The sequence below is a fragment of the Lepus europaeus genome, chromosome 17 (assembly GCF_033115175.1).
Source record: "Lepus europaeus isolate LE1 chromosome 17, mLepTim1.pri, whole genome shotgun sequence".
Taxonomy (NCBI): domain Eukaryota; kingdom Metazoa; phylum Chordata; class Mammalia; order Lagomorpha; family Leporidae; genus Lepus; species Lepus europaeus.
The window spans coordinates 68159793-68282363 of NC_084843.1; the positions used below are offsets into that span (position 1 = coordinate 68159793).

The window sequence follows — 122571 nt, forward strand, 5'->3', positions numbered from 1 at the left end:
GAGCTGGGCCAATCAGAAGCCAGGATCCTGGAGGTTCTTCCGGGTCTCCCACACAGGTGCAGGGGCTCAAACGCTTGAGCCATCTTCCACTGCTTTCCCAGGTCATAGCAGAGAGCTGGATTGGAAGAGGAGCAGCTGGGGCTTGAATGGCGCCCATATGGGATGCCGGCGCCGCAGGCAGAGGATTAACCTACTGCGCCACAGCGCTGGGCCCCATGCATTATTTTTCTAATCAAGGAGAAAACTACTGATATCACCATTTGACAGTTTCACTCGAGCACACATGGAGATGCAGGAGGCCCGGGGAGCCCTGTACTGGGCAGGTTGAAGCTTCCTTGAGATCGGGCGGGAGGTGGGGAAATAAAATCCCCTGTATCTCCCTCCAGCACAGGCGCGCCCACCAGCAGTAAGTCGCATTCTCCGCTATAGCCACCAGGGGGCAGCAGGTATCAGCCGCCGGGTGCCAGAGGCGCTTACTGGGGGAATTCTGAGCGGCAGTTGGTGGGAGCAGTCTCCAAGGCGGTGCCAGGTTGGGGTCCCGTTCCCAGTTACACGCTAAGCAAGGTTCCCTCACCAGGGGAAGGAAGGCAGAAGCCCTGTCAGAGCTAGGTTGACAGGGTGAAGTGCCTGGGCGGGGAGGGGTGTGGCCTCGGCTGGTGGGGGCGCCGAGCTGGAGGGGCCGGGAAGGAGGCAGAGAAGGGAGTCACAGGACCCCCCTGGGCTCAGGTGGGCGCAGTAGTTCATGGCAGGTCCTCGATCTCATTTCCAGAGCTTCAGGGGACACGTGCAATTCGGTGTCGGATCCGAGTGACCCCAGAGTCCTTGCCCTGTATGAGCACAGTCCTGGACTTACCAAATTGCCCAGAGCCTGGGGGGAGCAGTGATGGTGGGCATTGGAGTGCTGCTCAGCTCCGGGCCTCGGGGAGAAAGACTTGCTCCTGGTGGAGATGGGAGTGGTGGCCTTGGAAGCCCCTGGGGGCTGCCCAGGAGACAGAGCCCAGGTGCTGGCCTGACCTGCATGCTGGGACACAGAGGGGGCAGGAGCAGGGCTATCCCACCCCGTGGGGCCCCTGGGGACTTTCCAAGGATGGAGGTGGAAGGAGGGGGCCCCTTGGGGGTTGGGCCTGGCTTCCACGAAGGCCTCCAGTGAGCATGGGACCTGCACTGGAGAGTTCTCGGGCAGGCTGGGCAGGGGTGAGGCCCAGGGTGGAGTGGAGGGGCCGGGGGAAGCTGCCGGGCAGTTTGGAAGGGCAGCACAGCTGCGGAACCCCAGATCTGCTGTACCCCTGGGGCTGAGGCTGGGGGTGGGGTGGCTATGGGAGGGGACAAAGAGACGGGCTCTGTGTTTTGCCAGCTCCCCCATCTGTGAAAAGGGGACCTGTCGAAGTCCCTACCTCACAGGGCCAGTGCAAGGTCAAGTGACAATGCTGAGTGGACGTTTGGCCTCATGGCTAAGATGCCCGTGTCCCCTATCAGAGGACCTGGGTTTGAGTCCCAGCTCCCAATGCCATCTTCCTGCTAAGGCAGACCCTGGGAGGCAGCCCGAGATGGCTCAAGCCTGGATGTGGGAGACCTGGACTGAGTTTTTGGCTCCTGGCTTCAGCTTGACCAGTCTTCGTTGTTCTGTTTGTGTGGGGCATGGAGTGAGTGAGCCAGTGGGTGGAGCTCTGCCTGTTCCCTGGGACTTGGGCGTGGCCTCTCTCACCTTCCTGGGGTCCTAGCTGGAGTTTCCTCATCATCTAGTATGGCACTGGCTGGGAGGACCAGGCCGTGGCTCCAGCGTGGGTGCTGGCTGGGAGGTCCCGTGTACCCTGCCCACAGCAGTGCCACTCGGGCCTCAAAGGAGGGCACAGGTCCACTCAGTGCAACCATGTGTGTCTGTCGGTGTGTCCATGTGAGTATGTGTATGTGTCTGCTTATGAGTGCAGTGTGTGTGAGTGTGTTAGTACATATGAGTGCTGGGGTAGGGGTGTCTGTGTGTGTGTGTGAGTGTGTATGTGTGTGATTGTATGTGTGTGTGCCTTTTCGAGTATGTGCAAGTGTGTATGCGTGTGTGAATGCGTGCGTATGTATGTGTGTGTGATTTGTGTGTGTGTGTGTGTGTTGAGCCAGGGCTGGGGATCCATGGTGGGGGCGGTGACAGAGAGGCCCCTGTGCCCCAGAACAGGCTGTTCCTGGCTCGGCCCAGAGCTCTGGGGGAGAAGCCAGACGCCTGACTCTGGAGGGGTGGGGAGGCCACCCCATCCTGGCACCCTGCCCCCTCCCCGCCTCTCAACTCCTCCTGGCTCCTTCTTCCCAGCCCCCAGACACCGCGGGAGGCAGGCAGGCGTACTGGCCAGGCAGCAGCTCCAAGGGTGGCATTGGGACGCCCCCCACCCAGGGTCAGGGTGACTCATGGTGGGGCCAGGCCTGGCCAGGGCACTGAGCCTGTCCTCAGGAGGGGCTGAGTGCCCTCGGTCTGCTGGGGGAATGACAGGCGCCCCTGGCAAGAGAGCGGGGAGGTCTGAGGGTGTGGGAGCCTGGGAACCAGGGATTTAGCTCCTGGCTCAGCCACCTGTCCCCGGATGACCCGAGGGGAGATCTCGCCCCTCCAGGGGCGCCTCAGCTTGGGCCCAGAGTGGGGCCATCCTCCTGGGGCCCCTGGGGCCCGCTCCGGGGCACTCTGCTCCTTCCTCTGCCCTGGGCAGCCAGCTGCCTCTGAACGTGGGCATTAAGTCCAACCGGAAATCCTGTCTGTCCTGGGGAATTACCGGCTACCACAGCTCTCAGCGATGTTGAAATGCAGGCTGTGGCGGACTTGGGTTTGTTTTCTTTGCATGAAAAACAAAAGAAAACAAACATACGGGCGCAGGCACCCTGACACACACGTTCAGGGGCAAGGGCCCAGCACACAGTGGGGGCTGGGTCGAGGCTGCAGGGTGAGCAAGTGGACCCCGGGGGTCCTGAGTCTCACACAGGCCCCCTCTGGCCCCCCTGTGTGGTCTCTGGTGAGGGGGTCCTGCCTGGGCCGCAGACAAATGGGAGCAAGAGATTCACGTGCCCCTGGACCCCTGGTGCCAAGCAGCGTGTGGGTCTTGTGCTCAAGGCTGTGTTATCTGTACAATACGCCAAAGCTAAGAGCCAGGAATTGCATCTGGGTCTCCCACATGGGTGGCAGGGGCCCAAGCACTTGGGCCATCCTCTGCTGCTTTCCCAGGCATTAGCAGGGCGCTGGATCAGAAGCAGAGCAGCTGGGACTCGAACTGGCGCTGCACGGCAGTGGGACGCTGGCATCATGAGTGGTGGCTGCACCTGCGGCACCTCAACACTGGCCGTCGCTGTGCGTTTCCTCTGCTGGCCCATGGGCACCGCTTTGACCTGTGCCCTACCTAGACACTTAGCCGGGTGGCTGCCACGATCTCAGCCTTGGAAAACCGCCTGGAGCGATAGCAATTTCCAGGTTTCCTGCATGCACCATTATTCTTAGCAACCACCAGCTGGAGGTGAGGACCAGATGCCCTCTCTCAGCGCAGGGCTCCCAGCCCCCTGGCTTCTCAGCTGACTTCCCCATAGGGGGGCCCTAGGAGACCTCAGGAGACTCCCTCAGAGCCCCGGGGCTTTGCAACCGGAGGCACAATGGTCTGGCCTGGTTGGGGTAGGCCTTAAAACCCAAGGGCTTTGGGGGCTGGCGCTGTGGCATAGCAGGTAGAGCCTCTGCCTGCAGCGTCAGCATCCCATGGGGCGCCGGTTCGAGTCCCAGCTGTTCCACTTCCCATCTGGCTCTCTGCCATGGCCTGGGCAAGAAGTACAAGATGGCCCACAGTCCTTGGGCCCCTGCACCCACGTCCTGGCTTTCGGATCAGCCCAGCTCTAGATGTTGCGGCCATTTGGAGAGTGAACCAGCAGATGGAAGACTTCTCCCACTCTCTCTGCCTCTGTCTCTCTGTGACTCTGCCTTTCAAACAAATAAATAAATCTTAAAAACCCGAGGGCACTCCCAGACCCATTTCCCAGTGACGCTGGGCTGGGCCAAGGCTTCGGCAGATGTACAGCCAGTGCAGGTGGCTCTGCTGATCCGCAAGGCTGAGCCCCACCTGGGAACAGCTCCGCCCAGGCCAGCGGCTCCCTGATCCCCGACCTGGACACTTCCATTTGTTCCATGTGATGCCCAAGGCTGGGCCGGGCGAGGGGACCAGGGCTCATGCTGGTGGGAGGCCTGGGGCTGCAGATTCACTCCTATATATGGTCACCCGGGAAGCCCAAGCTAATGTGTGACCTAATCTGCCGACAATCTCGCCCAGTCTGGGGAGGACCAAGCCCTGGAGAGGGGGTTCCCTTGGGGACAGAGGGGCTGGGAGGAGTAGGGGCAGGGATGAGATGACCCAGACTAGGTGAGCTGCAGGGTGGCCGCAAGTCCCTCCCTCCCCCGCGCTGCCTCATGCCCCTGTGAAAATGACCAGCACCTGTTTCAACAAGGAAACCCGTGAGCCTCTCGCTTTTCAAAGTCCGTTTAATACAACATGAAAAGGCTATGTTTCTATAGGCAAGCCGTATACAGATTCTCCAGGAATAAGGCACACAACGGAATGCCATCCCGAGGGCAGCCTCCGAGCTGGGCCACGGGCTCTGTTTGTCTTTTTAGCTGGACACACACGTAGTAACAGACGCAGGCACGGACAGGATCGTCACACCGAGCGGAGAAGGTCGACCAGCCACCCGGCCACCAGGACGGATGAATCCCGGTGCCAGCAGCGCCTCCCCGGCCTCCTCACTGACGGCTGTGACGCTCCGAGGTTCAGGGTTAGTTGTTGCCCTGGGCTACCGTGGAGTGAGGTTGGATTAAATATTCGTTAGATTCAAGTCTATTTAGACACTGCAGGGCAGGTGTAGGGGCTCCGGTGGATAAGTCCAAGTTCAAAGAGGAGGGGGCCCCCCAGGCCCGGCTCAGGCAACAAAGCTTCAGAGAGGATCAGGGAGAAGATCCCTCCTCGCTGACCCAGGGGCTGGCAGACCACAGAGGGCCAGAGCAGGCAAATGTGTCCTCTTCCCTCACTCCCTCCCCGCCTGCCCTACAAGAGCAAGACGACCGTAATAACAAGGTATCGTAAGAAGGTGCAAGAGATTACAACTGTGCTGGTTATCCGAACGGAAGAGGCACGAAGGGGCACTGTTCCCTTTTCCGCTGTGTATCTAATAATAGCGTCTCTTAAAAAAAAGGCAATACTTTCCAAAATACACATACATATACATACAGGACAAGAACACATTAATACGTCTAAACACGTGAATGATATGCTGGCTACTTAATACTGATATTTTCATCCAAGGAGAACAACACAGGATAACAACACCATGGCTTCAAGAATTGCAAAGGTTTTTTTTTTTTTTCTCATCATAATTATGTACCAACCTCATATAATATTCTATGTCGACAATATTTCCTTCTTTGTGTAGCTCAGCGGCATACTTTTTTTTACAGACCAAAGCATAGTAAAACAACAAACCCAGTAACAGGAAAAAAAGAGGACAGTTCTCACCATCAATATTTTCTTGTAGCTCAACCAGAAGGTTTGCAAATACTTCCAGAAATCTGTGTTTGATATTCGCCGGCCCTCCTGGAATCTGAAGTTTTGAAAATGCCTCTTTTTGTTTGTTTCTTCAATGTCAAAAGTCAGGCAATTGTATTTTTCTTTTCTTTTCTTTTTTTTTTTATAAAAAAAAAAAAGGCCCTCAAATATATACAGACAAAAATCGCTGTGAAGATCTTTTTCGGGAAAAGCTATCAAATTCAGTTTTGTAAGAAAAATCGGTAACCATGCAGAAATTTTAACATCTATGAATTTTTTTTCCAAAATACACACATAGTATTTTTTTAAAAAAAGGAATTCTGTGTCAAGTATAACTCAAAATAAATACAAATTCACAAGTAGAGCTATCGAATACTTCATACGGGGTAAACCCCATTCTCTTCCAACTAGACAGCCACATCTTCTAACTACCAGCGATTGTCCCTTTTGAACGTACTAAAATCACACTTTCTCATCCGCTGGGCTCCCTGGCCCGCTGAGCACTTAATTCTCCAAGTACCAGCCTGGGCAGCAGTGGCTCCCAGATTCAGCTAGAACAGTGCAAGGGCTTGGGGGGTGGGGAGGGACGTGGAGGGGCTGCTACAGGCTGGAGGACCCACCCCCAAGGTGACAGGTGACAGGCTCTGTGCAGATGGTCAGGGCAGTGGCTGCCAGCTGGACATGCCCACTGAGAGGTCCTGTTGGGGTGATAGCCCATCTCCTTTTGCCCTGTGGAGCCTGGGTTCTCTTGGGGGGGGTGCTTCCCCAACCTCTGCAGCCCAGGTAGCAGGTGTCCCGCAGCCCTGGGCCCAGGGTCCCTGTGGGTTTGACCTCAGGCAAGTACAGAGCCCGTCACTGCCAACCTCCTCTTTAGAGGTGCCCCGTGACTGACAGCACCAGCTCGGTCCTGGGGACAGAGGCCTTGGGCCAGAGCTCCCCCGGCCCCAGCTCTCCCCGACATCCTGGACGGACAGGGAGCAGCTAAGCAATGCAGTGCTCAGGGCGGCAGGGTGTCCAGTCTGCCACAGGTAGGGCCTGCTGCCCCCTGGCGGGCGGGGCTGCAGCACGCACACCTTTGCTCGGTGCTCAGACGGATGGCCCCCAAACCCAGCCCGCCCCGCGCCCGCCTACTCCTCACTCGCACTCCGGACCTCTGCGGAACACTTCACTGTCACTCCTCCCACGCACACAGCATTTTCATTTGCAAACAGAAGGCCGCTGGGCACCAGACCGGCGTCCTTCAGCCTTGGTAAACACTGGATTTCAGGCCTGTTTTGTGGTCTGATTTTTTTTTTTTCCATAGAGGCACAATGTTGGGGCAAAGGCAGCCGACCCAGTGGTGCCGGCCAGGTCCCTCTCTCCCTGGAAGGGGGAGGAAGATGGCAGAGACTTCTCACCGCAGGGGACAGGGGCCTCCCTGCTCCCTAGGGACGTAGGAAGTCATTGTCCCCAGTTCCCAAACCAGAGGCTCTGCAGCTTGTCCCTGGGCGGCCTGTGAGAGGAGCTGGGGAGGCCTAGGTGGGTGGCGGTGGTGGTGGGGTCTTTTTGTGTTACTGGGACAAAGGACAACAGGCAGGGCCAGGGCAGCATGGGAAAAGGACATGGCTCCCTCAGGCTGCCTGCCTAAGTGACCACTGGGGGATGATGGTGACGGCTACAGCCCCACCCATGATCCCGGCCCCCTGCAACTCTCCAAATGGAGCCCTTTGTTCCAGGAGACGGCTCTGAGCTGCAGATCGTGGGACCCGAAACGGGCCACTTGGCTTTCCGGTGTCACTCTCTCACCGCACTCACGGGCACACTGAGGCCCAGAGAGGAGAAGCCCTCTGTGGGCAGCAAAAGCCAGGCCCGTGTCCTTCTTACCAGGGAGGGGCCAGGCTGGGCATCTCTGCCATCACCAGGACTATTTGTCCTGTGCGGGTGGGAGGGCAGGGGGCTGGTGGAGCCCGGGCAGTGGGCAGGTGTGAGGTGGGGGCTGGGGGTGGGAGTAAAGGCCCGCATTCAGGGCCTCCCTGCCCCTGACCTCTGCCTGTCTGGGTCCAGGGTGGCGGGGGTGCAGCGCCCAGGTGCAACACCAGTGACATCAGAGGCAGGCCAGATCTGGGCCTCCATGGGTAGGGCCCAGAGGGACCCATGGCCCCGGCAGCTGCTGCACCAGGCTTCTGCTTGCTGTGCTCACTGATTGCAACAGGACAAGAAGCTGAGGCTGGCCGAGGGGAGGGACGGTGCGGTGGGAGACGGCCCCCTGCGGGTACTGGGATTCACAGTAAATTTAGTGCACTTGTGGCCAATGCAAGGCTGATGACCCCAAAGGGACTCTCAGGGACACCAAGGGCTGGGTGCTGACTCCTGCTGGCCTTGGGCCTGGCCCCGGAGCCCGCAGGCCCACCAGATTCCTGGAGCCGCCACCTCCCACCACCTGCGGGAGCAGCAAGGTCAACAACAGTGTTTGTCAACACACACAAGACAAGACCCGGGAGTCCGCCCTCCGCCCCGAGCCCAGGGCACACACAGCGGGTGCTGTCGGCTTGGGCTGGCAGGAGGACGGCTGTGGGCGGGCAAGTGGGCGGCGGCGGTGGTCACTGGACGCGGCGGCAATAGTAGCCCAGGACCTTGCACTTCTCACACAGGTGCTGCGGGTGCTCCTTGCTCTGGTCAGACACGTCCAGGCCGTCGGGCTTCTCCAGGGGTCTCTGCAGAGAGCAGGAGGACGGGGGCCCAAGGCAGGTGGGGAGAGAGAGAGAGAAACACAGAGGCAGAGAGAGAACCTGTAGTCAGAGGTGGTTCAGCTAAGACCCCAGGACCCTCCTCCTACCTCTTGCCTGTTTGCAGCTGTCTGTCTCCCAGGAGGCACAGGCCAAGGCCCTGGGTGGGTGCCAGAGCTGGGGGAGGGGTCTTTTTTCTTTTCTTTTTTTTGACAGGCAGAGTGGACAGTGAGAGAGAGAGAGAGACAGAGAAAGATCTTCCTTTGCCGTTGGTTCACCCTCCAATGGCCGCCGCGGCCGGCGCGCTGCAGCCGGCGCACCGCGCTGATCCAGAGGCAGGAGCCAGGTGCTTCTCTTGGTCTCCCATAGGGTGCAGGGCCCAAGCACCTGGGCCATGGGGGAGGGGTCTTGTACCTGGAACACCGGGGTGGGGCGGGGGTCCCTTTACACACCACTTTGCTTTCCCCCATGACCTGAAGCTCACAAAAATCCGGCAAACAGGCAGGACAGAGGAACAAGGACATTGACCAGATTAGGAAACTGGGACCCAGAGCCAGGGAGACCCCAGCCTACATCTGATCCCAGCATCTTCCTGACCACCTGTCACCCCATACCTGCTCAGGCCGCCTCAGGATCCAAGGAAAGCGTCACCTGGACACAGTCCCGGCGCTTCAGGCTTGGGGCGAGCCAGTCCTTAGCTCCATCGGGGCAGCCAAGTGCGGTCACCCCACATCCGGGGCGTGGCCTGTTTGCTGAGTGGCCACACAGGCAGAACCTCACTGTTTCCTATCTGGGGAACCGAGGTGGCCCAGAGAAGACAGGCGACCGGTCACCCACGCTGTGTGTCTGTCTCCACGTCTGTGAACTGGGCTATTCGCAGCGTTCTGCTTGCAGGGTTCCGGGAGGAGACAGACAGACAGCTGGTCATTTGCAGAGGGGGCTGTGTCGGGCATGGACCAGCACAGGCCTGTCCCCTGCTCCCCTTCCCTTCCCTTCCAGGCTCTCAAAAACCAGGAAAACATGTGCAGGGCACCGGGAGCCCCTCCTGAGCCGTGGCCTCTTGGCCGGGTCAGGGAGACGCCCTCCTCTCTCCAGCACCAGCCCCGGCCTAGGACCCCGGCACCGACATGGGGGCACTCGCAGGGAGCTGCCCAGGGAGGCGAGGGCAAGGGAACCTGATGCTAGTGACCGTGACCCAGAATGGTCATGGGAGGGCAGCTGAGGGTGGCAGAGGCCCTGGCTTTTCTGCCCAGTGTGCAGTCCTGGTCCCAGCTGACCGTCAGAGCAGTTGGGGGAACGGATGAGACGGTGGGGCTCTAAGTGAGGGTGGGGAATGCAGGTAGCAGGCAACTGATCCAGGCATCATGAAACCCAGCCTGTGCTTCCGGGCTTAAAGCCACAGAGGAAAGGCTTGGGACAGGGGCAAGAAGTCAGAGCACCAGGGCCGGCACTGTGGCACAGCCGGTTAAGCTGCCATTTGTCATGTGGGCATCCCATACTGGAGCTTGCGTCAGTCCCAGCTGCTCTGCTTAGGTGCCTGGGAAAGCAGCAGAAGATGACCAAAACACTTGGGTCCCTGCCACCCATGTGGGAGACCCGGATGGAGTTCCAGGCAATGGCCTGGCCACTGTGGCTTATTTGGATGTGAACCAGTGGATGGAAGGTTTCTGTGTCTGCCTCTCCCTCTCTCTCTGTCACTCTACCTTTCAATTAAAGAAATAAACCTGTAATAAAAGAGCTGGAGCCCCATCTCGAGGGGCATCCAGATGGCCAGCTTCCCTGTCCAGACTCCAGCCTGGCTAAGCGAGAGGAGAACAAGTTTGACCGCATGTCAGACCCGGGCTCCCAGGTCAGCTCTGCTCCCTGGGAGCTGCGTGACCTGGGACTGGCCTTGTGACCCCTCTGCTCCTCCACCTCGCCATCTGAGGGTGGGCTTGAGGGAGGGCTCGCGGGTCCCAGGGCGGGGGCTCTCGCTGGCTCAGCTCTCTGCAGCTCCCTGCATACACTTATGGAGGAAGCACTTTCTCACCCTGGCCTGCACTCAGCTGCCGGGACCCTCATCCCAGACAGCCCAGCCACACAGGGGTCTCCCATGGGTCCCTAAGTCTTCCCTTCTTCCACACCAAACCCAGCCTGGTCTCTAGCCCCTTCCCCTACCCTCCTATCCCCCAGCCCTGCTGGCCAGGGCCCCTCCCTGAGCTGGCCTTCCAGGGGGAGCCATAGAGGCTGCAGGCCCGACACCACAGTGCTCTCGATGGTTTATACTTCCTGTGGCAAAGGCAGGCCCGAGTGAGGGGTGTGTTGCCATCTGCCCTACGCAGGGGGAAACTGAGGCTCCAGGATATATAGGGTCTTGCCCAGGGGCCTACAGCAAACAAGGTGTGTGTGTATGTGTGTGGTGGTCTACTGCTTGCAATCTCCATGCTGTAAAGGGGCACACTGCCCACCACCTGTCAGCTGCCCCCACTCCCGCCCAGCTCTGTCTCCACCACAGGCCTCACACCCTCCCTCCTTGCCTGTTGCAGGCCCCTGGCTTCTGCACCGAGGGCAGAACCCTCCCTCAGTGCTGTGCCCTGTGTGGGGTGGGGGTGCCTCCTTCCCCAAGCACGGCTCTCCCCTAGGAATTCACAAGCACCTGTTTGGCTGCCCGGCCAGCTGGGGCTTCCACCCTCTGGGTTCAGCAGGTCCGCTGATGGGGACTATCTCTGGCTTGTCCTAAAGACCATTCTAGGGGCGGGGATTGTAGCGCAGTAGGTTAAGCTGCTGCCTGCAATGCCAGCATCTCATATAAGAGCACCAGTTCGAGTCCTAGCTGCTCCACTTGCCATTCAGTTCCCTGCTCACGCATCTGGGAAAGCAGCTGAAGATGGTCCAAGTGCTTGGGTCCCTGCCACCCACATAGAAGGCCCAGATGGAGTTCCAGGCTCCTGGCTTCAGCCTGGCCCAGCCCCAGTCGTTGCAGCCATTTGGGAGTAAACTCGCAGATGGAAGATCTATTTCTCTGTGTCTCTCCCTCTCTCTGTCACTCTGGCTTTCAGTCAATGAATCTTGAGGATAAAGAGAGATGATTCTGGAATACTCTGCCGGTATCTCCACTAGGGCCAATACGTGTACCGACTGGCTAGGTTTGCTATGAAGAGTAACTAGGATAACGCCTGCAGAGTGATGGGAACATGGGAATACAGCTGGGCACAGAGAACGCACGGAAACACTGGCCAGTGTTACCTTTGTGTATTCTCACTGTTACGTCGTGGGCTGGGGGCAGGAGAGCCTGTGGGCCCTGGCGGACAAGGCCTCCCTTGGCCGTGAGTGACCCTGTTGGGGCTGCTCCCCCGGGGGGACCCTGGCCCGCCTGGCGCTGGTGGGAGCGTGGGGAAGCTGTCAGGATGACTCCCCTCTGTCATGGGAAGACACTCAGCAGCTGGGACTGATCCCAGCCTGGGGCCACCCCCGCCCCCTGCAGGGAGGCCGGGCCGGCAGGGGGCAGCTGCAGCTGGAGCCTGACAGGAAACAGATGTGGGGGCGCAGCGGGGGAGGGCGGGGTTCTCAGGAGAGGATGCTGCCCGGGTCAGCTCAGGGGCGGGAGAGATCCCCCAGCCCTTCTTCACCCCCAGCGGGAGGGGCTCTGAGCGTCCCCCCCACCTAGCTCTTCAAAGGGCCCCTCCTGCTGGGGCGATGGGAGGGGTCACCCCCCCAGCCCCTTCCCCAGCTCTGGGCCTCCCTGTGGAAGAAGAGCCCTGTGAGCCCGGGAGAGGAGACCTGGACCTGGGCCCCTTGACGCTGGCTGCCTGGGCCACCCCGCTCGGATGCCACCTCTTCTTGGGCCTCTGCCCCCTACCGCACATAGTAGGGGCTCAGTAAATGCTGGCTGGTGCCCTGGCAAGAGCCTCACAGGTGGAGGCTCCCACCCTGGGGATGGAGACGGGGGACGGGAGGCATAGGGAAACTGCGCTTGGTCTGAGCCCGGCAGGGAAGGCCCTGGCCCCCACCCCCTCACCCCGGGAACGCTGGTACAAGCCAGGAATAGGCCTGGCCTGGAGGAAGGCACATGGCGGCGAGCCCTGCCTGCCAGATGCTGGTACAATGTAGGGGTAGGGCTGAGGAGGCTGCCGCCACCGTGGGGAGCCCTGTCCTCCCTCCGGCTTCAGGTGTGTGAGCCGGGCCCTGCACCTCTGCTGGGCCCCCGAAGGTGCAGAGTCATAAGGCCCGGGCCACTGAAGAAACAGATTGTTTGCAACGTCTGGCCCCGGCCAGGCACCTGACGCCCCCTCCCTGCTCCCCTCCTCCCCCCAGGCCCCTCATCTGCCCACTCTGCTCTTCACACCAACCCCCAACCCGCTCGCTCCCAGCCTCTCTGAGGACCTTGGGTCCTGTGCCTCAGTTTCCTCCCTGTAAAATGAGGGGAACAACATGGCTGCCCTCATGGGGTGGCTGAAGGGAGGACAGGCAGGACGACTTGCAGAAGTGCCGGGGAGCCCGACCCAGCACACGGCTGTAGCACACCCAGGGCTCCGGAGGGGGCCAAGCTGGCTGGCCCATGGGCCACTCCCGACGGCTGTGTGGGCTCCCTCCAAACACAGGTGCATGCTCAAATCGGGGCTCCCACCTGGAGACCTAGGAAGGCTCTGCAGCTCTTGGGGACCCACGACTGCTCACTGTGCCCTGGTGGGCACAAGGACACATGTGAAGATTGTGCGGGCTCAGCCAAGGCCCCCGGCGGCCATCACGACCAGGTCCAGCCAGGCTCCCTCTGAAGACTGATGGCTAAGCCTGCCTAACTGAGCTCTCCCTCTGGCAGCCCCCTGACCCTCACCTTCCTGCGGGCTGGCACAGGCCTGGCTCAGGAGGAGCCTTCGGGGAAGGATGTCCCGTGAGAGGCAATGAACCCTTGCAACGGCAGCAGCCAGGCCCCCAACTGCCTCACCCCTGGTGCCCCTCCTCAGCCACACCCAGACCTCGGCCCCCACCTCCCCTCCACCCAGCCCCAGGCCCCACCGCGTCCTCCCTCTCCACCAGGGTCCCGTGGGCTTCCAGTCCTTGCTGCATAGGCGCTGACACGGGGACAATGCATGATCGTTGCACTTGTACAAGGACGCCCCAGCTCCGACCTCCTGCCCAGCCAGCCCTCCATGCCCCAAACCCCGCTGTTCCCTGGGTCCGCCCGCGTGTGCCCGGTGAGCCGTGCTGGGACAGCTGTGGTCACCGTCCTCCCTCGGGCCTGCCGCCCCTCCCCGAGTGCCCCTGAGAACCCTGCCTCCACTTTCATTCAGAAAGCAGAAGCCTTGGACGTGAGGCTCTTCCTCCTGGCACCATCAGCCCCGTGAGCTCCCCCTGCCTCCCTTCCAGGCTGAGGGACAAGGTGCCCCCTCTCCTGGCCCTTTAGCCCCAGCCTCTGCCTTCTTCCGGACCTTGCAAGGTGCCCCCAGTGGCCTCTCTCACCTCTGAGTTAAGGTCACCCTCTCTGAGTGGCTCTCTCTCTGCGGCCTGCCTTCAGCAGGTCTTCCCTGGGGCGAGTTGTCTCCACCCCCTGCCACGGGCACTGTGCCCGGTGCCCAGCAGCCGCCCTGTCCCCACGTGTCCCCTGCATGAATAAACAAACAAAATGCACTCCTTGTGCAGCATCCTGCTGTCCTGACACCCCGTTCCTGTTCCTCCCTTCTCAGGACCACAATGGTGCCCTGTTAGCGCCCCCTTCCATTCTTGGGGAAACGGACTCCCTCTCTTCACCCTGTCTCAGAGGAGACAAGGAAAGACCACACTGGTCTCACCCTCCTTGCGAGGAGTGACCGGAGGCCCAAGAAGGGGACAGGTGGCCCTCGGGGGCTCTTCCTGGGAGTGCGGCCCCGCTCACCTGCTTGTGCGGGTACACGTTGATGTGGCACTTGATGCACTCCTGCCCCATGTTGGCCCACGAGTTGCCGCTCATCCATTTTCTCTTGCACTTGGGGCACTTGTACTCGCCGAAGCAGCGCTTTTTGCCCTGGTACGGCGTCAGCCCCTCGCCTTTGGGGCGTGCCTGCAGAGCAAACACGGGGGATGGGGAGGTCAGAGGTCAGGAAGATGCCCGTGTGGGACCCCCATCGTCAGTCTTCCAATCCCTCCTGCCCTTCCCGCAGGCACCTCCTGTCCCCAGTCTGGGGAACACCCAGGCACCCACCACCACCACCACCGAGCACACAGAGAACCCAAGGCTGGGAGCCTCCTGGGGTGCAGAGAAGAGAGGAGGCGGTGGGTGAGGTGCTTTCTTAACGCAGATGCCATACAGGGGCAGCTGGTGGTGGCGTGCACCTGCACACAGGTGCTTGTGGCCATCCCAGGTTGCAGTTTAAAGGCTATTGAAGAAACCACACAGGCACAGTGTCTGCAGGGAAAACGAGCCGCCCCGGTCCCTGGTCCCTGGTCCCTGGTCCCGGCTGCCCTCCCTGGAGGCCGCCTTCCATTCCCTTAAGCCACCCTGAGGGTGACTTTGCCTTCACAAACACATACAGCACATGCATGTGCGCACACAGGACTTCTCTTCTCACATGCAGAGGGACACAGGTTGTACATCTGGTCTGTCTTCCTTGGCGTTCCCTCACCCGGTACAAGTCGACCTAGCGTACTCTGTTTCAGAACCCAGTCCACCACACAAGCTCAGGTGCATCCCCACTGCGTCACTATTTCACAACATCTAGTAGTTTTCATTCTTCTGTTATCCTAGACAATACTACAATGAATAATCTTGTGTATCTTGCCCATAGGAGGATATAATAATAGTTACTCCTTATCAACCTGCTACACTCACCCCTCCCAGCCCTAGGAAGCCACTAGTGTACTGTCTACAGCCTTCTTGCTCTAGACATAAGTGAAACAGACCATGTGTTTCCTTTTGTGTCCAATTTCTTTCACTTACAAGGGCGGCTTTCAAAGTTGCCAAATAATAGCTCACTGCAGAAATGTGCCACGGTGGTTGTACCCATTTGTCAGACTGGGTAAATATGTTTGGGTTGTTTCTCACTTGGGGCTGCAGGGTATTTTTAAAAGTTGGGCTAGTTACAGCAGTACTTGAAAATGGGAGAGTTCCCAGAGACATGAGGACACTGGTCTAGAATTCTTGCTGGCTGGGGTTGAGGAGTGGCTGTCCCCTCTGTGCTGGCCAACTGCTCTCTGCATTTATCTTACTAAGTGGCCCTCGCAGGCTCAACACAAGCTGTACATCGAGATGATTCAAAGTCTGGTCCACAGGGCCGGAGTCACCTGCTAGAAACGTGGACTCTTAAGCCCTGCCTGGTGCTGAATCAGAATCTGCATTTGCACATGAGACCTAGGGAACTCATAGGTCATTAAGTTTCAGAAGCCCTGGGCTGTGTGATGTCCCGTTTCCATGGTAACATCTTCCCAGGCGAGCACCCATTTATGAAGTACAGCCATCTCGTGGTATCCATGGGAGATGGTTCTTGGAGCCTCGTGGATATGAAAATCCACAGGCGCTCAAAATAGACAACGGCACAGTATTTGCATGTAACTTCTGCAAATCCTCCCGAACGCTTTGAATCACCCCTAGATTATTTATACTACCTCATTCAGCGCAAGTGCTACATAAATACTGGTCACCTTGCATTGTTTAAGGAATAATGACAAGAGACACAGTCCGAACATGTTCATTACAGGTGCAATTTCTGTACTGAATTCGCCCCTGGTTGGTGGAGTCTGCAGATGTGGGGTGAACGGGTACAGAGGGCTGGATGTGGGCACAGTGGTTAGGATCCCAGACTCGGTTCTGAAATCCCAGCCCTGTGATCTTGGGCAGGTTACTTCAACAGGGACGATGAAGGTAACCACCAGGTAAGGTTGTCCAGGGGCTTAACCCGCGAGGCCTGCACCCAGGAGGAGAGCCGGGGGCACCAGGGGCACCGTCCCTGCTGACCGCTATGGAGCTGTCCAGCACCACACACAGGAACGATTCCCCTTTGGGAATCGGGGTCTCACTTCCCCAGGAGCCCTTGCCACGACTTGGTGACGGCTTACTAGAGTTTCAGGTGCTGAGTGCACAAATCTGAACTCAGACGGTGACAACAGCACTGCCCCGATCTTCTCCTGTACGTTCCGGGCAGGCTCAGGGCTCAGTCACCCAAGGGATCCAGTTATGGGAGGGGAGCACTCAGGGAATAATCAGATGGTAGTACAGGGGTCACATGGTGCCCCTGGGGTCACAGGGAGCTCTGTCGGTCTCAAGTTAGTGGGGGTCCTCTGACCCCTCCTGTGCCTCCTTCTCTTCCACTTGGTGCCTCAGTTTCCCTACTCTTGCCATTCTGAAAGCAAGCTCCAGATGGGCTCATTCTCCCACATCCCTGCTCTGAGAGGCCTCAACCCTGCTACAAGGGGGTGAAGGCACAAGGGTAGGGGTGGGGCACCTCCCTGGGGTAGGATCTGGTACTCTGGGGACTGTCACCAGCCAGGCCCAAGCTGAGGTCTGGTTCTGCGGGCCTCCTGGCTCAGAGAGCTGATGAGACCTGGTGTCTGAGCTCACATAGCCAGGCCAAAGGGCAGGGGTCAAAGTGTCATAGGGAGGGGTCAAGTCACCCCAGGAAACAGAGTGAAGTGGGGGCTCTGGGGCAGGACTGGAGACAGACTCTGCAAATTGCATTTCCAGAAAGCCTTGGCTTCAGCCACGAACAGGAAGGAAACCCATGCAGAAAAAAGGAGACAGTGGACCAAAGGGAGGATGAAGGAGGAGAGCAAGGGCTGGGGCAGGAAGCGTGGCCACGTGCGTAATGAGAGCAGCTGCAGCCCTGGAGCTGCCGGCCAGGGCCCGAGGATGGGGCGCCTGGCCTCCGGCACCTGCTGGTGGCCTCCACATGCCAGCCCCACAGTGGCTGTCTGGCCAGGCACCACACACCGGGAAGGCTGGCCTCTGACACCCCACCGTGTGGGAGGTGACTCCATCACATCCTGGCTCTGCCTGTGACGACCTGGGGGGCTTGGGAAGTCGCTCAGCATTTCTGTACCTTGCTGATGTCACAGGGCTGCCAGCCGCGGCTGCTGGGCGGCCGTGATGCACTCGTGTGTGTGTGTGTAGATCCTGGCTCGGGGTCTCCCACAGAGCCAGTGTTCAGCGACCAGCAATGCCTTCCCAGGGCCTGTCCAGGGAGAGGGAGTGGAGGGGACCAGGGTGACACAGAGACTCGGGCTGGGACCAACAGGCCCGTGGTGTAAGAGGAAGATTCCAGAGATAGGAGGGAGGCCTGTGCGGGGCAGGGGGGGTGCTCCTATCCCTGGATTGGGAAGGTGACAAAGGATGGAACAGCATCAGCTGCCATCATTTCCTGAGATTCTCACAGAAAGACCTGGGCGGGGAGGGGGGAGGCCACAGAAGCTCTGAAGATACTGCTGGCGGGAGACAAGGGAAGACGAGAAGGGGCATCTCTGTGCTGGCTTCGTGCTCACGGCTCCATGGTCCCCATTCTAGTCGCTCCAGCACCCTGTGTACTAGGGGATGGCAGCAACCCATTTAAGAGATGGCGAAACTGAGGCACAGGGAAGGGGCAGGACCTGCCAAAGAGCTTGCACATGTGAGGCACAAGAGATGAGGCCCAGGAGGCTCTTCCTCAAGGACACACTGGGCTCACCCTTCCCTCTCTCACCCCCAAGCGTGTCTGCTTCATGAAACCACGGCCAGCACTTGAAAAGACAGAACCACCCGCCCCCACTCCCGAACACCCCCACACTGCTCCAGCAGGAATTTTATGAGAGAATTCCTAAGCCCTCCTGCTCAGCCCAGCCCAGGGGCAGGCACTGGCTGGGCTCCCCTGCGGGTCAGGGGCAAACAGGCAGGGGATGGAGGGGCGACTGGCCAGTGGGCAGCTCGCAGCCACTCTCTGGAAGGGCTCAGGGCCTTTGCTTACAGAGGAGGGCAGCGCTGACGAGAGCAGGGATTCCCACCAGGACACAGGCGTCTGCCTCCTCCCAGCGAGGCTTAGTGTCTTTTCATAAACTTGAGCACGGAACAGGCGGTAATAGCCGAGGGCTCCGCGGGGGCCGCCGCCCGCCCGGGCTGGGAAGGCTGCCAGGCCCCAGCAGGCTCGCCTCCCCCCTGCCCCTGCCACGTACCCCTCCAGGGAACCACTTCTGCCAGCAGCCGAGGCACAGCTCCCTGGGGCTCGGGAACCACCCCTGGCAGCACAGACAGGCCCCCTGGGGACACAGTGAATCAGGGACAGAGCTGGGGCAGGGTCAGGTCCTCTGACCCCCCCAGAGGGGCTAGAAGCACCTTAGGAAGGGGGCCTGGGAAGGAGAAGGTTGGCTGGGGGTGGTGGTGGGAGTGGGGAGGGAGACCCAAGCTGAGGAGAGGAGGGGAGGAGCTGTCCAGACAAGAGCCTGATTGGGGAGGGGGGCTCAGGCTGCTGACTCCATCTGGACCCTGCTTCCCACTGGTCCCTAAGCTCTCTCTAGGAGGGCTTGGAGGTGGTGAGCTCCCCGTCACTGGAGGCATGGAAGGCAGGGTGAACGATGATCAGGGAGGCTGCCGAGGGGACCTTTGCCTTGGCCGGACGGTTGCACTTGGTGACCGTGGGCGCCCTTCCAATCCTTGCAGCTGGTTTGGGAGGGGCTGCTGGGGTGGGGGCTACACAGGCGTGTCTCCCTGCTGTATTTCCACAGGACGACTGGACACAGCACTCCCAGACTTCAGAAACGTCCACCCCTCCCGGTGGGTGACTGTCCTCAGAGACCTGACCCCTGCAGGGTTTGAAGCGTTCATACACCATAGCATGTTTTAGGACAGCAGCGACCCAGGAGCAGCCGAGGGTTTAGCAGCAATGCCCTCAATCCCTATGCTACGCCCACTGGAGGAAAGACGATGCAACCATCACAACAGTGATGGTGATCTGTGTTAAACATTTGGGAAAACATTTCGGGGGTGGGGGGAGCAGGACAAGTGACCCAAGATGGCCCATGCCAGCACCTGTGAAAGGGAGAAACCAGCCAGGAGGGTTCAGGGGTTGCCTCTGGGAGACGGAGCAGCTGTCGATTTTGTTCTATGTCTTATGTTCTGTCCTAATTGATGGGCTGTTTTTAAACAGGAGGTATGGGGGCTGGCGCTCTGGCACTGACATTCCATATGAGCACCAGTTTGAGTCCTGGCTGCTCCACTTCCAATCCAGCTCCCTGCTAATGCGCCTGGGAAAGCAGCGGAGGATGGGCCAAGTACCTGGGCCCCTGCTAACCACATGGGTGACCTGATAGAGTTTACACTCCAGGCTTCGCCTGGCCCAGTCCTGGCCATTGCAGCCAAATGGGAAGTGTACGAGTGTATGCAAGATCTCTGTCTCTCTCTCTGTCTCTGGAACTCTGCCTTTCAAATAAAGAGGAGGTATGGCTTGGATAAAGAGGATAGTTACCTGCCAACTTCCTGGCCTGCAGGCCCCTCTTGCCCACTAGGGGGTGCCCTGTGCTTTCCCAAGAAGGTGAGAACTTGCGTGAGGAGAGTGGATCTGTCTACACTTGCCTCCCCTTTGCCCCTGCAGGTGTAGACACTGGAGCAGGGTGGGGGCTCAGGCTGGCCCCTGGCTGCTGACTGTGCTACACCATGTTCATGTCCATTGAGCTTCCCTGCCCCAACCACAGAATTCACTCCTCACCGCCCCCATTGCATCTTCTCCAAGTTTAAGGGACCAGGAGTTCCTGCTGCAGAGATGACCTTGTCTTTGGTAGCATCAGAGGGACAATGGGCCCAGGAGGGTGGGCTGCAGAGGGCTGTGGCTGAGCTCTTCCTACACGTCCAGGCCGGATTCTGCCCCAGTGTGCACGGCCTCCGCTCTCCAAATAGTTCCAGCAGTGGGCCTGGACAGTGCCCAGCCCCAGCTGCCGGCTTCCCCTAGATTGTTTGCTCCTTCCACCTCCCCAGGAGAGCAGGCCAGTGCCCTGCTGAGCTCTGGGCTACAGAAGTAGCCAGCACTCAAGCTTTAAGTCTAGACCTCGCGACAGCCTTCGGAGCTGAGTGTGAGTAGTCCCATATTCCAGATGAGAACGCTGAGGCAGGAAACAGTTCTGTAGCGTGCCCAGGGCTACACTGCCAGGAAATGGGAGGTCTGACTCAGACCACTTTCTCAACCGCTGTGCCCGGTGCCAGGATTGCAGGAAGCAGAGCACCTGCCGAACTGGGGAGGTGAGAGGTAGGAACGGGCTGCTGCTCTCCCGGGGCCCAGCATTCTGGAGAACCCCCTTACCTTTCTGGGCCTCCATTTCCCTGTGTTCAGAATGGGGGTGGGACTGACTGTGGTCAGCGTGAGCTTCCCCTGGGCCATGGAGGGCGAGCAAGCCCCTCTGTGCACCAGGCTGAGAGGCTCTGGCTGGAGCTGGGAGGAACAGAGGCGAGACACAGAGGAGGGCCCAGTGTGCGGGCCCCAGTGCTGCCTCTCTCTGCGTGCTCCTGCAGCCTCGGGTCTCCCCTCCCAGAGAGGCTTTGGCAAAGAAGCTGAGACAGAGAGGTGGCGCGGCCTGCCCCCTGCTCCTGGGCCATCAGAGGAGGTGTGGCCCCTCCCCCAGCACAGACAGCCCTGCTCTCCCTGCGGCCTCTCCAAGCCTTGAACCTCATCTGCTGACTCCAAAGCAAGCCGCAGCCTCTCGGTGAAACAATGGTGGGAAAATTAGAAAAAAACGAGCCTGCCCTGGGAATGCGACCTCACCTCTGACCCCTGACCCCAGGGGACATCTCAGTGTTCACGTATTCAGCTAACAGTCTTGAACACACCCTCTGCTCCAGGCTCTGTGGAAAACTCCAGGAATATGGAAATAAATGAGACAGATGACAAATGACCTGCCTTCAGGGGATTCACAGTCCGGGGCCTTGAAGGGGGTCAGCCCTGGACCTCTTCCCCAGTCATGGCCCACGCAACCACAGACGCCCCTGGCCAGGTGCTCCCAGGCTCAAGTCTAAGTGAGACTCGCACCTGAGAAAACACGCGGCCTCGCATCCTTGGGCAGAGGCCACATGGGCGCCCCGAGCGACAGGCCCCGGGGCCAGAGCGTGTCCTGAGGGGTGACCTAGAATCCGTGAAACCGGAACTCAGATGAGGACATTGAGTCTGGGGACCAGGACAGGGAGCTGGCCCGAAGTCGCAGAATTAGCGACAGGGCCAGAACCAGGGTCAGGTGGGCTAGGTGCCAAAATCCATGCTCCTCTTTCCCCGCAGGTGGGAGGGTCGCCTGCCTCTGTGGCCTGGTCCAGGCAGCTACAGGCCACAGAGGCCCCGGCGGAGGAAGCGGTGGGCACAGGAAGCGGTGGGCACAGGACAGGTGGGTTAGGCCGCCTGGCCCATGGGATGCTGGGAGGGAGAGAGTGCCTCAACGGCCTCCTCGCCCCAGGCCCCCTCCCTTGCTGCAGGCCATCAGGGACCTAGCAGGCCCGGCTCCCCCCCCCCCCCCACAGGCACCCCTCCCACCCCCAAGCCACCGCAAAAATGCCATCCTGGTTCCACAACACTAGAGTTTGTCACAGGGCAGGGAACAATGAGCGCTTTCACAGGGACAGGAAAAGGCCTCAGGAAAACTCTGGGGAGGGGGCACGGGTGGGGGTAGGGGGGCAGGGAAGGGAAGGGGCTGAGATAGAGAGGAGAGAGCAAAGAGACGAGGGAGGAGGCCCAGCGGAGGCCAGCGCAGACACAAGGGGCCAGCAGGGAGCAGACGCGGGAAAAGACACCGAAAAGCAAAGCGGAAACATAGACAGGATGGACGGAGCCCAGCTGGGCAGAGACCTGGGCAGCGTGGAGACTCCCTGCCAAGCACCCCCCCCCCACTCCCTGTCTCCGAGCACCCCGGGGCGGGCGGGCTGAGGAATTCCAAGCAGAAGGTTTTGGAAAGCGAGGCCTCTGATCACATGAGCAGCCACTCCCTGAGTTATCTGCTTCCTGCCTTCCTCCACGGGCGAACCACAGGCCCAGGGAGGCGGGGAAGGGAAGAGGGGCCAGGCCTGAGGGGTGGAAAACATCCGAATCACAGCCTGCAAGTGGCCCGGGCTTCCTCCTCTCACGTGACGGCCGCAGGGACCCGACCGCCGGGCATCGGGCACTGCGCGGGCGTGGGTGGGACTTTGCTGGAAGTGACTCCCCGGAAACCCACGCGTCCTCTCCGGTGGGTTTCCAGGCCCTTGCGCATCGCTGTCAGGGTCCTGCCGTGCCTCCACTCTCCTGCTACGGCCACAACTCCAGCTCCGGCAGGCAGTCTCCCCAAGCCCTCTCCCGGCCACTCAGGCCTGGGGCCCCATCTCCCTGAGACCCACGAAGCCCCTGTGGACCTCCTAACCTAGCTGCCACTTGTCCTTTCCACAAAGTGTACACCAACATTTTTAAAAGTCACCTCCTGCCAGTGACCCCTCCCTCCCCAGCCCACGCTTTCACTCTTGGGGTATCCTGTGCCTCAAACACCGCTCTGGCCAGTGACTGCCAGGTGTCCTTTGGGGCGAGCTGGGGAGGCACCTCCTTACCCATCTCTCCCATCCCAGGTCCTCACCCAGGCTAGATGCCCCCTGGAGAAGACCTGGCCCCCCCGACCCCCAACTCCTGGGGGCTTTTGTGGTCTACAGCACTTGCTCTGCCCGAGCTACGTCCAGTGTGCCAGACCTGATATTCCACCCTGAATTGAAACGCTGCTGCCGGCTAACCTGTGTGTGTGTGTGTGTGTGGCCTGTGTGGCTATTTAGGGCCCACCATATGTCTCAAGGCACCAGGCCCAGGCTGGAATCAGCAGCTGGGACTGTGGGGGGTGGGGGATGTCCCCATAAAGGGGCGGTGCCCATGAAGGGTGAGGTGTGAGGCGGAGAGCAGAGGTCAGGGCAGGGCATAGGTCACAGGACAGGAGGGGTGGGGCTGGGCTGATCCTGCTATGAAGCATGTCCGCTCCCAGAAAGCCCCCTGAGGGCCATGCCGACCACTGAGATGGCTGCCCCAGGCAGGCCCCTGGCTCTGCATCTGCAGGCCAACCCTGGCCGGGCCTGGCCAGACGTGACCAGCCCAGCTCTACCTGGCCGCAGGGAGGCTGTGCCCAACGCCCCGGGGCAGGGGTTAAGTGGTGGCAAGGCCTCAGCCTGGAGAGAAAGGCTCGGGTGTTAGGGCCACAGCCCTGGGAGGAGGGGACAGGGAACTCAGCTCAAAATAGCGATGGGGGAAGGGTGTGGAGGGTGGCCGCGTGCCAGAAAAGAAATCCGATCTGCTCTGGCCAGCGAAACGCTGAAGTCAGCAGTTTGGGGCCACTCTGGCAGGAGCCCGGGCCTGGGGCTCCCACGGCTGCCTGGCGCGGGGCTGCAGGCCTGACTTCCAGCTTGGGCTCCGTCCCCACATAAATCACCTTCCCCTCTCTGGGCCTTGATCTCCTCCTGTGGCCGGCCAGGGGTAGAAGGCAAGCAAACTTCCCACCCCTGAGAGCACCCAGCAGGTGAGCCCCGGCGCACAAAGCGCTAAGTGTCTGCTGAGTGCTGGGCTGGCCCGGTGCTGGGCTCATGGCCTCGCTGGGAGCCTCTTTCCAGATGAGGAGAGAGAGGCTCAGAGGGGCGGGGGCACCTGTCCAAAGTCGCAGAGCAAATAAGTGGCAGGCCTTGAACCCTGGTCTTTCTGGCCATCGTCAATTCCCTGGTGACTGGGGGAGGTACCAGGCATAGAAGCCATGTGGTGGTTTTGGGGTCACCTGTGGCAACTGTAAGTGGGCAGGGCAGCGGTTAAGAGGCTCTGTGGCTGGGGCAGTCATTTCTGGCTCTTCCCATGGTTCCATGGGGTCGGCTGGTGGTGGCAATGGGAGACCAGGCCCGGGGGCCAAGCACTCAGCACGAACCTGCCTGTGCTCACACTCTTCCTCTTCCAGACTTCTCCAGGGGGTCCTGGGGAGGAAGCAAACCTGACATTTCCCATCCCCAAAGGCCTGGCTGCAGCTGAGCCTTCCCCACCGTCCCTGTGCCCAGAGCACTCAGCCCAGGCAGCTCTGCAGGAGGCAGGGTGGTGAACTGGCCCCCAGCGGCCGGCTCCCCTCCCTGGGCCCCCGCTGTAAACCCTCGCAGCTTCTGCACCTCTAACCTACATCCCATCCTCCCCGTAACTCCTGTAGGTGAGGAGTCCAAGGCACAGAGACGTTGGGAGATTCACCCAAGGTCACACAGCCAGCAAGCGGTGGAGCTGGGATCCTGGCCCAGGTCTAGCTACCCCACAGCACCTCGTGCCTCTGCAGAGCGTCAGCTGTGACCTTCTCCTTGCCCTGTCTATGGGCAGCCCCACCCGACAAGGATTCTGAGAAAGGAAGAGAGGGGGCAGGTGCCCATCCCGAGGCGGGGGAGCCCAGCTGGTAGTATCCATTCTCATCCCTACCTTTGCACAACCCAGTCCCACTGCCAGACACACCCTACCTCCCGACCAAATCCATACTTCCTGCTGGAAGCTTCCTGGCCTGTCCACCCGCCCTGGGCTCCGTGACGTCCCTCACACTGTGCACCTGTGAGGGAAGCAGTACATTCACCTTGCACCCTATGCACAGGGCTCCCATGCCAGCTAAGCCAGCCAGAGGAGCACTCCCCGTGTGGGAGCAGGATGCAAGCATCGCACTTCTTCAGTGCAGTAACCGTTGGCGGGGAGGCAGGGGGGATGGGGGTCCATTTTCCTCCTCCATTCCCAAGCCACACAATGCAAAGTCTGCACCCGTCTTTCTGATCTCAGTGCTGCAAGCTCTTGATTCTTAGCACAGGCGCTTCCTGGCTCCCACGTGAACTTGCATCAGAACCATGGGGGGGGCGTGGCTAGGACACAGCCTTCTGGCCCCACCCCTGGACTCTGAGTGGGCCCCGGGGGTTTTGTCTCTAGCAAATTCCTGGGGGCTGCTAATGGCCCTGGTCCGGGACCCACTTTGGGAACCACAGCCTTGCATGGTGCAGGCCACAGGCTGGGAAAGTGGAAGTGTCAGAGAGAGCCTGCCTTCTCCACAGGCCCATTCTACAGCCTAGAAAACGGAGGCACAGAAAGGGCGAGTGACTTGCTTAAGCCATACAGGAAGTTAGCTGGAATGCAGCCCAGCATGGCTCACCCCAGGAGCTGGCGGCCTGCGGGACAGCGAGTGCACACTTGCTGTTACAAGCAGCCTGGGGTGGGGAGGAAGGGCCACCTCTTTACCAGCAGGACTGGCGATGGAGCCGGTGGTGGCGGCAGTGGGGTGCTAGGGAGGGCTGGCTGGCTCTCCTGGCCCAGGCCCAAACCTGTGACTCCTCAGCATCTGGAAACCATCACGGGGAACAATGATCATGGAGCAGGAGGCCTGGCTGCTCGGGGGCTCCGGCCCCGACTGTCCGGGAGAGTGAAGGGACGCAGGGCCTGCAGGCACCTCCTGCCCCCACCTCCACCACCAATGTTTGCCTTGGCATCGGCACACACAGTTCCCGACGGGCCCAGCTGTCAGGAAAAGTCAGCTCCGAGCTGCAGACGCAAGGGCTGCTGGCCAGGTTGGGTGTCCGGAAGCCTGGACAGAAGCCAGCAGACCCCAGCTCAGCTCCCTGCTCTGCTTGTGAGACCCCTGGCTGGCTCAGGATTGGAGCCCAGTGCTCTGGGCCTCAGTTTTCCAACAGGGAGCTTGGGTAGCACCCTGGCCAGGCGGGCTGTTCGACACACACTGGCACGTATCTGACCAGCTTGGAACCCCGGCCCAGGTTGCCCCCAGGGGTTCTGCTGTCCTCTACAGGCCACAAAGTGGGGAAGGTCCAACCAGCAGTCACCATGTGCATCTACCTAACCTGCCACAGGGTCCTCCATGCATGCCTCCCACACATGGTGGGTCCCCATTATATATGAGGCACTGGAGTGGGTGCCAAGACAGGTGTAACCCCAGCAAGACGAGAGCTGTGGTGAGCGCCATGCATGCCAGGGCAGAGGCAAATGGGGGTTCCTTCTTCAGAAGCCACAGGGCAGCTCTGTCCAGAGCAGTCTAGTCCCCCCGCAATCTCAGGTGTTGTACAAGTTAAAGTGCTCAAAGGCGGGCATCTCTTATCTTCCTCCTGACCACCCCAACACAACGCCACCAACTCGTTCCCCTAACCTGGGAGCAGTTCCTTCCCTGTCTGGGTCTCAGCGGCTCCATCTGTCAACAGGAGGATGGGGCAGAACCTGGAAAGGCAAACCCTTCCATTGCTTGCTGCCACAGCACTGTGTTGAGAAGGATTCTGCATCTCCATCTGAGCTTGGCAGGCCACAGTGATGTGATCTGAGTGATGCCTGCCTCACCATGGCTGTGGGCTGGGGGTGGGCAGGCAGGCATACTCTGTGTGGCACTCCTAGCCCAGGCACTCCCTCGAGACCCTTCTGGTGCAAATTTCCCACCAGTAGGCAGCACACAGGATTGAGAGGCAGACAGAGTTCGAGTCCTGGCATAAGGCCTGGCCAGGGCTTCCTCCCACCTCTGGACTGACGGTAGATGCCAGTTCTTGCCCCGTGTGTCACAGCTGCTTCCAAATTATGCCGCTGGGGGAAGTGTTTGGCACAGCAGGTTAACTGGCCGTTTGGGATGCCTGTTTGGTTTAAGACCTGGCTCCTCTGCTTCCAACCCAGCTTCCTGTAATGCATGTCCTAGGAGACAGCAGATGAGCGTTCAAGTATGTAAGCCCCTACCACCCACGTGGGAGACCCAAAAGAAACGCAGGACCCCGGATTCACCCTGGCTCAGCCCCAGGTGTGGCAGGCATTGGATGGGTGAACCATCAGATGGAAGATCTCTGTCTCTCTCTCTACCCTTCACAAAAATAAATGCACTAATTTTGTTTTTAAATGGCCACGGGGGCAGGTGTTCGGCACAGTGAAGACACTGCTCGGGACACCTGCATCCCATATCGCAGTGCCTGGGTTTGAGTCCTGGCTCTGCTTGGGATTCCAGCTTCCTGCTGAGGCACACCTTGGGAGGCGGCCGGTGATGGCTCAAGCACTTGGGTCCCTGCCACTCACATGGAAGACCTAGATAGAACGCCAGGATCCTGGCTTCAGCTTGGCCCAGCCCTGGCTATCGTAGGCATTAGTGGGTGGAGTGGACCCGTGGATGGAAGATCTCTCTCTGCCTGTCTCTCTGATCTTTCAAATAAAGCAAAACCAAACAAATAAAAATTAAAAAGCCCTGGCCCTGGCTGCAGAAGCTCCTCAGAACCGTGACTTCCTCCAGGAAGACTTCCCTATCGGCACTCCCTGCCACGTCTCCCCTGCACCCCACAAGCCCCCAGTACTTTGTGCATCTCGGCCGGAAGCACTCAGGACACACTTCTTGGTCTGCATATCTGTGTCTCCTTCCCAGCCTTCTCTGGAGGAGGCGTGCATGGCTCCTCTCTGATTCCCTGGGCCCGGCAGGGCAGGGCCAAGTGCCACGTGGACACAGCTGTCAGCCTGAGATGGGAGCTGGGGGAGAAGGCCAGCGGGGGTCCCTGGAAGGGGGAGGCCCACGGCCTGGCCACTTCCTGGACAGCCATGGCGCTGATGTTCCTGCTCCTCAGAGCGGCTATTGTCCCCAGCCGTCCAGAGAGTGGGCTCAATGGGGCCTCTGTCCCTTCCTGCACAGGCCGGCCTGGCTTGGTGGCGTCTCACCCAGGCAGCTGGGAGACGAGGGCCGAGACTTCCTGTCCCCGCTCTGAGTGTTTAGAGGGGCAGCTGGAGGAGGGGCTTAAGACAAGCACCCATCTGTGTCCCCCAGAGAAGAGCTGCCCAGCTGGGGGAGGAGGTGGGAGAAGGGAGCGCAGGCTGGGGATGCGCTTGGCGCTGTGTCTCGGCCCCTGCTCCATCGCAGCCCGAGCTGTCATGCCAACCACAGCCTTGCCTCACCTCAGGCCTCCGCACCTGCTCTTCCCTCTGCCAGGAGAACCCTCCTCCACATCTCCACAGCGCTTGCTCCCTGAGCGTTGCTGTCTATTCGAGCCATCACATCCTCAACAACACTACTGACCGCGACCTAACACCTAGGTGTATCCGTGAGTGTCTCTGACTGTCCCTCCCCAAGAATGTCGCCTGCATTTTTTCCTGGTCTTCCTTATTCCTCGTGGATGGTCCTGGTGCCCGGCACATGGCGGGTGCTCAGTAACTATGCGACAAGTGAACAGATCCAGGAACACGCCTGAAGCTTGATCTACACACCAGGGGATGTTTGGCGAGCATGTGACCAGGGTGGCTGCGTGGAGGTCACAGGAAGTGCAGAAAGAGAAGAAGTGAAAGTGGACAGGGTTCCCAGTGGATGGAGCGCTTTGTAGCAGGGAGATGGAGGAGTTAAGGCTTGGGGCAGCAGAGCCCTGGAGTCCAGGGGTGGATTTCAGCTCAGGACTAACGGGGAGCCAGGGAAAGACTGACAGTTGGGAGTGGCATGGCCTGTCCTGCCTTCTCAAGTCTCTTTGGCTGACAAGGAGAACGGATAATGGGAGGGAGGAATGGATCATGTGAGGGTATCAGCCAGGGACTGCGGACGCACCAGTGGGGAGAGGTGATGGTGGTGTGGCTGGGGGAGGGGCAACACAGAGGAGACAGCTGAGGGAGTCCAGGGACAGACAGGAAGCATAGTCAATGGGACTTGGGCTAGCCTTGGGGGAGGAAGAGTTAGGGCTAAAGATGCCAGGCCTCCACCCTTCTGCATGGCTGGGGTGCCAGGCATGCATCCCCTTCTGGCCAGTGACAGCCCTGGTCTGGTTGGGGATGGGGAGGGGGTGCCCATGTCATGTGCCAGCAATGATGGATGGAAGGAGGACTGGCTATCACAGGGCAGCAGGCAACAGTGATGGATGGGACAGCCTCGTGATGACCACCTGCCCGGCTCCTGCCTGGCGCCTGCTCTTAGGAATCGCCTATAAACCTGTCACCTGAGCCTGTGCAAGGTGCCCTGAGGACAGGGCCACTCCAAAGCTCACACACACACACACACACACTCCCCTATGGGGGAGCAAACAGGCTCAAAGCAGGCAGGGCCGAACTAGCAACAGGCAGATCACATGAAGACAGCCACCGAGGCGGGCACAGGACTTCTCTCTCTGTTTCAAGTTGCCTTCCAAGCCCCCACACGGAGGAAGTACCAAGACAGAGGAACTGATGGAAGAGGTGTTGAGTCTATAGTGGAAGAAAACCCAGGAAGGAGAGGATGAAGCTGGGCGCTGGAGGGGAAGGCAGCCCAGGCCCTGCCATGGTGCAGCCTGCAGAGTGTGCACACAGAGCATGCACACAGCACGCACGCTGCTTACACACTGTGCACGGGACTTGTGCTGTCTCACTTCACCTCCCACTGCCCCCCTGCAGGAGAGGGGCAGGCCAAGGCCAGCGGTGGCTGCAGCATACTGCACAGCTCGCACACAGCAGGACAGAGTGCTGGCCACCTAAACCCAAGTGCAGTGCTAGGGCACACATGAGGATGGAGGAGGGGTCAGGTAACTTCCAGACAGCATTCCCAGCCCGCCATGGAGCCACCATGCTCTGCCCTGAGACCCTGCTGTGCCCTCCGAGATGGTTTCTCAACTCTGGAAACCTGCTGAGCGGTGCCACGGCACACACCTGCTTCTCCAGAGAACTGGTGCCCGTGGGCTTGCATGGCACCATCTCTCCTGCACCTGCCTCACATCCAGCTGCCCAGGAGGCCGGGAGTTCAGGCGTGGAAGAAGCCTGCTGAGTGGTTTTGGCAAATGGAAGCCCTGGTGCAAAGACTCCTGTGCTGTCCACACAGGGGGCACTGCACTGGGCCTGCGTGGGCACAGGTCTACAGCCACACTCATACGCATACACCTCAGGAGGACTGCCAGCTCCATTGTAAGTCAACTGACAGGGAAACCAGTAGCTGAGAGCAGAACAGTGGCTCCCACTCCGGGGGACTCCAGGATCCCAAGGGAGCTGGTTTTCAGAGTTTCCCATGAGCCTCCCAGGTGCTGAGGGCTTGGTCCCAGCATGCATCAGCACGAGCCTGTGTGTAAGTGCACACAGACTGTGGGAGGCATCCATGCCCGGGCGTGCAGCGCCCTGCTGGGGCTCCATGCACGCACGTGTGGCTGTGCAGAGCTCCACAAGACTCAGCAGGGTGGGGGTGGGCCCAGGACCGGGCAGCCACAGGCAGCTCTGGACTTCCAAAAAGGATTCAAACATGGAAACCTGGTGGAAGGATGGGTGTTTAGCTTTGCAGTTAAGATGCCCACATCCTGCTCTGGGTTGGATCCCCAGCTCAGGTGCTGACTCCAGCCTCCTGCTAATGCAGACCCTGGCGGGCAGCAGGTGTTGGCTAAGATAACTGGGTCCTGGCCACTCCTGTGGAAGACCTGGATTGACTTCCTGGCTCACGGCTTCAGCTGTGCCCAGGCCTAGCAGTTTCATGTATTTGGGAAATGAACCAGCAGATGGGAGACTCTCCTCCATATCTCTCTCTCTCTCTCTCTCTCTCTCTCTCTCTCTCTCTCTCCCCTTCTGCCTCTCACATAAATGAATGCAAATTTTAAAAAGAGAAAGATGGCCAGCGCCGTGGCTTAACAGGCTAATCCTCCGCCTTGCAGCGCCAGCACACCGGGTTCTAGTCCCGGTTGGGGCGCCGGATTCTATCCCGGTTGCCCCTCTTCCAGGCCAGCTCTCTGCTATGGCCCGGGAAGGCAGTGGAGGATGGCCCAAGTCCTTGGGCCCTGCACCTGCATGGGAGACCAGGAGAAGCACCTGGCTCCTGGCTTCGGATCAGCGAGATGCGCCTGCCGCAGCAACCATTGGAGGGTGAACCAACAGCAAAGGAAGACCTTTCTCTCTGTCTCTCTCTCACTATCCACTCTGCCTGTCAAAAAAAAAAAAAAAAAGAGAGAGAGAGAGAGAAAGAAAAGGCAGAGAAACATACCAAAGACACAACTACACTCTTTTCCCTGGCCCTGGGCTGCTCCCAGCCGCATGGGAAGGGAGCCGCCGTCCACCTTGTGGCCCTGCCTTACCCGGCCAAGAGCAAAGTGAAAAGAGCCCTGGCTGTGCTGAGTTTGGATCCCGGCTCTGCTGTTCACTGGCAGGGAGCGCTGGGAGACATTTGTGCACCTGTCTGAGCCTGAGTGTCCCACTGGTCAAGCAGGGATGACAACAGATGTTGAAGCACTCGTGAATGGGAAGTGCTCAGCCTGCAGCCGGAGGCCAGCGAAGTCGGGGCATCATGGCCGCCGCCATCACCCCCCGCACTGCGATGTGAACACCTGCCCACAGCCTCGGGTGTCGAGGTCTTCAGTCTTCTCCACCCCATCGGCACCGCGCGGCGGCAGGTGAAGCCGTCATCCACTTTTGGAAAATCTTTTGGGAGAAATCTCTGATATCCGTAATTTCAGCCTCTGAGTCAATCAGGCAGGCCACGGTTCTGCAGAGCGTAACGAGCGGGCAGGGATGTGGCCTCAGCGCCCCAGCTTTGCCCACAGGCAATCCCAGTAACTGTGAGATATCATCTGCTGGCCCCCACGGGAGAAGGTCGAGAGAAGAAGGGACCTTCTGAGGTCCCAAGGTAGGGGAGTGAACGGTGGGGCCCTCCCTATGTCTGACTTTCCCTAGCCCACCCTCTGCCTCCTGGCCTCCGAGCCTGAGGGCCACATGGCGGGCACCAGTCCTGGGGGAGTGACATGGAAGACAGGTGGTGTGGCAGGCAGGAAACAGCCCGGGGAGCGTCACGTGAGGGTAGGGAGAGCCCTCCCAAGCCTGGTGGCATCGAGAGGCCACAGGATATGAATGTGTGGCCTTGAGTCCCAGGGCTGGTCCCTGTCACCTCAGGGGGACCTGCAGGTTCAGCCATTACAAAGCCAATGGTCTGTGCACAAAGCCAGAACTGGCTGGAGAGGCCCCGCCTGGGAGCCAGGGGCTGTGGGTCGGGATGCCAGGTCCATCAGGCAGGACACCTCCTCCTTCCTGGCCTCAGTGTGCCCTTCTGTGGGACCCGGGGAGAAGGGGGAGGGGAGAAAGAGAAAGTCCGGGGAGGGGCTTCGCATGGCCTCTAGCGGCTGAGCCCAACCTGCCAGTCTGGCTCCATCTTCCACTACTCTGTGGCCAGTGCTAGAGGAAGGGCTTTGTGGGGTCTCTGCCCACTCTGCCCCCCCCCCCCGTCTTCCCCACGAGCGAGCGGGGAGGGGCACACGGCCCAGCTCACACAATCACCACCTTGTCTCCGAGAGACAAAGGCCAGGCCCAGGCCCCCGCGGCCAACTGCCCAGATGGAGCGACAGATCTCAGAGCTGCTGAACTCGGAGTCGTGTAAAATGTGAGCGCCACAGCGGCGTAGATTCCCGGAATCCACAGAACTCGGGATAATAATGTGTTGCAATCACAGGCGAGGAGAATCTTCCTTTCGGAGGAGACTGACAACAGTGCCTCGGAACACGGCCACACGTGGAAGAGTTCCGGGCCCCGCAGTCTGGCTGTGGGATGATCCCAGAACCACAGCGCAGAACATCCAAGCGCTGGAATCCGCCAGTGTGGGAAGCAGGCCCAGCTTCCCAGAATAAAACTCTGAAATCACACGGTCTAAGCAGTCAGACGGGGCAGAAGGGGGGACCCCTGGAATGGTCATTTCTGAGTCTGCTGGGCCCTGTCCCCTTGCATTGCGGGACCCCGCAAGGAGGATCACGGTTTTGTCCACCTGCACCCACCTGAGTACCACACCATGGGCCAGCAGCTTAAAAAACACATGCCCTTGGCCAGGCCTACTCCAGATCCATGGAGTGAACATTTCCAGCAGCAAAGAACCCAACAGAAACACCAGGTGACTCTAATGTGGAGTCCCTGTTGAGAATCACCCACCTGTCCCACCTCTCCTCTGTATTACAGATGTGGAAACAGAGACTACAAGTCACCTGCCCAAGGACACACAGCAGTGGTCCTGGCCGAGTCCTCCAGGCCTCTAATTTCTTCGCCTCTTTGGCTGTAGGGGTGATGTCCACCATCACTGCCTCTGCCTCAGAGGACCCCTGGCCAGGGATAGTCCCAGCAGCCTAGGACTGCCCCAAGGGTCTGCAGGCAGGAGGCTGGCATGAACACGTGGGAGTCCTGCCCAGCTCTGCTGCTTGGCCTGGCGCAGCCTGGCTACCGTGGATGGCGGTGGTAGGGGCCTCCGTGTCCTCTCCCCGGCGTGTTCCTGCTTGGTTAGGAGGTGGCACCTGCGTCTCACCTGAAGCAGCCCAGCAGCAGTCCCAGCCCTCTGGCCTCTGCGTGAGGAGGGCACAGGAAAGCCCCAGCTGTCCCGCGCCCCCAGGGGAGAGCCCCCTACCCCGACCTGCCCCGGCTCAACTCCGGCCTTGCTGACTCTGCAGGAAGCCCCACTCCCAGATAAATGGAGTTGGCTCCGCCAGGGGTGGCCGGAGCGACAGGGGCTGCCCAATTTCAGTTTCACAATGATGCGCTCCTGGACCCGACACAGCCCAGCAGCCCAGGGGTCTGGCTGCCCGGTGGTGTTTCTCCCAAGGAGAGGGAAATGGCCAGAGAAATGCTCCCTTGCAAAGAAGGCCCAAGAGGCAGCCTCCAGGAAAGGGAGGGGAACTCCTGCATATCCCTGGACCAGCGTCTCCAAGCTCTCATGTGTCCACAAGGGACCCAGGCAGTGGGTGAAAACGCAGATTCGGATTCCATGGGGGTGGGGGCGGGGCCTGGGTGTCTGCATTTCTGGCACATTTCTGCTATGCTGTGGCCATTGGGCCATGGCCCGCACTTGGAGGCACAGCTGGGCGTGCAGTGCGTCTCACAGGAGCCACACAGCAGCCCTGAGGGACCCGCCAGATGCACACGGCTGGGCCCCCTGCCCAGAAGGGAAGCAGGTGCAGCAAGGGCAAGGTGCTGATTCAAGGCCACCCACAGGGCTCTTTCTTCTAACCTCCCCCATGGCAGGTTAGAGCCAAACACCTTGGCAATGAGTGGCCAAGAAGTTCCTGGTCCTGCCTGTAAGTCGCTTATGGAGGCCTGAGGCCTCTCAGGGTTGGGGGAGTTGGGGGCCTTGGGAGCTATGCCAGTCACTGGTCCCTGAAGTACTGGGAGAGGCGGGGGGGTTAGGAGTCGGCCAGGCTAGGGAGCCGAATCCTAGCCACGGCCTAGGCTGCTGTGTGACCTGGGTGAGCCCACGAGGTCTTGAGGATGTCGATGACCCCAAGGACATGGAGCACATTCAAGGTTCACTGCCTGCCTGCCTTCTGCACACCCCAACCGAGCCCCGTTCACATCTTCCTTCCTTCCACACTGCCTGGGAAAGCAGCCACGCTGTGTGACCCTGGGCAGGTGGCGTCCCCGCTCTGTCCTCAGTTTCCCCCTCTGTGGAGTGGGGGTCCCAAGAGTGCCCAGCACAGAGGGCCGAGTGAAGATGAGATGGGTCAGCATCTGTAGAGCACCCAGAGCAGGGCCTGGGACCCAGCAGATGTTAGGGACTGCATGGTTAATGCCATCTCCATGGCGCCTGCTCCCTGCTCAGCAGCAGGCACCATGGCACACACCAGGGACTCGGAATAGGACAACAGCAGCGGGTTCCTTTGCCAGGCACCCACTGTGTGCCAGGCTGGGTGCTAAGTGGTTTTACACGGCCTAGCGGGGAGCAGAGCAGCCTTGTCAGCCCCCCACCTTACGCTGCCTGCCTCGGGGACACCCGCCCATCCCTGTCACCCCAGCCTGTGGGATAAGTCATGGCTCCCACATGAAGGCAGGGAGGACAGCGAGGGGCAGTGGGAAAGGCCGGGCCCTGCGGTCACACCAACTTGGCCCGATCCTAGCCAGCTGTAGGACCGTGGGCAGCTTCCTTAACCTCTCTGTGCTACTGTTACAAAAGAAAAGAAGGCAGGCAGAGAGGTGAACCACAGACAGCACCCAGGCTAGGGTGAGGGTTCAGTGAGCAGTAAGGTGAAGGCATTGTGGTGCAGCAGGTTAAGCCACCACTTGCGATGCTGGCATCCCATATCAGAGCACTGGTTCGAGTCCTGGCTGCTCCACTTCTGATCCAGCTCCCTGCTAACGCACCTAGGAAAGCAGCAGAGATGGCCCAAGTGCTTGGGTCCCTGCAGCTACGTGGAAGACCCAGCTAGGGTTCTAGGCACGTGGCTTCAGCATGGCCCAGCCCTGACTGTTGTGGCCATTTGGGGAGTGAACCAGTGAATGGGAGAGCTTGCTGTGTTTCTACCTCTGTCTTTCAAATAAATAAGTAAATGTTCAAACCAAGCAAACAGGAAAGCCAGGCCTGAGGGACTTCTCCGGGCTCCCCACCTCACTCCAGGTGTGTTACTTCCTCTACATCATTCTTCTGAAGCCCAAACCTTGGAGTTGGGGGAGGGTGCTGTGGGGAGGGGAGCCAAGATCTCAAAGGCAGGACAGACTGGTGGAGCCAGGTCCTCTAACCCAGCAGCTGGACCCTGGTCCCTTGCCCAAGGTGGTCACCTCCCACTCCGGACAGGACCATGGGCTGCACGAGGGACCCAACGACACAGGCCCTGTCCAGTGTGGCCACCCCGGATGTGGAAGGGAGGGGAAACGCAGCCATCGCAAATATGTCTCCAAGATCCTGGGAAGGGCCAGGGCAGCTCCTGGCTCACACCTTCCTCCTCCCACCCAGTGCAGGAAATGTGTCCACTCCCTGGCAGCCTTAGGACCCCCCCAGCCTGTGCTCCCTCTGCCAGGCAAGCCAGGAAGGGCTCAGAAACACAGAGGGTCCAGAAGGGCCCAGAGATGCTCCTGGGCTGGGCTCACAGACGATGGATAAAACGTGTGGACTCCTGGCTGAGACCTCAGCTCAGCCAGGACCTGGGGTGGGAGAAGCACAGCAGCGTTCAAACAGTCACAATAGTGGGGCCACCTCCTGGGGCCCAGGCCCGGGCCCCATTCCAGGAGCAGGCAGGGCTCAAGACAGGTGAGAAACTGCGGCGGGGTTGGGGGGCATTCAAATCAGGTGTGGGGTGAGGGAGCTGGTCATGAAAAGCAGGGATCAGAGAGAAGAGCCTGCGGGCCTGGGCTGGCTGGAGAGGGCTCCACAAGGGAGGTGGGTGCAAGCCAGGCCCTGAAAGGGAGACAGGAAGAGCGAGCGCAGGGAAAGGCTGGGGAGCCTGCAGGGTGCCACAGGGTTGGAGAGGCCTGGGTGTGCAGCTGCGCACATGTGTGTGTATGCACATGTGTGCACGCATGTGTGGTTAAGCACCTGCTAAATGGATCCGGGAAAAGGAGAGGGGAGGGCTCGGGGCCTGTTGTACCCCATGCTGCCTCTCAAGGCAGCTCACGTCAACCCTGCGCCAGGCTCAGAGCCTCACACTACACATGAGGGCAGAGGCGGCTCAGGAGCCCCGGCAGCCAGACAAGGAGCACCCACAGTGACTGCTGCCATTTACTGCATGCCTGGCAGGTGCCAAGGACAGGAACAGAAACTTCGTCTACCCTTTTCCCACAGAAGTGGCAAAACTCGCTATAGAGAGGCAAGCCCATTGTATAGACTCCCGGGAGACCCTGCAGTCTAGCTAAGGTCAGTAGTGAAGTCTGAGTGCGGCTCAGTGGGACTCAGTTGCCCTGGACTCCCCTGTCCTCATTGAGGCTGAGAGGACCAAAGGATGGCCCATCCAGAACCATCTGCAGGGCTGTAGAGCCAGCTCCACCCTGAGCAATTGCAAGGCAAAAATGAGCCATGGGAGAGGTGCAGGCCAAGAGCCTGGCACGCTGCAGGCCCTGGCAGGAGAGGAACTAGTGAGTTAATGAGTGAGTGGGTGGGCCGTTCTAGGATTCAGAGGAGGGCAGTCCCTCTGAGCTTGGAGATCAGGAGAAATCATAGAAGGCTGCCTGGAGGAGGGGATGGGGGTGTTATTCAGCCCAAGGATGCAACAGCTCTGCTCCAGCACTAGGTCTTGCAGATCGTGCAAGACCAGGAATGGGTCCGGGAGCAGAGGATGGAGAAGGTGAGACCACGGACACCTTGAGATTCCTGGGGTCTCCTAATCGCCATCTGTGACCCTTTTAAAAAGAGAACTGGCAGCTGAGGATGTGAAACCAGCCCTCCTAGGCTCTTTCCTGCCGGGCGCGAGGCAGCAGGAAGGATGTCGAAGTGGCCGCCTGTGCCCCCACGCCCTGCACCCCGCCCCCGGCAGCTGCTCCCACTTGCCTAGGCCAGATGGGAGCTGACAGCCCACGGGTGTCCTATCACCCCTCGTCCTGGAGCACCCACCCTCGGGACACAGTCTCGGAAGCCAAGCTGGGTGACCGGAAATCACGCGAGCCCCTCCCAAGGCTCCTGAGAAAACATAGCCTCTCCCCTGTTCTCTCAAAGGCAGCTCGCCTTTCGGGGGTGGGGGGGGAGTGGGAAGGCAGGACCAAAGCCCCCTCCCTGGACCCCACAGCCTTGGACCCCTGGGTCCTCCCAGAGCAGTCTGAAACAGCTGAGCGGAGGCATGATGACAGCGACGGCAGGCGACACCTGTGGAGGCTGCGGGCTCACAACATCCCACAGAGCAGGAGTTTTCGCAGAGAGGATGCTGGGGCCTAGAAAGCCTGGGTGCATTTTCCCAAAGGCGCCCAGCCAGCAAGAGGCGGGGCTGGAGGTAGAACACAAAGCAGACTGGCTCCGGCGGCTGTGCTCCGGCCACCGCGCTGCAAGCAGGGGGCCGCAGATGCGAGGAGGAAGGGCTGGAGCCCAGGACCCTGAGTCTGGGGCACTGCCCTGACATCAGCACCTACGCCAAAGCCACCACGCGCCAAGGAGCAGGCACAGTGCCCCGAGCAACACCCTTCCCAGCTAGCATTCCCCGAGTGCTCTTGGCATTCCAGGGCCTGCGCCAAGGGCAGGCCCAGCACAGCCCAGGCCCCTCAGCCCGTCAGGGGCGGGCAATGTCACCTGCAGCAGCCTAGATTCCCAGCCACGCCCCTGCCCCCGGCCCAGGCCCACCCAGGCTGAATCATTTCTTCCTTGTATAAGTTCCTTTTCTGTGACTTCAACAAAACACCTGGAGCTGGGTGCTGGCAGAGAAAATAGGTTCCCGTATTTGCAAACGGCATGGCGTCAGTTTGGGGAAAAGGCCTCTCAGCGGCTGATATCCAGAAGCGAGAGATCACAGTTAGGACAGGAAGCCAGAGAGAGGGGAGGAGCCAGGCTGGCCCTCTCACTATGGACCCGCTCCTGAGAACTGACCAGACAACCATGAGAAACACCTTCACCCCTTACAAGGCAGTGACCAAAGCCACGCCCACTAGGCCCCGCCTCCTAACCACCACTCTGAGGACCAAGCTTGCAACACAGGATCCTTTGGAGGCTTCGGTCAAACCACATCCCAATCACAGCAGCTCTGAGCTGATCCATGGTTTCAAAGCTTTTGAGCCGGACAATCCCTCCTTCACTGAAACATGAAGGTCAAGTACGAGGCTGTGCTGGGGGAGGCCGGCCACACCCCCATCCTCTGCTCCCCAACTGCCTGGCGCTGGGGCCGAGTCCCAGCCTGAGCTTCTGCCCCGAAAATCCTGCCCCCGCTCTGCCCCCTCCTTGCCCATCCTCTGCCCTGGCTCCAGCCACTCTGCAGCCAGGTCAAGGCTGGAATGAGGGTTTGCGAACGCCAGCTCGGGTCGGACGTGGGCTGGGGCCTCGGCTCTGCTGCCGCCTTCGCCTTGGGCACCAGCCTGCTCCAGCCTGGGGTCCCAGGGCAGCAGAGCTGGGGCCAGGGGCCGGGAGCGGGGGGTGGGGGGGCTGGACAAGCGGCCTCGCCCGCCCCGCAGGACCCTGCCGCTGTTTACATGCTGCCGCCTCTCGGGCTCAGCTGTTCTAGGAGTCAATTCTCTTCCTTGCTCTATTTTTCTTCTTCTTTTGCAATCTCCGAGAAACCCGAGCTGCCAGATGGGTGGGGGCGACGGCTGTTTTCTGTCTGACATCTGGATTGCATTAGCGGCCCAGGGCGCGCTGACTCGGGATGGCAGCTCCCCTGGGCCCCGCCCTCCCCTGGCCTCTCCCGGGGAGCGCAGGTGACAACACCCGCAGACCTCCCTCGATGGAGTCACCGGTGCCCCCCCCCCCCCCGCACCAAGACTGTCTTGGCAGGGGGTGGTGCAGGCTGAGGGCTTGGAGTTCCTGCTCCCAGGTCAGCGCAGGAAGGGTGACCGCCAGGCTGGGCGGGGCTGGGCCTCACTGCCAGCAAGGGCAGGGGAGGGCTCAGGGAAAGGACGTGCGTCTGTCCCACGCGTCGTTCGTGGTGTACCACCCCGGGCCCCACCCCAGCCCCCACTCCTGCAGAGGTGCTGAGTGCGTCAACACAGCAGGGAGCCCAGAGAGGGTGTGTGACGCGCCCAAAGTGGGTCAGCATTTTTTTTTTTTTGGAACTGGAACTCTGATCTCTGGACTATAAATTTGAGGCTGTTTTCTTTGACTTGCACAAAACATCTCCCTCTCCAACATCAGGGCCCTTATGGTGGGTGTGGGGACCCCCAGCCTGGCTGCACTTCAGAGGAAAATGGTAGCTGGAAAGCGCATGTCCTGTCACCGGGCAGGCCGCGGCGGCCCCCAGCTAACACCCCAACACATCATGACCTTCACGGTTTCAGGGTCTGGGGCACTGTGGCCTGCGTGAGCCCCTTCCTCCATAAAATTATTAAAAGTATCTTCTCTAGGGCTGGTGTTGTGGCACAGCAGGTTAAACCACTACCTCTGATGCCAGCATCCCATGTGGGTTCGAGTCCCGGCTGCTCCACTTCCAATCCAGCTCCTTGTTAATGTGCCTGGGAAGGCAACGGAAGATGGCCCAATGTTTGAATTCCTGCCACTCAGTGGAGTTCCTGGCTCCTGGTCTCAGGCCTGGCCATTGCAGCCATTTGGGGAGTGAACAAGGGGATGGAAGATTCTCTCTCTCTCTCTCTCTCCCTCCCTCCCTCTGTCACTTTACCTTTCAAATAAATAAACCTTTTAATAACTATTTTCTGACAACTTTGGTAGAAAGACAAACATCCAGGCAGGATTCATACCAGATGGCATTATTTTGATATTCCTTTCCTGTTTTTTGTTTATTTTTTATTTATTTATTTATTTATTTTGACAGGCAGAGTGAGAGAGAGAGAGAGTGAGAGAGAGAGAGACAGAGAGAAAGCTCTTCCTTTGCTGTTGGTTCACCCTCCAATGGCCGCCGCGGCTGGCGCATCATGCTGATCCGAAGCCAGGAGCCAGGTGCTTCTCCTGGTCTCCCATGGGGTGCAGGGCCAAAGCACTTGGGCCATCCTCCACTGTCCTCCTGGGGCCACAGCAGAGAGCTGGCCTGGAAGAGGGGCAACCGGGACAGGATCTGGCACCTCGACCAGGACTAGAACCCCCAGGTGCCGGCGCCGCAGGCGGAGGATTAGCCTATTGAGCCACGGCGCCAGCCCCTTTTCTGGTTTTAAAATAAATGAATGGTAGAACACTTCTGTGGACCCCTGGGAGTCTCCTGGGCCCCTGGCACGGCCCCACTGTCCCTGGTGGAGGAGCCGGCCAGGCACACGCTGTCCAAGCTCCCTGCTAGATTCTTCATGGGCTCTGCTGTGCCCCCGTCTTCCCGCTGACCTGCGCCTGCGGTCTGACAGCACCCACTGGGAGGCCAGCTCCAGGACTGCGGGAGCCGCTCCTGGTTGCGCGCTGTGGCATCCTCAAAGGCCAGCGCGTGTCCGGCATGGAGCGGGCTCAGGCGACACCCGCTGAGCAAGCACGCGAAGGCGCGCCCATGGTCTCAGAGCCCAGTGGGCGGCACCCCGTTTTCCCAGGCAGCACGCTCCCTGGCACCCCGCCCCACAGCTGGTGCTTTCTCTGGAAGTCGGTCCCTCCCCTCCAGCCTCCGCACGCCCTGCCTTGTGTCTGATCTGTGTCGCTTGCCTTCCCCTGCAGTCCTATCTCCTCCAGCCCGGTCTCCAACGTGCCTCCAGCCCGATCTTTCAAAATGCCAATCTGAGCATGTCACCTAAACCTTTGGCTGGCTTCTCCCTGCCCTTCAGACACAGTCCAAGTTTGGGCAGCCTGGCCCGCAGGCCCTTCACCACCTGCTGCGGCCACACCTCCTGCTCCTCCCCGCTGGAGCGCCAGCCGTCGCCAAGGTTCGCAGTGCCCAGAAAGGCTACTCCCGTTATTTACACGCTTGCTTGGAAGCCTCCCCCACCCCACGCCCCGCCTCCTCCTCCTTGAGGCCTCCCAGGAAGCCCCAGGCAGAGCTGGTCCATCACGGCAAACCTCCACTGCAGAGCCCTGGTCACCCAGAGTGGCCAACGCTGTTTCTAGCTGCCCCACCAAGGACCTTATCAAGTACGGGCCCTGCACGCAGTAGGCGCTCAGGAATGGTTGGGTGATGGGAGCAGGCCCTGGGCCCTGCTCTATCTTGGACAGACTGTGTGTCCTGGGCGCAGATGCGGCACCGTGCCACGCGGCCAGCACAAACACACATGCCCGTGCAGGCGGGGGCATCTGGCTCAGAGCACAGTGCTGCGGCACAGGTCCTCCAGCCCTGCCTCAGAAGGGTGCAGAGGCCAATATGAGAGGACCACTGACCTGCACGCAGGCTGGGCACACAGTGACCACGCTTCCCCTGAAGCCAGCGGGCTTTCTGCTGCCCCCAGAGCTGGCAGTCCCAAGCCTGCCCGGACCTGCCTGGCTGTACTGGGCCAGCAGACCCCCTGAGGCTGGACCAGCAGCGGAAGGAGCCATCGTGCCGAGCTGGCTGGACCAGACCACGTCTGGCTTCTCCCCACCCTATCCTTATCTTTCTTTTTGCCCAGCAACTCGTCTTTTAAAGACCCTTGACTTTCTGTGAATGATACGGGAGATCAAAGTCTCAATGCTAACGGCGATGGCAGATGTCAGAGAAAAAGTGTGGACTCTGGAGCCAGGACTGTATTCAGCGCTAGTGTTGGGGATCTTAGGCAAGTCACTCAGCTTCTCTGGGCCTCTGTCGTAGCATCTGGCAATTTGGCATCACTAGTGCCTACTGGGAGGGCCGTTGAGAGGGCTAAATGAGCAAATGCAGAAAACACATTAAACTCAGGAGTAAACCCAATGCTTAGAGGAGGCCCTTACTATTACTGTTAACAATACGAGTACCCCAGGGCTGGCCAGCTGGCACACTGTGAGGGGGTGCAGGGTGGCTCTTGGCTCCTAAGTGTTCTTGAGCCAGTGGTGACATTGGCTGGAGAAGGACGCTGACCCAGGCACAGTCTCACCTTGCAAGAAGGGGCTGCTCTTCTGTGACATTCGAAAATGGTTTCTAGCATCTTCAGCCTCTGCTGTCAGGGCTCCCGGTCTCCTCACACTATGCTGGGACATGTGAGGGACCCCAGCAATCTGATGCAGCGAGCTCTCAAAACCCCTATCCTAGGTTTAAGGTTAGAGAATAATTGGCTAACAAGACCCCAGCCGCTGGTTCCTGTGACCCGCGGTCGGGGCCACTGACAGTGAGTGCGTTCACCTCGTGCTCCCTGCCGCCATCCGCAGAGCCCTGGAGCGCCGAGAGCGGCTTTAGTCACTTACGTCACTTAACAATCATCCCACAGAAGCAGAAGAGATAAAGGAGCAGAAAGAAATTTTTTTCACATTTACTTTATTTATTTGAAAGGCAGAGTGACAGAGAAAGGGAAGAAGAGACAGACAGAGAGAAAGAGAGAGAGAGAGAGAGGGCGCTTCTGTATGCTGGTTCACTCCCCAAATGGCCATAATGGCCATGGCTGGGCCCGGCCAAAGCCAGGAGCCTGGAATTCCATCCAGGTCTCCCACCTGGGTGGCAGGGGCCCAAGCACTTGGGACATCGTCTGCTGCTGGCTTCCCGGGTGCATTAGCAGGGAGCTGGCTGGGAAGCGGAGCACGCAGGACTCAATCCAACACTCCAATATGGGATGCCAGCGTCTCAGGTGGCAGCTTAACCTGCTGAGCCACACTGTTGGCCACGGGAAGAATGTTTGAGGAGACAATGACTGAAAACGTCTCCAATGTGAGGAGAAGCTGTAATCAATAGAATCAAGAGAATGGCTCTAGGGACACAGCACAGCAGAGCTACTGAAAGCCAAAACTCGGATGGAACAGAGCTCCTAGGACTGACACTTCTGTATCTCACTGGAGCTAATTACCAATCTGAAGCAGACACGCGCCCATTAAAATGTGTAAAAAGCCCTAGAGCAATCCCCAAAGAAATAACTCACAAAATATAGTGAAAAAATCATTGGCCGGCACTGCGGCTCAATAGGCTAATCCTCCACCTTGCGGTGCTGGCACACCGGGTTCTAGTCCCAGTCAGGGCGCCGGATTCTGTCCCAGTTGCCCCTCTTCCAGGCCAGCTCTCTGCTGTGGCCAGGGAGTGCAGTGGAGGATGGCCCAAGTGCTTGGGCCCTGCACCCGCATGGAAGACCAGGATAAGCACCTGGCTCCTGCCTTCGTATCAGCGCAGTGTGCCGGCTGCAGCGCGCCGGCCACGGCGGCCATTGGAAGGTGAACCAACAGCAAAAGGAAGACCTTTCTCTCTGTCTCTCTTTCTCACTGTCCACTATGCCTGTCAAAAAAAAAATCATTAAAGAAATTTAAATGTTACATTAGAAAATTAATACCAAAGAAAGCAATAAAGGAGGATTAGAGGCACAGGAAAGATATGAACAATTTAGGAGACAAAAAGAAAAATGGCAAACCTAAATCCAACTATGTAAATAGTAGCATTAAATGAGAATGTATTGGGGTCGGCTCTGCGGTGTAGCAGGTAAAGCTGCTGCCTGCAGTGCCGGCATCCCATATGGGCGCCATTTCGAGTCCCAGCTGCTCCACTTCCGATCCAGCTCTCTGTTAGGGCCTTGGAAAACATTAGAAGATGGCCCAAGTGCTTGGACCCCTGCACCCATGAGGCAGACCCAGAAGAAATTCCTGGCTCCTGGCTTCAGATCGGTGCAGCCCCAGACATTGTGGCCATCGGGGGAGTGAACCAGTGGTTGGAAGACCTCTCTCTCTGCCTCTGCCTGTCTGTAACTCTCTGCTTTTCAAATAAATAAATAAATATTTAAAAGACCCAACACTGCTCTGACTAGCACCAGGGGCCAGCCCAGATTTTTTTTTTTTTTTTTAAAAAGAGTGAATGTCTTAAATAATACAGTCAAAAGGCAGGGATTCTCAGACGGGACAATAAAAAACCAGATTCAACTATGTGCTATTACAGGAGAGAAATTTTGGATTCAAATGCATGCATAGACTGAACGTATGAGAATGAGCAAGGACCCATCACATATACAGCAACCCTCAGAACGCTGCACCCACGTGGGAGACGTGGAGGAAGCGCCTGGCTCCTGGCTTCAGTCTGGCTCAGGCCTTGCTGTTGCAGCCGTCTGGGGAGTAAACTAGTGGATGGAAGACCTCTCTCTCTCTCTCTCTCTGTAACTCTCACTTTCAAATAAGTAAATAAATCTTCAGGAAAAAAAGAAGAGCAAACTAAACCTAAAGCAAGATGACAGAAGGCAATAATCAAGACTTTCGGGGAGCTAAGCACAAGACCAGGAAGAGATATTCACAGACCTATGCCCAGAGTAACGTTACGCCCGATAGCCAAAACGTGGCTTGTTTCCATTGATGAGTACACAGATAATAATGTGGTCTATGCATTCAATGGAGTATTATCTGGCCTTAGAAAGGACTGAAACTCCGACACACACGACAAAACAGAAGAATCCTGGGGACAACATTCTGGGTGAGGTTAACCCAGGCACAAAAGGACAACACTGGGTAACTCCACCTCCATGAGGTACCTAGAGTAGTCAAACAAATCAAGAGAGAATAGGCCGGCGCCGCAGCTCAATAGGCTAATCCTCTACCTGCGGCGCTGGCACACCGGGTTCTAGTCCCAGTCAGGGCCCCGGATTCTGTCCCGGTTGCCCCTCTTCCAGGTCAGCTCTCTGCTGTGGCCCGGGAGGGCAGTGGAGGATGGCCCAAGTCCTTGGGCCCTGCACCCCATGGGAGACCAGGAGAAGCACCTGGCTCCTGGCTTCGGATCAGCATGGTGCGCCCGCCGCAGCGGTCATTGGAGGGTGAACCAACAGCAAAAAGGAAGAGCTTTCTCTCTGTCTCTCTCTCTCACTGTCCACTCTGCCTGTCAAAAAAAAAAAAAAAAAGAGCCTGTGAAAAAAAAAAAAAGAGAGAGAGAGAGAGAGAGAGAGAGAGAATGGTGGCTGCCGGGGGCTGGCTGGCGAGAGGAGAGGGGAGTTTCATGGAACGGAGTTTCAGATCTACAATTTAGGAGAGTCTGTGGGAGTGAGTGTGCAGCTAAGCAGCTAAGAGCCCCACGTGCCACATCAGAGCACCTGGCTCAGTACCTGGCTCTGCCTCCTGACTCCAGATTCCTGCCGAAGCAGACCCTGGGAGTCTCCCTCTCTCTCTCTCCCTCTTTCTAATTCTGTGTGTGTGTGTCCGTGTGTGTGTGCGTGCGTGTGTATGTGCCTCTCAAATAAATAAAACAGAGAGCTGAGGCTGGATAGTGGTGGATGGTTCTACAACGATGTGAATGTATTCTTTGTCATTGAATTGATGAAGATGGTAGTTTTTTTTTAAGATTTAATTATTTATTTGAAAGTCAGAGTTACACAGAGGGAGAAGGAGAGGCAGAGAGAGAGAGAGAGAGAGAGAGGTCTTCCATCTGATGGTTGACTCCCCAATTGTCTGCAATGGCTGGAGCCATGCTGATTCGAAGCCAGAAGCCAGGAACTTCTTCCCGGTCTCCCATGCGGATGCAAGGGCCCAAGGACTTGGGCCATCTTCCACTGCTTTCCCAGGCCACAGCAGAGAGCTGGATCAGAAGTGGAGCAGCTGGGACTCAAACCAGTGCCCATACAGGATTCCGGCACTATAGGCAATGGCTTTATCCGCCACAGCGTTGGCTCCCGAAGATGGTAGTTTTTAGGTGTATTTTACTACAATCTAAAAAAACGATTAGAGGCAAGGACGCTTGATGCTGTGGCTAAAATGTCACTTGGGATGCCACATCCCATTTTGGAGAGTCTGGGTTTAAGTTCTGGCTCTGCTTTTGATTCCAGCTCCCTGCTAATGTGCACCCTGCGAGGTAGCAAGTGATGGCCCAAGCACTTGGGTTCCTGCCACCCATGTGGGAGTCCAGTGGATTAAGGTTCCAGCTCCTGGCTTCGGCCTGCTCTGGCTATTATAGGGATTGGGGGGGGTGAACTAGCAGATGAAAATGCTCTCTCTCTCTCTTTCTCTGCCTTTCAAATAAAATTGAGAATAAGTAAATATAATTTACAAAATAAAAGAGATTAGGCAATGCCAGCATTATGGCACGGTGGGTTAAGCTGCTGCCTGTGATGCTGGCATCCCATACAAGCGCTGGTTCAAGTCCCGGCTGCTCAGCTTCTGATCTAGCTCTCTGCTATGGCCTGGGCAAGCAGGGAAGGATGACCCAAGTGCTTTGGCCCCTACTACCCATGTGGGAAACTCAGATGGCGTTCCAAGCTCCTACTTTCAAGCTGGCCCAGCCTATGCCATTGGGCCACTTGGAGAGTGAACCAGAGGATAGAAGCTCTCTCTCTGTCTGTCTGTCTCTTTCTTCGTAACTCTGCCTTTCAAATAAGTAAAATAAAGTTTTTAAAGACTTTATTCATTATTTATCTGAGAAGTAGAGTTACAGACAGTGAGAGGGAGAGACAGAAAGCTCTTCCCTCCACTGGTTCACTCCCCAGATGGCCGCAACGGCCGGAGCTGCGCTGATCCGAAGCCAGGAACCAGGAGCCTCCTCCGGGTCTCCCATGTAGGGGCAGGGACCCAAGTACCTGGATCAGTCTCTACTGCTTTCCTAGGCCACAGCAAAGAGCTGGACTGGAAGAGGAGCAGCCAGGACCAGAACCAGCACCCACATGGGATGCAGGTGCCGCAGGCAGAGGATTAACCCACTGTGTCACAGTGCTGGCCCCCAGTAAAATGAATTTTTGAAAAAAGGAGAGAGATTAGAGTGGAAACTAGTGAAATAAAGAAGAGAAAAGCAATAGAGAAAGTGAGCTAAACCAAAAGTTGGTTCTTTGAAAAGTTCAACAAAATAAACAAATCTTTAGTCAGAATGTCCAAGAAATAGAGAAAACTCAGATTACAAGAATTAGAAAGGAAAGAGGGGAATATTATTACTGACCGTATGGAAATCAAAAGGTTTGTAAGAGAAGACAATCAACAAACATGCCAACAGATTAGGTGAAACCAACTCTATGAATACAAACTACAGTAACTGAATCAAGCAGAAAGAGACCATCAGACCCATCTTAGATCAAGCAAAGAGACCAAATTAGTAATCAAGGAAAGCCCAGACCAGATGGCTCCACACGTAGATTCTACAAAATAGCACGGAAATGCTGTTCACAGACTTGTCCAGAAAATGCAGCAGGATTGTGGGAACCGAGGCAGGCTACCACATGGGAAGGCCTTGAAAACACTACACTAAGTTAAAGAAGGCTGTCACATGATCCCATTTCCTGGAACGCCCAGGGAAGGTGAATCTATACAAGAAGAAGATGGATGTGTGGTTGTCGGGAGCTGCAAGGTCTGAAGCTAAAGGATACAAAGTGGGAGCTGCAAGGTCTGAAGCTAAAGGATACAAAGTTCAACTTGAACGTGATGCAAATGTCCTGTAACAGATTATGGTGAGCACTGCATGAGTCTGTGATGTTCACAAAGGCCATTGAGCTGCACACTTTGGGTGAATTCTATGGGAAATGAATTACAGCAGTTAACCCCCCCCCCAAAAAAAAGTGTTCTACTTTTACGCATTTTGTGTGTGAGATCGGACATAGCATTTCCTTTGAAATGGGTGACAGCCTTGTCAGTATCCCTTCCTTGGAAGACTGGTACCTGCCGTGGGAGGTATCTGGTATAGTGTGGATGTCAGAAGCGAGGGGTACAGAGATGACCCGCGCCCAGCACCTCCCCTGGGGCTTGTGGTCAGGATCCAGTGGAATCCCAGCCTGCCAGAATACCTGGGACCGTGTCCCAGGGACCCAGAGGAGAAAAGCGCACGGCTAGCCAACACCTGCTGAGACCCTGTGATGGGCGTGGGCCAGGCTCAGCTTGTACCACGTGTTATTTCACCACATCCTCATCGCTCGTGAGCAGGGCAGGGCAGAGCCTCGGGGCTTCAGGAGTGCTGGACAGAGCCCGGTTTGAGAGGGGACAGCTCAAGAGAGAAACTGAGGCACCACAGACCACGGCTGCGGCAGGGCTGCTCTAGGAAGCAAAGAGCACTGGGGTCCCAGGGCGGGGGTTCCCAGGCACGCCCACCCTCTCCCCAGCGCTGTACTCCCCAACTCTTCTGCAGCTGTGCACCGGGGCCACTCCTTGGATGTCCGCCACAGAGTGAAGGGACTGAGGTCCTCGTAACCAGTGTCAGCACCAGCATGAGGGACCCTCTGCCCCCCAGCAGCTGGAAGAGCTCTGGCCCTGCCTGCAGAGACAGCGGCAGGTGCACACACACACTCACCCTCACACCTCCACAGCCCCGTGCCTCTGGCTCACCACCCATCCATTGCCTTCAGAAACGGGTCACACTGAGCCACCTTCGCCCTGAGCTCTCCTCCTCCCGGAAGCTTTCCTGAGCTGCCAGCCAGGGTGCCCCTCCTGGTGTCTGGGTGTCGCCTGCCTGGGTGAGTCAAAGCTTCGGCTGTCCCCTGACCAGCTCAGCCACGGTGGCTGTGGAATGAGGCTGGTGAGAGCACCTGGCACAGGGGGTGGCTGTTGTGGGCAGGACTTGCAAAGCTGCTCAGAAGGCACGGGGCACGGTGTCTGTCCCCTCCCTCAAGGGGCTAAATGCTGGCCTGCCCATCTCACAGGCAAGAGGGTGAGGTGCTGCCGTGATGTGAGAGGCTGCTGGCTGGGAGGGCCACGGGCAGGCCTTTGAGGACCAACCCAGAGAACCATGGGAGAGGGCCCCACAGTCTGCGGGGACCTCTGCATGCCCCCTTGCTGACCACTCCTACTGAGGGGGAGTCAGGGGTGGGCGGGTAGGGGACAGGGGACAGGCCCCAGCGGGCCAGCTCCCCGTACCCGGATGTCCAGGGTGGGACACAATGAGAGGGAGGTCTGGGGAGGGTCTGTGGTGGAGCATTTCTCACCAGAGCTCCCCAGAAGCACTGACACGGCTGTGCCTGGGCCACCCCGAGCGGAGCGCTACAAGCATATCCCAGCCCCCTGACGGGTCCTGCCGGGACCAGGCCCCACCTTATCACGGCCCCAGCCTCCAACATCTGGAGGGGACCAGCGCAGGGGCACTCAGAGTTTTCAGGATTCCAGTCCCATTACATACAGAAAGTGAAAGCAGCACCACACCAGAAAAGAAAGTCGGAAAATGTGGGAAAAAAAAAAATACGTAACGGGGGCCGAATCACCAAGCATCTCGCACCACGCTGAGCACAGCCGCTAACCTCTCTCCCTGCATGCGAGACGCCAAGTCCAGCAGTGAGTCAGGGGCCATCCTCTGGGGGCCTGGGCCCCGGAGCCCCACCCTGCCACAGAAAAGCAGTCGGCGAGCCACGGGGGCTGAGCCCACTCCCTGCGGCCCTGTTCACACCCAAGAGAGCCACCCGGCCCCACCGTGCCAGGGGCTCTTGCCCAGCCCTCTCCTGGGGGGCAAGCAGTGGGGGAAGAGCCCCCTCCACCGCCTCCTCACAAGACAAGGCAGAGATGGGGTCTGGGGGTGGGGGTGCACATGTGGATTCCTGGCCTGGAGCCTGCATTCCTTCTCTGTGAGTGTGAGGAGGCTGCTGGCCCGGCCTGCCCGCCACAGGAAGGCCCTGCATCTCACTGCAGAGCGGCATGTTGGGGTCCACAATGCCCCCACGCAGCCACCCGCACAGGCCCAAGCTGGGCCTCTGTCCTGTGTACCCCCACAAGGGAACCAACAGGTGGAGGCCCCTGCCGGGCCGGGCTGCCTTACCTGGGGGCAGTCTTTGATGTAGTGTCCTTTGTTGAAGCACAGGTGGCACAGGTAGTTGGGCGGGGGCCGCTTACTGGGCTTGCGGGCCTCGGAGCTGAGGCTCAGGTCAGAGAAGTGCTCGGTGAGCGAGCTGAGGCCGTCGGCGATGTTGTTGAGGGAGCCGTAGGGCGAGGCGCTCTTGTACACGCTGCTGCCCAGCGCCTGCGGGGGTGAGGCACACACATTCACAGCCGTGGCCTGGGGGGTGCTGGGGTGTCCTCTGCCCTCCCCCCAACACACGCGAGTCCACACAGAGCCTTTGGCTGCCTCCAGGAGCCCGAGTTCAAATCCCAGCTCCAGTTGGGTGTGTCCCTGGGCATGCCAGCTAACCACTCCGGGCCTCAGTGGTCCTGTCTGTAGAATGGAAATATTAATAGCTACCTCCTAGGGTTTCCGGAAGGCTAACACGAGGGCGCCAGTTGGGACCCACTCCGTATAAGGTGGTGATGCTGATGATGAGGCTGGTATTATTATTACCACTTGTTCTTGACACATGGCCATGGGACCAGAAAGTATAATGGATCGGGGCTCCACTGCTAATGGGGGGAGGGGCTCAGGCAAATGGCTACTGACTCGGTTTCCCAGTCTTGCAGGAAAAGGAACATCTGTCTACAGGCTCTGTGGCACAATGTGTGGTCTGTGTCCAGGGACCCTCAGCCCAGCAGCCCAGAGCCACCTTCTGCACTCAAGGGGGTGGGGGTGTGGCTCAGTGCCCCCCCAACCCCAGATGACAGGAAGCAGGCACCTCACCGAGCTTCAAAGCAGACGCGGCCCAGGCCCCTCCTGGTGTACACAGCCTCTATTTATAGGCATCACGGGCTCCCAGCCGCCCAGCACTCTGGAATTTAGCAAAGGTGGAGACGAGGCCAAGGCCGGAGAGGGGCAGCTCCTCCGGGAGGGGCAGTGAGAGGCCTGGGGATGGGGTGTCTCCTGGCCCCAACTCAGGTGCCCAAGAACCACGAGATGACGATCTGCGCCTGGGGGTCCGACAGGGAGATGGGCTTGGCTCTGGGGAGTCCTCAGGCCGAGGGGGAAGATGGGGGCCCTGCAGGGGTGGGCCAGGGACAGCCCTTTCTTCATCCTCTCAATGTAGGAAGATGGGGGAGGGGTGCTGAGAGCTACTCAGAGGGGCAGGGGGCACGCCCTCCCCTACCCCAACCAGAATAGCTCCCACCCCTCCTGCATGCATACCCCAGCTGGGGCCTCCCTGCGGCCTCTCTAGTTTGGGGTCTGCCCCTCCTTGTCATCTGTCCTCGGGACACCCCACTGTGCGATCCTGGGCCAGCCCTTTCCCTCTCTGGGCTGTCCTCGCTCGTGCCCTTTGGGACCACAGCCTGGGATGTGGAAGGAAGGACGCGGGCTCCGCAACCCGGGCAGCCCCAGCCTGCACACAGTGACTGCGGCTGGGACGCGGGGGGTCCTGATGACTGCTGTACCACCGCCAGTCACACCAGGAAGCCCAGGGTCAGCGGAGGACGTCACATGGACCCAGGCTCAGCCTGCGGGAGATGCCAGCTCTCAGAGGAGACCACGACGGAGGATCCACCAGGAAGGGCGGAGCCCCCCAGCGCCGCAGGTGTGTGAGCCAATGAGCTGGGCAAGTCCCATGGAGATCAGCTTCCACCACCACGCCTCCTCTCTCCAGCATGGGAAACTTCACATATTAAGATAGCTGATTCTCACCACAGCGCTGTGAGTCATTGTTCCCATTGTACAGATTAAACCAGTGTGTCCAAGCTTGCACTGAAGGACTGGGAAAACCCATAACAGATCTGGTGTTCTGCGGCCCATCTCAGACCTACCCGAAGCAGCCCCCTGGGAGCGAGGACCAGAAATCTACATTCTTTGGTGAACTAGACACAGCAAACGCTGCCAGTGGCACTGAGGGAATTCACTTTGTTTTGTAGCCATTGCTAACACCCTCCTCTAGAACTTTCTCATCTTCCAAAACTGAAACTCTGTGCCCACTCAACACTAAGGCCACCACCCCCACCCCAGCCAGGATCTGCATTTCTCAAGCCCTCCCAGGCTGTGCAGGTACAGCCAGGCCTGCTCTGCCTTGGCCCTGGGAGCACCTGGACTTCCCAAGCCAGGAGACCTCCTCCCCAGCCCCCTCACCCGCGGGTGGGTGGGGGACAGGGAAGCGGGGAGGCAGTGGGCCCAGCCTCTCAGAGAGAAGTTCATCCAAACAAGAAACTTGAAGATCCCAGTGGGGTGACTCACCCTCATGGCTGGGAATTGCGATTTCACAAAGAACAGCCTCTTATTTTTTTCCCTCTCTCTCCCTGCAAGTCCACGGGAATCGGGACTGTTTTGGCAGCAGATTGTCAAGAGGAAGGGGAAGTTTTGTGGGTGCCACAAAGTGCACTAATTACACCCTGAGCCTCTCCTCCGCCTTGTGGCCGCACTCCCCTGCCCACGGATGGCCCTTGGGCACCCCGGGGCCGCCAGAGGCCTCTGAGCAGGCGGCCCTGCTCCTCGCAGCTCCACGCCCCACCCGCTGCTGCTGAAGGGTCACAGCAGAGCCCAGGCCCACGGGCGGCTCCACGGTCAGAGAAGCAGGGGCCACAGCTGCCCGCTCCAGAGCCCCACCCCCACCCCACCTCCAGTGCCCTCTAGCCTGTCCCAGCTGCAGCTCCAGCTTCCTGCTCCCAGCCCCAAATCAAGACAAACACCACTGAACAGCTGAAAGGGCAGAGGGTGGTCAGCCAAGGCACCATCATCCCCACGTCACAGACAGAGAGACTGAGGCCCAGAGGAGACACAGAGGAGGGCACCCGGCCAGGCCTAACGGCTGGGGGTCTCGCTTGCCAGGCAGTGAGAGGTGGGTGGGGCAGTGAGCTGCAGCCCAGTTTGAGCTCGAGCCATGGAGGTGAAAGGCCAGTCATCCTCCCCGCTGTCTGCAGGGTCTGGAGGGACTGGACAGAGGTCAGGACACGCGGAGCTCCATGCCCTCCAGGGTGGAGCTGGGGCCTGGCCGCTTGGGTTTCCCAGCTGGCGAATGTGACATGGTGCAGAGAAGGGGGGGCCTACTTGACCATCTCCGCGGTCTGGCTTTCTGAAGGCCCTGAGCCCCGGGGACTGAGGGCCCAGCAGGCATGGGGCACTTAGTCACCACGGGCACTGCCTCTGGTCCTTCCGCCTGCGGCCTGGAGGGCAAGGCAGGCGCAGAGGCCTTCATCGGTCAGCCCTGAAGCTGCTCACTAGGAGTCCCCGAGGGACAGCTCTGCTTCTCTCTCCCTCTCTCTCTGGCTCTGCGCTGGGCGCCCCGCCCCTCGTGTGTCCTCTAGGTCCATCCAAACCCTCTCTAGGACTTGGCTCTGTGTCTGCTGTAAGTAGCACCGCCGCCTTGAATCCACGCCGTCCCCTTGTTCAGTCCTTCAGCTTCAACGAATGGAGCGCAAGGTGCAGAGCCAGGTGCTCCTGAAGCCCCCGGTCCCCTCCAGGGCTCTCCCAGACACCCCAGCCGGGGCAGGGACCCCCCGATGGAGCTCTGAAGCCTCTCTCTGCATGCGTGACACCTCCTGTCTCTCCCGCAGGGCTGGGTGCTATTCTGCCATCCTCCATCAGCGGGGAGCCCAGACCGGTGCTGCTGCTGCTCACGCCTGCGACTGTCCTAGGTGTGGACGGTCACTGGTGCGCCAGGGCCTGGGGACCCACTTGACCGGTGAGGTAACAGATGTCCTGACACCATGGAGGCCTCCGAGTTCTTGGGGACCGAGCAGGAGCCTCCTCTACCCTGGATTAGACTGCTCTGGGCACCAGTGGGGGACAGCCCCCCTGGTGTGGTGGGAGGAAGCCTCTGGGCTTAGAGGTCATCTCGCCTTCCTCCCTGCTCAGTGACCCCAGCAGCCAGCAGGAAGCTTAGGGTCCTCGGGCCACACCTGGGGGACCGAGTGTCACTCTTCTGCCCACTGCTGGAACTTCTCCAAACTTTCCCAGTGGTGCTGGGGAAAGTTAAACAGGAAGAGACGGCGACGACAGTGCGTTCTGATCGGGCTGCATGTCACATTCACAGAGACAGGAGACCCTCCCCCTTCCTTAGCTCCCACGTCCTTGGTGAGAACCCTACTGGCACGGGCATTCTCTGCCCCATTTTGGGGAGCTAGAAGCAGAGGCTGAGAACGCAGCCCGATGTACCACCAGCATGTGGCTGAGAGGAAATGCACACCCAGGTCCGACGGCCAGGGCCTGCACAGCTTGGCTTCCCCTACAGGAAGGGGACCCAGAGGAAAATGCCAGGGGTGACCTCAGACGTTAAGCCCCTGAGCTCTGGCGAGGTGACGCACCAGCTGCTCGGGGCTGTGCCCGGAGACAGAACGAGCAAAGGCACGGGTTTCAGGGCTGACCCCAGTTATCCCAGGAGCACACGGCCAAGCCGTGCTTCCCCTCCCATCCTGCACCTCCCTGGGACAGTCAGAGGGCACAGTGGGAGAGGGGCCGGGGACGGAAGCTCCCGAAGCAGCCCAGAGGGAGAAGTGACTCCTACAGAGATAGGACACAGGAGGTGGGGACAGGCAGCAACGTTCACAGGGAAGCACATAGCAGTGGGTGTGGTCTTGGAGAAGGGGGCCCCGGGCTGGGTGGCCAGGAAGGGCCAGCCCCAAGGAGGCCTGGCCAAAGCAAATGCCAAGTCCTGGTCCCTAGACATGAGAGCACCCTGGAGGAGGAGCTCCTGATCCCAGGCCCCAGCTCTGCGGGAGTCGCGGGGTCCTTTCTCTCTGTTGAACAACATCTTATCCTCACCCGCACATGCATGTGCACGACAATCCTCACTTTGGGATAAGAAGCCATGAGTGTCACACATGACCCCAGGCATTCTCTTAAGGGGATCTGCACCTGTACCCCCAGGGGCCTATCTGGAGTCCAGCACACACGTACCTCAAGCACACAAACACAGGTGGGCGTGGGCTGGGCTCAGAGAGAGAAGAAACAACCTGTGGCGAGGCAAGAAGGGGGCCGATGGGAAGGGAAGCCGCCCCTGAACTGAAGCTCCCCACTGGCCACTCAGCGGCAGCCTCTGCACCCATTTCCCAGGCTTCCAGCTGACCTGTGGGCCAGGCAGGTGCAAGGCAGCAACCCTTCACCCAGGCCCCTCAGGAGCACCCCTGACCCAGCCAGCGTGTGTGAAACACAGCTCCCCGTGCACACACAGAGCTCAGGAAGAGTGGGAGAAGGTGCAGGCAGAGGCAAAAGAAGAAAGGACCAGACAGTAAGGAAGCAGACAGGGACCACAGGGACTCATCAGGGAAGACCCAGGAGGTCCCCTCCCCCTCTAGGTCCCTCCAGCTCCCTCACCATTCACCTGACAGGTGCCCAGGGTTCCCAGCCACATGTCCTCTGCCAGCCTAGCACATAAGCATGGGACCAGAGTGTCTCCTGTTGCCGCTTTACATGTGTTGAAAGAACACAGAAAGCTTGAATCTGAGAACTGCAGACTGGGAAGAACCCTAACATTCAGCCAGCCTGGGGTATCACTGAGACTTGCAGGCTCTACAGCAGGGTCCTGATCTGGGATCTACTGGTGGCAGGGGTGTCCATGATCCCCCTAAAATCACAGGCACACGGGGGTGTCACACACATGCACGCATGTTTGTGTTCCATGTGTTGTGCTGATAGCTGGGACTCCAGTTGTCCACAGATTCTTCAAGAGTTCGTAACCAAAGAAGGTTAAGGACCATGAGCACACTGAAGCCTCCGCTGGGGAGAGATTTCAACTCATCTGTCCATCCGTCCAGCTGGCCATCCTCCTGCCCATCTAGTAAACATTCAAGGGGCAGCTCCTATGCCCTGGCATTGACTTAGCAAAGGATGCCGGGACTGCTACATGGAGAGACTCCATCCCTGTTCTCAGAGTGCGGACAACTCAGTTCTCGCGACAGACATTAGTGTGGCGAGACCCAGTGTCAGGACAAGCTTCACCGGAAGCACTTTCAACTTGTCTGCCACCACAGCTGGACAGGGGTCTGCACCCTGGCAGCAGGGAACGTCTCTCAGAGAGGAACCATCTTGGGGTCACACAGAAGTAGCCAGATTCTGCATAGTGTACAAGGACAGGGAACGGCATTTTAGGGAGACGCAACAGCATGTAATATAAAGCATAGAGGAAGCGGGATGCTTGCTGTTTTTAGAAACCTCAAGGAGACCACATGGCCAGAGGAGTTGTAATACCACCTTATACACACACACACACGCATGTGTGCTCGCGGGAGAAAAGGGAAGAAAGAGGAGAGAAACAGATCAGCACTGTGAGACCCAGGCTGGAGTCCTGGTTCTGCCACTGTGTCCCTAACGACATCATCTTCTCCCTGAAAAGCCTCAGTTTCCCCAACTGGTCAACAAGGTTGCTGCACTCGGCTGTGATATGGATACAAAAGCGCCCACAAAGTGTTCAGCGCCCACCTCCTCTGCTTCTCCAGCAGCAGGCCAGCCAAAGTAGGGACACAGTAGGAAATCCAGGGCCCATGCCTAACCAACGCCTACCACTCCTTAAAAGGTTAGGGATCAGGGACAAAGTGCCACGGGCACTGAGGCCTGACAGGGTGCCCCTGGTTCCTGCCTGTTCTGCACTGGGGCCCAAGGCACCACTCAGCGGAGAGCTACGCTGGAGACCACAGAGGGAGCTGGAAGCTGGAACGTGGAAGGGTCCTGGATCTAGCTTTGCCCCGGACTCACTGGGCCTCTGTGTTCTCTTCTGCATAATGGGAGCCCTATGGAAAGAGGTGTCCAGAACACAGCACCACCCAAGAGCAGGCGGCTGATCTCCAAAGCCATCTTCTCCAAGGGCCCTCCTCTTGGTGCTGACAGCGCCTGGCTCCCTGCCTCTGCCAGTTACTAATTACCAACGCCGCCTGCTTTCCTCCCTGCCACTTGCCTCAGAAGGGCCACGAGCTGTGGCCTCCCCGGGAGCCCGCCCGCCCAGTCAGCGTCACTTGATGGAGGGAGGGTCAGGCCCCCTGGCCAACGGCCTCTCCAATAACAATCCTCCCTTCTTGAGTCATAGTATAGCTTCCCGAGGGTGGCCAAGGAAATGGGGGGCACCCTCCCATGTCCCCGGCTGGCCTGGACTGGCCACTCCTCACAGAGCCCCAGAGCCACACCCCTCCCTGGCCCACCCAACACAGGCCACAGAGGCTGCTGGGGACCAACCTGGGAGGCTGAAGCCCACCCTCAGCCGCTGCCAGGCCAACTGCACCCTTGGACAGAAGCACGGCTTTGTTTTAGCCACCCACAGTGCTCAGGGCAGCTCCTCGGCTCACCTGCACCACGGAGAACACAGGTGACACAGCCAGCCCTGGGAGCCCTGCCCTCAGAGAACTGGGCACTGACCGAGGAGGCTGCCGGGAAAGCGCGTCATGACACCCCTGCCGTCATTCTTTAGTCTCCCATGGGCGGGCCACAGTGGCGATGAGGAGGGGTCTTTGGTGCCCCAGGGCAAGTTCCCAGCACAGGGAGGGCACCTGTGTTGTCAGCTCTCTCAAGAGCTCCCTAAAGGTGGGGAGCCACCCATCGAGGGAGAGGGCTGCCTCGGTGGGTGCCCCGGGCCTGGAGCTCTTCGGAAGAATGCTGGCAGGCGTTTCATACCGGAAATGCTCTCTGAGCAAACAGAACTGGGAAGTGCTGAGCGGAAGAAAGGCCAGCAGGTTTTGTAGTGCGGGCTTTCTCAGAGCCTTTACCAGGTGAGCAGGCATCGTATGTCTCCAGGGGAAGGAGGGTATGCTATGTTCCCCAAGCGGATTTGACTCCAAAGCCTCTCTCCCAGTACCCACAAAGGAGGGGTCATTTCAACGCAGAGCCACACCTTCCTGCCACCTCTTTCCCCAGAGGAAGAAGGAGAGCAAACAGCTGTGAGGATGGGGACTCCTGGGGGTTGGGGGGAGGGCTACACACCCACCCGGGGGGGCCCAAGGGGCGATGCCTTGCAAGGCAGTAACTGGACTTTTCCCGCGGCAGGATCCCCCAGCCCCTGCACAGCCGTGAATTTAAATTCCAAACAAAACTTGGCAGGGAAGACCCCGTGCAGGCCCACCCCCACTCTTAAGAGCTGCACTCTTGGGTACCTGGAGAGAGAGAGGAGGGGTTCAGTCAGGGCCCCGGGAATCTCTCTGCAGAGACGCACGGCCGTTGGCCCAGATCCGTTTTTGAAAGTGAGCTTCACGGGAACAAGTTTCTAGACGCACAAACCTGTTAAGAAAAGCGCTCAAAGTGCCTGCGCCTGCTCTGAGTTACCTCCTGGCGCTTGCTGGCGCACTTGCATGTGAACCCTGCCGCCTCCCTCGATGCTCCCAGGGCCAGCGCGCCACTCGGAACCCTTGGCTTATCTTCAGCTTTCAGAGCCGAGGTTCCAGGGGCACAATGGGCTTCTGTGCCCCCATGTCCTCACTGCTGCTCCCCCCAGCCCAGCTGCATTCATGGTGTTTTTGCTATTGTGGTGGGTGCAGGAGGGGGTGGGCTCTTGGCACAGGGGCTGGCGCAGACAGGCCGTGGTCAGCGGTCAGCATGCAAGTCACATCCACAGGCACTGCCACCGCGCCTGCCAGGCCTTGCACAGAACAGCGACGCTCCGGGCCCCTGGGTCCCTCCGTAGAGTCCCCTGCAGCCCACATGCAACTTTACTTCCTCTCCGACCAGCCCCTCGGTGGCACTGAGGTGGGGGTATTTTTTCTTGCCTTCTCAGCCAGTTGCTATTTGGAGCCATATTAGGTCACTGGCTAAGCCCTGGACGCAGGAAAGGCCTGTCCCCAGGAGCACAGCTGGGACTCTGAGAGGGTTTAAGATGCGAAGTGGGTGGGTGGGGGGTGAGGATGAGTGAGACAGAGCCTTCCGGAAGTCAGCAGACATGGCCGTCCTGCTCCTCTAGGGAAGCTCCTGGCCTGTGAGCATCAGGGAAGCTTCTTTTGTCTCTCTCCTCCGCACCCTAGCCTGGCTGTAGGCACATCTCAGACGCCCCGCCCTGAGACATGGGTAAACTGAGGCCCGCGGAGGCAAAAGGGATGCCCTAAATCACATCACTCCTTCCTTCCACATTGTACCTGCTTCACAGGGAAACTGAGGTGAGTGAAGGGGGCACATCTTCCCGAGACCCAGCTGGAATCCCAGACGCTAGCAACTTCCAAAAAGACATGGCATCCCTATTCCCACAGTGGACCTGTTGTGGCCCCAAACTCCCCAGGCCCTGACAAGGGACACACAGGGGACAACAAGGCCACCACAGAGTGGAAGCAGACAGACTTGCAGGGGTCACAGGCGCTCCCCAAGCCACCCACCCTTCCTACCACATCGCCTGTCTTCTCTCTCCCGCCCCACAAGCCAGTCTGGGGCTGTGCCTCCCCCAGGGCCCACAAGAGTTTTACAAATGTTTGGTGAGAGAACAGACAACTGAAACGAACCAGACACCGAACAAGCACCCCCCGAACGGTCCGGCAAGGCCCAATCACCTGAAGCCAGCTCCCCGAAGAGGCGGCAAGGCCTCTCAGGAGAAGAAAAGTGCGGGGCCAGGAATGAGTCCACACGCGGAGAGACGGCTTCCTCCTTCACAAAGAGCTTTGGCACACAGGTGTTTCACCAGGCACCCCGGCCAGCCTCCCTGCACTCTGCCCACGTCCGCCCACAGAGGTCAACAGGTCAGCCCTGGAAGCATGGGCCTCAAGCCGACGTCTTCCACCTCCACGGCTCACCCAGCGAGCAAATCATGGCAGAGTTGAAGCCGTTAATGAGACCAGAAAGAGCGACCCTCTGCCTCCCTCTATCATCTCCAGCGCACCCTGGCATCCATGGGCTCCTCCCACCACCCATTCAGAACTCAACAGTCCCCAGGTCTAGAAGGAAACAACCCCCGGGTGTCCTCCCCAGCGGCACCCACCCCCTCCACAAGGGGAGGGAGCCGGGACCACAGAGAGGTGTCTACAATTCCCAAATGAGGCAGGAAGCAAGTGGGCTGGGAGGAGGCAACGGGAAAGGGGCTGGGAGGTCAGGAATCTGTGTATTTATCTAGCTGGAAAGCAGGCACTGCCCGGCCACTTTGTAACTGAATCCATCAAAGAGCCAGACTTTGCAACACAGGCGCACAGGTTTGTGTAGAAGGCGCTGGGCAACTGGAACCTCTCCTCCCCTATCTGGTCCCCCTCCCAAGAGCTCTAGAGGATTTCCATTTCATTTCCTTCCAGGCTGGGAGGGCAGGGGACAGCACAGTCTGCAGGGTCAAGCCCTCACAAACCACTTCCTATGTGGCTGGGGGAGGGCGGGAAGCTGGGGGTCCCCGGGTGGGACGAGCAGGAGCCGGCGAGTCACGGATCTCCAGGGGCTGGGGACCGCTGAGGTCGGAGGAGAAAAGATCCTAGGCCCTTGCCAGAGGCTCTCCCCGTAGAATCTGCACTCCCGGTCCCAGCCAGCGGTGGCCAGGAGGGGATAGGGCTGGGCGTGGGAAGGACACTTGGAAGGGGCTCCCCGCCCTGGCCGCACCCGGCTGTTTGTAGAGACTCCCTCCCCAGACGCCGGCCACACGCACCCGTGCCCCCCAGCCCTCAGGACAAGCAGAGTTGCTCCGGGCTGGGCTCAGCCGGGAGGTGACGCGCTGCCGGAGCCCCGGGGACTTGGGGCGGCGAGTTTGGCAGAGCTGAACGAATTCAAGCCAAGCCCGGCCCGGCAGTGCGGAGTCGGCGGGGGCCGGGCCAGGAAGAGCCGGGCAGATAGGAAGCGGCCCGGAGCGGCGGGGCGCGGGGCGGGGGGAGCGCGGGGCACCCACCTCTCCGCGCTGCAGCTGGAAGAAGCTGTTGAGATAGCTGGAGTGCAGGGGCGAGCCCAGCTGTTCCGGGCGGCCCTTGCCGAAGGCCAGCTCCGGGGGCGCGGCGCCGGCGGGCGGCTCCGGCCGGAAGGCATCGAAGGCACTGGCCTGGTGCGTGTCCTGCAGCGACAGGTAGACCCAGTTGAGCAGCTGGGCCGGCTGGTAGACCGAGGCGGCGCTCGTGTCGATGGCCGACAGCAGGCTCATTTTGCCGCGGCGGTGCCGGCCCCTCCCCGGCCGCCCGCTCGCGCCCCCCCTCCAGCGGAGGGGCGGGCACCGGGGAGCCTGCGCCCGCTGCCAGCCGCCCGGGCCGCGACGGCGATCGCCCCGCGCCCTGCGCCCAGCGCCCCGCGCGCTGCCCGCAGCCGCCGCCGCCGCCGCCTCCCCCCGACTGCAGCCGGGGCGCGCGCGGGCGGAGGAAGGAGGCAGCGAAAGTTGGGCAGGAAACTTTCGGCCCCGCCCCGCCGCGCCGCCCGCCCCGCCCCGCCCCGCGATCCGCTATCTGCCTCAACGCTGACCCTTTCGGCGCCCGCCCCGTAGGCGGGGTCCCCCGGAGGCCCCGCCCCCACCCCGCGCCGTCTTTCGCCCCCATTGGCTGTTCCGTTGAATATGGAATGAAGGGGGCGCGGCGAGAGGCGACCGGGGCGGATCTGCATGTGCAGAGCGGCGCTGGCGGGCCGGTGGGCGGCCCCCTTCCTAGCCCCACCCCGCCGCCGCCCGGCCCACCCAGCGCCCGGACCCCGCGGCGAGCTCGGTGCCGCCCCGGCCTCTTCAGCGTCGTCTCGCCTGCCCGGAGGCTCACTGCTGTCCTTTCCTCTGGACTCGCGTCCGCCTCCCTTGTTCCCCACGCCCGCTGCGGCCCGTGTCTCGGGCCAGGGTCTCCCAGGTCCCGGGTCTCTCCGTCCGTCGGGCAGTCCGGGTCTACGCCTCCGTCTCCGTCTCTCTGCTTCTGGTCGGATGTTTCCCTGCGCTTCTCCCTCCCCTCGCTAGCACCGCGGGACCCTCCCCCTCCCACTTAATTCCTTCCATCTGCGGAATCGCTTCGCGGGCCGGCCGCGCCAGGGGGGGCCGGGGTTCCTGCCCGGGGAAGGACTCCCCGCCCCCTGCCCTCGCCTTCCCTCCACCCCCTCCGTCTTCTCCTGTTTCTGCTCCGGGCCCGCCTCGCCTCTCGCCGCTCTCGTCCGCCAGGACCCCAGTCCCGGGCCTCCGCTGGCGCTTCGGCCGGCTGCCGGGACCTCAGCTTGGGCCTGGGGCCCCCGGGAAGGCGGCTGTCACCCAGCTCCTCGGGACAACCCAGTGAGGCCTCCTCAGCCTGGGGGAGCTCCGGCCCGGCGCGACGGGCCCCTAACGACCAGGCCTGCGCCCCAGCCTCAGGGTGGTCTCCGCGGGGACCGATCGGCGGGGCCCAGCGGCTGGGTGCCCGCCCAGCGGACCTGCCTGCCCCCCAAGTCACCTCTCCCACCTCCAGCCCGGCCCGGCGGCGTTCACTTTGCAGCCGAGTGACCTCTGCGTGGCACTGGCCGCTGCGGGGGCGCCCGTTTCCCTCTCTGCGGGATGGGGTTGGTCGTCGTCCGACCCCAGGCGGTGTTTGCAAGCTCACCAAGTTGGGTTTGGAAGGCAGAAGGCGCTTTGTAAAGGTCAGCGCTCCCGTAGGGTTTCTCCCTTTCCCTGCTTGAGGCCCGGCACCTAAGCGCATCCACGATGCCCGCGCCAGGAGAGCCTCCTGGGGTCACCAAGTGCGGCCCTTTCCCACCAGCTAGAGCTCCTCTGATGTCAGATCTCCGTGCTTTCCAAGAAAACAATTTGCAATGCTCAATGCAAAATATAGCGTGTATACTGATCATACCTAAGTATTTATATGCATCAAAGACATACCTAGATACTACCTTTTATATTTTTGAACAGTGTTAACCTATTTGTTTAAACAGAAAACACATGTCTGTTGGGAATGTGATAACTAATTTTTAGAAATTTATTTGAGGGGCCGGCGCTGTGGTGTGGAAGGTAAAGCCACCGCCTGCAGTGCCGGCATCCCATATGGGTGCCGGTTCAAGTCCCCACCGCTCCACTTCCTATCCAGCAGAGGCCGAGAGAGAGAGAGAGGGAGATCAGTCTTCCATCTGCTGGTTCACTCCCCAGATGGCCACACGGCCAGAACTGCACTGATCCAAAGCCAGGAGTCAGGAGCTTCTTCCAGGTCTCCCACGCAGGTGCAGGGGCCCAAGGACTTGGGCCATCTTCCACTGCTTTCCCAGTAGAGAGCTGTATTGGAACCAGTGTCTGCTTCAGAATGATACATTAATGTGTGTAAGAAGCCCTAGAGCAATTGTCAAAGAAATAATTCACAAAATACAATGAAAGGGGCCGGTGCTGTGGTGTAGCAGGTAAAGCCACCTGTTGCAGTGCCGGCATCCCATATGGGCGCCGGTTCGAGTCCTGGCTGCTCCAGTTCCAATCCAGCTCTCTGCTGTGGCCTGGGAAAGCAGTAGAAGATGGCCCAAGTCCTTGGGCCCCTGCACCCATGTGGGAGACCTGGAAGAGTCTCCTGGCTCCTGGCTTCAGATCAGCTCAGCTCCAGCCATTGCAGCCAATTGGGGAGTGAACCAGCAGATGGAAGACTCTCTCTCTCTCTCTCTCTCTCTCTCTCTCTCTCTCTCTCTCCTTCTCCCTCTATGTAACTCTGACTTTCAAATAAATAAATAAATCTCTTTTTTTTTAATTACTTACTGGAGAGGCAGAGACACACAGAGGAACTGAGAGAGGGAGAGAGTGCATGCTCCCTTCTGCTGGTTCACGCCCCAAATGCCTGCAACAGCCAGGAAGGGCCAGGGTGAATTTGGGAACCAAGAACCCAGTCCACATCCCCACATGGATGGCAGGGACTCAGCCATCTAAGTCGTCAGAGCAGCCCCTCCCACCCCCACCAAGGTCCACCTGGGGAGGAAGCTGGAGTAAGGAGACCAAACCAGGGTTGGGCCCTGATTTCCTAACCACTAGGCTAAACACCTGCCCACAGAAATATTCTGACTCATCTCTACAAGTCTGCTACCGTCTTTGAGCTTCAAAGGGTGTCAGGTAGGACTGAGACCTCTGGATTTTATAGAAAAACTGCTGTCCAGAGAGGGGCTTTTTTTTTTTTTTTTTTTTTGGATAGGCAGAGTTAGACAGTGAGAGAGAGAGACAGAGAGAAAGGTCTTCCTTCCGTTGGTTCACCCCCCAAATGGCCGCTTCGGCCGGCACACTATGCCGATCCAAAGCCAGGAGCCAGGTGCTTCCTTGTGGTCTCCCATGCGGGTACAGGGCCCAAGGGCGTGGGCCATCCTCCACTGCCTTCTCGGGCCACAGCAGAGAGCTGGCCTGGAAGAGGAGCAACCGGGGTAGAATCTGGCACCCCAACCAGGACTAGAACCTGGGGTGCTGGTGCTGCAGGCGGAGGATTAGCCTAGTGAGCTGCGGCGCCAGCCGGAGAAGGGCTCTTACTCACAGGTACACAGTCAGGGAGCGCAGAGGAGCCCTGGTGCAGCCAGCCCCATCTGTCTCTGCCCCTCCTACTCACCTTCTAGATGAAGGTGGCCCATTCTGTTGAAGTGCTGCCATTTTCCCTTAGCATGGGTTGCAAATTCAAATCAGGCGCAGGCAGGAGATCACCAGGTTAAGGCAATGACCAGGTAGCCGTGGCACCTGTGGCAAACCGAAGTGCCTGCCATACCCAACACTTCCACAGGCCTTAGTCTGAGGCTAAGGGTCTGACACCTCTGAGGTCCAACCCTGTCCTTCAGTCATGTGATGCCGGGAGGGTGCACGTCGGACCTGGTGACCACACTGAGGGCTTCTGCCCCTTTATGCTCATACCCCCCATAGCTCCAACAGAGAGCTCAGGGCACAGCTAGTGGATGAACAGGAATGTTTGCTAGGTCGATGAGTGATTGGAAAGATGGATGCACACGTGGGCAGAGTACCCTCCCCTTGGAAGTCTGGATGACTTTTTTTGATTTTGTATATTTCCCTCTCCCCTTGCCTGCAGCACGGCTGATCACCAGTGGACTCTGTACCCATAAGGTGATCGATAAATGTGAGTGGCTTACAGGCAGCCTGCCTGGATAGCAGCCGAATGACCTGAGGCCACAGGGGGTGTAGGTGCCAGGATGCCCTAAGACAACACCTGCTGTGGGGTGGGGGTCATTGGTTTGAGGGACCAGCTGGGTATCAGAGGCCTACAGACCAGGCCAGGCCCAATCTCCATGCCTCCCTCCTCTGTCGTGTACACACTAGCAACTTCACATTTAAAACAGCAGCAGTCCTAGTCCAGACCCTCACTCTACAGAGGAGGAGGCACCATGGCCCAGGAAAGGAAGGAAAAGGACTTGCCATTATCACCCAGGAAGCTGATCACCAAGCCACCTGCTCCTAACCCACCGCCAAGTCCTCTCTCTCCCTTCCTTGGCCAGCCTGGCAGCTCTGGCCTTGTGGAGTGTCCTCAGAACTGAAGGTAGGTGAGAACTCCCAGGTAAGGCTCGTGTCCCTGTCCCCTTCCCTGTCTGGTGACTCCAGCTACCCCATGCTTTCCAAAGTGGGGCACTGGAGAGAAGATAAGATCTGGAGAAAAGAAAGCTGGTCTCTGCAAACCTCAGTTTTCCCAGTTATCAAACTGGAATGAGGATCCCATTCCTGTAAGCCTCTATAGTGACTGACATGGTCAAATGAAGGTAGGGGCCGGAAGGTGCTTTGCTGGCTGTCAGTAAGCAGCTTTGTGTGGGGGGTGGGGCTGGTATCGATCGTTTCAATAATAGCCATATTCAGTGTATCTGCAGAGAGGAGGTAGGGGAGCAGGTGGGGTGATGTCTGCCCCTAACGCCCAGGCAGCAGATCTGGTAGGGGTTGGTGGAGTTTCAAACCAAGGGCACTGAGCTCAGAGAAGCGGCAGGGTCGTGTGAGGGAATCGCCTTCAGTTCAACCCGCACGCACACCATGTGTCAGAATAAACAGCAAAGTACACACAAGCCAGGCTGGGATTTGCCCCTGCGCTGGGCCAGGCTGGGCACTGGGTCCCTCTGGACTGTGTGTTGACACAGAAGGTGTCAGTTTACACCAGAGATGGCAACACAGCAAGTGCACTTGCAGGCACGTCTGCCCCCTCCCCCACCAGGACAGGGCCAAACTCTCGCCAGATGTGACTCCACGTTCCACCTCAACACAACACTACCTTTGCATACATGTGCACACACACACACACATGCACACGTGACCTCCTGTCCACAGATGCAGCAGCCTCTTGTTGCCAGGGCACAGGGCCTGGTGAACTCTAGGTGGATTTCAGCCCCCACTGCCATGCAGAGCTCACTTTCTTATCCTGAGAAGACCCTGGCCCACATCGGAGATTGGAAGGGAAGCGGGCTGGTGGGGACTTTGGGAAGGGCTGGAACTGTCTCTCCAGTCACCTCTTGGCCTTCCCTCTCTATGTAGAGTCTTTCCCTGGCAGCTCACTGGATGAGAGTTCACACATCTAAAGGGGATAACACTCAAGGCTTGGGGACATCTGATTCCTGGCCACCTTTCTACCCTCATCGCAGGTGCAACCTGCCCTCCATCTCTTACATCACCATCCGGCAAAGGGCAGGAACTGGGCTCTCCCCACACATGTGAGGCCTCCCCTGCCTCATGTCTTTGCACACGCTGTTTCCATACCAGAAGAGCCTCTTCTTTCGGTCTTCCTGGGAGTACCCTCCCAACCTGCAAGACAGCTGAAAAATTACTTTCTCCAAGAAGACTTCTGTGATCACAAACCCCACCCTGCCGCTCACACCTGTGGCCTCTTGTTTATCCTTGACTATGGGGTGTTTGCATGGTCTTAGGATATTTGTGAAGCTTAGGATATTTGTGAAGTCCTCCCTTCCTATCCCCTGCCACCCAGCACCACCACTGGACTAAGATACCCTAAGGAGCTGTAACCTCCTTTGTCTAACCCAGCACTGGATCAGAGCAGGCCCTCTGTTTACTTATGGAATGAATGGATAAACTCAGAAAGCCCTTGTGGTTTGTAGACACAGAAACGGGAGACTGTGACATCTGGTCTAGAACATTCAGAGACCGCAGGAGCTCTAGCAGAAGCTGTGAGGTTCACTGAGCATCCATGACCTCCTGCAAGCTTCAGGTATTAGAAACCTAGCCTGCATTGCATCCATGTTCAGAGGTAGGACCTTTAAGAAATGAATAAGGGGAGTTGTGTCCTTATTGCAATAATGCGGCAGCAGATTCATTGTAAGGAGAGTTGATTTGGTATAAAAACTCTCTCTTGCCCTGCCGCTTTCTGCCATGGGATGATGCCCTGGCTAGGGGCCAGCACCTTGATATTGGACTCTCCCAGCCTCCAGGACTAAGGAAATAAACTCATGTTCATTATAAATTACCCGGGCGTGGTGTTCTGCTGGAGTAGCACAAATGCTCTAAGGCGACCCTTTTGCAAAGCCTTTCCACGGTGAGCCTCTCGGCACTGGCCATGCCACCTTGCCCCACACTGTGTCCAACTATCTGCCACCCTGCCAGTCCCCAGTGGCATCACAGGGAGGCACTATCGCTGTCTTCATCCTGAGGCCTTCCCGTGCCCAAATGGCCAAGTGTTAGGAAGACCACACACCTTGGTTTACTCAGAACAGTCCCGACTCCCACCCGCTGTTCTGGAACGGATGATACTGTGGTTTGAGGCCACCACCGCTCCTGTAGAAGCTCAGTTCCCCTGTAGGTGGGAACCTTGGGAGGTCATGAGGTCCTGGAGGCATGGCCCTCAGAAATAGATGAGAGTTTTTCTGGACAGACTGGATTCTCTGTCCTGGGAGTGAGGTAAGGCTCAAGGGACTGGAGTAGTGACCAGCAGAGCTGCTTATTAGAAGCCAGCCTGGCACCGTCCCCTGTTTCACACCTGTGCTCCTGGTGCAAATGCCCACTTCTGCCTTCTGCTTCCCCACCATGCTGTGATGCAGCCCAAAACCCTCAGCGGATGCCAGGGCCATGCTCTTGGGCCCCCAGAACTAAGAGCCCAAATCCACCTCTTTTCTTGATGCACGACCCAACCTCCTGTATTTGTTGTAGTGGCAGGAAAGGGACGGAGACATGCACAGTGAGCTCCATGATGAACCGTCTCCAGCCTGGCCTGGTAGGGTCTTAGCCACTCATCGCCACACTCTGCACTGTCACTCAGAACAGCTTCACCTCTGACACTGAAAATTCAAACCCTTCTCTATGGCCACCATTCCCCTCCTTCCGATTCTATCACCCAGCTTCTCTCGCTCCCCTTTGTTGTTCCTTCCTCATCCAGCTGACATATCTCTGCACATCTTGTCAATCACTTTTTTTTTTTTTTTGACAGGCAGAGTGGACAGAGAGAGAGAGAGAGACAGAGAGAAAGGTCTTCCCTTTGCCGTTGGTTCACCCTCCAATGGCCGCCGCGGTAGTGCGCTGCGGCCAGCGCACCACGCTGATCCGATGGCAGGAGCCAGGTGCTTCTCCTGGTCTCCCATGGGGTGCAGGGCCCAAGCACTTGGGCCATCCTCCACTGCACTCCCTGGCCACAGCAGAGAGCTGGCCTGGAAGAGGGGCAACCGGGACAGGATCGGTGCCCCGACCGGGACTAGAACCCGGTGTGCCGGCGCCGCAAGGCGGAGGATTAGCCTAGTGAGCCGCGGCGCCGGCCGTCAATCACTTTTGTCAGTACTCCACTAGTCCCACTGGATAATTTCCAGGGTATATTCATCCGTTGTCTGCTCTCCCTGGACTGGCTGGGCTGCATTGCACAATCACACCAGCTAGGGTCCCTAAACCCTTGGTCTCTAGCTTCAGCTGCCCTTAGCAGACTTCAGCAAGCCTTCCACTCTCCCTCTAGGCTTCTCAGGAGCTATTTAAAACCTTTTTCACTTTTTTTGCCTAACAACGTTCTGGGGCAGGCATTTTGCACAGCAGTTAAGATGCCACGTTTCAGGGGTAGCCATTGTGGTATAGCTGGTTAAGCTGCTGTTTGGGATACCTACATTCCCTGTGAGAGTGCTAGCTCAAGTCCTGGCTACAGCACATCTGATCCTGCTTCACACTCCCGCAGCCTAGGAGACAGTGGATGACGGCTCAAGTGATTGGGTCCCTGCCATCCAGGGAGGAGATCAGGATGGAGTTCCTGGCTCCTGGCTTCAGCCTAGCTGTTGTGAGAATTTGGGAAGTGAATCTCTCTCTCTCTCTCTGCCTTTTGAGTAAATGAAAATAAATAAAATATTTTAAATAAATCAATAATTAAGCAAGCATCTATCCCATAACTTTTTATCCATCTGGGCAGGTGACTTTGCCTTTCATATAATAGATTGCCACACACCTTTGTCACTTGCCTGTGCTGAGATCCATTTGTTTACCTTCCCTTTGCAATCATCCTTTTTCTTTTTTCTTAATATTTTATTTATTTATTTGAGAGGTAGAGTTACAGACAGTGAGAGGGAGAGACAGAGAGAAAGGTCTTCCTTCCATTGGTTCACTCCCCATATGGCCACAATGGCCGGAGCTGTACCGATCTGAAGCCAGGAGCCAGGAGTTTCTTCAGGGTCTCCCACGTGGGTGCAGGGGCCCAAGAACTTGTACCATCTTCTACTGCTTTCCCATGCCATAGCAGAATAGAGCTGGATTGAAAGAGGAGCAGCCAGGACTAGAACTGGCGCCCATATGGGATGCCGGCGCCGCAGGTAGAGGATTAACCTACTACACCAGGGGGCCAGCCCCTGCAATCATCCTTTTTCTTCAAGCTTCTCCTCTCTACATCAGCAGCTGAGCTTCCTTGAGTCTCTACCAAGAGAATCCTCAAGACGGGCATTTGCACGGTGGTGAAACCACCACTTGGGTCACCCACATCCTCTACTGGGGTCTGGGTTTGAGTTTGAGTCCTGGCTCTGCTCTCCATTCCAGCTTCCTGCTAATACACACCTTGAGGGCCAACAGCTGATGACTCAAGTACTTAGGTCTCTGCCATCCGGGTGGGAGACCTGAATGGAGTTCCCGGCTCCCGGCTTTGGCCTGGCCCAGCCCCAGCTGTTGGGAGCATTTTCTTCCTCTCTCTGCCTTTCAAAGAGATGAACGCATGAACAGCACATCTTTCTGCCTTCTGTAGTGCTTTCTCTATCACTCACACACACGTGTGAGTTCTCTACACTCACTGCTTCCCCATCCCAGCCACCCACTCACCCCCAAATCCTTGGTGCCTCCCTCCTGCTCCCACCACTCCACTTTGATGAAAAGCAAACTCATCCTCGCTGAGGATGTGAAATTGTCCAGTTCTGTGGCCGCAGCTCCACGCTGGCCCAAGCAGCATGTGGTGCTGTGGCTCGGCTGGCCCAGCTGTGGCTTCCCCTTCTCTGGCCACTGCCTGGCCATTTCCTGCCCAGGTTCTGCTCTGAGTGTTGCCGCCCAACATGCTGCCTTCCCCTGAAGAACCTTGCCCTTGCGTTGTCTCATGATCCGTGTTGTTTGCTTCCTCACTTTGTCTCTGCACTTGGGTTGTTTCAGTAACTGGCGTTGATTTCCCACAGCTGGTGTACCAAAGGATCACAAACCCGGGAGCTTCAAACAACAGAACCAATTCTCCTACGGTCCTTGAGGTCCAAAATCTGAAGTCACAGTGTTGACGGGCTCTGCTTTCCCTGGGAGCCCCAGAGGGGAGTCCACTCCCTGTGCCCTCTGGGTCCTTTGTAGCTGCAGACTTCTTCACTTGTGGCCTCGTGGCCCCATCAGTCTGCCTCTGTAGTCCTGGCACCTCCTCCTCTGTGTGTCTCTTAAAAATACACTTGCCACTGGATGAAGGGCCCACCTGGACAACCAGGATGAGCTCATTTTAAGAGCCTTAACTTAATTACATCTGCAAAGAATCTTTCTCCAAATAGAGAAATATTCATAGGGCCCAGCAACTTGATGTCAGTGTGTGTGTGTGTGTGTGTGTGTGTGTGTGTGAAACAGAGGGAAGTGGGCTGGCGCTGCAGCTCAATAGGCTAATCCTCCGCCTGCGACACTGGCACACCGGGTTCTAGTCCCGGTCGGGGCACCGGATTCTGTCCCGGTCGCTCCTCTTCCTGTCCAGCTCTCTGCTCTGGCCCAGGAGTGCAGTGGAGGATGGCCCAAGTGCTTGGGCCCTGCACCCGCATGGGAGATCAGGAGAGGCACCTGGCTCCTGGCTTCGGATCGGCATGGTACGCCAGCCGCAGTGCACCAGCCGCAGCAGCCATTGGGAGGTGAACCAATGGAAAAGGAAGACCTTTCTTTCTGTCTCTCTCTCTCTCACTGTCCACTCTGCCTGTCAAAAAAAAAAAAAAAAAAGAAAGAAAGAAAAGAAACGGAGGGAAGTGGAGGGAACCTACCACAATCATCAGCTTTTGTATACAGGAGTAAACCTCAAATTATTTATATCTTTAACAATATAGAAGTTTTTCTCTCTTATATAAAAGTAACCTGGAAATAGGCCTCACATTCCAGAATGACAGTTCCACATGTCGTCAAAGACCCAAGTTCTAGCTTTCTGTTCCATGTCCAATGTACTGGCTTCTAGCCTAAAGTCACCTCATAGTCCAAGGAGGCTACTGGAGCTCCAGCCATTATGGCACAACACCTTGGAAGCCAGAACTTAGTTACAAGGGGATAGAGGAGACACAGACTTTTATTCCAGGCTTAATGTGTCCATCTAACAACCAAGGTTTTTACTCTGTTTTTGATTTAAAAAGTTACAGAAAGAGAGAGAGTGACACAGAGAGAGACAGAGACAGAGACAGAGACAGAGACAGATCTTCCATTTACTGGTTCACTCCCCAAATATCTACAACAGCCAGGGTTGGAGCAGGTTGAAGCCAGGAGCCAGAAACTCCATCCAAGTCTCTTCTGTGAGTGGCAGGAACTCCAGTACGTGGACCATCATCTGTTGCTTCCCAGGTGTTCTGATACGGGATCCTGGTGGCTTAACCCAGCACACCATAATACCTGCCCTACGGGTTCTTATTTTAATAATAAACAAAGAAGAATGAATAATTGAAACAGACAATTCACATGTCTAGCATTAATTGCTCCAGAGCTCAAAATTTGTGCTCTTAACTGCTATCTTTTCAAGTTCATCTATTCACTTATTTTAAAGGCAGAGCAACAGAGGGAGAGAGAGAGAAAGAGATCTTCTATTCATTCCCCAAATGCCTGCAACAACCAGGGCTGGACGAGGGCAAGGCTGAAACCAGGGTATAGGAAACTCATCTGGGTGTCTCTCACATGGGTGGCAGGGAACCCAGCACTTGAGCCATCATCTCCTGCCTCCCAGGCACATTAGCAGGAAGCTAGATCCGAAGTGCAGACTGTGATATGGGAGGAGTTTATTTTGGTGCAAAATTGAAACCCACACATAGTTCTTTTGTACTATGCCCTTTCCGTGAACTTTTTAAAAATATTTATTTATTTGAAAGCAAAGTTACACAGAGAGAGGAAAAGATATCTTCCATCACTCCCCAAATAGCCACAATGGTCAGGTTTGGGACAAGCTGAAGCCAGGAGACAGGAGCCAGGAGCTTCTTCCAGGTCTTCCACACGAGCGCAGGGGCCCAAACACTTGGGCCATCTTCTGCTGCTTTCCCAGGCGCACTAGCAGGGAGCTGGATCTGAAATGGAGCAGCCTGCACTCAAACCGGCGCCCACTGGGATGTAAGCATTGCAGGTGCAGCTTTACCCGCTATGTCACACCAGCCCTTCTGGGAACTTTTGAAATACTCGTAGGAGAACATTCACAATAGATAAAAGGTAGAAATACCCCAAATGTCAATCGATTGATGCATGGTTAAACAAAACGTGAGTATTATCCAGCCATAAAAAGGATCTAAGGACGGATGCATGCTACAACATGGATAAGTCCGGGAACTTTATGGTAAGTGAGAAAAACCATGCATGAACGGTTAAATTTTTTATAATTCTGTTGATATGCACGTCCAGAATTGGCAAATCCGTAGACACAGAAGGCAGTTTATTGGATGTCAGGGGCGGCTGCAAAGGGCTGGGGAGAACAGTAACTGAGTGTTCCTGGGTATGGAGTTTCATGCTGGCATAATGAAAACATTCTAGAATTGGATAGCAGCGATGGTTACACAACTCAGTGAGTATACAAGAAATAGTCCAATGGACATTTCAAAATGGCAGATTTTATATATGTGAATTATTTTTTTAAAGATTTATTTATTTGAGAGTTACAGAGAGAGGGAGAGAGAGCGGGAGAGGGAGAGGGAGAGGGAGAGAGAGAGAGAATGTGTTTTCTATCCACTGGTTCACTCCCTAAATAGCCACAACAGCTGGAGCCAATCCGAAGCCAGGAGCCAGGAGCTTCTCATGGTGTGTCAGGGCAGGCAGCACAGAACTTGCAAGAGAGTGGAAACCGGGCAAAGCTGGCAGGAGCTACAGCCGCCCTTCTCGCAGTCTCTCCTACTCCACTTCAACCTCTTCAGGCTCTGGGGCTTCCTTTTTCTACACTTCTGCAAGAATCCTCGTGTGTGCCCCCGGAGCTCTGTCTACTCCTCCGCACCCTCAGCACTGGCAAATACCCGACCCTGAGGCGCTATGCTTCAGTTCCAGGAGGCAGCAGATCAATTTGGCTTCTGGATTCATCCTCCCTGGTCCAATATCCACCTCTAAGTACGATCAGTTAGATTTCAGAAGAGGGTGGAGGAAATGAGCTTTTCCTCTTTTGTTTCAAGATTTATTAGTTTATTTGAAAAGCAGAGTTACACAGAGAGGGAGGGAGGGAGGGAGATATGGAGATACGCACACACACACACACATAAATAAATATATATATATATATATATATATATATATATATATATATATATAAAGAGAGAGAGAGAGAGAGAGAGAGAGAATCTTCTATCGAGTGGTTCACTCCCCAAATGCCAGCAATGTCAAGGGCTGGGCCAGGCTGAAGCCAGGAGCCAGGAGCCTCCTCCGGGTCTCCCACGTGGGTGCGGGGGCCCAAGCACTTGGACCATCCTCCACTGCCTTCCCAGATGCATTAGCAGGGAGCTGGGTTGGAAGTGGAGTAGCCGGGACTCAAACCAGCACTCATATGGGATGCTGACATTGCGGGCGGCTTAACCCGCTATGCCACAATGCTGGCCTCTGTTCCTCTTGTATATTAAAAATAGTTTCTGTTACTAAGCTTGGGGACAGACAGAGCTAAAGAACAGTTGAACCTGGAATCAGATATACCTTATCTCTGTCTCTGCCGCTTTGTGCATTGGTCTTGTTCCATCACTGCACTCTGGAGTTTCACCACGTGGCTGCCCGTGGACCCACATCTACATGCCCTGGAGAAAGACGGATCCTTCTACCTCCATCCTGAAGAATCTGAGAACAGAGCCTCTCGGTCTGACTCAGCTTAGACCATGAGGTCAGTGGGTGCCCGGGGATGGCAGGCAATCCTGGAAGGGGCTCTCTCAAGATGGGGAATCAGGGCCGTGGGGCAGTTTCCAAGCAGAGGGAGGAGGAGACAGGACTGTAGTCACTCTCCATAGCTTCTGTAAATGTTGGGGAGCCTGCTAGCCTATCTGATGGACACACACGGGCTTCCTGGAGGAAGGCAGGACTTTGGAAGAGTTTCCGTGGTAGGGGAGTTACCCTTTGGTGCGTCAGTGTTGCGGAATGCTGGACATCTCAACAGAGACTCTGACAATTAGGGGGCATCAGAGGACGCCTTCCCCAGTGAAGCCCGTGATACGCACCTGGTACTTTCACATTCCCGGGGCAGCTCTACAAGTGAGCTCCTCTCCCTGCTGCTTTTCAGATACGGGAAACTGAGGTTCCTAAAGGCTCTGTCGCTTCTCCCAGCAGAGCAGGGCTCACTGCCGAACTCTCACTCCGACTCCTTAGCATGCCCTACCTAAGCCTCTACAGACTTCCTAATGGTGGGGGTCGAGGCCAGGGTGAGGGGGAGCAGCCTGGGCTCAGGAACTAAAGCCGCAGACCACATGCAAAGGGCCGTCCCCAGCCCCTGCGGGAGCCAGTGGGGTGGGAGGGAGCCGAGTGTTTGTATGTAGTAGAAGTCACATCCTCCAAATAAACATATCCTCAAGGGGACTGCGGCTCCTCCCTGTGACGGAGGCCACTTGTCTCTTTGCTGTAAACTGCGGCTGACCTGGAGGCCAGCCGAGGCTTCTGGGGAAGAAAGTCACTGCATGGCCCCCCAGCTCCGAGAAGCCTGCTGGGGTCTCCCAGCTGTCAGGCTCTTCTGCAGCCACAGGCCTGGGTATGGTCGGTCTGCCCCAAAGCAGTGTAATCACTGTTTACATGTCCTTGTAGGCCTCAGACGCAGGGCAGATGAAACAGATGGGTCCTGGGGTCCCCCAGACAGCAGGGCTGGGCCCAACAGGGAAAGACAAAGAATGTTCCAACACAGTGTGGAGAGAGGCTTCCAGCGGTTACAGATGCCTCCGCAGCAGGTGCTGTGTCCGAGGTGTGCAAGCTGAGATCAGAGGTCACCCTGGGGGACAGATGAGGAAGGAGCTGCAGCAGCACACGTCAGGGAAGCTGTGGGACCATCCCTGTCCCCTCCCAGCTCAGCGTACCCAGGGTTCTGCCCTCCTCCTCTTCGATACACTAATTCTGCCCCACAATTAGCTCTTATTGCAGGGAACACTTCCGTGATGGTCTTGCCTCCTGCCCCATGCCATCCTCGCCTCACTCCCAACATTCCAGAGCAGCTGCCACGCCATCCTCGCGGTACTGGCCCCACCCCAGCACTGGGGAGGCCCCCGGCTGGCCTCTGCCAATCAGCCTGGGCCTGTCTCTTGTCACAATGCAGGGCTGACAAAGGCTGTCGAGGCAGAGAGCTGGACGCAGGGCTTGGTTCACACCCAGGTCCCCGGAGTTGTGACTGTGGGAAGGACTGTCCCCACCCCTGCGGGCCAGACTGAAGGGGCCGCCCCCTGCTGTGACGGATGCCTGTGGTGTCCTAGTCCACAGTCTTTTTCTTTTCTTTTTGCCTGAGGCCTTTCCCAAGGCAGGACAGAAGTGCCTGGTGGGCGCCACTTAGTGGGATGACTCTGACAGCCTGCACCCCAGTCTCACAGAGGTGATTTTCTGGTGTTTCCTGGAATCGCTACAAACAAGCTACTTCCCCGCACATCCTCACTCGGGATTCAAGGGCAGCCAACTGCGGCCACCATGGGGGCCAGCCCTCGGGCAACACCAGGGCCATGGCAGGAGCCAGGATGAAAAATAGATGCTGGGACGCTGGCGAGCACTCGGGCCCTCCCTGCCTTGACGCTAGACGTTTCGTGTTTGTGACAAATTCCTTTTCTACTTTAAGCCAGCTCGAGCTGGGTTCTCCCTTCCTTGCAGCTGGAAGCATTGTAAATGATAGAATTCACAACACAGAGAGCCCCAAGCATGGCTGCTGTGGTTCGAATATGTCCTCCCCAAATTCATGAGTTGGAAAACCAACCCCCCATGCCACAGTGCTGGCAGGTGTTTAGGTCATGAGGGCTCTGTCCTCAAGAATAGATGAATGGGGCCGGCACTGTGGCGTAGCGGGTAAAGCCAATACCTGCAGTGCCAGCATCCCCTATGGGGACCGGTTCAAGACCCTGTTGCTCCACTTCCCATCCAGCTCTCTGCTATGGCGTGGGAAAGCAGAGGAAGATGGCCTGCATCCTTGGGCCCCTGCACCCATGTGGGAGACCTGGGAGAAGCTCCTGGCTCCTGGCTTTGGATCGGCACAGCTCCAGCCATTGTGGCCAGTTGGGGAGTGAACCAGTGGATGGAAGACACCCCCCCCTTTCTTTCTCTCTCTCTTTCTCTCACTGCCTCTCCTTCTCTGTGTAACTCTGACTTTCAAGTAAAATAAATAAATCTTTAAAAAGAGAGAGAGAGAGAGTAGGTGACTGTCTTCATTGTGCAGCGGGACGATCATCATGGAGGGACCTCTATCTTTGTTCTCGCATGTGCTCTCTGGCCACTTGACACCCTTTGCCACATGTGATGCAGCAAGAAGGCCTCCCTGGCTGTGGCCCCTCAGCCTTGGGCTTCCCAGCCTCCAGAACCAACAGCCAAATAACTCGTACTGTTTATAAGTTGCCGAGGCCATGGAATCCTGTTCTAGCAGCACACAAGGGGCTAAGACAAGGGGCTAAGCCTTGCAGGCTGGGGAGGTGGACAGCGAGTGTGTAATGGCAGGACTGGAAGAGACAGCTGGGGGGTGGAAGGCAGAGTTGGATGGACGCAGTGAACGCCCCAGCTCTGCCCTGGGTAACTCAGTGACTTGACTCACTTGCTCTTCCTTTCTAAGGCTTCCTTTCCTCGCACACAAAACAGGAGTAATATTCTCAGCCCCTCAAGGTGACGGCCAAGAGTGAAAACATGGTTTGGAGAGTAGCTACCAGGTAGCCAGTATTAAAGAAATGGAGCTATGCTGATAAAGAAAGAGAAAAGGGGAAATGAAGCAAGTTTGTGCCTTGGGGGATTCTAGTCAACAGAAGGGTCAGAGCTGAGCGCAGGACAGGAGGACGGGGTGGTCCAGGCCGGCTGGAGAGGAGGGCGGTCTGCGTTGGGAAGTGGGGGGCATAAGGGTAGCAGGTGACCGCTGTGGAGCACTTCCTGAGCACCACACAGCCCTCTCAGCAATTTTCATTTATTCTCCCTAAAATATCGTTGAGGGACACAGCAATTAAGTCACCTCTTGGGACACCCGTGTCCCATATCAGAGTGCCTGGTTCGAGTCCTGGCTACTTCACCTCCTGTTAACGGGCACCCTGGGAGGCAACAGATGTGGCTCAAGTAGTTGGGTTCTCGGCCCCTGCTTTCAGCCTGGCCCAGCCCTGGCTGTTAGGAGTATTTATGGAGTGAACCAGCAGATGGAAGATCTCTCTCTCTCTCTCTCTGTGTGTGTGTGTCTCTTTGTCTTTCAAAAAAATGAAAATAAACAAGTTGCAAAAATGAAAGGAAACATCTTTGAGGTATATACTACTATAATTTCATTAACTACCACTTTTTAAAGATTTTTTATTTATCTATTTGAGAGGTAGAGTTACAGACATAGAGAGGGAGAGGCAGAGAGAGGTCTTCCATCTGCTGGTTCACTCCCCAAATGGCCTCGACAGCCAAAGCTGGGCCAATTGGAAGCCAGGAGCTTCTTCTGGGTCTCCCATATGGGTGCAGGGGCCCAAGCACTTGGGCCATTTCCACTGCTTTCCCAGGTGCAATAGCAGGGAGCTGGATGGGAAAAGGAGCAGCTGGGACACCATCTGGCACCCACACGGGATGCCAGTGCTGCAGGCAGAGGCTTAGCCTACTATGCCACCACACTGGCGCCTAATTACCACTTTTCAAAGAACCTGAGACCCAGAGAGGTGACTTAACTTGGCTAAGGTCTCAGCAAGCATGTGGCAGAATCAGTTTAGAACCAGGCAGTCTGGCTGCAGGCCCCACACTCCTAACCTCTACGCTCTCCTGGCTCTGCAGCTAGAGATGAGGTTAAGGCTGCGGATGCTGGGCCCTTTGATTACAGGGCTTCACGTGGGGCTTTTCCTGTAGGCAATCAAAGTTTACTGGCACAGGCCTGAGGACAGTGAGAACATTGCACAAACCCCTGGAAATTGGTTCAAAGCTTTGGAGTCATCCTAGGAGCAGGATTTGCCTCCAGTCCCTCCCATGGGAACAAATCCTCCAGCATTTTTTCCAAGATGAAATCAGACTTGGGAGGCTGTTCTTGACCTGAGTGAGAGATGAGCTGACAGTGTAGGTGGGAAAAAGTAAAGGTAAAACTAAACCTTAAGAAAAAATTAGGAAGGATTTTAAGACCCTGAACGGTTCTAATGAGAGATCCTTCCTGTGAGGGAGGCAAACACGGCGAGGCCCTTCAGAAATGATCTCCGGGTGTTCAAGTCTTCCAGCTGTCCTGCCGTGCCCTGAAGACCTAAAAATTGTAGCCAAGATGTAGAACAGCTACCAAATACACAACAGCTCTCAGAAACTTCGGGAGGAGATGTAAGGGAACCGGAAACTTGGAGGCCTCCTTAAGAAACCCAAACAAGAGAGCTGTGATCTAAAGACAGAAGGGTAGCCCAGGATACACTGTGACTGTGACGCCTGCGGTCCCTCCAGGGCAATCCATGCCACCTGGTTAGGGCTCAGGAAGGGGACTGTGGCTGGGTGTGTCACTGGGGGTGGCCCTAGGATACAAGCTGTGAGCGAGGGCACTGGGTAGATGAAATCACCCAGGAGCAGGCACCTTGGGCAAGAGACAAGAGCAGGGTCTGTTAGGAAAAGGGTTGCAGATGGTACCTCCTCACACGGGGCGCCAAAGTGTTAGGAAAGGAGGCGCAGAAGAGAGAGGAGGCAGTGCACAAATTTACAGCCAGACCGAATTTATTCAGGGAAAATAAATTCACAGAGGTGGTGACCAACTGCCTGCGTGTACAGGATGGAGCTTGTGGCAGAAGGCCCGGACCCCCAGGGGCCAGGTCTGTTTAAGGAGGGCTAGGGCTGGGGTGGCGGTAGGGGGCAGCAGGGAGGGGAATTCCAGGAACTGGGCGGGGGGGCCTTGGGAACCTGGAAAATAATGCAGTAGGGTATGAAGGCAATAGGGTGTGGGACCCAATTGAGTTTCAAGGGCAACGAATACATTCCAGTGTTTATCTCCTTTGGGCAATGAGGGAGAATGGCTGAGGCTTATGTCCTTGTTCCATCAATCCCTACTGAGTCAAGACAAGGAGAAGGGGCGTCGACGATGTCTCTCTGGCTACTTCCTGCTGATAGGGGGCGTAGACATGGAGCCAGGACTTGAGCGGAGACCTATACTCTGGATCGGATTGACTGAAGAAGGGCAGTCTTGTGTTGCTCCTGTGAGATGGCTTGAGCTATAGCAGGTATTTGTTCCTGCAAGAACCTTTGGAATGGGTTAATTATGCACGGCAGAAATAGGAGCGCTATGATTGTGAGGACAAAAGGAGACACTAGAGACATCGCCCATGGTGGAAATGGGCCGAAATGAGGCAGAGTTATCTTGTAAATACATCTCGTTAGCAGGTCAACCTGAGAGAGGTGGGGGTAGACTTACATGAGGGAGATGCTACAAATTTTAATGAAGTAGAATGTACCCAAGGGGGGGTGGGGCAGTCAGGAAGGAATATTGGGGTCCACGCCTTCCTTACTCAGTCTCTGTTGTTGGCATGAAAGGTCTGATCGACAGGCCTGATGAAACCCCTCCCTTACATTGCTCCTTTGGCCTTCATTTCTCATCCTCCCTAACTGCCCCACCCCCACCCCCCTGTTGCCCCCTACCCCCACCCCAGCCCTAGCCCTAGCCCTCCTTAAACAGACCCGGCCCCTGGGGGTCCGGGCCTTCTGCCACAAGCTCCATCCTGTACACACAGGCAGTTGGTCACCCACCTCTGCGGATTTATTTTCTCTGAGTAAATTCGGTCTGGCTGTAAATTTGTGCACTGCCTCCTCTCTCTTCTGCACCTCCTTTCCTAACATTTTGGTGCCCCGTGTGAGGAGGTACCCATCAGCAACTCTTTTCCTAACAGGGTCCCTGGGGAGCGGGCGAAAGGAGGGGATTCCAACCTCTAACACTTAATTCCTGGACTCACCCTGAACTGCATCACCTGTGCCCCTCCTCCACCCCAAAGGTTTGCTGCAAGTGTGAAACTGGGACGAGAAACGTGTTTCCTCTCAAGTTTGCTCCGCTGCCTTCCATGCGTCATTTCTCCAGGGGGAGCCACTTCCAGGCAGGATCGTGCTCTGAGGACGCCAGCTCAGAGCGTTGGGCAAACCTCTCCCTTTGCAACAGGTTTGGGCCTTCCAAGCCCTAAGGGCAGGAGATGGGGCCAGGGCCAGGAAGAGAGAGCTGGCAGCACCTGGAAGGATCTCCTGATGCCTTACTGATGGTAGCTCTGCCAGCCTGCTATTCTTTGGCCACAGAGGTTGTGCACTGGGGAGCCTGGTGCGCAGAGTGATGGTGTTGGGAAGGGATGGAACCTTCAAGGGGAGGAGTCAGTGCCAGGTCATTAGGTGGTGGAGGCACTTTCGTCTTTTCAAGCTTGATGGCTCATTTCTGTTTATTGCTGATTAATACTCAGTTACATGGATGTACAAAAACAAAACACTTCTCCATCCCCAAGGAACTCAAATCTAGGCCTCTAAGAAGGGAAGAAAGGACAGGCGCTTACTTCTGGTTTTGAAGTTGGTGGGTTGAACACTGACATTAGTTTTACAGTATCCCAATTGAAATGATAGTAAAATGACAAGGAAATATATGAAATTCACAAAACTCATGAGATCAAGAGAGGGAATTCTGCAACATAATTTTCCAGGCTGGAAAGCTGACAGGATGGACTAGAGGAAGCAGGTGGAAAACCAGGAAGTAAACTGATCTGCACTGCAGAAACCACCCCCCACCCCGCCAAAAACACACACACTTGGCAATAGGCAGCATCTCTTCCTTGGAGGGGGCATGAAGGTGGAGCCAAAACCAGAGGTGATTGGTCCAGAGTCTGTCTCATTACACACTGATTTGAACACTTTTACCTCTACAAAACCTGCAGGCCAATATTCATAGCAGCTTTACTTATAATTGCCAAAAAACTGGAAGCAACTAAGATGTCCTTCAACAGGGGAACAGATAAGTAAATTGTAGTACATCCATGTAACTGAGTATTAATCAGCAATAAACAGAAATGAGCCATCAAGCTTGAAAAGACGAAAGTGCATCTGAAATACATATTGCTAAACCAAGAGGCCAGCCTGGAAAAGCTACAGACTCCCTGATTCCAAATACTCGCCATTCTAGAAAAAGGCAAAACGACGCAGATGGTAGCAAGACCAGTGATTTCTCGGGAGGCATAGATAGAGCATGGCGGATTTTTTTTAGAACTGTGAGACTACTTTGTATAACACTCCAATGGTGCATTTGTCAAAACCCATATACTCTACAGCATAAAGAATGAGCTTTAATGTATGCAAAACCAAAGCCAATGAATTAGGAGATCGGCAGATCCCAGGATGCAGGAAGAATGAGGCTAAACAATCTAGCTGCATTACAAATGTATGATCCAACCTGATTAAAGGGGATAGAGAAATGCTGACCTAAGTAACTTTGGAAAGGAGTGGAGTCTGTAATACTAAAGGCAAAAAACCAACAAACGAAAAAAAAAAGTCCATGTGGCCACTGTGCTCTACTGGCCCTCTAGTTATTCCCATGGGCAAACATGTCAACAATGCTGATACTGCTACTACGCATGTGTCCTGGAATTGAACAAGTAGATGAACAGGTGGCCTAGGTTTCTCACTGTTGGAATGGGAGATGAGGGTCAGTAAGGGCAGGGGTGCTAGAATGGCCCATTTGTTAATGGATGGGAGTAGGAGACAACTATATTTAGTTTAATACAGACACCACACAGGTACCTACATGTAGAAACACTTACAGATACATGTCTGTACGTGGGTTAGGGTTCCCACACCCATTTCTTGCTCTGTCAGCCTAGAAGGCCTAGAGCAATGGTATCTCAGCATCAGAGAGCACCCCTGGCATCCAGACCTAACAGGGTTCCTTGGAGAAATGGCTGATTCTAGAACTGGAGCTGGAAATGTACAAGACAAGCCTGAAGCATCTTATAGCGGCAGAAAGCAAAGAATTACCCATCAGACACACACACACACATATACACACACACTGATGGGTCTAAATCAAAAGACACAGGAACCAACTATAAGAACTCCAGCTGGAGCAATTTGAGTAACTAAATAAAGAATGTATTAGATCATCACCCATAGTATAAGGTAAAAATCTATTAGTTCAAGCTAATATAATGATTAAATAAATGGATGGGGGAAAATAGTCAAAACTCCTGTTCAGAAGAATTCCAAATAATTAGTGTAGATATTCTGCTCTAAATGAGGTGGAATATAACTCCCCAGGCCTTAATTATGGGCTCTGCACAGTGACTTCCTTCCACTGAGTAAAATGGGAGAGTGGGGGTGTGGTGGGAAGGGTAACTACCATGGAGAAACCTGACCAGCATGACCTCAGCAGGAGAGCAAGGGCAACATCACCATGTGGGTGGTAATGACCTTGACTTGATGTGATCAGAGTGGCCCTGGGGTGGGCATTTGACCTACAGTGAGGGCACCAGCTGGGATCCCGTGTTCTAATCCAGAGGGCCCTGGTTCTATACCAGGCTCCAGCTCCTGACTCCAATACTAACCCTGGGAGGCAGCAGGGATGGCTCAAGTAATTGGGTTCCTGCCATTCACATGGGAGACCTGGATGGGGTTCTGGGCTCCAACTTGGGCCTAGTCCAGCTCTGTTCATTGCAGCCATTTGGGGAGTGAACCAAAGCATGGAAGATTTCTCTCTCTCCCTCTCTCTCTTGCTCTGCCTTTCAAACATATAAAAGTGAATCTTTTTAAAATTCCATGGAGGGGCCAGCACTGTGGCCTAGTGGGTTAAGCCACTGCCTGCAGAGCCAGCATCCCATATGGGCACCGGTTCAAGTCCCGGCTGCTCCTCTGCTGATCCAGCTCCCTGCTAATGCACCTGGGAAAGGAGCAGAAGATGGCCCAAGTGCTTGGGTCCCTGCACCCATGTGGGAGACCTGGAAGAAGCTCCTGGCTCCTAGATTCAGCCTGGTCCAATCCCAGGTGTTGTAGTCATTTGGGGAGTGAACCAGCAGATGAAGACCTCTCTCTCTCTCTCTCTCTCTCTCTCTCTCTCTCTCTCTCTCTCTCTGCCTTCCCCTCTCTCATTCTCTGTAACTATGCCTTTCAAATAAAAAAAAAAAAAAGACCAACAACATAGACATATAGAAAAAAAACTCCATGGAAACAATAAATGCTAGATAATGCTAGCTAGTACCCAGAATCCCCGAGGAGTTTACTGAATTAAAACCTATAGAAATATTTTTTGATAGAAGTGCTTTGTTCAAATTCACCCATTATATGTATGGATTTGAGGATAATAAAGCTGGATCTTTGGGCAAACAGATGACCAGAAAGTATACATTTTGGCAAATTCTTTTTTTTAAGATTTATTTATGTATTTGAAAGGCAGAGTTGGGGCCAGCACCGTGGCGTAGCAGGTAAAGCTGCAGTCTGCAGTGCCGGCATCCCATATGGGCACTGGTTCTAGTCCCAGCTGCTCCACTTCCCATCCAGCTCTCTGCTATGGCCTGGGAAAGCAGTAGAATATGGCCCAAGTGCTTGGGCCCCTGCACCCGTGTGGGAGACCTGGTGGAAGCTCCTGGCTCCTGTTTTCTGATGGGAATTGCTCCAGCCGTTGTGGCCATCTTGGGGAGTGAACCAGAAGATGGAAGACCGCACCCCCCCCTCCCGCCTCTGCTTCTTTCTCTGTGCAAATCTGCCTTTCAAATAAATAAATAATTCTTTTTTAAAAAATTTAAAAAATAAACAAAAGCAGAACTTCAGAGAAGCAAAGGCAGAGAGAGGGAGAGAGAGAGAGAGGGGTCTTCCATCTGCTGGTTCACTACCCACGTGGCTGCAATGGCCGGGGCTGCATTGATCCAAAATCAGGAGCCAGGAGGTTCTTCCGGGTCTCCCACACGGGTGCAGGGGCCCAAGGACTGGGGCCATCTTCTACTGCTTTCCCAGGCCATAACAGAAAGCTGGATCAGAAGTGGAGCAGCCAGGTCTCAAACCAGCACCCATATATGGGATGCCAACACTGCAGGCAGCAGCTTTACCTGCTATGCCACAGTGCCAGTCCCACTAAAATCTTAACATAACAGAAAAATAGCACCATCATATTTTTGTTAAAAGAGAATTATTAGAAATTTTCATGTAAAATACACCTACGTAGAGTCTTATGACTTCTCATTTTATAATTTAAGTCCATAAGTAACACGGAAAGACATTAAATATTATTCTTATAGAATATTAAAACACCAGCGGAAAGGGCAATTTACCCTTCAGAATAAAGTCAATAGATTATGCAAGAGAAATCCAACAGGCAGTCAGACCCCCGACCCATTCCCCTGGCCACACAGGCGGGAAGTGTCCATTCTCTATCACAGCAGAAACATGAAGGATCATCGTCTGCAGAGGATAACATGGAACTATCCAGACAGGAAGACACCAGGCCCAGATGATTAAAAATAGGGATTACATGGATGTTTACTTATTCGTGCAGTGGTTCTGGAAGAGTGTGAGAGCGCCTTGAAAAATTAAAAATAAAACTGCCATGTGATTCAGCAACCCCATCCTGGGTTTATACGCAAAGGAAAGGAAATCACTGTGACAAAGAGATCGCCGGGCTCCCATGTTCACTGCAGCACGCGTCACGATACCCAGATATGGAATCACCCTAAGAGTCCATCCGTGGACGGATAGATAAAGAAAATGTGGTGGGGCCGGCGCTGCGGTGTGGTAGGCTAAGCTCCGTCTGCGGCGCCAGCATCCCATGTGGGTGCCGGTTCTTGTCCTGGCTGCTCCTCTCCCAATCCATCTCTCTGCCATGGCCTAGGAAGATGGCCCACGTGCTTGGGCTCCTGCACCTGCGTGGGAGACCCGAGGGAAGCTCCTGGCTTCTGGTTGGCCCGGCTCTGACTACTGCGGCCATTTGGGGAGTGAACCAGTAGATGGAAGACCTCTCTCTCTGTTTCTCCCTCACTCTGTCTGTCAAGTAAATAAGTAAAATCTTTAAAAAAAAAAAAAAATTCACGCAGACAAGAGGAATGAGTTCAGATCTGCTGTACAACATGGAGACTACAGCCAACAAGAAGCCTTCTCACCACAAAGAAATGGTAAACTGGCCGGCGCTGTGGCTTAACAGGTTAATCCTCCGCCTTGCGGCGCCGGCACACCAGGTTCTAGTCCCGGTTGGGGCGCCGGATTCTATCCCGGTTGCCCCTCTTCCAGGCCAGCTCTCTGCTGTGGCCCGGGAGGGCAGTGGAGGATGGCCCAAGTCCTTGGGCTCTGCACCCTCATGGGAGACCAGGAGAAGCACCTGGCTCCTGCCTTCGGATCAGCACAATGCACCAGCAGCAGCAGCCATTGGAGGGTGAACCAACGGCAAAAAGGAAGACCTTTCTCTCTGTCTCTCTCTCACTGTCCACTCTGCCTGTCAAAAAGAAGAAAAAAAGAAGAAGAAGAAGAAGTGGTGAGCACATAGCATTTCCACAAAGTATACATCTTGCAGAACTTTGTGCTGCAAACTATAAATCTTATCTGTCAATGAAAAATAATAATAAAATGGAAGTTTACTTATTAGGTGTTGAGGCCATCAAACTTCTTTCCCCGCTCAGATCTCAAAACTACTACCAGCCAGGCTGGTCAGCACCCAAGGACTGTGCAGGCTCCCCGACGAAATGCTCAGGTCGGTCACTCTGGAGAGAAGCCCTCGGTCACCCAGCAGCCCTCACGCCAGTGCACACACACACACAGCATCCAGATTTTTTAGTGTCTTCCTCAGATAAGGAGACAGCCAAGAGTCAGCTCCCTGTCATTTGAGGAAGGCCTCCACAAAGGAAAAAAATAAAATAAAAAAAATCTTGGAAGAACAATAGGCTGTTGTTTTGTGAGCAGAAAACTTTGAGAAAAGCCATCATGAATATCCTTAGAGAGATGAGAGGATTATGGCACACATGAACCCGAAAGAATTATAAGAAAGAACACACAGGGGCTGGCGTTGTGGCACAGTAGGTTAAAGCCCCGGCCTGTAGAGCTAGCATCCCATATGGGCGCCGGTTCAAGTCCTGGCTGCTCCACTTACCATCCAGCTCTCTGCTACAGCCTGGGAAAGCAGTGGAAGATGGCCCAAGTCCTTGGGCCCCTGCAACCATGTGGGAGACCCAGAAGAAGCACCTGGCTCCTGGCTTCCGATCAGCTCAGCTCTGGCTGTTACAGTTATTTGGCAAGTGAACTTGCCAAAATGGAAAACCTCTCTCTCTCTCTCTCTCTCTCTCTCTCTGGCTCCACCTCTCTCTGTAATTCTGTATTTCAAATAAATATAAAATAATAATAATAAAATAAAAGACCATTTCACATTGCATACTGTAAATTTAAAAAAAAAAGAAAAAACATGCGGAGAACAAACACAAGCTCTTAGAAATTCAACATATAATAAAAACAAAAACTCAGTAGAAACAGGCAAAACACCTGAACCCTGACTATGCACTTCCTCAGAGAAGATGCACAGATGCAAAATAAGCAGAAGAAAAGAAGCTCACCCATCAGATGTCTTTGGAGAACTGCAAATTAAATTGGCAATGGCCTAGCAGGTAACGCTAAACCGGGGGGCCGGTGCTGTGGCACAGCGGGTTAAAGCCCTGACCTGCAGTGCCAGCATCCCATATGGGCACAGGTTCGAGTCCCGGCTGCTCCTCTTCCGATTCAGCTCTGTGCTACAGCCTGGGAAAGCAGTAGAAGATGGCCCAAGTCCTTGGGTCCCTGCACCCACGTGGGAGACGGCTTCGAGAACGGCTTCCGATCGGCGCAGCTCCAGCAGTTGCAGCCATCTGAGGAGTGAAACAGCAGATGGAAGACCTCTCTGTAACTCTGTCTTTCAAATAAATAAAATAAATCTTTAAAAAAAAAAAGGCTAAGCTGGGGACAGGGATGCCCACACCCCACTTTAGAGTGCCTGAGTTCTAGTTCCCGCTCGGCTCCCTACTGTACCTCCCAGCTCATGTGCACCCTGGGAGGGAGCAGGTGATGGTTCCACCCAAATGGGAGACCTGGATTGTGTTCCTGGCTCCCACCTTCAGTCTGGTTCAGCCCTGGTAGTCATGGGAATTTGGCGAGTGAACCAAGGGATGGGAGTGCTCTCTCTCCCCCCTCCCCACCGTGTGTGTGTGTATGTGTGTGTGTGTGTCACATAAAAAATAAAATAGCAATGAGAATCCAAAATCTTATGACTCCCAAATACTGCTGACAACATGGAGCAACAGGAACTCTCTCATTGAGTGCTGGTGGGAACGCAACACGGTATAACTATTTTGGAAGACATTCTAGGAGTTTCTTACAAAGCTACTAAACAGATGTTTACCACATGACCAGGCAATTGTGCTCCTCAGTGTTTGCCCAAATGAGTTAAAAACTTATGTCTTTACAAAAAAATCAGCACACGAATATTTATAGCAACTTTTACATGCAGAACTGGAATAGGTGAACAGCTAAAGAAAATTTGGCATACGCACATCACGGAATGTTTCACTCAGCAGTGAAACAAAGTGAGCTATCCAGCCACCTCCAGCATGGGAATGCATGTTACTAAATGAGAGAAGCCATCTTGGAAAGGCTCTAGGACCCTAAGTGTATGACGTCCGGGAAAGCTCAGATATAGGGATGATTCTGCCTGTAGTTCCAGGGCTGGGGCGGGGGAGGGATGAATAAAGAGAGCACCAGGCATGTTTCCTACGGAGGTGAAGTGTTTGCATGACGTTGGTCATAGTTGATACGCGACATACATTCACCCTAAACCTTTAGAAAGCACAACACAAGAAGTGAGTCCTAATGTAAACTGTAGGCTTTAGTTAATAATAATGCACCCAGGGGCCGGCGCTGTGGCGCAGCAGGTAAAGCTGTGGGCTGCAGTGCCGGCATACAATATGGGTGCCGGTTCAAGTCTCAGCTGCTCCACTTCTGATCCAGCTCTCTGCTATGGCCTGGGAAAGCAGTAGAAGATGGCCCAAGTGCTCTGGCCCCTACACCTGCATGGGAGACCCGGAAGAAGCTCCTGGCTCCTGGCTTTGGCTCCAGCTCTGGCCGTTGCAGCCATTTGGGGAAGCAAACCACCAGATGAAAGATTCTCTCTCTCTCTCTCTCTCTCTGCTCCCTTTCAAAGAAATAAATAAATCTTTAATAATAATAATAATAATAATAATAATAACAATAATGCACCCAGATCTGCCCATCCATTGTAACAGAAGTATGACACTAATGCAAGAAGTTGATAATGAGAAAACTGTGGGTGGGGGAAGGGTAGTTTATGGGAAGGGTAGGATATGGGAAGTCTCTGTACTTTCTGTTCAATTTTTCTGCAAATGTGAAACTGCTCTAAAAATAAGGTCTATTAACTTTGTCTTTTTTAAGATTTATTTATTTATTTGAAAGTTGGAGTTACACAGAAAGAGAAGGAGAGGCAGAGAGAGAGAGGTCTTCCATCTGATAGTTCACTCCCCAATTGGCTGCAACAGCCAGAGCTCCGCTAATCCAAAGACAGGAGCCAGGAGCTTCTTCCAGGTCTCCCATGTGGGTGCAGCGGCTCAAACACTTGGGCCATCTTCTACTGCTTTCCCAGGCCATAGCAGAGAGCTGGATGGGAAGAGGAGCAGCCGGGACTCGAACCGGAGCCCATATGGGATTCCGGCGCTTCAGGCTGGGGCTTTAACCCGCTGTGCCACAGTGCCAGCCCAAAACTTTTTAACAGCATATATAATTATATGTAATGTTTAAAAGGGAAAGATATCATTAGAAAGAAAATGAAACCGAGAAACTCCCAGAAAGAGATAAAAAAGTACATATTTGGAAATGAGAAAAGGTGAGATAATCAGAGGACCATTTGAAGGTACAACACCTGCATAATAAGAACACCAGAGAGAGGACGCTGGGGAGAAAAACTGACAAAAGTGGATTCGAGAGCTGTTCTTAGAACTGAAAGACATGAACCCCCAGATCAAAACGTTTTGAGTGCCCCACACATGACTCCAAGCAGACGATGTGATGAACTGTTAGAACACTTGGAGCAGAGAGCAGACTCTTCAAGATTACAGAGACAGGCGGCAGGCTATGTGCGAAGAATCAGTCATGGCAGGGACTTGAGACTGCACCATGGCACACAGAAGACAAGTGCAGGAAGGCCCTAACATTGTTGAGGGGAAAACCAAATTGGAATTCTATGCCCAGCTAAACTATCAGTTAAGGGTGAAGGCAGGATTTAGGACATTTTTAAGGTATTTGCCTTATAGACTCCTTTGCCAATAAGGGTGGGAACCAAGAAAGAAGAAGACTGGGAGCCCCAGAAAGCAGAAGATCTAACGCACAAGAGACAGGGACAGAGGCCAAAGAAGAGCCCTGTGGTCAGCAGGCCCAGAGAGCAGGTAGCCAAAGAGGATCTGCCGACAGGCCTAGGGGGGCTGCTCCAGAAAGGTAGAGATGCTGGGCTCCCAGACAAGGCTGAATGCACTGAGAAGAGATCTACACAGCTGAGTCAGAGTGTTTGTGTTTGTGGATAAAGCAAAGTACACCAGTCAACACGACCATCAGACACAACAGTAGTTATTCATTCTGGCAGATGGAACCTGTTCCAATGAGAAGTAACTGTGGCCTCGCTGGCACGTCAGCCATGTTTACGTAAGTGTAGTAGATGCGAATCCTGGGAATGGTGCTAACCAAAGTTATGACAGTGCCATGTGGGAGGAGAGGGGCAGCAACAGAAGTGTGTGTGTGTATGTGTGTGTGCGAGAGAGAGAGAGAGAGAGAGAGAGAGAGAGGGAGAGAGAGGGAGAGAGAGGGAGAGAGGCCAGAAACTCCTTTTCCATAGCGGGAAGGCAACTGTTGAAGCTTAAACTGGAGAATTCAGAAAGCACCAACACAAGCAAGCTATGTGGAAGTCAATACTGAAAGAATTGTTTAGAACAGTGTTGAGAGTGGTTGCCTCTGGGGAGCAAGAAATGGTGGGGGCAGGATAGTTTTTACTGTAACAAAAGAACAGTTTGTCTCTTTAAACTGTATTCATGGCAAACTGTGAATAAAAAACAAAAACAGAGAAAAAAGACGAGGAAGAGTAGAAAGAAGACCCACACGCAGACCGCCTGCCCACTCTGAGGTGGCCCTGTTCCAAACACTTCATGCTTTGTCTCATGGAATCTCTCACCACCCCTATTAACCCAGGCGACGAAAGAGGCCCAGAGACTCTGCAGACCTGCCTGGGGACACACAGCTTATGAGAGACAGGCTCAGTCATCCATCTCCCGGCTCCTATCCCTCTGGCAGCTCTCGCCAGGATGTTATTTTTCTTCCGAGCTAGTTGCTGTGAGGAGGAAAGGTCCAGTCTCTGTTCCAAAGCCTTCCTCCAGCCCCTGCTGACTTGAGAACATAACTCTGTCAGTGCCTTAATTCGATCCAGATGGCAGGCTCCACTTGGCGGTGAAGCATGCCTTTGGGGAGTGCTGAGATCTGCAGATAAGTCCTGGGATGAAGGAGGGGGACAAGGGGACAGGAAGGTGACAGATTATGAAAGCTGGGGGTGGGAGAGGCATTTAGAGATGAATTCGAAGCTGATGGATTTGCCTCCTCCACAACCATCAGGCATGCGGCCAGGGTTTGGGGCTTCAGGACGCCGGCCCAGAATCTCAACTCATAGACGCATGTGCTCCACCCTTGCATGCATTCCCCAGCGGCAGGCGGCAGGGCGGCAGCTGGGGGACAGCGTTGAATCAGATACCAGCTTCTGCCTCGAGGAGCTCACAGGCTAGGAAGTGACATGACAAGAACATTTGTATGGTACAGCAGGATCACAAATAAACGTTACAGTAGAGGCAGGACAGTAGGCAGAAGAGAGTGACGGCCATGGAGGGATTGACATTGGGCTGGGCCACGAGAAGCGAGCAGGCACATGGCAGGGAAAGCAGTGGGAGGGACACAGCAGTCAGAGGAGAGAGCAGGTGCAAAAGCGATGTGGCCCGAATGAATGCGGAATCCTGGAAGCCGGGTCAAAGGACTCCCAAGGTTGTTCGGGGCAGTCCCACACTGCTCAGAACTGATGTCACTCTTAGCTCTCCTCTTCTGAGCCTTCCTGCTTCAAGGAAGGCATTTCAGCCCTCTGAACCTCAGTGTTTCCCCCTATTTAATGGAAAAGTTAGCTTTTAAATTAAAAAACATGAGAATAATCCATAAATAAAATAAATAATTTATTTTATTTATTTGAGAGGGTGGGAGAGTGAGCTCCCATTGGCTGGTTCATTCCTCAAATGCCTCCAGTGGTTATGATTGGGACTGAAGCTGGGAGCCAGGAACTCAAGTGTCTCTCAGGTGGGTGGCAGGAACCCTACTGCTTGAGCCATCACCACCGACTCCCGCATTAGTACAAAGCTGGAGGTAGGAGCCAAAGCTGGGAACTGAAGCCACGTGCTCTAACGTAGGATGTGGGCATCTTAACTGTCAGGTTAAACCTCTACCCATGTATTTTTTAAAACACAAGAAATGGGGGCTGGCATTGTGGAACAGTGGGTTGGGCTGCCATCTGTGACTCCAGGATCCCATCTGGGTGCTGGTTCGAGACCTGGCTGCTCCACATCCAATTCAACTCCCTGCTAATGCACCTGGGAAAGCAGTGGAAGATGGCCCAAGTCCTTGGGCCCCTGCACCCATGTGGGAGACCTGGAGGAAGTTCCTGGCTCCTGGCTTCAGCCTGACCCAGCCCCGATCATTGCGGCCATTTAAGTAGTAAGCCAGCAGATAGAAGATCTCTCTCTGTCTCTCCTTCTGTCTCTGTAACTCTACTTTTCAAATAAATAAGCAAATCTTAAAAAAAAAAAGTTCATGGAGAATGTGTTTTATGAAAAAAAACTAACATGCATTTCAAACATTTTTTGCACTGAAACAAACTTATCTTTTAATTCCATTTTCCAAGAACTTGTTTAATTCTCTTCATTTACTTAACACTCTATTTCTCTTTCTGTTAACTCTATTCAATATCTCAATGACCCTGAATGAGGATTAAGCGGTTAACCCCTCTGCCTTATCTTACATTTCCTCCCTCTTACATTTATTTTTATATTGTCAAGATGGCTGATATTTACAATCTGATCTTTAACCATCACAAAGTTTCTTTGCTTTGTCTGTGGGTTGTTTTTAAAGATCAAAAACAGTGATTATATTCTTATGACTATATAAATATTGTTTACCATGTAATCAATACTATGCTATAATTAAACTGTCTTCCTTGTCTTTTTAACTTGTAGTTTATACTTGTCCTTTTTATCTTTCTTGTGTTGCCTTATTTTATCCTATCCTTAAGTTCTTCTAGTGTGATGGATAGAATGAATGAAATGTATGGAATTTGTACGTTGTAAGCTCCATAGAGGCAGGCCTTTTTGTCTGCTTTGTTCGCTAGAGTGTGTCCTCAGTCTGTTATCTGGGATTTAGAGTCAGAGTAATTCTTTGTCTGTCTCTCAAGGTTTCTGAAACTCATTTTGTATTAAAGTTGAAATTATTATTATTATTATTGTTATTTCAATGCAGCAATCCTTTCTATACCCTCTCTGTATACACTCTTTCTATACACAGACAAGTGATCATCCAACTTCTGCACCCATAATGAGCAGCTCATCTTCTATATATAGGCAAATCTTATTTCCAGATTATCTTTGCTTTCTTAAGCTTAAAAGCGTATCTCCCCATCGAGCCTAGCTCTGTGTCTAGAGTTTCTGACTGTCAGGCAGCTCTTTGTGTCCTAGCCCAGTCTTTCCAAGATCTGAAGGCCACATCTTTCTTGGGACCCTTATTCTGCAGAGGCCACTTCCAAGACTTCCTCTTGCTCCCCCTACCACACAGTTCCCACTCTTGACCATCCCATCAGAGGGCAAACCCTTAACCCAGAGTGGACACCATGTGTGCAGCTCGAGATGATAGTGTGTCCTTGAACCTGCATAAGCCCTTAATCCTGGGAACAGCACGAGAATTGAGCGTAGAAAATGATAGCAATGATACCTCCCTTTCATTTAAAATACCAGGTCATATTTTAGACAAAAGTGCCCAGACCATACGCTGGAGTAAGAAGAATCTCTTCAACAAATGGTGCTGGCAAAAATGGAATGAAATTAGATCCATACCTCTCACCACATACAAAAAACAACTCAGGATGGATCAAAGACCTAAATTTAAGACCTGAGACTATGAAGTTGCCAGGAGAAAACACAGGAGAAATCCTCTAAGACATTGGGGTAAGGAGACGACTTCTGGGACAAGACCCTCAAAGCACAGGCAACAAAAGCAAAACTAAACAAACGGGACTGTATCAAACTCAGAAGCTTTTGCACAGCGAAGGAAATGCTCAATAGAGGGAAGAGACAGCCAACAAAATGGGAAAAAATATTTGCAATCCACCTACCTGACAAAGGATTAATATCCCAAATAAATAATCAACCAATACAGTTGAGAAATGGGCACAGGGCTTCAATAGACAGTTCTCAAAAGAAGAAATACAAATGGCCAACAAATATAGGAAAAGATGCTCATCACTAGCCATCAGGGAAATGCAAATCAAAACCACAATGAAGTCACCTCACCCTGTCAGAATGGCTAAAATCCATTGGCAATTATGCAAAGGGGAACACTTACATCCTGTTGGTATGAATGTAAATTAGTGCAGCCACTGTGGAAAATGGTGTGCAGGTTTCTTTTTTTTTTTTTCAAAGATTTATTTTATTTATTTGAAAGGCAGAGTTACAGAGAGGCAGAAGAGAAGGCAGAGAGAGAGAGAGACCTTAAATTTGGTTCATTCCCCAAATGGCTGCAATGGCCAGAGCTGGGCTGGTCCAAAGCTAGCAGCCAGTAGCTTCTTCCAGGTCTCCACATGTGCAGGGGCCCAAGGACTTGGAGCATCTTCTGCTGCTTTCCCAGGTGCATTAGCAAGGAGCTGGATTAGACGTGGAGCAGTCATGGGATGCCTGCACTGCAAGCGGGGGCTTTACCTGCTATGCCACAACACCAACCCCAAGACTTCTTAAAAAGCTAGAAATATGGGCCGGCGCTGTGGTGTAACAGGTTGAGGCCACTGCCTGCAGTGCCAGCATCCTATATGGGCACCGGTTCAAGTCCCGGCAGCTTCACTTTTGATCCAGCGCTCTGCTATGGCCTGGGTCCCTGCACCTGCGTGGGAGACCCGGAATAAGCTCCTGGCTCCTGGCTTCATATCAGCGCAGCTCTGGCCAGTGCAGCCAATTGGGGAGTGAAGCAGCAGATGGAGGACCTCTCTCTCTCTCTCTCGCTCTCGCTCTCTTTCTCTCTCGCTCTCTCTGCCTCTCCTCTCTCTGTGTAACTCTGACTTTCAAATAAATAAATAAATCTTTAAAAAAAAAAACCTAGAAATAGAGTTGTCACATGATCCAGCAATCCTACTACTGGATATATACCCAAAAGACTTGAACACACTGTATCAAAGAGACAGCTTTGTTTAGCTGCTATGTTTATAGCAGCACTGTTCACAATGGCCAAAATTTGGAATCAACCAGGGTTTCCATCATCAGATGAATGGATAAAGGAAATGGGATACACACACACACACACACACTGGAATCTTATTCATCTATAAAAATGAAATTGTACCATTTTTAGCAAAATGGATGCAACTGAAGGCCATCATGTTGAGTAAACTAGGCTAGACCCAGAAAGACAAATTCCACATATTCTCCCTTATATGTGGGAGCTAAAATATAAAACAACAAACAAAAAAGAAAGAAATGTCTGTGTATATCGCTATTGCTGCAAATATAGTTTTGTAGAACTTTGTTTTAAAAATAAAATAAAATACCGGGTCATTATCTTACAAAAAATGTGGCTTTTTTTTTTTTTTTGACAGGCAGAGTGGACAGTGAGAGAGAGAGAGACAGAGAGAAAGGTCTTCTTTGCCGTTGGTTCACCCTCCAGTGGCCACCGCGGCTGACGTGCTGCGGCCAATGCACCATGCTGATCCAAAGGCAGGAGCCAGGTGCTTCTCCTGGTCTCCCATGGGGTGCAGGGCCCAAGCACTTGGGCCATCCTCCACTGCACTCCCGGGCCACAGCAGAGAGCTGGCCTGGAAGAGGGGCAACTGGGACAGAATCCAGCACACCGACCGAGACTAGAACCCGGTATGCCAGCACCGCAAGGCAGAGGATTAGCCTATTGAGCCGCGGTGCTGGCCACAAAATGTGTATTACAAGCTCAGAACTGACCCCCTGCCTTGATACTGCAATCACAATACAGTCGCCAGCACAGATCTGTGCTCAGAGCAGGTACACAAACGCTCACCCAAGGAGGCTAGCTGATTTGTGGTAAGGTTCTGATTTGTTTACACAAAATAGAAGACGATCTAGTGAATTTTCCATAGAATTACATTTCATTAACTTAGAGAATTTTATTCTGAAATCTGTTCTTTTTATTTCAATTTTGATATAAAAATGTCAACAGTAAAATTTGTATTAAAAATATTTTACAAAATCTTGTGTGATTCTCATTCAAAGGCTTGAAGCCCCACACTTTGGGAGGACAGGAGTGTGGCTGAGCTACTACTATAATGGGCTCTCTGGGAAAATACAAAGCTGGAAACCTTAACTGGCCCTCCACATGGGCAGGGGGGCGGTTTATACTCAGGTCGTCTTTGCTTTCTGTTGCTATAGCTGAATCCCACAGACTGGGCAATTTATAAAGAATAGACGTTTAAGGCCGGCGCCGTGGCTCACTAGGCTAATCCTCTGCCTGCGGCGCTGGCACACCGGATTCTAGTCCGGGTCGGGGCGCCAGATTCTGTCCCGGTTGCCCCTCTTCCAGGCCAGCTCTCTGCTGTGGCCCAGGAAGGCAGTGGGGGATAGCCCAAGTGCTTGGGCCCTGCACCCGCATGGGAAACCAGGAGAAGCACCTGGCTCCTGGTTTCAGATCGGCGTGGTGCATCGGCCACAGCACAACACCAGAGTGGCCATTGGGGGGTGAACCAACGGAAAAGGAAGACCTTTCTCTCTGTCTCTCTCTCTCTCACTGTCCGCTCTGCCTGTCAAAAAAAAAAAAAAATAGACATTTACCTAGCTCGTGGTTGGGAAGGCTGGGATGTTCAAGAGCATGGAGCCGGCTTCTGGTGAGGGCCTCCTTGCTGCATCACAGCACCTGGTGAGATGGAGCAAGCTGCCAGTTTGGGTCTCTCTTCCTCTCCTTATGAACCTATGAATGTCACCAATCAAATCCTGATTACTTCCCCAAGGCCCCATCTCCAAATACCACTCACATGAATTTTTTGGGGATTATGGTTCCAACACATGAACCTTTAGGTATGCACCAAACCACAGCGAAGGCCCTTGAAATCCAAAAGTCAGACCCTTTTAAACAGGACGGAGAATGGAGAGCAGGGTGGCCCTCGACTTGGGCTGCACTGGCTTTCTGTCCCCTTTCTGTCTGAGCATTTACCTTAGTGGCTCTGCAGCTCAGCCCAGGACAGTGACAAACGAGCCAGCAGCATGCACTAGGCAGCGTGGACCAATGAGATGGTGAACTGGGGTGGGGCCGAGGCCAGCTTTCTGGAGCTCAGACCATGGAGTGGACTGGGCCTGTGGGCGGTAGAATGAGTCTTGTCTTTCAGTCTCTTGGAGACGTTGTCCAGGAGTGCGTGTGTCTGTTTGGCCTCGCAAACAGAGGAGGGATGACATGCAGCTATACTAAGATGGCTGGAAACAAAGCACCCAAGAAGTGATCAACAGTGATACATAAGGAAGGAGCCCCAAAAGCCCCTGGAAGGCTGTGCTATGGAGATCTGGGAAGCCATCCTTGGGGGAATGGGAGTGGTGTAGAAGTGACGAAGTGCATGGTGTTCGGGGAGACCGTGGAGGGAACAGATGTGTTAGGCCCTCTCACAGGGTGGGTTGTACGTGGTGTCCAGGCCAAGGGGGCTTCCTGTCAATCTGTGGGGAACTGCTAGGTTTGACAAAGTCAGTCTTCTTCACCAAAGAGCTTGTCACATGGGACGTGAACTGTGAATGTCCAGGAACGAAATATACAAAGGACAAACCCTCTACCTGGAAACCACCATGGAAAACGGGAGAAGTGGATGGAGATTATAGGCAGCCTCGATTCTGAGGTTCTGTGTGTGAGAGGAACACAGGCTGAGCCTGGAACATGCAGATTCCTGGACCCCACCTCAAACAAGGCCCAGGGATCTGCACATTGAACAAGCTCAAGCCAACGCAAGGGCTCCAGGGGCCACCCTTGGAGAAACGCGGAGTGCCGATGAGGCAATACCAAGGAACAGAGGCCTGGACAGCTCAGCTTTGGGCAGTGCTCCTGGACCAGTCTGCTGGAGGCTAAGGGTCCGTCCGAGCTGCAGCCGGGTTAGTTCCCTTCCCCTTGCTCTAAGGGGTGGGGAGCCACGGCGGCCCCTGCAAAGCCGTTCATCTCCCCCCTGGTGTCTGAAGTGAGGTACTGCAGCTCGGAGCTACCCCGGGGCTGTCCCTGGAGATGGGCCTTTTTCAGAAAGCTTCTCTCGGTTTTTGCCTCCTCTGTGCTCCCGCGGCACCCGCTTCTGTAACACACCCCAGTCTGCCGCCCCTCCCCTGGTTGTCTCTGAGCTCATGGGAAATGTAGGGCACCCACAGCTCTGTCTCAGACAGTAGGGAGCCCTGGGGACAGGACTGCAGCAACCAAGGAGCAAGCACCTGTGACAGAACCAGCTGGGGAGGAAGAAGCCGCGAGAGCTGCCACCTGACTTGGTCACACCTACCCAGCAGATTAACCAAGAGCCCACAGGAAGCCTGTCTGACTCTGTGTGGCTCCACTTACACAGCACTGTGGACAAGGCAGACTCACAGCGCCCAGGGCTCTGGTCAGCAGTGGCTGTGTGGGGATGAGCTGGGGCAGGTACCTGTCGTCGGGCTGGGAGACGGGACCCTACGCCAGCAGACCCTGTGCCAGAGAGAGGAGAGATCCACCTGCTTGGCTAGTGCACAGGACTCGTCCACCCCTGCCCTGGTTGCTGACTAATGTCTTAGGGATGCAGGAGGCCAGGGGAATGGGTGTGGCCAGGGAGCCCAGGAGGGGTGGGCCACAGGATCTTGGGTAGGAATAAGAACAAAAGGAGCAACTGACTTGATCAGAGTTTCCTGCGCGTGCCAGACGCAGGTGCTGCGGGCTTTGTAAGCATCATCTCGTCCAGCCCTCACGGCAACTCTGTGAGATCCTTACTACCCCCATGTCGCGGGCGGGGAGCCTGGGGCCCAGGGGTGGTAGGCAGACTGCACAAAGTGACCCGGCTCGTAAGAAAGAGGAGGATTAGGACGTAGGCACCGCAGGCTCCCAAGCCCTGGACGGCCACACAGGCTGTGACAGAAGCAATGATGGAGAATCTTCTACCACCCTCCAGCCATGCACCCGGCCTGCCTTGGCTGCTTTCCCGACTTCCTGTTGCATCCACCCACAACCCCAGTTACCTCTCTGGGCCTGGAGGTGGTTGTTAGTGCTGCCTGTCAGCATCTCCACCTGCTCGGGGTCACAGGGTAGGATTGCACTTTCCAGCCCCCTGACAGTAGGTGTTGTCACGTGACCGCCTTTGGCCAGTGAAATGTGAGCAGATGCTTTAGAAGCCAATGGGAGTTAAGAGCCCTCCCCTGTGCTACTGCTGTGGTGTCTGGGGGAGGGACGTGGGCTGGTTTCTGGGGGAAGCCTCATTTGGCCAGGATCCCTGAGCAAGCAGGGTAAGCAGAGGCCCCTGCTGACCTGTGTTGAGCATGTAACGTGGGTCATAACCAAACTTGGGTTGTGGGAGCCACGGGGATCAGGGATTGTTCGTCCCAGCAGCACCTGACCTGTCCTGGCTGCAGAGGGCCCCACAGAACCAGCAAAAGCCCGGTCTCCTCCAACCCTTCTCTAAGGCAGATGGTCCCTAGTTCTTCCAGTGCAGTCTGCAGTACGCTGATTTCTCCCCTGATCTTAGCGCTTTTTAAAAAATGTTTGTTTTCACATCTACTTCAAAGACAGAGAGACATCTTCCATCTGCTGAAGCCAGCAGCCTAGAACTCCATCCGGGTCTCCCACCCCAAACATGTGAATCATCATCTGTTGCCTCCCAGGGTGCACTAGGAGGAAGCTGGATCAGAAGCAGAGTTGTCAGGACTTGAACTGGGGGCCCCTGTGGGATACGGGCATCTCCAGTGGAGGGGAGGCTTCACCTGCTGCACCACAGCGCTGGCTGCCTCGCCTGATCTCTTCTGCCAGACCCACTGAAGGGCGAGAGCCGACCACAGTCCTCTGGGAGCAAATGGCAGAGCCTGTTGCCTCTCCCTGTTCTTCAGCGATGCAGCCAATGAGTGCTCTGAGCCTGCAGCAGGCACACAGGGCCAAGCCCGCCCCCGGCTTCCACTCTCACCTGCCTAGTTCTGCTTATTTAGAATCTAGGTAAAGCGGAGGCTCAAGATGTAGAACTAGCACTGCTACTAACTTACCGGGTCACTACAGGTAAATTACCTAACTTCTCTGGGCCAGTCTTCTCAAGTAGGATCAAAATAATAAAACTAGTTATAAGCATCACATAGGGGCAGGTGTTGTGTAGCGGTGGCTAAGCTAAGGCTTGAGATACCCATATCCCGTGCCAGAATGCGAGAATTTGGCTCTCATCCAGTATTCTGCTCATGTACATCCCAGGAAGCAGCAGGTGATGGTTCAAATGCTTAGGCCCTGCCACCCACATGGGAGACCTGGGTGGAGTTCCTGGTCCCTGGCTTCAGCCTGGCCCAGCCCTGGCTGTTAGGAGCATTTGGGGAGTGAACCAGCAGATGGAAGGTCACTTTCTGTGTGCGTCTTTGCCTTTTATATACATAAATAAACAGTGAATAAAGAAACGAGCCACGAGTCACGTAGAGCACCAGCACCTTCCTGGGGTCTCCTGGGCATGAAGAGCTATTCTTTCCCTTCTGTGACTCACCACCCCCATGTCATGGAGATTCACAAGCCTGGGAGAGGGGAAGGCATTTCTGGAATGAGGCTCAAGGAGCTCCTGTGCCACTGCTGTCTCAGGCCTACCAGGAGCCCCTCCTAAGCCCCCTCCAGGTCGCAGCTGTCTGCTTCCCCTCCCCCCTCGCAGGGGGCTGCCCCACAGGGACTGGGGGAAAGGGAAGTGGACGCCAGGCTGCAGATGCTCTGAGCTCAGAGAAGGCTGCTGAGCTAATCCGGGGGCTGCTGGCGAGGCTGGGCCCGAGCCTCAGAAGGAAGCTTTCAAGGGGCCCTGTCCTGCCTGCTGGCCGCCTGTGGCCGGGCTCGAATTTCCAAGGTTCCCAGTTTAGGAACAGCTGCGTGGCCTTCCCTCCCCTGCCTCCATTTTCCCTCCTGTCTTCCCCACTGTGAGTCAAAGAGATAGCGGGGCAGGGCTAGCCAGGGGTCTGGACGGAATCCAGGCGGCTCCAGCCACTCAACCCGGTCTCTGTGAAGCCTCGGGGAGCTCAGGCACCTGGGGCTCCTCCAGTCTTTCAACTTCCAGACACACTTCCTGCTGCTTTCCATCCTGCCAACAACCTCGCTCCGCTCTGATGTTCAGACTCCTGGCTACCCCTGGGCTCCTCGGCTGCCTGACTCCTCAGGATGCCTTCTACCCAGTGGGGGGCTGGGGGGCCGGGCCTGGGGTGGGGACCTCCTGGTGGGGTGCACCCCCCAAGCCCGCCTTCCCCCTCCCCCAGGTCCCTAACTGCCCCTCTCCGACCTCCCTTCCAGGTTCCTGCACATCTCCCATCCCAGGGCTGGGCTGTTGCGTGGAAAGACTGGTTTTATCTTCAACTGTCTTGTGTTTTCTCTCGGGCAACTAAGGAAATGAAGAGCCAGACAGGCTGAGAAACCTGACTTGTTCACGGAAACAGGAAATGGCAAAGCCAGGATTTGAACCCAGCCGGGATGACGTCTGAGCCCCTGCTCTTTCTCCACCCCACCACGTGGCCTGGAAAGGCCCTGACCAGTCCCCCTGCCCAGGGGCAGGCAGGGCAGCCCAGTGACATGCCTTGACCTGGACACCTCCTGAGCCCCAGGGGAGGCAGACTTGGGCCATTGCAGCAGAACATGATTGGTCATCTCTCGCCTTTCCATGCTGGGTGGACGTGACTCTAAGGGAACAGGTGGGTGCTGGGAACACAAGGCAGCTACTTCCTGGGTGCCCACCGAAGAATCAGGGACCCAAGCCGAGGCGGGGGTTTTCAGAGACTGCATGGGCACTCCCACCAGCTGTGTCCTGGGATGTTCTCAAGGATCATCTTACGGAGTCCCTACCTTGTGATTATAAACCAAGCCCCCAATATCGAGTAGGGGTTACCCCTTACTCCAAAGGAGCTCGCCTTTAAATGGTGGGCTTCCAGGACTGGGGAGCACGCCTGGGGCCCTGGGGCCTCCTGGGGCTGCAGTCTGACACCATGTGGTCCCCCACCTCACTAGATTTTCAGCATGGTGCGATGAAGGAGCATTAGATGGGGAATGGGACCTGAGCCCCGACAGGGCTCTGCCACGGAACCATGTGAGTCCCCCAGACTCCCTGGGCCCCAGGTTCCCCCTACCAGTTGGACAGATGATCCTGATGAAATGCTGCAGGCCCCTGAGGACTGCATCTGGGCTGGGGATGGCTGAGGACCCCGCCCTAGGAGCAGTCCTGCCTCTGGTGCCAGCTCCACTTGCCTGCCGCCCCTTGCTCCTGGCGCAGGACCGGTCACCAGATCTGCTTCCAGGAATACTGTCATCACCTCATGGTATGGGTGGGAAAATACTTTTGTTGCCTGCGGGGCCCGTACAGCCTTCCCTGCCTCATCCGATTCCTAACACCTCCACCCTCCCTGTGTCCCTATTTCAAATCTCCTGTGTCCTGGCCGTGTGTGACCCAGGCTTGCTCTTTTCCTGGGTCTCAGACTCAGGATCCACGGGCGTGTTAACTCCTGGGTGTCCCACCCTTTGAAAGCCACCACTGCCCTTTCTGTCTCAAAGGTCCATGTTTCAGGCTGGCTCCGTGGTGTAGCTGGTAAAGCTGCTGCCTGTGACACCAGCATCCCATATGGGCGCTGGTTCTAGTCCCAGCTGCTCTACTTCCAATCCAGCTCTCTGTTAATGCATTTGGGAAAGCAGCAGAGGATGGCCCAGGTCCTTGGGCCCCTGCACCCGTGTGGGAGGCCTGAAAGAAACTCCTGGCTCCTGGCTTCGAATTGGCCCAGCTCCAGCCATTGTGGCCATTTGGGAAGTGAACCAGCATATGGAAGATCTCTGTGTGTGTGTGTGTGTGTCTCCCTCTCTCTCTGTATGTAACTGTGCCTTTCAAATAAATAAAAATAAATCTTAAAAAAAAGTCCATGTTTTGGCTTGAAATAGACATGGGCCCAATTTCCCTTTCCCATCAGCTGGGTGACCTTGGACAGGTCCCCTGAGCTCTGAGGCTTAGCTCTGACATTTGCGAAGTTGGAACTAAGCAGCTCCTTCCTCTGCGTGCTTACTCGAAGCCAGGCTGAAAGCCAAGTCCTCACAACAAGCCAGCGAAAGGAGAGCAGTTACCACTCTCACAAGAAAGCTGAGAGAGCACTCACTAGCAGAGGAGTGTTCTGTATGCGTGGAGTCAACCACACCAGACAGGGGAATAGTGCACTGCACGTGGGTAATTCTTCCTGTTCTTTCACCCACTCAGAGACACTGGGGTCTATCATCGGGCCTGCTATGGTTTGGGAGTGTCCCCTGGAATTCATGTGTTGCAAATGTAATCCCCAAAGTCACGGGTGAATAATATCTGGGGATGAGACCTGTGGGAGGCGTATGGGGCACCAGGACTCTGGCCTTGTGAAGGAAGGCATTAGTGGACCAGTGGGGTTAGTATGGAGAGTGGGTTGGTCGTCACGAGAGTGGATCTGTTACAAATCCAGCTTGGCCATCTCTCCAGAGCCCCCTCCCGTGTGACACCCCACACCCTATGGCATACTGCAGAGAGGCCCCGCCAGATGCAGCTCCTTGGCCTTGGCCTTGGCCTTCCCAGCCTTCAGAACTGCAAAAAAACCAAATTTCTTTATGTATTACCCAGTGTCGGGCATTCTGTTAGAGCAACAGAAAACAGACTCGTTGGACAGAAAACAGACTCGTTGGAAGCCTGAAGTAAGCCTTGCTCTGCCACTTAGCCCTTTGGGGTGAGCGCCGCCCCGTGCAGAGTGTTCCTCCCCGTGGAATGTCCTCAATTGAAAAATGGGCACCTGAGTCCCCTGACAGGTGGCTGTGGGACCCTTTGGAGACCAGATCTACACAAGGGGCTTGTAGGTTCTAACGCCTTATACAGAGGGGAGAGGAACACACCAGCTCTTCTCGGCTCAGGCAGGCGAGGTCCAGCGGCTGAGGTCTCCTGGAGGGACGATGGCTCTGTCCCAAGATGGGGTTTACCTTGCTCCCCCTACCTCCATCCCCAGCACCTGGCTTCAGGCCCTTTGGGCCGGTAACACACTTGAACCAAACCTGGCTCCCAGCCCAGCCCTGCACCTGATCCACATTAACCTGCCCGTCGCCTTGCCAGGCTTGAGTTAAATTAAGCCTATTCCTGGCTAACATTTCTGTCCCCATAAACTGAAAACATTCTTCCCCGCCCTATTCCCCTCCCACCCATAGCTGGGCCCTCCCATCAGGCCTGGTAATGAGACCATGAGGGGGCCTCCTGTCTCAGTCGCCAGAGGCTATCCTTGGGCTGTAAGCAGGAGAGTGAGGGTCCTCACACCTGGACCCCAGGCCAAACCCTTGTGGAAGGCTTGTGTGGGCCCCCCCCCCCTCCCCTCCATGCACACGTGTCTTTCTGAGCCCCTTCTAAATGTCACAGTGCTCCCTGTCTCCTGAAGCTCACATTCTAGCGAGAGGAGACAGACAGGAATCACACAGTGAGGCAGTCACACAGGCTGTTAGAAGGTAATGGGTGCAGGGAGGGGGCCAGGAGTGGGCGGGTGGTGGGGCAGAGTCGGGGAGGGAGGTCTGGACAGGTGTCCCCGAGAGAGGACGACAGCTGAGGAGGCCAGCAGCGCCCCAGGACTGGTGTTTTGGAGCGCTGGTGCTCACTGTTTCCAGGGCTGGGACAGAGTCATTGGCATGGCTCTTCTGGTTGGGGCCGGGAGCCTGCTTCCTCTTCGCCTGGTCTGCAGGTGCAAGTCCTGTGAGCTTAGGGAAGCCAGGAGGGGTGGGAGCTACATTCGGGAATTGGCCAACATGAGCTCCTGGCCTGAGCCAAGCATGTGGGCCCTGTCCAAAGCAAAAGGCCCCCAGTCAACTCGCTGACTGCTGGCCGCGCTCAGCACTGATGCCGGGGGGCGTTCATGGGGTACCAGGAGCCACACCTGGGGAAGGCGACACATGCTTCATGGAGGAGCCTTGGCATGTGCACTGCCGGGGATAGGCCTGTCTTCTCCTTATCTTTCTAAATTTTAGTTTCTGGGGTGAGCATTTAGCCAGGCAGTTAAAGATGTCTGCATCCCTCATCAGAGCGGCTGGGCTCCAGTCCTGGCTCCGCTGGCTCCTGCTTCCAGATCCCGGGCAGCACAGGTCATGGCTCAAGTGACTGAGTCCCTGCCACGCCTGTGGGCGCCTTGGACGGACGGCGTTTGGAGAGGGAACCAGCAGCACGTGGGAGCTCTCTCTGTGTCTCTCTTTCTGCCTTTTTGCCTCCCAAATAAAAAATAACAGTAAAAACCCTCAGTTTCTGTATCTAAAAAAGATATAAAAGAAGAGTGAAAATGGCTTTTTCTGAACTTTTTTTTTCTAAACTCCAATGTCAAGTGAAATTCTACCTGAAATGGCTTTGTAACTTGAAAACGCCAATATAAAATACAGTTATCAGTAATTCATCCAAATCGTATTCGCTTTGTTGTGGAAGCCAGGCAGGAAGCTTGGGGGCAGGGACGGGGTGGGGGCCGTCTCCTCCTCCCCTCCTCCCCTGTCTGCACTCCCCCACTTCCTGTCAGGTCCAGGCCACCCTGCACTCCGTGGGGTATGGAGCCATCCAGCCGGGACAGCTGCTGCCTCTAGGGGCAGGCTCACTGGAGCCACAGGAAGCGAGGTGGCGCTGCAGGAGGCGACACAGCAGGATGAGAGTCTTCCCAACAAACGCCTCCCCTGGGCACCAGGCGACGGAGAGCCCAGCAGAGCAGAGCAGAGGGCCCGGCTGAGGAAGGAGGACACAGCCACTGGTGTGTGCGGCCATCTAGCCCCACCCTGCACACTCGGGGCCAGCCCCGGCGTTCTGCAGGGGACGCTGGAGGGAAACCCGTGCCGGGAGAGAGCGTCTCTGAGCAAGGCCACTTCAGGGATGGGGGGAAGGGTGGGTCCCATACAAAAACTCCAGCTTAGGAGTCCTTCCTGGCTTGGGTCTTCACGGCCACATGGTGGGAGAGATTTATAAAGGCGGTTAACTCACGACATTATGGAGGCGGAGAAGCCAAGATGCGTCCAGCAGTCTTGGAACGAGGGAAGCCACTGGTGTAAACTCTCAACCAGAGGCCAAAGGCCTGAGAACCCAGGGGCTGCTGGCATAGAAAGGTAGGCGAGCCTGGAGTCCCGGTGGCCAAGCAGGGAGGGGAGGAGCACCTTGCACCCCTGGGAGAGAGACACACATCTGCCTGTCCTCTCTTCCATTCCCTCTGGGTCCCCCAGAGGACTGCACGGTGCCCCTCTGTGTGGCGGGCAGGGCCGCTAAGACTCAGAGGCTAATCTCTGGGATCGCCCTCCCAGACACTTCTTTACCAGGCTTCCTTCACCCAGGAGGCAGGATCACCGGGCAAGTGGACCCCTGCTTCCTGTGCCTTGGTCAGAAGCCTGGGGACCTCAGAGTCACTGCGCACATCCGGCCTCACGTGGGAACCCCGGGCAGAGCCGGGGCAGACGGCAGCCGACTTCTGCTTGTGTGCTTCCAGCGATGGGGTGCTCAGTACTCCTTAGGCAGTCCCTGCTGTTGCCAACTGGCTTGCTCTAGCTGTGAGTGAGGCTCGAAACCTGCCTCCCTGTCATGGCTGCCCAGTGGACATGGCTGCCCCTTCCTCCAGGCAGCCCTCCCAAGACTTCAGGGATTGTGTCCTCTCCAGTCCCTGTCGGCACATCACACCTCGCTGCCCTCCTCATGGCTTCCAGGTGAGGACCCCTCTTCCTTCCTCCCCTCTAACCTCGAGAGAAAGAGTACACGGACCGTCTCCTGGCGAGCTGGGCGGGAGACCACATCTCTGACTGGGCCCCCTTCACAGTTCTCCTCCCTTCCCCCTCCTCCAGAGCGACCCTGTCACCCTCCTCCTCCTGGGAGCCAGCAGCCGCCCGACAGGTAGGAGACTGCATCCTCCCCCAGCCCCACCTGAAGTCCTGCTGCGGGGGGAACACGTTTGCTCTGGCCCTGAGCTGCTGCTCCCCTCTGAGTCTGGTTTGCTGGCGCTGTTGCCTCCCAGGACCGTTCTGTGCCCACGTACTTGCTTGGCCTCCTAGATCAAAATGTCCACCAACAGCACTCCCCACTGTCTTTCAGACTTCGGTGGCCAAGGTGTCCCTGGGGAGCTTCCCTGACTACCTTGGCCGTCCACCCTGTCCTGCAGAGTTGGGTGATTTTGACTCAACACCACTTGCACCCCCACCAGACCACTTAGTCCATGATGCCCTCAATGCAATTGCTTTTCTAACCTTAAACATTTTCTTTAAAAAAATGATTTATTTATTTGTTTGAAAGTCAGAGAAAGAGAGAGAGAGAGAGAGAGAGAGAGAGAGAGAGATCTTTCATTTGTTGGTTCACTTCCCAAATGGCCACAATAGCCAGGACTGGGCCACATTGAAGCCAGGAGTGAGACTGTCTGGGTCTCCCATGTGGGTGTCAGGGGCCCAAGTTAGCAGGCACATTAGCAGGGAGTTGGATCAGAAGTGGAGTGGCTGGGGCCCAAACCAGCATTCATATGGGATCACAGGTAGTGGCTTAACCCACTGTGCCCCAACACCGGCCCCTTGTTGGTACTTTTTGGCTAGTATGAATGTTGAGGCGTGGACATCCATCTACAAATATTTGTGTAGAACTATGTCACATGGATTTGGCATCTAGAACTGTTTTGCACAGCAGCTGTACCATTTTACATTCTCGCCAGCGATGTATGAAGCTTCGAATTTCTCCAAATCTCATTTGTCTTTTGTACCATAGCTGCCCTACTGGGAGAGAAGTGTTTTGGTGTGAGGTGGGGTATCTCATTGTGGTTTTGATTTGCATTTCCTTAATGTTAATTATGTGCAACATCTTTTCATATGTTTGGAGATCAGTTGTGTATCTTATTTGAAGAAATGTCTTTTTTGGGTTCTTTGCTCATTTTTAAATTGAATTATTTGTGTTTTTTATTGTTAAATTATATGTGTTCTTTATACTAGGGATCTTCAAAAGATTCATGGAAAATGTATATTATTAAAGAAACGTGTACGGATTCCAAAATTTTTGAATCAAACTTATCTTTTAATTCTGTTTTTCTATGAACTTTTGAATAATATCCTGGTATTGTGGCTACAAGTCCCTTATGTTTGTAAAAGTATTTTCCACTCTGTGTGTGGATGTTTCACATTCTTTTTTTTTTTCTTTATTCCAACCACCGTGCCATGGGATGCCACCAGCTCACGGGCACCTGCATACAGCAGGTGCTCAGTAAATGCCCATCACGGCCCCCAGCGCCTCACTTGTTTTACAGCACGATGTCCGGCTTCCAGAGCTCCTGTGCAGGGATGCACATGAACTCCGCCAGGTTGTAGTCGGAGGGGTTCCACTTCAGCTTGTAGTCATTCCAGATCTGCTTGAGCCATAGGTTGGTCTCCATGATCTGGTGCACTTCGTCCACTTTCACTAGCTGAGACATGGACACCTCGAACTGGATGATGACTGGGTCTGACACGCTGGCCACGGGGCGGATGATCTCATTGTAATCCTCAAACAGCCGCTCGAACAGTCGGTGCTCGGCCTCGGAGGCGCTGACCACTGGCGGCAGTGGCAGCGGCAGCAGCAGCAGCAGCAGCAGGAGCACCGGCGACGGCGGCGGCGGGGCGCCCATGGCTGCCCAGTACCTCTTCTTGGATGTTTCACATTCTTTAAAAAATATTTATTTATTGACCAGTGCTGTGGCATAGTAAGTTAAACCTCCACCTGTGGCACCAGCATCCCATATGGGCCCCAGTTCGTGTCCCAGATGCTCCTCTTCTAATCCAGCTCTCTACTAATGGCCTGGGAAAGCAGTAGAAGATGGTCCAAGTGCGTGGGCCCATGCCCATGTGGAAGACACGGAAGAAGCTCTTGGCTCCTGGCTTTGGATCAGCCTAGCTCCAGCTGTTGCAGCCATTTGGGGAGTGAACCAGGGGATGGAAGACCTCCCCCTCCGTCTCACGCTGTCTGTAACTCTGCCTCTCAAATAAATAAATAAATCTTTTAAAATTTATTTTAAAATCTTTTAAAAATGTATTTATTTATTTGAGAGAGAGCATGCTCATTTTCTATTTTACTTCCAAATGCCCTCAATGCTCAGGGCTGGGCCAAGCCAAGGCTGGGAGCTGGGAACTCAGTCTGGATCTCCCACATGGGTGGCAGGGGTCTAGCTACTTGAGTCACTACTACTGCCTCCCAGGGTGTACATTAACAAGAAGCTGGAATCAGGAACTGGAGCCAAGTGTCAAACCCGAATACTCGACAAAGGTATCTTAACTAGTTCCTGCTTCTTCTTCTTTTAAGATTTATTTATTTATTTGAGAGGCAGAGTTACAGACAGAAAGAGGGAGAGACACAGAGAGAATTCTCCCATTGCTGGTTCATTCCCCAAATGGCCACAATCGTTGGAGCTGGCCCTATCCAAAGCCAGGAGCCAGGGGCTCCTTCCAGGTCTCCCATGTGGGTGCAGGGGCCCAAGCACTTGACCCTCTTTGGCTGTTTTCCCAGGGCATTAGCAGAGAGCTGAGTTGAAAGTGGAGCAGCCTAGACTCAAACAGAAGCCCATATGGGATGACCGCACTGCAGGAGGAGGCTTAACCTACTGCGGCACAGCGCCAGCCCCCTCAACTGGCTTCCAACCACGGGGCTAAACGCCTACCTCCTGCTATTTCACATTCCTGATGGCATCCTTTGAAATGTGAAAGTTTTTAATTTTTCTGAAGTCCAACTTGTCTGCTTATTATGCTTTTACTGCCTTATCTAAAAAGGCTTTTTTTTTTTTTTTTTTTTACAGGCAGAGTTAGACAGTGAGAGAGAGAGAGACAGAGAGAAAGGTCTTCCTTCCGTTGGTTCACCCCCCAGATGGCCACTACGGCCGGCGCCTTGTGCAGACCCGAAGCCAGGAGCCAGGTGCTTCCTCAAGGCTTTGTTTAACCCAAGATCACAAAGAGTTGATGCTGAAATTTCTTCTAAGAGTTTTGTAGTTCTGTCTCTTGCAATCAGGCCTATGATTTACCTGAGTTGGCTTTCCAGTACAGTATAAGGAAGGTGTCCGACTTCACTCTTTGCCCGTCTCTGACCAGTTGTACCAATGCCATTTGTTGAAAACATGATCCTTTTCCCATTAAATTTTCTTGGAACTGTTGTCAAAAATCAATTGACAATAAACATATGGGTTTATTTTTGGACCCCCAATCCCATTCCATTGATCTCTGTCTGCCTTTAGGCCCATCCCTATGTCAGTACCACATGCCTTGATTATTGCTATACAGTACATTTTGAGACTGAGAAGTGTGAATCTTCCCAATAGGTTCTTCTTTTTTTTCAATATTGTTTGGCTATTGTGAGTCCCTTGAGTTTCCATATTGTCTATTTCTGGAGTATTGCCATCTCAACAGTATTAAACCTCCAGGCTATGAACACAGGATGTCTTTCCATTTATTAAATTTATCCCTACACTTTGTATTCTTTTTGGGGCTATGGTAAATGGAATTTTTTAAAGTTCAGTTTTGGATTGTTGGTGGCTAGTATGTAGAACACCTTCCTTTTAAGGTCATGAAATGAGGATATAAATACAGGTGGAGAAGAATCTTCTGAGAACCTATTTTTATACTAAGTAAAAACATGGTTGGTGGAACTCAGTGAGACACAATATATACAAGCCATATTTGCATGAAGTCCTCTGTCAGTGCAGTGGATGGAAAAGAAAGATTGTGCATTGCAAGCAGTCCTGCACCTGCCAAGCTCTGTTGGCCTGGAAGAGTAAAGCATAAGAAAGCCCAGACACACAGCCCTGTGTCACAGGGAGAGTTCTGAATATCCTGGAACACAGCCCTGCTCTCCTCCCTAAGACATGGCTTACAAACATCTCGTTGAGGAAGAACTCATTTCATTCACAGATAAGCAACACTCAGAGAGCCACAGTATCTATGAAAAGATACTCTATAAAAACAGGAAAGGGGTAGAATAACAGCACTCATGGCAGCTGAAGATTATGTTCACATCCATCACCATGAATTTATAAATGCCATAAAGCTAGGGATTCTATGATGCAAAAGCTTTCAAAGCAGATACTTAAGAGCTCGGGAAGATCTGCCAGGACAATAGAGCAGATAAGAATAAGCCAGCAGAGAGTGAAGTGAGAAGGAACATTCCAGAAATGAATGGTACACTGGGAACAGGAAAAGGGTCAACCCAGGAAAACCCAAAAGAGAGAGAGGATTCCTTTTCCTATCACAAGTTAAGAAACACACATTTTGAATGACTTGAGAGAAGTATAGACATGTTAGACTGATGAAGACTATCCCAAACAGGAAAAATTAGTCCGCTCCAAGATATAACAGAAGTTAAAAGAACCTAAGAAACTATTCAAAGCTGTAATTTAAACTTCTGGAACCTGGCAGCTGGAACCTCAGAGTCCTTTCCACTCTTCTCTAAATAGCCTGAGCAGGAAAGTAAAGGCATCAAAAGGCCGCAGGCCTATAGGCCTATAGGCCCTCCGGTGCAGGGGTCCAAGCACCGGAGCCATCTTCTACTGCTTTCCCAGGCCATAGCAGAGAGCTGGATCAGAAGTGGAGCAGCCAGGTCTCGAACTGGCACCCAATGGGATGCTGGTGCTGCATACAGTGGTTTTATCTGCCATGCCATGGTGCCAGCCCCAGAACTTTCTGGTTTTTAAAAGCCACTGCATGTTTAGTTTTCCTGTTTTTGCTTTTGCTTTTGTTGTTTTGCTACACTGGCTTAGTCATCGTTCTAACTAACGTAACCAGGGGAAGGGGTGAGGCAAAAACAGGAGTACTGCTTGGGAGTCTGAATAAAAGTCAGTAACACACCTAGATTTCCTTCCCCAGCTATTTCTTTCTTTCTTTCTTTTTTTTTTTTTAAACTTTTTTAAAGTCAGAGTTACAGAGAGAGAGGAGAGGCAGGGAGAGAGAGAGAGAGGTCTTTCATCTGCTGGTTCACTCCCCAGTTGGCCGCAATTGCCAGAACTGCGCAGATCCAAAGCCTGGAGCCAGGAGCCTCCTCCGGGTCTCCCATGTGGGTACAGGGACCCAAGGACTTGGGCCATCTTCTGCTCTCCCAGGCCAGAGCAGAGAGCTGGATCAAAAGTGGAGCAGCTGGGACTTGAACCAGCGCCCATGTGGGATGCTGGTGCTTCAGGCCAGGGCGTTAGCCCGCTGCACCACAGCGCCGGCCCCTCCCCAGCTATTTCTTTTATTTTTATTTTTTCTATTTTTATTTTTTGACAGGCAGAGTTAGACAGTGAGAGAGAGAGACAGAGAGGAAGGTCTTCCTTTCTCCGTTGGTTCACCCCCAGCAGCCGGAGCACCGCGCTGATCCAAACCCAGGAGCCAGGTGCTTATCCTGGTCTCCCACAGGGTGCAGGGCCCAAGCACTTGGGCCATCCTCCACTGCACTCCCGGGCCACAGCAGGGAGCTGGACTGGAAGAGGAGCAACCGGGACAGAATCCGGCACCCCAACCGGAACTAGAACCTGGTGTGCTGGCGCCGCAGGCGGAGGATTAGCCTAGTGAGCCACGGCGCTGGCCCCCTCCCCAGCTATTTCTACCCTTCTTCCTCCATAGGAAAACACCGGGGGTCTGTCCAGAGTGAACACTGAATCCTGTGGCTGGACAACTGGGGCTAGAATGGCTACAGGGACATTAAATGCAGGCTCTCTCTGGAGCACTGAGACAACCCACAGAGCTGCCTCCTCTTCCTGTACTCCGGAAGGCTCCTATCATACTTATTCCGATCTTGTATCCCAAGCAAGGAGCTAGTGGATTCCATCTTGGGAAAATGATAGCCTGCCCCTTAAAAAGGATTTGTAGGAATTCATGTTTTGGAAGCCCTATCCAAACACCCTACAATGAATCTCCTGGCTGACAAATCTTACTCAGGTATACAAATCTGTTAATAAATGTTTTGGCATTTCACTGATAGACGAACAGACAGCTGAGGGTTCCAGAAAGTACCAGCAAGCATCTGCATGTATTTACCAAGAAAGATGCAGACAACAAACAAATACAACAAACACAAAACAACTTGAAATGATGTCACTAATACACACAGGAAAGTAGCATGAAAAAAGAGCAGACTATTAAAAGGAGAGGAGAGGGGAACAGCGTTGTGGTATAGTGGGTAAAGCCGCCACCTGCATCACTGGCATCCCATGTGGGTGCTGGTTTGTGTCCCAGCTGCCCCTCTTCCTATGCAGCTCCTTGCTAATGGCCTGGGAAAGGCATTGGAAGATGGTATAAGTGCTTGGATCCCTGCACCCACATGGGAGACCTGGATGAAGTTCCTGGCTCCCTGGCTTCAGCCTGGCCTAGCCCTGGCTATTGCAGCCATCTGAGGAGTGAACCAGCAGATGGGAGACTTCTTTCTCTCTGCCTCTTCCTCTCTCTGTAACTCTGACCTTCAAAATAAATAAATAAAACGAGAGAGAGAGAGAGAGAGAGAGAGAGAGAGAGAGAGAGAGAGAGAAGAGGGAGGAGAAGGAAGGGTGGGGTAGGTAGAGGAGGGGGGATGGTTACAGGACCAAGAAAGAAAGGAAGAAAAAGCCTATTTCCCAGATACGTGTACTGCTGATCACTAAGAGGGAAATGAAGTGGCCCTCCATGCCCCCGAGGGTGGGCATAGCATATCCAGGAGTTTGCCTCAGTTATTATGTGCTACAAATGGACAAGGGAGCCTCCCCGCAGGGGTTCCCCATAGCAGTGGCCGGGAGCTCAGCCGGCTTGACCGGTTCTGGACTCAGCGAGGGCCAGAGCTGCTTCTCAAGGGCTGCTGGTTTGGAGGCCCACGGAAAGCAGCAAGAACAACGGGAGTCTCTGCCCGCCCACCACAGCATCACTCGCCCATCTCGGACCCTGCCCTGCAGGTGGCTGGGGGAGGCACTGGGGGACTTTAGAAGAGACCTGTTTAGTTGGGCGTGTTGGACCCAGCGTGGGATCCCTCTGTGTTTCAATGCAGTGTGGGTGACCAAGATCACCCAGAAGGGCCCTTTCCAATTTCCTCATAGCTCATCTTTGGGAGTCCCCTTTTTCCAAGTCTTAAGCAAAACCTGGTGCCCTGCCTGATCTGGGTATGAGTGGGAAGATGTCTCCTTCTCAGGGGCTAGCCCTCTGGACGTGTCCCAGGTTGATTGTGTGGCTTAGGGTTGGCTCAGTTCCCCGGCTGTGAGGAAGTCAGTGTAAGGAGAGAGTTTCTGTGGACCATTTCAAAGATGCTAAGGTCAAAGCTTCCCGGGAGGAAGACCCTGGAGAGCACACACCCTGGAGAGTGCTGTGGGGAGCATTTTGGTCCATGTTGGAGCTTCACTATGGTTGTCTTAAGGATGTGATTCATTTTTCCAGCGTTTGCAGAGGCCTGGGGGTGGCAGGAGGCGTGTAACCTAACTCTGTATCCCCAGGGAGGCCACAAGGAAAGGTCTGTTATCACCCTGGAGGATATGGGAAATCTGAATGAAGGGCCCGTCTATTTAAAGGGTTCACACACTTCTGTTGCCGTCTCCGTGTGGACGGGGAAAGCTTCCACCCACCCTGGGAGGATATCCGTGAGTACCAGGAGGTACCTCACTCTGCATACAGGGAGCATCTGAGAAAATCCACCTGCCAATCTCCTCCTGGGCGTGTCCCTGGGAGTTGGATTGGTTGATCCACGAAGGCAGGACGGGCTGGTTTGGGGGATTCTTGCGGGCACTCCTTTCACAGAAAAGGTTCACCTGATTTGCGAGCATCCCTTCTAAAGACTCTATGGACTGGGCCGGTGCTGCGGCGCAGCGGGTTAAAGCCCTGTCCTGAAGTGCCGGCATCCTATATGGGTGCCGGTTCTAGTCCCGGCTGCTCCTCTTCCAATCCAGCTCTCTGCTATAGCCTGGGAAAGCAGTAGAAGATGGCCCAAATCCTTGGGCTCCTGCACCCACCCAGGATAAGCTCCTGGCTCTTGGCTGCGGATCAGCTCAGCTCCGGCTGTTGCAGCCAATTGGGGAGTGAACCATCAGATGGAAGACCTTTCTCTCTGTCTCTACCTCTCTCCGTAACTCTGTCTTTCAAATAAATAAAAATAAATCTTAAAAAAAAAGACTCTATGGACTAGTTTCCACAGGGTGCCTCTCCCATAACGGATGGCATCATGGAGGGGTTTATTGAGCTCCCATTGGTCTGCCCTTGTGATAAGAACCTCATTTTTTGAGGCACTGTCTGTATCGTTCCCGTACCTCTAACTTTTAGCCTCCTCACGTTGTTGGCAGTGCTGGGGATGGCGAGGAAGCTTGGAAGGTTCCATCATTGGGGCTGGCACCTTGCCAGGCTCCTGAGCTCAGGCTGCCTGGTTAGCAGCTTTGTCTACCTTATTGAATCATTTGCTTACAATAGCTTCATCCTTTTGGTGGCCCTTACAATAAATGACTGACACACCTGTTAATGGAGTTGAGCTGCCTCTAAAAGGAACAAGATTAGGTCTTTATGTTTTGCAGGGGAATTTTCGACCCTTACCTCCCACATAGCTGCATGGGTGTTTAGTATCACTCAGTGTAAATATTGATGGTTTTCACTTTTCCCAATTGTAAGGCCTAAGTCAGTGCAATCAGTTCTGCCTTTTGGGCTGAAGTTTGGGATGGGAGCATCCCTTCCCCTATAATGTCAATTAAACTCAAATAACACAACCTGGGGTTGGCATTGTGGTATAGTGGGTAAATCCACTGCCTGTGACGCCAGCATCCCATATGGGGACCAATTCATGTCCCAGCTGCTCCACTTCCAATCCAGCTCCCAGATCATGGCCTGAGAAAAACAGTGAAGGATGATCCAAGTAATTGGCCCCTGCTACCCACATGAGAGACCTGGATGAAGCTCCTGGCTCCTGACTTCAGCCTAGCTCAGCCGTGGCCATTGCGGCCATCTGGGGAATGAACCAGCAGATGAAAGATTCTCTCTCTCTCTCTAACTCTAAATGTCAAATAAATAAACAAATCTTTAAAAGAAAACACACACAACGCATCTTGTCCTCCAGACTCCTCTCTCTACAACACCACTACCATCAGGGTACCATGCAACATTTGGGTTCCTGAGCTTGTCTAGGAGGTCAGGCCTGCTGGAGTAAGTTTGGTCTCAACTCACTGATACTGTAGCGCTTCCTCCATGGTTGGAAGCAGCGAGGCTGGGTTTAGAGTTTGATGGATCCTGATTGTAATGTCAGTAGTATCTAGTGGAGGAGCTTGGTATTTAGTGAGCTTTCCTCCTGTCCGACAGTGATGTCCTTTGGTTTCTAACACTGTCTGCATCTGGTGAGGTGCTGAACCTCTTCGGGTTGCCCCAGAGTTAATTAGAGGCCTCATTGACCAACAAAGCAGGAGCACCTACTGCTCTTGGGCAACTGGGCCATCCCCAAGCCACAGGCTCCAGTTGTTTGGAAAAGTAGGCCACTAATCTCTGGACAGGCCCTAGCCTTTGAGTCAGAACTCCCAAGGCAATTCCTGACCTTTCACAAACCTAAAGAGTGAATGTTTTTTCTTCTCTTTTCTTCTTCTTTTTTTTTTTTTTAAATAAGATTTAGTTATTTACTTGAAAGGCAGAGTTACAGAGAGGCAGAGGCAGGAGGAGAGAGAGAGAGAGAGAGAGAGAGAGAGAGAGAGAGAGAGAGAGAGAAGTCTTCCATCCACTGGTTCCCTCCCCAGATGGCCAAAATGGCTGAAGCTGTGCTGATCTGAAGCCAGGAGCCAGGGGCTTCCTCTGGGTCTCCCACGTGGGTTTAGGAGCCCAAGGACTTGGGCCATCTTCCACCGTTTTCCCAGGCCATAGCAGAGAGCCTGATCGGAAATGGAGCAGCTGGGACTCGAACTGGTGCCCATATGGGATGTTGCTGGCACTGCAGGTGGTGGCTTCACCCTCTACACCACAGTGCTGGCCCCTGATGTTTTTCTAAGTTTGGGAGTCCCAGAGCTGGAGCTTGTCTCAGCTTGTGTTTAGGGCCTCAAAGACCCACTGACACTCTGGGTTTCAGTACAGAGATTTCCATTCTTCACCCTAGTTTAGTGCCTCCTAGAGGGGTTTTGCCATCATCCCATAATTCAGGTTCCAGATGTGACAGAAACCTATCATTCCCGGAAATCCCTGAAGCTGTTTCCTGGACTTGGGGGCTGGCAGGGAAAAACTTGCTTTTTTATCCAGTCAACAGTGAGAGCTCAGAATCCTGGTGTCAAAATATAACACCCATACTGCGCTTTTCATAGGGAAATAGGGCTTTCAAGGGGGAAACTTTGTACCCTTCTTTAGCTGAGAAACGTGGGGTTTCTATGGTACTGTAATTGGAATCTCACCAAGAAGAACTGGTGATCAACAAATCATCTTGATCTTATAAGAGGATGATTTCTCTCAGTTCTCTTGCTAGGACATTTCCAAATAGGGGAGGGCTGCCTCTGAAACCCAGAGGGAGCACAGTCCAGGTGTGCTGTGTGGCTTCCTGAGTATCTAGGTCTGTCCATTCAAAGGCAAAGAGGGATTGGGATTGTGGGGGAAGGGGAATTTTAAAAAGGCATCCATTAAATCCAGGACCATATAGTATTAGGCCTCTATAGGTATCTGCGTAACCAGAGAGTATGGGTTTGGGACCATGGGGAAGATGGGAATAACTGTCTCAATTACTGCCCGTCGGTCCTGTATGCCCTGTTTGACTTCTTTACTGGGGAGATTGGCATATTACAGGAAGACAGATTAGGTTTGATCAACCCATACTCCAAGAACTTCTGCAGCAGAGGCTGGATTCCTAAGTCCTCTTGACTGATGGGGTATTACCTCACCCATGGGTATTCCACCGCTTATTTATAGGGGGCCAGTGTTGTTGTACAGCAGGGTAAGCTGCTGCCTACAATACCAGCATCCCACATCGGAGAGCCGTTTAAGTCAGCCGCTCCACTTCTGAACCAGATCCCTGTCAATGCACCTGGGAAAGCAGAAGAAGATGACCAAAGTTCTTGGGCCCCTGACTCCCATGTAGATCCAGATGGAGTTCTATGTTCCTGGCTTTGGCCTGGCCCTATCCTTGCCTTTTGGGGAGTGAACGAGCAAATGGAAAATCTCTGTGTGTGTTTGTGAGTATCTCTCTCTCTCTCTCTCTCTCTCTCTCTCTCTCTCTCTCTCTAACGCTGCCTTTCAAATAAACAAAAAAAAAATTTTTTTTTCAAAAAACCCCTTATTTCTACAGGGGGTAATGCTGTAGGTTAGTCCTGGGATGGAAGTGCCCCTGCAGATAGTTGTTTTCCAACTCCTCTGTTCCTTCCCTGGAGCAGAAGTCAAAGGAACACTAAGCTTCACACATGAGGAGGCAGGGAATGGAGAGACCTAGCAGGACTCCCAAGGGCTTCTCTTGAATCCCTCCTCTTTGTCAGCCTAAAACGCCCTCCTTCTTCCTCCTTGGTACCCATCTGTCAGCATCGTCCTCATCTTTTAGTGCCCTCCCACTGGACCCTTGGAGACCCTCTTGGTGCATCCCCTGCTGAGAAAACTGAGCTTCTGGGAGATGGAAGGCTGTGCTCAGGGTACACCGTCATCAAGAGGCAGTCCTGGCTCCCTGGAGTTTGTGCTTTCTGTATCTACAGCATCCTTGAAAACCGTCTCCTGTAAACAGCAGGTGCTCAGTAGACAGCAAACTCCTCCCTCCAGGTCCCCAGTGAAGTTTAAATAAGAGCTTTGTGAAACCATTTTCAGGCCGCTACACAGGAAATGACCAGCAGAGGACAGCATTATGCTTTCCTGGCTCCCATCCCTCACAATCTCTGGCTTAACGGGAGAAGGGTTGCTCTGTGTTTTCTCTTTTCCATTCTCTAAGCCCCGCTTGCTGCCAGTGCCTCCTGAATGCCCTTTGCTCTCACTGGAAGCCTCACCCTCCGACTCCTTTGCTGAAACAACATACTGAGCACCTGCCAGCTTTAGACACGGTGGAGGGAGGGGTCACACAGGTATGCAACAAAAAATGTGAAATCTTTTCCTCTCTATGGAGCCTTATGGAATGGCCCTCAAAATTACACTGTGCCCCCACCAAAAAAAAAAAAAATTTACTTATTAGAAAGGCAGAGTTACAGAGAAAGAGACACAGAGAGATCTTCCATCTGCTGGTTCACTCCCCAGAATGACCACCAACAGCGGGAGCTGGGCTGATCTGGAGCCAGGAGCCAGGCACTTCTTCCAGGACTCCCACATGAGTGTAGGGGCCCAAACACTTGGGTCATCCTCTGCTGCTTTTCCCAGGCCATTAGTAGGGATCAGAGTGGAGCATCCAAGACTCAAACTGTGTGCCCATACGGGATGCTGGTGCCGCAGGCTATGGCTTTACCCACTATGTCACAGTGCCAGCCTTAGCACTGTGCCTTAACATTTTCATTTTCAGTTGGGAAACTGAGGTTCAGAGAGCCAGGGTGATGTGCTCAAGTTCACACAACAAGGTCAGATTTTCTGACTTCTAACCCAGAGCATTTTCTGTTTTACTCAAAGGTAAAATCTACCCAGAAGTCATTTTCAGCCCCTATGTGCAACAAGGAGACCCAAAAATTAAAAAAAAAAATTCAAAACACTATGCTATAGGTAGCGGGTAAAGCCACCACCTGCAGTGCCAGCATCCCATATAGGCGCTGTTTCACGACCCTCCTGCTCCACTTCCCATCCAGCTCTCTGTTTTGGCCTAGGAAAGCAGTAGAAGGTGGCCCAACTCCTTGGGTCCCTGCACCCATGTGGGAGACCCGGAGGAAGCTCCTGGCTCCAGGCTTCGGATCAGCACAGCTCCAGCCATTGAGGCCATTTGGGGAGTGAACCAGCAGATAGAAGACTCTCTCTCTCTCTCTCTCTCTCTCTGCCTCTCCTTCTCTCTGTGTGTAACTCTTTCAAATAAATCTTTAAAAAAAAGAAAAAAGAATGTGAGGGCTCAGCAGACCTGCTATTTTCAGGGTGCAGGTGTGTGAGGAGCTGTGGGTTCAGAGAAGAGTTCCTGGAAAGAGAGGTGCTCTCACCCTTGAAGTAGCCACAATGTACAAAAGAAAAGGAGCGATGGTAGAAAACCTACACCAGTACTACAAATGTGTGGCCCGGGTCTGCTATTTTTTTCACCTCTCCCCCACCCCCACCCTGTCTCCATAACCATGACAGACAGCAATAATCAATTGTGGGGGCCAGCGCTGTGGCACAGAGAGTTAACGCCCTTGCCTGAAGCGCCAGCATCCCATATGGGCGCCAGTTCTAGTCCTGGCTGCTCCTTTTCCAATCCAGCTCTCTGCTATGGCCTGGGAAAGCAGTGGAAGATGGCCCAAGTCCTTGAGCCCCTGCACCTGCGTGGGAGACCCGGAAGAAACTCCTGGCTCCTGGCTTCGGATCAGTGCAGCTCCAGCCGTTGCAACCATCCGGGGAGTGAACCATTGGATGGAAGACATTTCTCTCCGTCTCTACCTCTCTCTGTAACTCTGTCTTTCAAATAAATAAAATAACTTTTTAAAAAAATGTAATGAGAGTATCATGACAAATTTAATGCAATAAATTTGAAAAAAAAAAAAATCAATTGTAAAGCTCCTTCCCTGTGATCTCAGGACCTGCCCAGAATCCACTGCAGCACAGACCAGGCATCCCTTACCAACCATTAGGGGATGGCACACCAGGGAATGTCTATTTGCTCCTCCTCACCCAGCTCTGCTGTCTATACAGCAAGCCATCAATTATTGTGCACCTACTGTGTGCCAGGACTCGTACTGAGCCCTTTGCACATATGGTCCATTTAATCCACTTGACAAAAATTCCCAAGAGTCAGGCATCATTAATTTTACCAAAAAGGTACAGAGATGTGAAAAAACCCATGATGGCAGAGCCAGGATTCAAACTCAAGCCTGTCTGTCTCCCAAGCCCAGGCTGTGAAACTGCTTCATAGTTGGGCTAAGCCTGTGTAGGACAGGGTCTGTAGTTTAGGCCTGGTATGGGTCCAAGAGTAGTAACAAGACTAGCTAGGCTGCTGTAGAGAAGAGAGGACATTAAAGAGGCTGTTGTTTGCTCATTCAGTCCTTGACCACCTGCCAGACACCTTACAGATGCTGGAAATCTAGTTGTCAACAAAAGAGACAAAACACTCTACCCTCAGGAGTTTAACAAACAAGTAAGTCAGATGAGACAGCCATATGGAGCTGTATGGGGACTTGGGCCTGAAGATAAGGGATGACCCCAGGACTGAGCCTCCTGGGGTGATTGATGCAAATGGGGATAAAGCCCTAATGAAATGGTGCTGATGCTCTCAGAGCAAAGAGTGGTGTGGGAGGTTGAGAGGTGGGAACCTGCTTTGCCTAGAACACATGGGATTCAGGGGACCTCTTCACTGCCAAATGTGCTGTAGCTGAGGGAAGGCAGCCTTACCCAGCAGACACCCAGCTCCTGAGCCACCTACTCCGGCAGGTCTAGGATGGAGCCAGGGTCCTGCTCTTGCACCATACACTGTTTTCCGAGCACCTAATGGAGTCAGTTTCATTCTTCAGGGGTCTCTGACCACGAGTGGTCCCCATTGATTTTCAGCATCTGGGTTCTTACTTTCAGCGGGGCCACGACGCTGTGTCATCAAGGAACTTGGTGTCTAGTTGGAGGAGCGAAATGACTTTCCACAAGTTGGTGACATGACCCAGGAAGCCTGCTGTGCCTAAGCAGATAGATGAGCTAGACTTTGGGGAGGAATCAAAACGCAGAAAGAAAATAAACCTTACCCTGTTTAAGAGTTTTCGTGTCTCTGTGTGCATGAGCAATAAGGGAGAGAATGGAGGGGCAGGGGACATTGTCACCATCCCCTACTGGGACAGGTTAGGAACATTACAGCCATTCCTTTATGTCATCTTACTGTACCTCCAGCACCCTTATTGCGACTGCTCTGAACCTGGAATGCACTGATTTGGGTAGCTTTCTCCCCAGGGTCTCTTCACCTGGGTCTGTGAACATCCGAAGATTGAGTATCCAGGGCCCAGTGCTGTGGCATGGTAGGCTAAGCCTCCACCTGCGACACCGGCATCCCATAGGGGTGCCAGTTCATGTCCTGGTTGTTTCTCTTTCAATCCAGCTCTCTACTAATGGCCTAAGAAAGCAGTGGAGGATGGCCCAAGTGCTTGGGCTCCTGCACCCCTGTGGGAGACCCAGAAGAAGCTCCTGGTTCCTCAGCTCCGGACATTGCAGCCATTTGGAGAGTGAACCAGCAGATGGAAGACCTCTCTTTCTCTCTGTCTCTGTCTCTGTCTCTCTCTCTCTCTCTCTCTGTAATCTTAAAAAAAAAAAAAAAAAAAAGAGTGAGTATCCATCAAGGGTAGGGTAGCTAATTACATGAATATGCATGAATACAAAGGTCCACACATATGTGTTCACAGTTTCTCCAAATGCCTGCAAGGTGTCCAGGCTACTCACCAGAAGTACTTCTTACTTGTCAGCTCCAGTTTACCCAGCAACTCCTCCTCTGTGATAATGGGCAAAATCCCCCTGAGCATCACTCCCTACAGTGAGCACCATGTTCAGCTTTCTTGGGAAAGAAACAGTGTAGGAAGAAGGGGTTTCTCT

At 55.2% G+C, this 122571-nt stretch overlaps 1 protein-coding gene across 2 annotated transcripts; it reads right to left on the reverse strand.

The window, feature by feature from the left end:
* Positions 1 to 4469: 4469 nt before the first annotated feature.
* Positions 4470 to 61178, reverse strand: ZCCHC24 (zinc finger CCHC-type containing 24). Of its 2 annotated transcripts, XM_062213965.1 has the most exons (4): positions 60853 to 61153; positions 50070 to 50270; positions 14103 to 14267; positions 4470 to 8239 (listed from the first exon to the last, which is right to left on the reverse strand). In XM_062213965.1, the coding sequence occupies exons 1-4, from the start codon at positions 61096 to 61098 to the stop codon at positions 8126 to 8128; spliced, it is 726 nt and encodes a 241-aa protein (XP_062069949.1). In that variant the 5' UTR covers positions 61099 to 61153; the 3' UTR covers positions 4470 to 8125. The 2 variants fall into 2 exon arrangements, with proteins under 2 accessions (XP_062069949.1, XP_062069950.1); XM_062213966.1 differs by lacking the exons at positions 4470 to 8239; positions 14103 to 14267 and adding an exon at positions 40160 to 40421 and having other exon boundaries at positions 60853 to 61178.
* Positions 61179 to 122571: the final 61393 nt, after the last annotated feature.

What these genes read in the sequence shown, in the direction of transcription:
- ZCCHC24 (XM_062213965.1), bottom strand. Translation starts at nt 61,098, where the DNA reads ATGAGCCTGCTGTCGGCCATCGACACGAGCGCCGCCTCGGTCTACCAG. An exon ending in TCCAGCTGCAGCGCGGAGAG is followed by an intron (nt 50,271 to 60,852) that starts GTGGGTGCCCCG and finishes TCACCCCCGCAG; the next exon opens with GCGCTGGGCAGCAGCGTGTA. An exon ending in ACGTGTACCCGCACAAGCAG is followed by an intron (nt 8,240 to 14,102) that starts GTGAGCGGGGCC and finishes TGCTCTCTGCAG; the next exon opens with AGACCCCTGGAGAAGCCCGA.